We start from the raw sequence: 135410 nt of genomic DNA on the forward strand, positions 1-135410 counted from the left end.
TCTCCCCTGAAGAATAGGGAGGGCTCGTGAACCTGGGAGCCTGTGGCGGTGACAAAGACAATATATGCCAAAGACCTTGCGAGTGGATGGGCGAGAGAAGGGACTGGTGTGTGTCCCTGGCTTAGGAATCTCCCAGTGCTTTTCTGGATGTCCTGGGACGCCCCAGTTCTCAAGTGTACCAATATTTTTCCTAGCTGAGACCTTCAGAGATGTGAGAACAATTGCTTCTTCAAGACCTGGCCCCTGGTAGACGTTCCTTGAATGAATGATGAAGTTAAGTGAAATAAGCCCGCGGAAGTTTCACATCTCCCATTTTTAAGAGTGTAAATCAGCAGTGCCCACCCTGAACAGGCTATGCGTGCAGGATGAGTGGGGGTCATGCTCGCAGCCCACCGGGAGTAGGGCTCGTAGGAAGGCAAGCGGTGGAGAAAGGCGGCCTTCGGACACTAAGGACTGTGTAGGGCCACGGAGCCGCAGCTCCTAAGAGGGTCCCTGCTTCTGGCTTGGTGAGGGGCGCACTCAAGGACAACAGAAGGATCAGGGCCCCGAGTTCACGTATCCTGGCCTCAGTTTCCCCGCTCCTGCCCTCACGCAATTCTGAGGCTGGGGAGGGTGGCCGGGGTCCGCGCCGACTGCGGAGCTGGGGGGCGCGCCCTGCGCCGTAGGGAGCCAGAGGAGTGGAAAAGCATTCGCGTGTTTTCAGGAAACAGGCCGGGAGGATCCGTCCATCCTTTTGGTTTTCCTGCCTCATCACCGAGCGAGACGGGATCCTGGCACACGGAGCAGAGCGGGTCCCCCCGCGCAGCCGACTCCTGGCTGCTCGCACTCTCCGCGCGGGTCTCCTCCCATCGCCCGCTAGCTCGGCCTCGGGGAACTCGGGAGCTGCGGCGGCCGACCGGCTTCCGGGCGGCGGCGGGGGCGGTGTCAGGTGGCCCGGCCAGGCCCCGCCCCCTCGGCCGGCCCGCCCTCCCTCCCCGGCGCACCCGGCTCCGGTACCCGGCCTCGCGGCGGCGGCGGCGGTGGCGGCGGCGTCTGCTCCGGGAGGCAGCGGCGGTGGCGAGAGCGGCCATGGAGGCGGGCGCCGGGGCCGGCGCGGGCGCCTCGGGCTGGAGCTGCCCGGGCCCAGGTCAGAGCGCCCCTCCCTCACCTCACCAATGCCTCTCCTTCCTCTTCTCCATCTCTCCTCCCCCCAGACCCCCACGGCCTCTGCCCCTTCCGCTACTCCCCACCTTGACGTCCGAAGTCTTCCTCCTCCCTCCATCCTGCCCCCAACCCGGGCCCGGTCTCCATCTTTCCCGGCTGGGTCTTCCCCACACTGGCCGCATCCTCCTTGGCAGTCCCTGCCCTGAGCCTTCTCAGTCTCGACTCTCCAGCCTCATACTGCTTCCAGCCCTAGGGTCTCTACAGATCCTGCACCCGCTCGCACCCCTAAAGCTTCTGAGCGCGGGGCGCGGGTGGGGTGCACGAAGTCTAGGGAGAGATGGAGGGGAGGGGAGGGGCTCCGGTCCACGCGACCCCCGCCAGCCATCGCCGGCCCCCCTCCCCACCTTCCCCTTAGGCGCACTACCTCACCCTTTCAGCCTCTTTACTGGCTCCCATCCTCTGCCATTCTTGTCCATCTTACCCCCCTGTCCCCTCTGGGCTAAAGAGACACACACCCTTTCTGCCTGTGCAAGGGAGAGGAGCCTGGAACAGAGGTTGCAGAGGAGGATGGGCAGGGCAGGGCGGGGTCCCCAGAGGCCCAGCCTGAGGGGCAGCTTGGGGAGAGGAGTCGCAGTGCCTGGGAGAGTGAGCCAAGTACTTCCACCGGAATGAAAACCCCAAGGGCTCCGAAGGGCTAGAAGGTGTGTCCCTTCCCCTCCCTGCCTCACCCCAACCACCCTGGCACCACCACAATCCCTCCTCTCTCCCTGCTCACAGGACCCACAGTGACCACTTTAGGCTCCTATGAGGTGTCCGAGGGTTGCGAGAGGAAGAAGGGCCAACGCTGGGGGTCCTTGGAACGGCGGGGGATGCAAGCTATGGAGGGTGAGTTTTCCCATAAAGCTTTCTTTCCTTCCCCCTCACCCAATTTTCCTTCCTCCCTCTGACCCTCCAGAACTCTGAGCCAGGACACACACCTTCCCCCTAGTTCAGCTCAGCACCTGCTAGCCCTCCTCAGGGCTCAGGCTTTGAGGGAAGTTCAAGGTACATCCTTTTGGGGTTCTAATCACCAGCTAACCAGGTTGTGTGTCCCGAGGGAGCTGCCAGACAGAGAAAGAGGCCTCTTTGGACAGAGCTTTGAAGCAGCCTTTCAGCAGGGGGTTTGTTCTCTCTGCCTCCCGACCCAGATCCCAAGCTGTCTCTTATTTTGAAAAGCAGGAAAGTGAGCATATGAACTGTCTTTCTGGTGCTGCCACCACTGACTTCAAATGGAAGCCTGGTGGCTTTGGTTCTCTAGGCTATCTTACTGCCTGAAAGAGGGAGCCTGGGAAGGGGGCTGCTGAAAAGGCCAACCTCCCAACACATATGTATTCCCACCTCACCCATGTGACTTGGCAGTTGCTGCCAACACCCGGAGGATGCTAGAAGGATGCTGGTCCTGTTGCCAGGACTTCCTGTGAAGGGTCCCAAGGTCCCTGTGCACATCCAGTGTGGACAATCTTGCCCCCACCCCCACCCCCCACCCCGGGGAGACAGATGATGCCAGGGGTCCCAGATGAATCTTAGGCTGTGGTTACTGGACAAAACCAGACCAGAGATTCAGAATTTTAAAACAAAACAGTTGCCATCCAGATAAGGTTTTGCTATTTAGAGGAACTGCATTGCAGTAAAGGAGGGGGTGCTTGCCAGCCAGAGACTGGAGACCAGCACACCCCAGTTTCTTAACTCATTAAAATGGCAGGCTTTCTTTTACACACAAGTACAACCTATGACTTCCCCCTAAAAACTGCCTTGTGGTCAGCAGGGGAGGAAAGGAGACCCCCAGACACTCAGCAGGGAAAAGAAAAGTGGACTTGGTAGAAAATTTCAAAAAGGCTATTCAATGGAATATGTTTGGAAGGGCCCCAGTGTTTGTCCAGTAAATCCTTTAGATCATTTCATTCAGATGTTCTCTTTCTCTGCCTACTGACAGGCAACACTTTCTTATCATGGAAAGGTTAGCTTCTCACAAGCCACCTGGATCGTTTGTAAACTTTGTACAAACCCCCAAACTGTAATTCTTGCCCTGTTTGGCTTAAAGACACACCCAGTGTCTGAATCCTTTCTTGACTACTTGTACCCAGAGACAAGGATGGAAGAAGCAGGTATCCTTGTGCAAGCCGGTCCCTGGCTGTTCAGTCCACCTGAAGGCAGTCCTTGGAGGCCCCAGAGGCAATATTGATCCAGAAAGCGCCTGGGAGGGGGATGGATACCTCCAAACTTGACTCTCACACCTCGGGGCTCCTCAGGCATGCAGGTGCTGCCCAGGGGCTCCTTGGGGGACAGCAGGTGGCACTATTATACCATCTCTGCCCTCTAAGGACAGTGAGGTGGAGGGCCCTCTAAGGACTGGGGAAGAAAGTTGGCTCTTACTCACTGGCGAGATGTTGCGGGGGGGTTCTCTCCTAGGGGAAGTGTTACTCCCAGCTCTCTATGAGGAGGAAGAGGAGGAGGAAGAGGAGGAAGAAGAGATGGAAGAAGAGGATGATTCAGGGCAGAAAGGTGGCAACGCGGGCTCCCTGTCGATGAGCAAGCACCGAGGCCTGAGCCTCACGGAGACGGAGCTGGAGGAGCTAAGGGCTCAGGTGCTGCGGCTGGTGGCAGAACTGGAGGAAACCCGGGAGCTGGCAGGGCAGCATGAGGATGACTCTCTGGAGCTGCAGGGTGAGCACCTGTGATGGGGCTGGAGGGCTTGGGCCCAAAGGCACTGGGTCCCCAGCCTGACACCAGCTCCCCTGTCCCTGCAGGGCTCCTGGAGGACGAGCGGCTGGCCAGCGCCCAGCAGGCAGAGGTGTTCACTAAGCAGATCCAACAGCTCCAAGGTAATTTCTTGCACTTGGACTGGCGGGTAGGCAGTCATCCGAGTACTTGTGTCTTGAGGGTTTAGCAGAGGCACAGCAGACCAATGGAGCCGAACTCGGTACTTTCTCCTCACTTTCTTCTACTATTCTTACCCTTTTCTCCTCATCTCTCCATTACCCTCTTAATTTCCTTTTTTTTTTTTTTTTTGCACCTCTAACTGACTCTTCTGTCCCCCTCCTCCTTCCCTTTTTTTGCCCTCCCATTTCACCCCCTTTCCTTGAGGCTAACTCCCTCTTCTCCCCTCAGTCTCTCCCCTTTTTCTTTGTTCTCCTGGTCAGTGCCAGGGGTAGGTAGTCAGGGTTGAATTGCAAACCATATTACTTTTTCCCCCATCCCTCCAAGAGCATCATGGGAAGAGTGGTGAGCCAATGAGAAGTGACAGGAGGGGACTCAGATGAGAATGCTTCTCTTGCTACCGAGGACCGAGCTGCTGCTGCTGCTGCTGCTAAGTGACTTCAGTTGTGTCTGACTCTGTACGACCCCATAGATGGCAGCCCACCAGGCCCCGCTGTCCCTGGGATTCTCCAGGCAAGAACACTGGAGTGGGTTGCCATTTCCTCCTCCAATGCATGAAAGTGAAAAGTGAAAGTGAAGTCGCTCAGCCATGTCCGACTCTTAGCGACCCCATGGACTGCAGCCTAGTGGCCCCCAAAGCCCTTTTGTTTCTAACGCCCACGTCTCTGGGAAGCAGCAAGGCAGACATCCTACAGTCCACTGTGCCACCAAATAAAGAGGCATTTGTTACATCTGTGGGCTTTGGGAAGGTTTTGGGGAGCTGCCCTAGAAAACTGCAGGGACTCTCCAGGCAGAACTGAGATCAAGCCAAAAGAGAAGTATAAATGGAAAAATAAGGAAGGCTGGCAAGCAGGCCTGGAGAGGAGCAAGCCAAGGTGGGAGAGGAGGAGGGAAAGAAGACGTAAGCAAAGGTAGAAAATAAAACAGGAAAAGTAGACAATAAAGGTGCTGAGGTGGGAGGGGAGGTAAAAGTGTTAGTCGCTCAGTCGTGTCCGACTCTTTGCGACCCCATGGACTGTAGCCCACCAGGTTCCTCTGTCCATGGGATTCTCAAGGCAAGAATTCTGGAGTGGATTGCCATTCAGGGAGGGAGAGAAACTGCAGGAGCCATGTTGCTCTGGGGAAAGAGTGTGAGCATTGTTCTCAGGTCACCTAGATTCTTGAGCCCAGTTCTGGCACATAACAAGCTTTGTGATCTTGAGCAAGTCACTTTTATCTTTTTGAGATTCAGTTCCTTAGCCGTAAAATAGGGCTGATTTATATGCTTTATCAACCATTTATTGAGTGCCTGTATACTTGGAGGACTAGCTATGGACAACATAGATCAGATCCCTGCCCTAATGAAGAGTATATTCTGATGGGAAAGGCAGAAAACAGACAAACACCATCAGTTCAGGAAGAAAATATAACAATATGATATGGATGGGGGTAAGATGGAAGTGTATTTTTGATAGAGTAGTTAGAAATGTCTGAGAAGGGGTCATTTGAACTAAGACCTGAATCATGAAGAAGATCTGAGGGACATGCATACCAGGCAGGTGAATTAGCAACTGCAGAAGCCCAGAGGCAAGAATAAGCTTCATGTGTTTGAGAGATATCGTGGCTGGAGCAAAGTGCATGTGGGGGATTTTGCTAAGAGAGAGTTCTGAGAATTGGGAGAGTTCAGATTACAGAGGACCTTATAAGCCAGCTGAGAGGTTTGACTTGTATTCTAAGTATAGTGGAAAACATGGGAGGGTATTAGCCAGGGCTGGAGGGATATGATCCACTTTACATTCTTAAAAGAATACTTTGGCTACTCTGTGGAAATTGAATGACAACAAAAGAGTCAAAACAGTTGAGTCTGGTCAGCAAATAATTGCAATAGTCCAGCAAAGAAATGGTGGTTATTTGGATTAGAGCAGTAGAAATGGAGATGATTGAGAATACAATTTGAAATTTAGAGCTCTCAGGACTTGCTGAATTGGATTGGGGGATAAGAGAGGCATGAAAGATGACTTTGCCTTGAGAAACTGAATGGATGGTGGTGTCATCTACTGGAATGCGAACAACTTGACAAGGAACAAATTTCAGGGCTAGGAGAACCCTTTAAGACATGTTTTCTACATGTTGAGTTTGAAATGGCTATTGACATCTAAGTCAATATATTAAAGGAAGCTGCTGGATATATGAATCTAGAACCAGGGGAGAAATCAGGACTGGGGATATAAATTTGGGAGTCATTCGCATATAGATTACATTTGAATCCATGGGAGATCACAGTGAAATCACATGGAGAGATACAGGAAAAGGAGAGAAAAGGGTTCCAGGGATGCTCTGAAAGTTAAAAGTCTCACAGGCAATGAGAAATGAACAGAGACTGAAGTAGGAGGAACCACTGAAGCATTTGGTGACCTGGAAGCCAAGAGCAGAAAGTGCTTCAAGGAGACAGTGATCAGTGCTGTCAAAAGTTGCTAAGTAAGACGGCCATTGGATTGGGCAAGACGGAGGGCTCTGAGACGTTTCAGTGAAGATAGAAGCCTGACTGTACTGAGCTTGACGAGGAAAGGGGAAGTGAAATGGAGAAGGTGAGTACGCATAATTCCAGTAGTCATGTCTTGGAGAGAAGCAGAGAAACAACGGAAAAGAAGTCAAGGGACAGCTCCTGGTGTTTCGTTTTTGGGGGATGGGTCACACTGGATCATGTTGGTATGATGAAAGAAAGGATCCGCTAGAGCATTAGACCTCACGTAAGCCCAGGGGTGGGATGGGGCGGCGGGTGGTGGTGGTGGTTTAGTCACTAAGTCATGTCCAACCTTTGCAACCCCATGGACTATATATGGCCTGTCAGGCTCCTCTGTCCATGGGATTCTCCAAGCAAGAATTCTGCAGTGGGTTGCCATTTCCTTTGCCAGGGGATCGACTCAGAAATCGAACCCGGGTTTCCTACCTTTCAGGCAGATTCTTTACCCACTGAGCTATGAGGGAAGGTTTGGGGAAGGCGCCCAAACACCACCCCACGGAGGAGTCCTTGCGCACGCGCGTTGCCCGTTTCCGCCAAGAGGGGGCGCGCGCGGCCCTGATCAGAGGTAGCTGGTGTTCAGAGGCCGTTCCGGCCGCCACAGCCCCTCGGGGGCTGGGACCGGCCGGCGGCGGGAGGCCCCCTCACAGAGAGACCGCTTGGTGAGGGGCGGGCCAGTGAGATGGAGGCCATAACCAGTGAGTGAGAACTGATTTTTCTGTGCCCCTCGCCCGGCTCCAGGGCCTTCGGCGTCGCCCCGACGGCCCCAGTCTCACTGCCAACCGGCGCTGGCTCTTCAGCACCCCGGTCCGGCCTTTCCAACTCCTAGCGAGGCCGCCCCAGTGAGGGGCCGCCCAGCCCAGCCTCCAGATAAGGTCCTCCCTGGTGCCCGCAAGCTCCACCCCGCTGCCCCTGAGTGTTTCTAATTAAGAGCTTTTCAAGGTTGACCCTCCGTCATTCTTCAGTGGATCTGAGAATGTCCTTTTTTTTTTTTTTAAAGACATAGAGGAAAACCTCAGGGATACTTGAACCTGAACATCAGGGGCAGAGTGGGGAAGTGGAGGTTTCTGACAGAAAACCCACCCGGGGCCTTTATCCTAATGGCCGGTGACTTGTGTGTCTCCCCCACTAGGCTATATGCTCCAAGGGGCAGACTGTTCAGTAGTAAAAAGAGCAAGGACTTGGCTTCCTTCGAATAGGAAGGAAGTCAGAGAATCTAAGCAGAGATGTTTGGGCTTGGCACAGAGGTGATCAACTAATACTTGTTGAGTAGACTAAGTAGAGGAGACAGCTAGGATGCTTGTAGAGAAAGGAAGACTGGCAAAAGGTGTGCCCGGAACTGCACCTGTGAGCTTGGCAGTGTAGGGCCAGAGACCTTCCCCCATGCCTCCGGACTCCCCATCGGCTCAGCGTTTATGTCTGTAGTATGTCCAAGTTTTTCTAGTCAAACCTCCATTTTCTGTTCTAGTGTTTGTTTGTTTTTAATACCCAAACATACAATTCTGCGCCGGTAGTCGTCAGTAAAAGTTTGTGAACTAGATGTATCCCCTGCCTCATTTATGCATGTATACAGCAAATATTTATTGAGTACATTATGCTAGGGTCTCTGGCAGATCCTGGAGCTATAATGGTGAGCAAAACAGACATGATTCCTGTCTTCATGAAGCTTGCAAGTGAAGGGGAGGCCAGTGTTTTAATAACGCACACGCTGCAAAGTACAAGGGGCTATGAGAGTATTTAATCAAGGACTTCGCTTAATTTATTGAGAAGGTTGGGGGAGAGGCTAGGGAAGGTTGAAATCTGAAGGGAGTTGAGGGCAAGGGTTAGGGAGAAGCTGCCTTGCAAAGAGTTTGTGGGAAAGTCCTGACCCTCCTAACTGAATCCTAATTTCCTAATCCTGACCCCCAAATTTTGAATTCTGTGTTGGTGGCAATATCTTTTTACTCTTGCTCCACGTTTAGGTTCTCCTGATTCCCAATGAGTACCTCTATTCAGAAACCCTGAGATGCTCCACAGATACTGAGAGCTCTGACATGTTTATTTTGTACATTAAAACATATTATAAAATATAGGCTTGTTGTGAAAACTATCAAAGCACTGATATATATATATAATGTGGAAAGTAAAAATCCCTCTCACATGCTAAATCATTCCTTAGCAGCAACTGTGTTTTATGGTTGAGGACTTCTATCTTTCCAGACCCTTTTCTATGTCTCTATATATTTGTGTTATATACTATACGTATAAATATTTTTGCAAAAATGGATAATACCATGTATTTTGCAGCTCATTTTTCTTTCTAGTTAGTATATTATGGAAACCCTTTCATGTTTTCTCTATAGATCTGCCACTTTCTTTTAAATGGCAGCCAATATTCTATTTCATCTTCTTCAATTTAAACAATCCCTTATTGATTGGCATCTAGTTTATTTCCCCATTGTTTGATTACCTTGCTATGAGCTTACATTTGAATTTCAGCTGTGAGCTCTAAATACACATTGTTTTGGGACCAGCACTTACACAAGCAGTTCGTTGAAAATCTGAGCCTCTGTAATTTCTAAGCTCCCAGACTGAATAGATGAGAATAATCTATAAGTGTTTTTTTAGTAAGATACTTTTTGGGAAGACTCAGGGCATAAGTAAAATGCCGAAAATTAGGTCTGGTCTTTAACTGTTAGGTGATTTCATAGAAGTACCTAATACTTTTTGCTTGGGGTAGCCTAATTTGTTTTTTTTGTTGTTGTTTGTCTTTTGTTTTTTTTTGCCTAATTTGTTTTTGATGCAAAGCCTCAAGATCTGCTTTCCTATTGCACCTTACTACCTAGATTGACTCTGTTCTCTTAGGTATTCCCTTTATTCCACATCAGGTGAAGCTGTACTTCTCTGATGGGGTAGAGACCAGGTTGTCAGGAGTTTCCAGATAAGAAATAAACCTGCCTTTTACCTTGATCATCTCAATAACTTGATCATCTCAATATCATCTTTGGGCTTTGCAGGTGAGCTGCGGTCCTTGCGGGAGGAGATTTCCCTGTTAGAGCGTGAAAAGGAATGTGAACTTAAGGAAATAGAACAGGAGTTGCACTTAGCCCGGGCTGAGATCCAGACTCTGCGGCAAGCAGCGGAGGACTCCGCGACTGAACACAACAGTGACATAGCCTCCCTGCAGGAGGACATCTGCCGGATGCAGAATGAACTCGAGGACATGGACCGAATCCGAGGAGAGTACGAGATGGAGATCACCTCCCTCCGTGCAGAAATAGACATGAAGAACTCTGACCCTTCCAATAGTTTCAGTCTCTCAGATTTCTCCGAGATGCAAGGTATGAGAAAGTGAGCCCTCCTCCAGGTCTGTGAGTCAAATCAAACAGAGGGAGCTAGGCTGCAAGAAGGTGGGCTTAGATCATGAATTGGGAACCTGTAGAAGAAACTTCTAGGTGAGATTCAAGACTGTAAGAGAGAAAAGCTTGAGGTCATATAACCAATCTATGATGGTATAAGAAACAGTACCATGGAGATGTTCCCTGAGAATTCTTCCTCACAGAGCCATCGTACATTTGTTGATTTGCCTGTGCTAAAGCCCTTCCTGCTTCCCTAGTGGCTCAGATGGTAAAGAATCTGAGTGGAGGGCATGGCAACCCACTCCAGTATTCTTGCCTGGAGAAGCCCCTTGGACAGAGGAGCCTGGTGGACTGCAGTCCATGGGGTCACAAAGAGCTGGACACGACTGAGCAACTAAGCACAGCATAGTGCACAGCCCTCCCCAAGTAGAAGTTTTAGGGGGCAACAAACCAGAGCACAAGACAGCTGGAGAGGAACAGAGGTTATTTCTAGTAATACATGAGGTACACAAAAGCTTAGAGCTCTGCTCAGAGTCTCCCAGTGAGTTGCTAGGCTTCATGACATCAGAGACTTTGCCTTTATTCTGAGGCTAGATTTATGATCTGAGTATAATGGGAGGCCCTGTACTAGGCCAGGTCAAGCAAAGGCAGTCAACAAGGAATCAAAAGAACTGCAAGTTTTCCCAGCTGTAACAGGCCTCTCAGAAGCGCCTTTGGACTGATATACTCTGAGAAGGAGGCTAACACAGTTGGAAGGCTTGGGCTGTTCAGAATCTCAGCTCTGCTAATTAGCAGGATAAACTTAGCCTGGTTATTATCTCACGGTTTCCATAGCTGTGAAAATTGATTAATAAAACTTAATAGTTGGATGGGATTCTGGAACAGGAAAAGGACCTTAGGGAAAACGTAGAGAAATCTGAATAAAGTATAGAGTTTAGTTAACAGTAATATACCAGTGTTCATTCCTTACTCATGACAGATGTACCCATGGAAAGATGTTAACAAGAGGGGAAGCTGGGTGAAAATACTCCCAGGGAATTTCACACTATCTTTGCAACTTTTCTGTAAATCAAAAACTATTCTAACACTAAAAGTTTATTTAAAAAGGAAGAAAGAAAGAAAACCTTATAGGGCTATTTTGGGGATTAAATGAAATGCCTAGTATGCTGAAAGCACTCATACACAACTAACGCCAAGGCGGGAATCATCCGGTCTAATGCTTAGCACATGGTTAGCTTTTATTAAAGATTAGTTTCCTTCCTTCCTTCTATGGTAATCTGGAGTATGCCGAAGACTTTTGATTGGACTAAAGAAGGAACACTAGAAGTGAATGTCAGGGTGTTGACTCTTAGAGCGGGAAAGATAGGCCTTGGGCTCTAATTGGAGCAAGTTAGTGTTCTTTAAACATCAGCAGAATTAGTATTCTGAGAGAATTAATTCTTAATCATGAAAAAACAAAGCAGATATGTGTGTTTCTATTTTCACATCATGAAAAAGTATTGGTATCTGGAACTTAGGATCTATGCTGGGCATTTTAACCAGATCTCTGCTGATGCTTGTGGATGTATGATTTGTAGGTTCAGTTGTGGTGAGCTTTTTCGCTGGCAGATAAAAAAGATAATTAGAAAGAATTCTTGACCACGTGCAGGCCGATAGATTGGGTATGATGATAAAGGAAGTAAAAGGACAACAAGAAGTGCAAGGATGCCTGGGTTGTCTCTGAAAGCTGAGGACTGGAAGTTCACACTCTCAGCTTTTTGTACTAAAAGTGTAAGGACACTAACCATAAACAGTTGAGTGGGAACTTTAAATACAATAAACCAAAAACCCTCACAATTAATTAATTAAACCCTCAAAAGCTCCTAAAAATCTGAAGACGCTGTCTTGGTTGGTTTTGTTTGTTTCCCCTGCCATCTCCGCACCCCCCACCCCGGCCCTCTTGCTTGAAGTTTTGAAGATGGACACCCAGGGCCAGTCTTCTGGGAAGTTGAAAAGAAGGGCAGCACACTGAAAGAGGACAAAGACCCATTGCAACTTGAAACTTTCTGGGCCCCGTCTTCTAAACCTCTGCATGGGATATCTCATCTATCTCTAGAAAAAGAAACTCTTCAGCTTTATGCAGCCAGATTTCTGGGCTAGAAAACTGGGGGCTGGTCATCTGTGCTTCCTCCCTGGGGTCTCACCTCTCCGCCTGTCCTCTGCAGAAGAGTTGCTGCAACTGCGGGAACGCTACCACTTCCTGAACGAGGAGTACCGGGCCCTGCAGGAGAGCAACAGCAGCCTCACAGGGCAGCTTGCAGATCTGGAGAGTGAGAGGTACAGCCCACAGGCCCACAGGGCTCTTTAGGACAGGGCTATTCCCTGAGTAGAACCTGCGAAGGCAGATGTCAGGCTCCCCAGCCTTCCTCCACTGTGGGAGAGCTGGTCTTTCCCATGGTATCTGAAGGGTTTGAATACTGCTGAGAAGCAGGTATGGGGATCCAACCAGATGTCTCAGGACTAGAGCTGGGCGAGTTCTGAAATTTCATTTTCTTCCACTGTAGGCAGTTAGGTCTGGTTGGCTCTGCTCTGGAGTAGAGGAGAAGCAATTCCTTTGTTGTCCTCCCAGACTTGATCCAGTCTAAGGATGCATTGCCTCCAAATTGGAGCTGGCTTGACTCCAGTCCCAGCCTGGAGCCTGACTGGACTAGTACCCTTAGGGTATCTCAGAGCCAGACATGCCTTTGCAGGTTGAGGTGCTGGGGACTTTTTCTGTCATCCTTCAAGTGTGTTTGAGAGGTAAATCACAAGAGAAGGCTCCTTAACTGTCTTTTGCCTAAAATGAAGGCATCAGGACCAGGCATACTTGGCAGGTTGTGCTGGGCAGAACGCTCTCCCGAACGTGGCTCTGGGGTTCTGAATTACAGGACACGAAGAGCAACAGAAAGGTGGCTGGAGTCCCAAACGCTACGGACTATGAGGTCAGCAGAGTCTCAGACCTCAGAAGAGGATTTCCTGGAGCCCGATCCTGGAATGCATTTGTTGCGGCAGCAGCTGCTGGGAGCCAAGGAGCAGATGCATGACATGCAGAGCAAGGTAGGGAAAGGCCAGCTCCTTCACTGCCTCGCTCTTACCTTCTCCTGGCCTGTGTCAGCAGCATCTCCTTAGACACAAGGTCAACAAGGGAGACAGGTGCTATGGCAAGAGATCAGACTCTGGGGTCTCACTTGTGTGCCTTTCATGGAATATTCCAGTAAAAGGACTGCCATACTCTGCCTAGGTCCATTCCCAGAGTTCATATGGTCCCTGTAGTAATTCAGGCTTCCTGTTCCATTTCCCACACAGTGTAAGAAATTGACTTGTGAGTTGCAAGAGCTACATCACCATCGCCGGACCAGCGAGGAGGAGCAGAGGCGGCTGCAGAGGGAGCTCAAGTGTGCACAGAATGAGGTGCTTCGGTTTCAGACATCCCACAGCGTCACCCAGGTAAACACGGATAGGGCCGGGCACCAGGGGAGGGCAGAAGGGCCCGATTGGAGTTACCGCTTCCAGGGAGGATGAAGACAGAGGTGGGCTGCGCTCTACTGACTCTTGGCCTGCAGCCAGGGGTACGGCCAACTGGAGAGCAAGTGGAGAAGTCACACAGCATTGCATTCTAGAATGGTAGTCGTGATGGAGCGTCTGCTGCAGAGAAGAAACTAAATGCTAATGCCCAGGGGAGCTCCTCAAGATGTCCGCTCAGCAAAAAGAACCACTCTGGTGTGGAGAGGGGTCTGCTGATTTCTGAGAGTAACCACTCTTCCCACATCCTCCCCACCACAGAACGAGGAGCTGAAGACCAGACTCTGTGCCCTGCAGCAGAAGTACGATGCTAGCCAGGATGAACAGAGTGAGCTCTTGAAGGTGCAGCTACAACTTCAGGCTGAGCTCCGGCAGCTCAAAGTCATGAAAAGCACAGTAGAAAGCCAGAGTGAGAAGGTAACAGCAACCCGAGATGAGGGGCTGCTCAGGTGCCAAGAGATTTGGGCAGGGTGGGGAGAAGAGTAGAGCATTGAGAGAGCTCCAGCTGCCACCTGTATGGCACTGCAGGTCCAGGACTCCAGCTGCCCTCGAGTCCCCCGTTGGACCAGAGGGCAGCCTGTAAGTGCAGGGCAGGGACCAGTGGATTCTCAGATTGTCTGTGTCTGAGGGCGATTCCAGCAGAAGAGTGAGTGGGTGGAGGACTGCAAAGGCACTGCCCCAGGCCCCCTCCACCGCAGGAGCTACAGTGCCAGCTACAGAAGCTGCAGCTGCAGTGCCAGAGCATCTCATGTGAGAAGGACAAGCTGCTGGACGTGCAGCAGCACCTGCGGGACACTCTGCGCTGCCATGAGGCCGAGGTGCAGCACCTCAGGGGTGTTGTGACCACCTACCAGGAGAGCAGCGAGAAGGTAAAACAAGCTTCAGGTGAGGGAGAAGGTAGCCCGGCAGACCCTCCCACGAGAGGCTGGGTCCGCAGGAGAAAGGGATGGTAGTTCTATGGAGGAGCTGTTGGTGAGGAGACTTTATACCTTACTATTAGAACCATAATCACATCCTGTCATTCATGAAGAACATATATGTAGGTCCGTATACACAACTATGACTGTGCCCAGTGGAAAGGTGACCTCAGAGGGTCACAACACGCTCGGCTTCCTGTGATTTTAAGTCCAAAATGACTGTAGAAAGGAGGCCCTTTCCCTTCCCTGCCTCCCCAGAGAGGAAGCCCCCAGTATCTGTGGAGAGCCTGTTAGGGATTGGTCCATCTCAGGGAGTTCCCCCCTAGACCTGGAAAGGACAGGGTAGGACCCCTTAGCCCCTGCCCGAGAGGGGAGAGAGTGGCCATGGGTCTCTGGGGATAATGGCGGGGTCTGCCTCCCCACCCCAGAGTGCAGAGGTCCACGCCCAGCTGCAGGAGACGAAGCGGCTGTACCAATGCAGCCAGGAAACGCTGGACCGGCAGAAGCACATGTATGACCAGCTGGAGCAGGAGTTCCTGCTCTGCCAGCAGGAGCTGCAGCAGCTCAGGAGCACCCAGTCCATCCTAGAGGACAAAGGGAAGTGTGCTAATAAGGTAATTGTAACTAAGACAGGTGAGGTCTCCCAAGCCTTGGAGAGAGGAAGTAGAGGGGCAAGAGATGAAGTCATGCAAACGAAAGGCTTGATGGACTTCCTGTCCAGTCACAGCTGAGTGTGGAAAGGCAGGGAACAGAGGCAGAACCCATGCTGTTAACATTAAAACTTTGACTTGACCTTCACTTTGAGCCTGAGCTACAGCTTAGTAGAATCAATACATCTGGGTCCAGTCTGAACACCTGAAGATTTTACACATGATTCCATGAGCGTAGACTTTATACTTGATTTTTAGAACTATAGTGATATCCTGTCATTTGTGGAGGAGAACATACACGTAGGCCCATATGCACAACTATGACTGTTAGAACTAGAAAGAGAAGGTCCAGTTTTCTGAGGCAGATTGTAGCTGCTCTTGTCAGAAGGCATGGTTGGTGCCCTGAGTGCTGATTGGTTATTAGAAGAACCTGGGCTTTTCCAGGATTTATTCCATGACTTCAGAGTAGTTAAATTCTCAACTCAAATCTTACCCTTTTTAAATTGAGCAGAATATTACTCTTACCTCACTTTGTTTTAGTGAAAAATCCTGGTGATCAATAAGGCCTTCCTTCCTCACTTTCCCTTTTCTCCATAGTGTGTAAAATGCAAGTCATTATTAATTAGCCTTATTGAGTACTTTCAGCTCCTGATCACTGGCAGGAAATGGAAAAATGTCAACACATGATGCAAAATACTCCTAGAATACTCATTTGCTCCTGCCACAGCAGGCTATGTCTCCAGGGGAAGGCCTTCCGAAGACACAGAGCTGGAGATGTTTTTTGGGCTGCCGTAGTAGTCCACCTGCCTTTCTACACCCAGGCTCACTTTCCCTTCTCCCTCCACATCGACTCCATTGAGAGGTCCAGGGGGTCCATATCCCGCTTATCACTTCCTCTACTAGGGGAGGGGACCATAGGAAGGGAGAAGGATGTTGGCACACAGAGGCAGTCTTTTCTCTAGTCCTAAAAGAGCATTGAGACTAGTCTGATACTAGAAGATTGGGTTTTTGGAGTCATAGGATACTTTCGTCTTCTCAACCCCAGCTTAGCAATAGTCCGTACTTCTCTAAAGATTCTTAAAGCTGATTATGAAAACAAATATGGGGGGAAATTAGGGTGAAAGTACATCCTTATTGGTAAGGAACATAATCAGTTATAGAAACAACTGGAGAACTAGAATTCCCAGCACGGTGGGAAAATGGTCTTCACCAGAGGAAAGAAGCAAGGGGGAGGTAAGAAGGGAGGGGCATTGCCAACACTGTCTTGAAAACCACCCTCAGAGAGGACTAGTAGGCAAAATATCCAGCACAGCCAAACTTCAGCCCTGAGCCGCCTGCTGGGGTTCCCGTTCAACATCTAGGCCTCTAGGGGGCGCAGTGGGGCTTGGGGTGATCAGTCTAAGGTGACCACAGGGAGGGAGACCCTCGTGAATCACAGGACAGAACACAGGCGTGGTCCGCTGACCACCCTGCGTGCCCCGCCCCATCCACAGTGTGATGCGCTGCTCTTCAGACTGACAGAATTGCAGGAGACTTACAAGGCCAGCCAGAAGGAGATGGCACAGCTGCAGATGGAGCAGTGCGAGCTCCTGGAGGAGCAGAGGAGAATGCAGGAGGAGCAGGGCCAGCTACAAGAAGAGCTGCACAGGCTCACGTTCCCACTCCCCAAGTCTGGTCTCTTCCATAAGGTAATGGCGGCCAGGGCGGCCGTCAGCTGCGAGGCCCTTCCCGGATGTGAGCGACCTGAGGAGAAGTGAAAGGATGCAAAAGGAACTTTGTCTTAACTCCTCACTTTCTCACCAGTCTCCTCACACAAAACTGCTCAATATAGCCGATTAGGGCTTTAAATCTTGAAATACAACCTCAACTCTGAAATCTGTCCAGCATTTTAGATATTTAGTCCATCTGGAGAAAATGTCCTTGAAATCACTTTGTAAAAAGCAAAAGACATCCACCCACAGGAGGTCTGTACTCCTCCACTGGCAGGTCTGTGTAGAAAGACTCCCCTCCTATCCCAGGTGGGCTGAGCAAAGCCAACTCCTTTGAGGGAAGGGTCCCCAGAGGGAAGGAGGCAGAGGTCTTTCCGTGTAACTCTCACAGTGCCGCCCACTTCCTTCCACTCCACCTCACAGAGTCAGGAGCTCCTCACAAAGTTACAGGACCTGTGTGAAGTGCAGATGCTCTACCAAGGCATGCAGGAGGAGCAGAAGAAACTGATACAGAACCAAGAGAACATAGTAAAAGAACAGTTAGAACTGCAAGGAGCGCTGCACCGTTTCAAGGAGTCCAGCTTCCGGGAAGTGTTGGAGAATCCCGAGGATCCCAAATGGCCTAAGTCCTCAAAGTGTGGTCACAACAAGGTAACCATAGCAAGAGGCAGGGAGACAGTTCTGGGGGCAGCAGTATGCTAGGGAAAGGGGCTCCATAGCAGGGTCTGAGTTCCGAAGGCCTCTTGGGCCAGGAGCAGAGAGGAAGCTGAAGCCCACTCATGGATTCCTTAGTCACGGCTTTAGGTCAGGCCTGAGCTGCTCCTCCGGATGGATGCCCAGCTGAAGCACTGTGATGATCAGGAAGTCTGTGATCTCCTGATACTTTGAACTCAGTCTCTTTAATACTTCATTTTCCAGATGTAGTTGGAAGTAGATCAACCTAGTGTTTGTTTGGGTTCTTTAGGACTGACTCTAAACATGTTGTCTTTTCCTCATGAGCTGGTTGATGATTGAGAAGTTCGCTTTCCAGTGATCCAAATCTGTAACCTTTTGGTATTCTACATGAGGTATATCTGGGGCCATTTGTTTCTAAGAGAGAAATTCCCAGCATATGGGGTTCTTGGTACTGACCTCACTGTCTTCATTGGATTGGAACTTTGCAGCAGTAACAGCCAGGTCAGAGGCGTTAGACTAGAGAATCCATGTGTCTCAAACACCAGTGAGTGGTCAGGCCTCTGAGGTCATACTAGTGGAAATTTCTAAACAAGTATGTTCGGGATTGGGAGATGCATTTGGTCTGAGGCCTCAGTGTAGGCAAGGAAGAGCAGGAAGACAGTTTCCATTTAGGTGAGATCGATTTGTTCAGATATTAGCCTATACAGGCAGATAGATGCATAGAGCAGCAGAAGTCCAAACCGTGTGATTTGGTTGATCAGGTTCCAGGGGCCTCCGATTTCAGCCTGGATAACAGAGACCAGGAACCAGACCAGAAAATAGAAAATATTTCCTTAACTGATCAGATCTCATCCTGGGCATCAGCTGCCAAGGAGCCAGACCCAGAGGGCCCAGGAAGCATGCCCAGAAGCCAGATTTGGAATTGAGGCAGGAGAGGGACTCATAGTGAGACCCTGATTGGAAGTCTTCATCTTCCAAGGGAGGAGTTCTTCATACACTCATGTTCGTGGCCAGGGCTGATTTTAGAATTGGGAGTGGAGGAGGGGACTGAGCCTCAGAGGTCAGGATAATGGATCCACCTGACTAAGAAGAGAGACAGGAGGCTGAGTGACCTTGAGACCCACTCAGTGCTGCTCCAGGGAGAGAGGAGGTTACCAGAGCATAGAAGCCAGGGGAAATGAGAGCCCAGAAATTGCGGAGTGTCTGCCCTAGGAGATTTTCTCCAGTGAGTAAGAAATTGAAACATGCCAGGTACCTGCAGGCTAAGTGGAAGTCCTGGGCTGCAGTGAGCTGGGAGGGCCAGGTGTGCCATTTCCTGACCTGGGATATCAGACATCCTCACCAGGAGGGGTTCCACTGGAAGGACCGCAGCATCTGAAGTAACGCTGGTGTCTCCCCACCCACTCCCGCCAGTCCAAGATGATCATCGCCCAGATGCAGGCCCTGCAGGAGCTGTACGAGGCCAGTGAGACCGAGCAGGAGCTGCTGCAGCAGGAGCAGGAACGGCTTCTGGAGGAGCGGAAGATGCTGCAGGCTGACCTGCAGCTCTGTCTGGAAGAAATGCAGCTGCTCCAAGACCAGTCCCCTTCAATCAAGATGAGCCTGGACTCCTACAGGAAGAGTTACACGAGCACAACCACCAGCAACGAAAACTGCCACAAGAGCTGCAACATCAATGACGATGAGGGCTACCAGAAGAGCTACAGCAGCAGCCAGGCCAGCGAAGAGAGCCTCCTCAAGAGCTACGAAAGCAGCACCAGTGCCAGTGAGTCCTATCAGCGGAGTTACCTCAGCAGCAGCAGCAGCAGCTCCGACACCTATAAGAGAAGCTATGGCAGCAGCAGCAGCTCCGACACCTGTCACAAGAGTTACGTCAGCAGCAGCATGGACGACGAGCTGGCCAAGCCTGGAGATGTGGAGGTAAAGGCAGTCAGGTGTCCGGTCAGACAGGGGACAATGGTTCTTGTCTCATTAGGAGAGGCCACGGGGAAGGGCCCAAGAGGTGAAGTGGGCAGCGGGCTCAGAGCTGAGCTGGGTGACCGTCAGGAAATGAATGAGGTGCTCTCCCCACTTCCTATGGAGATGCAGTTCCATCTGGACGGAAGTCTAAGATTCTGGACTTTTCATCAACACAGTCATGTGCTCTTCATGGGAAGAAATCCAGTGTTCTCCCCCTGGGCAGCTTCAGATCCTTTCGGCCAGTGTTTTGTACCCATGAGAAAAAAGGGCCCAGCGAAGAGAGCGGGTGGAGGGCAGGGGCTCCTCAGGGTGCCCTCCTCACTCCTCACCCTCCACAGCACCTTGAGGACGTGGTCGCCAAGGTGCTGATCAAGCTGCAGGGTGTGCAGGCCATGTACCAGCTCAGCCAGGAAGAGCACACGCTGCTGCAGCAGCGAATGAAGAAGCTGCTGGATGAGCAGAAAGAGCTCAAGGAGGAGCTGGATGCCTGCGAGAAGGAATTCAAGGAGTGCATGGAAGGCCTTGAGAAGCCCGTTGCCTCCCAAAACGACAAGGACAAGAATGAGGTAACTGCTTTCAGCGAGCGAGGCAGGGCTTCTCATAGGTGTCCCCAGAACCCAAGGAGGTTGGAGTCCTTTCAGAGAGGCTGAGGGTGAGACGGGAGCTCACTGCTAGCTCTGTACAGGTGCCGTCCTCCTGGTGGAGGGATGGAGCAGGGACTGAACCCCAGGCAGCAGGGGCAATCTGCTGGGCCTCTGACGGGCATTTCTCAGGCGCCCACTGTTCTGGAATTTACTGATCATCAAGACCTCTTGAAATGATTTTTTTTCCCTCTGCCATTTTGTTCTCTCTTTTGTCCTAGAGCACTTCTGTAGAGTTGCATTTTTTTTACCTGCCAATTTTCTTTAGTTTGTATGTATTCCACCTTGTCTCTTTAACTAGATTGTAAGCCCCTCAAGGACAGGGCCGGGTCTTTTGGATTTCTCATAATACCAAGCAGAGTGCTCTGCATCCCTAGGAATGGGATAGAGGGCATTGACTCTGACCAGGAGTAGTCCACTGTCCAGTGGGGGTCACTGTATGCATGGGAGAGGCTCAGAGAGCAGGAAACACATGGGCCTCCGTTGCTTAGTGTTGGTACCTACCTCGGGGGCCACAGTGTGCTGCCAGAAGCCAGGAAGGACAAAAACCAGTGAGGAGTGAGCAGGGTTGGCAGTTGCCTTTGTTTCCAGGGCAAGGTGCAGGAGCCCAGTCCGGTCTCAGAAGGATATGACACAGTTCCTATAGTAATGATTGACCTGTTAGAGAAATAGCCTGAGTCAAGTCCCATGGTTCAGTTAGTCCAGCAGTCATTCCCCCACCAGTTCATAGTAAAAGCATAATTTAAGTCATCCTTTTTTTTTTTTTTTTAATCACATTAGACTTACACTAGATGTAAGTCAGGTGCCTCAAGTTAGGGAGAACCTCTTTGTAAAACTGTTTTTGAGGCTCATTTTCCACGGTTTTCACATTTTCTGTATTATCTGCCTCCCCCCGGGCTTTAGCAGGGAGATTCTGAGGCCGGGACCCCCAGGCAGGGGCCAGACTGATCACGTAGGCCCAGCCACAGGTAATGGGCTCTCCACTACCAACAGATCAAAGAACTGCAGGCCAAGCTGCGGGAGCTGCAGCTGCAGTACCAGGCCAGCATGGATGAGCAGGGGCGGCTCCTGGCTGTGCAGGAGCAGCTGGAGGGGCAGCTACAGTGCTGCCAGGAAGAGCTCCGCCAGCTCAAAGAGAAGAAGTCTTCTGTTACCAAGGAAATCAGGGGCAAGAATGGCAACAAGAACATGAACAAGAATGCCAATGGGGTGAAAAATAAAAAGGTGGCCAAGCCAAGCCTAGAGAGTACCAAGAGCGGCCTTGAGACCACGAAGGTGAGTAGTAACCTTAGTAGTCAGACGAGTAGGAAGTTACCAGAGATCCTGGGAATAAAATTCATCTTCATCACCACTGTGACCAGATGAGGTCACTGTAGAGAAGCTTCTGGGGTCTCAACTCGTCTAGAGTAGATCCATCTTGGTTGTGGTTTGGTCCTCCCTTTTCTTGTGAGGTCAAGGGGAGGGTAGAATATGGACCACTCGGATCTGGAGCTTTAGCCCCCAGGCTAGATGACTGTTTCAGGTAGCCCAGTGCAATTTGTGGAGGGGTGGGAGGTTGTTTTCCTAGACACATGCCCAAGAGAAGCACCAAATGGATGAAAAGAAAGGAATTTATTCAAAGCCCTGTGTACACAAAGATGGAAGAAGATTGGATAAAATGGGAGCCACCATGCAAGGGTAGGAAACAGCAGTTGAGGTGTAGGATCTTTAGCTCTGGGAACTGTTGGAAATGGCTAATAGCCGGATAGGTGTAGTACCAGGCAGGTGTGGTCCCGGATAGACATGTGGTCCCAGGTAGGTGTGTGGTCCCAGGTAGGTTTGTAGTCCCAGGTAGGTGTAGTACAGGCACAGAGAAGTTGGGTGTGGCTACCCTCCACATGGTGCACAGGGGCATCAGTTGGGTCCTGGGACACAGTACTGTGTATGCACCATGACACACCAGGAAGCACATGTTCCCAAGGTGGTTGAGCATCCTCCTGAAGGTGACAGCAGCATCCCCGGTCCTGCCCCCGCCCACAGAATCTGGAGGTGGTGCTGTACTATAAGGCCAGCCACACATCCTTGGATGGTCCAACAAAGGAGGAGAAGAAAGAGGAAACAGAAGAGGAAAAGGAGGAGGAAGTCAAGGAGGAAACAAAGGAGGAGTCCCAGGACGGAATGGTTTCTGAGCCATCAGGTCCTAAAGAGGTTAAGTTCGAAGACGATCAGGAGGAGAAAGACGAAGAGTTCCCCAGCCAGGAGGGTAAGGACGAAGACGAGGAGGAGGAGGAGGATGACGAAGAAGCTTCAGAGGAAAGCAACCCCCTCAAACTTTCTGAGAGCAAAAAGGTAACCATAGCTGAAGGCTAGATCGTGGGGGAAATGGGATCTTGGTTGCAAGTGCCCAGTGTTTGGGGGAGGCCCAGCCCTTGGATGGACTTCGGCAGGAACAAGAGCTGGAAGCTCTGAGGCACCCTACTGGGGAAATGGGAGTGGAGGTGGGGACCACCTTTTCTGGGAACCGTGGCGTGCTGGTTGGAGTCCCACCTCCTTACATCTATGAGGTAGCCCTTGTTACTTCAGGAGGGTTCGTCACCGTCTGCTAGCGCTGCGCTGAGGACACTGATGGGCATTTCTGTCAGCCTGGGCAAGTCATCCAGTCCTGCTTTCCCGAGGTGCACCCCTAGGGCTGACTTCTGTTGCCGTGAGGGGTGTGGAGAGGCTGGTGTGCCTCCTGGGTTCTATATAGTGTTACAGGCATGAGGAAGTGGGCGGAGCCCATCAGAAGTGCTGGGACATTCCATCTGTACAGTAGGGCCGTTGGCCAATCTCAGGAGGCCAACCAGAGCCCTTACCCTCTAGTTACCAGATCTTGGGAGGTTGGACAGGAGTGTCCTGGGTAACATACCAACAGTACAAAAGCATTTCTATATTTTAAAAACTGGTACATCTATACAGGAACATACTAGCTGAATCTCTGCCCTGGTTGAAGTTAACTGGGGGCTCTGATTTCTGAAGGGTTTGATTAGTATCTGAAGAAGTCCTCAGTTTACAGTACTGATTATTTTTGTCCCTTTGAACACAGGGTAAGAAAGTAAGTCTCTTGTGGTGGGATGTCCCAGTCAACTCTTAAGGTTTTCTGAAATTTTCTGTCAGTCTGTGGCACTGGCCAAGGACCCAGTTATAGTTCTCTGTCAATCTTTTGACAGAGGACCTTGACTTAGGATGTGGGAAGTAGGATTAAGCTCAGCCCCTCCTGCAGGGTTCCATTTCTTTGAAGTCTTTATATCCCGCCACATGCCTGTTCAGAACCTCCTCCTCAAAGATCTCCTTGCCTCATGTGCCATCTTTCTAGACAGCAGCCTGGATTTTTCTACTTCAAAATCTACTACATTTCTTGTGTCTGCTTATGGAGATGTCCCTTTGCCTCCATGGGTCCTGCCTCTTTTACAGGCAGCTCTACTGGTATATGTGTTGCTGCTGCTGCTAAGTCGCTTCAGTCATGTCCGACTCTGTGCGACCCCATAGCTTGCAGCCCACCAGGCTCCCCCATCCCTGGGAATCTCCAGGCAAGAACACTGGAGTGGGTGGCCATTTCCTTCTCCAGTGCATGAAAGTGAAAAGTGAAAGTGAAGTCGCTCAGTCATGTCCGACCCTTAGCCACCCCATGGATTGCAGCCTACCAGGTTCCTCCGTCCATGGCATTTTCCAGGCAAGAGTACTGGAGTGGGGTGCCATTGCCTTCTCTGGCATATGTGTTACTACCTGCAAATCCACTTTCTGTCTGGAAGACGGTTGCAGTCACAACTAGACCTTCTCCATTGTCAGCTTGTTTTAGTGCATTTTGTCTCACAATGACAGCATCAGACTCCAGGGGATGGTAGGGACCAGAGCCCAGAACACAGACTTGGTAGAAAGCAGCCAAAACACATGGCTAACAAAGGGCAAGGTGGCCTGGCAGGAGACTGCCCTTCCTAGAGTGACCCAGGCGGAGCAGACATCCTGCACATCTGGAGCACCCAGCTTTACTCCCTGGAGCTTCACTTTGCCAGAGGTACTGATCCACAAGAAATGTCTTGGTGCAGATAACTCTGGCTTGACAAGATACAAGTGGGATATGACAAGCCAGAAACCTGGTCCCGAATTGGACCTAAGCTGCTGCTTTTAACCCGTTCAGTTTTGCGTCTTCTGCAGGCCACCTACGAGAAGATCCAGGCCCGAGTTGTGGAAAAGAAACACCACTGCTCTTGCTGACCTGTTGTTTAACCTTTTAATCTCTTTCTCTCTTCCCTTTGTTTTATCATCTTCATTATCTGTTGGATTCATGTGTGTTTGTCTTTTTATACCATCTCTCATCTCCTGGTCTCTCCTCGTGCCTCTTCCTCATTTGACATGTTGCAGTCATCCCCCGCCCCCGATCCCCCCATCTTCTCCTTGCCTCTTGTAGGCCTGGTGGTCATATCGGCTTTGCTCTGGTGCTGGTGGGCCGAGACGTCATCCTAATGCAGGTACTGGTATTGCGTCCTCTCCTTCCCAGGGGTAGAGGGGGTTGCAGGTTGCCCTGGCCTCTCCTCTTCACCCTTTCTCTCAGTGGCTTGCTGCTTGCTTTTGCCATTTTACAGCAGGTGACAGTAATGACTGAGTGTTAGTCCTGGCTTCCCATTGGGCTACCACAAAGCCCATAGCATCTCGGAGCATGTCTTCCTAACGTGTGGGGAATTGGAATGCTCACCATTGACACAGTTTGAGTTTCTGTCCTCTGGGTTGGAAAAATCTGGATGATTGCAGCCTCGTGGCTACTTTCAGAGCCCCTTCAACTACTTCCAATGAGAGATGTCTGACTGCAAGGCTTGCCTGGCTGCTCTTTGTCTTTGTTTAGCCCTAGAGCTAAGTTCTCACTATAACCATTAATTACCGCCTCCCCCCTTGGGTGAGAGAGGAGGTCTGGAGAGCTGTGAGCCCCAGGGTCATTTGTATGAGGGCAGTCTCAGTTGTCTGTCAGCCTTGGCATCAAACTCCACCATATTATATACTTCCTACTGAGACATTCTCTGGTTTGGGAATTCTGGTCTCCAAAAAAAATCAGAAAAAGAAACCCACATCTCTTTTGAGGGGTCAGATTCTGTTGTAATTGGCTTCCCAAGCTAGACTTTCTGAAGAGGATGTGGTATTGGTGAAAAGTTTCCATTCACCAGAGATGCTGTGTTCTCAGGGAACCAAACTGATATATTCTGGGCACCAGTCCACATAATCTGATCTGTTAACAGGACACCAAGTTCAGGAGGTAGAATGTAGAACACCCCAAAGTAGAACCCTTCCAGAACCCATAAACTATTCTCCCTTGGCCCATTTTGGCTCCTTTCTCATGCTTCACCTGCCACTTCCATCACCCGCGCTCTCTTCTGCTGCTGCTGCTAAGTCGCTTCAGTAGTGTCCGACTCTGTGCGACCCCATAGACAGCAGCCCACCAGGCCCCGCCGTCCCTGGGATTCTCCAGGCAAGAACACTGGAGTGGGTTACCCTCTCTTCTAACATCCCTGTAAATGGGGTGCAGTTGGCTCAGAGCACACGCAGGTTCAGAGTAACTGCTGGACCATTCATTGTAGCATTTATCTCTGTTTCCTTTTCTCTCCTTCCTGTTTTCCTCCTCACCTTTTATTTTCTCTTCAACCCGTCTCCTCCCTTCTGTTAGACATCCTAGTTACCTCTCGGACGGTCTAACTCCTTTGGTGTGAGGACTCTCTCCCTCTACACTCCTGGATTTCTGAGTCCCTCCCTGTGGGATGAGACCCAAAGCATTCAGCCATAACCTTTCACCAATTCACACCCAGCCAGGCCTGGTCCAAGGGAGCTGAAGGAACTCCTGGGTAAGGGTCCTCTGGGAGGAACCTGTTAGCCCAGAGCCTGGCTGCGCCCTAGTATGCCGACCCCCATCTAGGAACTGAGGCTTCAGAGGCGAGTAGCAAGTGTGGCAGGGATGTTGGGTGAGTCTATGTCTTACTTACAGCTCAGTCCCAGTGGGAAAAATGGATAATCTGAACATTAGTCTCTTCAAATGTAAGCAAAAGATGGTAAGTCCTCTGGCTTCCTCATATGAGGAACAGATGAGTTCATGTATATGAAAATATTTTATAAATGATAGAACACCACAAAAATAATAATGAGCACATACTCTTCTTACATAATGCATACTATATGCCAGGCACTGTTCTAATCACCTTGTAAGTATCAACTCATTTAATTCTCGCAACAACCCAACAAGGTAGCTATCGTCAGTTTATACATGATAAAACTAAGGCCTAGGGAGGTTATGTAATACAGCCAGTAAATTGTGAATCAGATTCTAAGGTCTTAGTATTAGCATCAGATAAAATTCTAATCTCTTGGACTTCACTGTGGTCTCGTAGTTAAGATTCTGTGCTTCTACTGCAGGTAGGGTATGGGTTCAGCCCCTGGTTGAGGAACTAAGACCCCACATGCCATGCTGTGTGACCAAAAAAAAAAACGAAAAAGAATTCTCATCCTGTCTCACTGTATCTCTCCTTATTTTGAGCAGTTTTCCTTGGTTACTTCCAAGTAGTTAGGAAGACACCATTCAGCAGCCTCTGAGTGCAGCCTCAGGTCTCATTGGCTCTCTTGCTAACTAATACCACATTGCTAACTTATTTCATGTATTGTTTATAAAACCCCTTTGCACATTGCATATGCTGAGCATTCTTTCCCTGTCCTCTGCCTGCAGTTGATTTTTTGGATCCAAGACAGAATTTTCCATTCAGCTCTGTGAAATCTAGTTCATTGTCCACTGTTCTCACCTATAGATTGTTTTTGTTTGTTTTTTCTCTTGGCCCTGTGGTTTCAAAATATGTTCACTCCCAGCTTCACCTCATGCTCAGGGGTGACCAGCCACCATCTCGTCTTCACCTGAGTTACAGGTGAGGGCAAGCCTTTGGAGGCCCTCTGCAGGCTCTCAGGCTCACTGGTCACACGTGAGTGCTCATGCAGCAGGCTGCTGTCAGCCTGCTCTTGGATTCTCATATTCTTTCCAAGGACAGCATGGAAAATCTTGTCAAACACATTGATTAAGTCCCCAAAACACGGATTTTCTTGATCAGTCAATTCACTAATGCAGTCTGAAAAGAAAGCCTGACATGACTCACTCCTTAGGGACATCCACACCCACCCTCCCCTCAACCAGTCTAAAGTCTCGCCTCTGCCGAGTGTAAAAGGCCACCAGTTCATATTTATGGGTTCAGCTCTTTCCTCCTTTAAGAACATCAGGCTAATATTTTTCTATTTTTAATTTATTTATTTGCCTGCATCGGGTCTTAGTTGTGTCTCACAGGCTCAGTTGCTCTGTGGCACGTGGGATCTTAGTTCCCTGACCAGGTCCTAAACCCACATCCCCTGCACTGCAGGGCAGATTCTTAACCACTGCACCACCAGAGAAGTCCCAGACTGACATTTTTCGCAATGCATGTCAGGTTGTAAGCATCTGAGTAAATGTTTTTTCTAGCTCCCTTTTCAGTTATCTTCTCACATGAATTACTCTGTATTTGCACTTCCAACATGGTTTTGCTTTTCTTTCATTTCATATCTTCTATTCTTCTCAGTACCTATTTCTACAAATGTAGGAGATTTTCTTTGATCTTTATACTTGGCTTAAAAATCCTCTTTTTAGAATACAGAGGTATGGCCAAAAGGCCAAAATAATTACTTTTACATTAACCCAAGGAAGGCAAGAAAGGAGAAACAACAGAACAGAAAACAATAGGACAAACAGAAAGTAAATGTGAAAACAGTACACCTAAAAGGCATAACAGTGATGCCACAATGAAATGAGGCAGCACTCCCCAGGAAAAGTCTTCTTAGACCCATTTTTCTCTGAGCAAATGCATCCTTAGCGTAGTGAGTTATTCTAGCACATGCTCAGGAAGCCAGTCACCAGGCCCGGTGACTGGAGGTGTTTTAATGACCCTGGTGTTTGCCTCCCAGGGCCAGTGACCGGCTTCCTTGAATTCATCCTTTAAGGATATCATCCTCCACAGACAGTCTGGGCTGCATAAGAACCTCACGTTGGCTTATACTCCGTGGTGCAGTTTCTTCCCTTCTCCCCCCAAGTCTTAACATCCTCCTTCTTGACTCTGAGTTCACTTTTCCTCCATCAAGCTAATGATGCTTCTGCTTCTCCCAAGGACCTAAATTTACCCTCTTTTTTCCTGCCATGGCATCTAATCCTTTATGGCAACCATTTGGATGCTCTAAAATCTGCTCCTGAGCTTGCCTCCTACACACAGGGGCTGGTTTTCTTTCCACCCCATGGGACGTGAGTAGAGGCAGCCCACTCAGGTGATCCAGTGTTGTTCCAGATACCTAGTGGTGCCGGAGCTCATTGTCTGCAGCGGTCACCCAGGAGGTAAGAGAGACTGGACCGTAATGATGTTGCTGAGGTATCTCTCAGCACCAGTAGGCAGGGCGTTCTCTGACTTAGGGAAGGGTTCAGAAGGCTGGGCACTCACCATCTGTCTTTGGTCCCCACAGAACATGTTTGGGATGTGGAAGCCTGTGGTGTTCTTGGCTCTTGCAGCTGTGGCTCTGTATGTGTTACCCAACATGCGACCGCAAGAGACAGAGTTCTGCCTCATGGAGTGATGGCAGGCCTGGGCCAGCCGTGGGGCAGACTCCCAGTGGCCACTACCCTCAGCTTTGGGCAGGACACACTGTGCCAGCGGCCCCACCCCACCCACATGTTCCCCGTGTCCCCATCTCCTTAGCCTCCGCCATTCAGGCTTACGGGGAACTGCTGGCTCCCATCTCCTGCCCTGTCTCAGAACCTGGGTTCCTTGTAATTAAATGTCAACTGAATTACAAGACTTTGTGGCTTTTTACTTGTTCAGCACCTCAACACAACCAGAACAGAGTGGTTCCCCTCTAACCAGGTACTCACTAAGGGTCTGGCTCCTCCCTACAATTTCTAACCCGGCCAGTGACCTCAGCAATGAGGTCGGCTCCTTGTGTGGCCAGCCAAGTCACAAATGGATTGTTCTGTCCACACTCACCCCAATCTCGAGGAACTCATTTGAGCGAAGAGAAACTGAACCATCTGGGTGCTTTGTGTGAGGGGGGCCACCTGGCTTGCCCTTGGATCCTGTGAGGAGGATGCCCTGAGAAGATCTGTGTGTGGGCCTTCATGGCTTAGTTCTTATGACTTCTTGAGCTATTTTCCCTCAGAGAAGACTTAAAATCACCCAGGCTCCTAGCAGTGAACTGAAGGGAGTCCAGTAGCCTCAGGGTTGGAATTCTGGGTTTTCACTGCCACAGCCCAGGTTCAATCCCTGGTTGGGGAACTGAGATCCCACAAGCCATGCAGTGCAGACCAGAAAAAAAGAAAAGCTTTAACTGAAGAGTTCTGAGTGAACAGACTGTGCAGAGGGCAGAGGTAGGAGAACCAACAAGAAATGGCAAAGTCCCTAGGCACCAGGGGGCTTCCCAGGTGGCTCAGTGGTAAAGAATCCACTTGCCAATGCAGGAGATAGAAGCAGATATGATCTCTGGGTTGGAAAGATCCCCTGGAGTAGGAAATGGTCACCCATGCCAGTATTCTTGCCTGGAACATTCCATGGACAGAGGAGCCTGGCGGGCTAGAGTCCATAGGGCCCTAAAGAGTTGGACACGATTGAACGACTAAGCAAGCACCAGGCACCAGCAACAGTGGAAAAGTGCTGCCATCATGGGTTTGAAGGGGGAAGGGGAGGAAGCAAGAGCTAGAAACCTGGTGTGGGCCAGACACACAGTGGCTACAGGGGCTGCGGCCTTTGTCAGAGCCATGGTGAGATGGGCAGTGTACATGCTGCTACTCCCTCTCTTCTCACCTGCCAGTTCTATGTTGGTGTGTCTCATTGGCAGATCCCAACTAGCAGCTAGAAAGCAGAGGTGCCCAGGTGACAGTCTTTCAAGGTCAGCCTCCTGAAGTTTGGAGCAAGGCAGAGGGAACAAGCAGAATGATGAGAATAATTTATGAGTGTTCCTGTTGACCTTCGTTCCTGCAGAACCCTTTGTGACAGGTTGTTCTCATCATGGATGTTTCCATGTGAAAGCCCACAGGGACTTCCCTGGTCGTACAGTGGATAAGAATCCACCTGTGAATGCAGGGGACACAGGTTCAACCCCTGGTCCAGGAAGATTCCACGTGCAGTGAAGCAACTAAGCCCAGGCACCACAACTCCTGAGCTTGTGCTCTAGGGCCCGCGAGCCTCAACTGCTGAAGCCCATGCACCCTAGAACCCATGCTCTGCAACAAAAGAAGCCACCACAATGAGAAGGCTGCACACCACAACGAAGAGTAGCCCCCACTCGCCCCAACGAGAGAAAACCCACACAAAACAACAGAGACCCAGCACAGCCATAAATTAATAAAAGAAAGTCCCCAAGTGTATTCATACACCATGGTGGGCAGAATGGTCCCCATAACTGCTGGTTTCCTGGTACTCTTATCTCTGCCTCCTTTCTACCTGATACCAAGGGAGTTTGTTTCATTTCTCCAAATATCCAAAGCAGCACATACCTATCGAGTATATACTGGGGTGGACACTGCTGAGCACGAAATGAATTCATTTCTTCCACAGTCTTTTCCTAGGGGGAGTAGCAAAGACATTTAGAATTAGGAGATTTTAAAATTGTGTGCAGCCCAGAGGAGTGGCAAGGCTGACTGGGACCCCTGGGAGACCTGGGGCCAGGGCCCAACTGGTGACCAGCCCCTAAACACAGGGTTGCACGTAGGCAGATTGAAGGCAGTGCCACAGGTCCCTTTTGCCTCCCTCTAAATGACTCCTCTTTGAAGACAGGGATTTAGAGGGGACTGGCCCCTTGCTACTCAGTGTGGCTCCACGGACCAGCAGCATGAGCATTGTTAACTCATTAGGAAGGTAGAATCTCAACCCTCAGCTCAAACCCAGACACAGAATCTACATTTTAACAAGATCCTCAGTTGATTAGTATGCACAATAAAATTTGAGCTGCACTGCCTTCAACTATATTAGATTGTGTATTCTCAGTTGTAACCTAATTGAAATTCCTTCACAATCTACCTGCTACCCTGTCCCCTTGCTGTTGAGACTGTGCTTTTTATCCAGTTTAGTCCAGCCACCAGTTGGCTGGAGAATGTGCGGTGGAAAGGACCGGAAGATTACCCACCAGAGTATCATTGCTTTAACTTCGAATTTGAAGCCAAGATGGAGGTTATGTTCTGGGAGGCAGTCAGCCTCCATTAAGGACTTTTATCTGGTCCTTTTCAGGCCCAAACCCAGCACCTGCAATGACAGGAAAGTAGTACTTTTCTGCAGTCTTTTTGTTTAGAATATGGAGCTCTTCCCTTTAGGACGCTTGTCCTTGTGGGCTCATCTTAGAAGACGGTGCTCTTCGTTGATTTGGACCCTGCTTTCTGGTCTTGCAGGTGCACTGTTAACTGGAGTAGATTAAAGAGGTCTACCTATTGAATGTGAAACAGTCCCTTGAATTAGCTTTAAATCTACAGGGATGTCACAGGCAAGCACACACCCTGGCCCAGGTACAGATAGAACCAAGGACTCAAAATACCTCCAGGGGCCTCCATCTCCCCCCTCTATTGCCCTCTGCATAACTTTCTGCTCTCTCCCTGCACCACGGTCCTCCTCTGCTTTCCCTTCCCAGGCCACATGGTAGGCACACCACCTACCACCTCTGTCCACGACCAGCTGCTATTGGGAGGCAGGGTGGTGGCTGTAACGACTGTAAGTAGTACTCTGGCTCTGATTCTGGCAGGTGGAGTGTTAGGATGCAAGGAAGGGAACGGGGAGCCGAGGAAGATGCTGGCAGTGGATGCCACACGGGGCAGAGGTAGCTGTGAGGAGGGCCCAGCTCACTAGAACCCACATGGTCCCCAGGATACCAGCAGAGGATGCAAACTGTTTTTTCTGATCACATATGAGCTGCCCAGCACCATGCTAATCATTTTACCTGTTATCTACTTTCACATCTTCACCCATTAAAAAAAAAAATCCCTATGAGAGTACTATTAATTCCATTTTGCAGATAAGAAGACTGAGGGCCCAAAGAGTTACATTGCCTGATCATGGCTATAGAACCAGAGGTGAAGAGGCTGGAATTCAGCCTAGGTATATTCCCAACCCTACCACACCTGGGCCAGGGCCATGTCAGTATCACAGACTGAACAAAGTGCCTGCTGGGAGCCTGGCCAGCCTGGTGCCATCACAGATGACTATGGAAACACAGGATCTTCAGACATGGCCCTTCAGACATGGACTTGCTCACTCAGATGCTTCTCAGCTCAAGTTAAATATGGCCAGCATTGGTGGCAGAGAAGTAGTGCCCCTTGGTAGGAAAGGCAGGGCCAGGTGAAAGGCCAAACCTGGTCTCCTGAGACAGGTCAGTGGGTGGTGAGTCAGGGGGCTATAAACAGTCTGTAGCCACACAGCAAAGCCCCCAAATATTCAGCTGATGAAAGCCCCTGTGAGCCCCTCCAGGAGCCCCTGCCTGGCTCCAAGAGGAGCACATCAGCCCTCTTCCGGGAGGGGGCCCCCGCTTGGCAGGCCCCAGGACCAGCATTGTGCACGGCCTGTTCCAGCTCTCATGGCCCGGCCCGGGCTCATGGGCTATATTGAGGGCTGAGTCACCAACCTGTGCCTGGGTAGCTGACTGTGACTGGCTGGCTGGGGCCTGAGTCAGGCCCTGATTTATCCTGGAGAGCAACGGGCTCTGGTTTCTGGGGTGAGGGGGGAGGGGAGGTGTGAGAAGGGTGCCGGGAACCATCCTTGGCACCGGGCACCCTCTGCCAACCATTCACTCACTGCACACAGACCTCTCCCAAAGAGAGGGAACAAGAAGTGGGAGAGGGGAGTCCTTTGTCCACTTGCTGGCTTCCCTCTGAACTCCTACCACCTTAAGAGAGCACCTCAACTTACTGGAGGACCTTGGGAAACACCCTCAAAACAAGACTATGAGCCTTTAGGGTTTGTAAAATGCTGTCAGCTCCAAGCAAAACCACTCTATCCCTCTCTCTTCTCCCTAGGAGCTCAGGAAGAGGGATCCATCCTTTTCCAGATCTATATATCTCAGTTTCTTCATCATTGAACCCCAAACTGGCATCTCAGGTTGGGTGTCAGAAGTCTGCCTTTTTACACACACACACATACACACACACACACACAGAGTTCCCTTGTGAGACCCAGCTACATGTCATGTGTCCCCAGGAGCTGGGCATCTCTCCACAGGAGAGCTCAGCCTCTCAAGCAGACAGACAACACTGATGGCTGATGGCTGGTCTTGGCCATGGGACAAAGGTGGCATGGGGGGAGCGAGAGTTCTGGAGACAGGCAAGGGGGTGCCAACAGGAGAGTGGAATTCCTGAGCACCTCGTCACAGGCAGCCGACAGAACATGAGCCGTGGGGCCCAAGCTATTTATATCTCGCCTGTCACTCTCAGGGCCCCCAGAGCTCCCCCCGACTGAAGTCACGCACAGCAGGTCCCTTTTCTGTTTCTGGTCCCTTCTCTCCTCCTCCCCCTCCCTAACTGATGAGAAGGGAAAGAAATCATTCTTGGAGCCCTTTCACCATTAGCGCTGACCCCCCTCCCCACAAGCTCCTGAACTTCTTCCCTCACAGAGATGCCCACCATCCCTTCCCTTTTCTCTTGGCTTGGTTGGGGAAGAGCAATAAGGTCAAATGATTCACCAGAAACATGCCCAATTTCAGTCATCACACAACTTGAGTTGGGGCCCAAACTTAAGGGTCCAGAAGGATGGGAAAGTGGAGGAAATTTGGCCTAAAGGGGGTACCAGGAGGTGTGGAATACATGTTATCCTACAGAATCTCAGAATACATAGTTTCTTTATGTAAGTATATTCTACTGCTTTTTCACCTCATCCCAGGCCAACTGCTCTGAGTGCCTCAGTTTCCCTGATGTCAGCTGCCCTTGGCTTATCCTGAGCCCAGTCCTGCCCAGACTTCCTGGCGGGCTCCCTAGGGCTCTCCGTGTCCCCCAGCCCCCATCACACTTCCCCGAGGCTGCTCTGGGCAGGGCTCTCTGTCTCTTGTCTGGTTAACCTGCCCTCTGACTGGAAGGATCTGCCCAGTGGCCCAAATGGGCACACCGCCCAGGGGGCTCCCTGGTAGTACAGGCCAGAGGCTCTGCCTCCTCTCGCGTCACCTTAGTTGAGTCAGACTTGGGGGAAGGGGGCACAGTGTGACTCACTGGGTACACTTTTCCTGAGCTCAGCTTCATTCTGAGAGGATGAGGACAAACGGACTGGTGACAGGGACACTGAGTCAGGGGTGACATCCGTATTTCCCCTGGGACCCTGGAATTGCAGAGGTTTTTTTTTTTTTTTTGGTTGCAGAGGAGACTTTTCTACCTGTAATGTGGAACACCCCCACCCAGGCCTTCTCCCTAATCGGCCTGCACGGAGTTGTCGCTTCCTCTCAGTCTATCTACACACAAGCACACACACTTCCCCTGCCGGTCCGCAGGTGGACAATACCCTGGGCTAACAGCCAGGTCTCCCCGGCCCTGTCAACAGCCCTGCCACCAACCAGTCCAGAAAATTCTGTCAACACCCGATCAGCGTGTTTTGCCCTAACCACTGGCCTCAGTTTCCCTTTGCATCTCTTTAGTCCTGCAGGGTGGGGGGTATATATTTCATCTCTGACTAGCGATGCTTAATTTTGGGGTGTTGGGAACCCTCAGTCCCCCTAATTTTCCAGCTCCACTATTCATCTGTCCAGCTTGGCGGCCTCGGGCCAGAGCCTCCTTCCCCGGGGGTGGGGGCCGCAGACCCGGGACCCCAGCCTGGACGGAGGGCCGCGTGGGGGAGGGGAGGGGAGGGAGGGGAGGAAGGGAGGCGGGGCCGGCGGGCTCGGCGCGGCCCCCACCCGCGGGCCGGGCGGCATTCCTGGGAGGCCGGCGCTCTGACGTGGACCCGGGGGCCGCGGGCTCGGCGGGGGGGACGCGGCCCGGGGGCTTCTTAAACCCCCCGCCTCAGCCCGGCCCGCACTTTCCAGAGCACCGCTCCGCCCCCGGAGGGAGAGAGAGACACACACAGACAGAGCGCGGCCAAGGAGCCGAGGAGGCCCGCCCGAGTCCCGCCAGCCAGGGGTACGAGAGAAGTTCAGAGCCGCGGAGCGCACAGCCGCCGGTCCCGTCCCGGACAGCGCCCCACTAGCCCGAGCCCCGCCGGCCCCCAACCCCCGCCCCAGCCCGCGCCAGCATGATGAACAACAGCGGCTACTCCGAGGCCCCGGGCTTCGGCCTGGGCGACGAGGTGGACGACATGCCGTCCACGGAGAAGGACCTGGCCGAGGACGCGCCGTGGAAGAAGATCCAGCAGAACACGTTCACGCGCTGGTGCAACGAGCACCTTAAGTGCGTGGGCAAGCGCCTCACCGACCTGCAGCGCGACCTCAGCGACGGGCTGCGCCTCATCGCGCTGCTCGAGGTGCTCAGCCAGAAGCGCATGTACCGCAAGTTCCACCCGCGCCCCAACTTCCGCCAGATGAAGCTGGAGAACGTGTCCGTGGCCCTCGAGTTCCTCGAACGCGAGCACATCAAGCTGGTGTCCATCGGTCAGTGCGTGCGGCGAGGGGGCAGTACCCCGACGAGGGGCTGGCCCATGGGGACAGGGTGCTCGGGGCTGGGAGGGCGCGCGGGGAGCCGAGGCAGGGCCGAGGGTGGGGGGCCCGGCACCGGGAGAGGATCCTGCCCCGGTTCTCCCGAGGGGGCTCTGCCTTCATACGCCGCTCTGGTCGGCCGGCATCCCGAGGGCGCCCCCCGGGGGCATCCAGCCCAGGCCGTTTCTGAGCCCTCCAGCTTCAGACCCCCTCGCACGCTCTTGGCCAACCTGCTTCTACCCGCTCGTCTCCTTTTTTGCCACCCGCACCCTCAGCCCAGGCTTGAGAGGATGGGGCCAAAGCTCATTGCCGATTCCTGGGGGCGCCCCCTCCACCCCAGACAAAGCAAATGGCTTCCCAGTCTCCCAGCACCTCCACCGGGGAGGAGAGGCTGAAGACAGGTCCCCATCGCTGCCCGGTCCCAGGGATCCCAAGGAGAGCGGGAGAGCGGGTGGCTGGGCGGGCACGGGGCCCGGGCCCCCCGCCGGCATGTGCTGGGCAGCTGGGTTCAGGCCCAGGGGCCAGAGCCGGCAGGGCCCGGCCTCGGAAACCTAAAAAGGCTCTGAGCGAGCGCAGGCAGCCTTAACCCCTGCCTGTCCTCCATCAGCTTCAGCAGGCCAGGGAGGGGGCTCCCTCCAGTCCACTCCCGGCCCCAGCCCACCCCCTAAGCCCCGATTGGCTACAGCTAATGATCTGGGCTGAGGGGAGGGAGGCAAGGCCTGGAAAAGGGAGGAAGTCATTGAGTGTAACCAGATTTGGAAGGTGTGTCAGTGCTGGGTGGGGGCGGGGAGGCACTCCAAGCTGGAGAGCTGGGGGAGCCAAGGATGGGTTCTGAGAGCCTAGGAGTTGGCTGTTCCCTCTCAGCTCTGCAGTCACCCCTTCAGGCTGGGGGCCTGGGCAAGACCCTTACCCCTATGGTGAACTCTTAAGTGTCCTGATGTGATTTTCAGGAAAGCGCCCCTTGATGGGGTGCACCCCAGGGCCCCAGAAGAGGACTTTCACAGGGGGCCCAATGCCTACCCCCAGGCTGCCCCAGAGATTTCTTCAGATAACTGAAGGTCTGTCCATCCTCAGCCTCCCTCAGGGCATCTCTGGGCCTCCTGAATTAGTAGCTGAGGTCAGTCTGGGGCCCTTTGGCCCTGTCCAGTCCCCTCTACGCCTTACCCTCTCCTGCCCCAATACTGCCCCCCCACCACCCCACCCGCTCCGGCCTGGAAATAGCCCTGCCTCCGTGACACAGCAGATGTCTCTGAGCTTTCCAGAGGACAAGGCTGAGGACAGGGGGTGGGGGAGGGGGCCACCCTGGTGTGTGTAGTGGGACTGAGGGCTGCCCAAGAGTGTGTGTGGTTGGGGGGGGGCAGGGGTCAGCGAGGAGTCAGCCCTGGGCCCTTCCACCCCCCTGGCAGCTGCGATCTGACCATCTGACCGCCTGGACTGACTGTCCCAGGTGGGATCCCGAGGGGAGAGCCTGGGGCCTCACCAAGACTTTATAGGAAATGGCTCGGCCTCCCTCTCCCCTCCCCGCTGCGGGGGCGCTTGGCCCCTCTCCTGGCCTCATCCTTCCTGAGCGCACACCTCTCCCCTCCCCAACAGCGGTGCCTCTGGTTCCAGCCCCCTTGGCTCAACTGTGTGTGGAGAGGCCTTCTCAGAATAGAGGGGGAAGGAGGGAAAGCTGGCTTGGGGGCGGGAAGGAACCCTTCTTTCCCTTTCCTGCGGGGAACTGTTCCCCATTTGGGCCAAGTGGCTGACTCCCGCGGCCGATGAGATAAGCTGTCAGCAATTCAGCTGCTGGGCCCGAGGCGGAGGCTGCAGGGGAGGGGGCACAGACAGCAGCGGCTACCCATCCATCGGGAAGGAGGTGTCAGGGGTTCCCCCTTTCTGCTTCCTCTGATTCCCTTGGTCCCGCTTAGTGGTGAGAAGGGGCTGGGACGGGGGCTTCTCTGGGTACCATCTCAGGACTGAATGTGAGCCTCTAGGCACCCTCACGTCCCTTTCCAGGAGTGGAGTGGGAGCTGGGCATTGAGCAGTTCCTCTGAAGGAGGGCCGGGTACACAGTCTGGGTTGAAGGGGCGGTGTGCCCTCCTTACCCGCACCGCCCCCTCCGCCCCTCTGAACAAAGAGGCCTAGAGGCCGCTCAGCCCCGCAGCTGTTCCCCAGTTGCTATTCCTTCTCCTGGAGCCAACCGCCGAGGGAGGGGCTGGAGGGGGCAGCAGCTGTCCCGGCCCCTCCCTCACTGGTCCTCTCCTTTCCCCCCACTCCACCGAAGGCCTGGGGTGCCCTCAGGGACTGGCTCTGGAGCTCCTCCCACCCCTTTGGTGGTATCCCCAGTGGGGTGCAACGAAGGAAGAGGCCTGGCTTGAGCAGAGCTCCCCTCCTCTGCCTGGCCTCCAATGGGGAGGAGGGCGAGGAAGGTCATTGCTCCCAGAGTGGGACTCTGGATCCACCCCTCTCCTGCCACTTGCTGTCTGGCCCAAGGCCAGTTGCTGGGGAGAAACCTCTCCCTGCAGCAAATATGAATGACCCCCCTCACCCGCCCCCCCACCCCTTCCCAATCCTGGTGATCCTCGCGGCCTCAGGGCCTCCATCCCAAGGATCTGGCTTCAGTTTGCAAGAAGCACTTCTGGGTGTGTGAGCACCAGCTTTGGAGGCTGTCAGGGTAGTGAGAGGCCATGAGGCCCTCGGTGTCAAGGCTGTGTGAAAGTGTCCTGGGCCTGTGTGTGTTTGAGAGAGACCGCACCAAAGCACCGGGAGGCTGGGAGTGAGTGTGTCATGGAATCTGCAAGCTGCCAAACCATTGTGCTGCAGCAGAGCCAGGGGGAGAGGGGGCGGGCCTGGGGAGCTGCTGGGGAAGGAAGGATGAATCAGTGAAAGGGTGGGGGAGCCAAGGGGACCAGAGCCCAAGATCAGAGGGACAGAGAGACTGAGATTCCCCTCCAGGGGGCAGGTTGGGGAAATGCTGGGGACAGGGTGTGTGTGTGGGGGCGCATTCTGGAAAAGATACGTAAGAGGAGACACCTTTGGGATCTTTACTCTCTAAAGGCTGTCTTTCAAGATCTAGGCCGGGCGGGCAGGAAAAGATATGTAAGGGGGCACCTCCAACACTGCGCTTTCCCATCTCTCGGGTAACACCAGTAAACAAGGCTGAGTCTTTCACCCCCTCCCAACCTCCTGAAAGCAGTGCTCAGGGAAGCTGGTGGATTTCAGGCCTGCCTTGTCCTTTACAAGTAAGCTGGTTTCCAATGACCTATACTCTAGGCCACCTCCAGCTCCTGGATGTTTCTCTCTGGCTGTTATGGGGGAACTAGGCGCACCACCACCCCCGCCAGCCCCCAAATCTTGGAGTTCTGGTCCATAATATTTATCAAGGGACGGGATGGGTCTAGAGTCTCAGCTCCTGAGACTTGAGTCCACATGGGTAACACTCCCCCAGCTCTTGTGAAATCTCACTGGTCCCTGCCATTAACAGAACGTGTACTGTCCCCAGCCCCTCCTCCCAGAACTTTGTTCCAAAAGCATTTTATAGCATTCAAAGGAGAATTTGGCTGGAACCAGGTTGGTCCCACTCCTCTCCAACTTCAGTTTTTAAAATGTTCATTCAACCAGTATTTATTGAGATTTTACTAAGTTCTAGGCTCTGAATATATGGAGAGAAAAATACAGTATCTAGAGTGAAAGAAGGCAGACAAAAAAGATACATACTCTATGATTCTATTCATATAAAACTCTGGAAAATGCGAACTAATGTATAGTGACCAAGAGCAGATTGTTGTCTCAAAGTATAGACTAGGAGGGGCAGGAGCGATGAATCACAAAAGAAGGGAAACTTTGAGGAAGGGTAGAAGTGTTTACTATCTTGATTCGTGGTTATGCACATACTGTCAAAGGTAGGGCTCCCCTGGTGGCTCAGATGGTCAAGAATCTGCCTGCAGTGCAGGAGAACCAGGTTCAATCCCTGGGTAGGGAAGATCCTCTGGAAAAGGGAATGGCAACCCACTCCAGTATTCTTGCCTGGAGAATCCATGGGCAGAGGAGCCTGGCGGGCTACAGTCCATGGGGTCGCAAAGAGTCGGACACGACTGAGCGACTAATGTTTTCATTTTTCACATATTGTCAAAATGTATCTAGTTGTACTTTCTAATATGTACAGTTTGTTGTACATCACACAAAGAAGAAAGGAAACAAAACAAAACAGTGTCTGCCCCTAGAGACTTACAATCTTGCATAACTGTATAGATGCTTGTAGCCTGATAGGAGGCCCATGCAAGTGCCGTCAAAGAGTTGAAAATACCTGCCCAAGGGACATATTGGGATGCAGCCATGTTCTGAAGCGGGTGGGAGATACATCAAAGACTGGGCCTTGCGGGATGCAACAGTGGTAGGCAGAGAAGTGGTAGGTTCCAGGAGGAGGAGTCCAGACCCAACGCTTAAGCAGCAGCCTCAGAAGCTGGGCCAGGAGAGGGAGGGTGCTGCATCAGAAGTGGGGCCCTCATGAGCCCTGCTTGTCTCCTCCTCCCTGCAGACAGTAAGGCCATCGTGGATGGGAACCTGAAGCTGATCCTGGGGCTCATCTGGACCCTGATCCTACACTACTCCATTTCTATGCCCATGTGGGAGGATGAGGACGACGAGGATGCCCGCAAGCAGACACCCAAGCAGCGTCTACTCGGCTGGATCCAGAACAAGGTGCCCCAGCTGCCCATCACCAACTTCAACCGGGACTGGCAGGATGGCAAAGCTCTGGGCGCCCTGGTGGACAACTGTGCCCCTGGTGAGTGGACCCACGGCACACTGTGGCTCCCCGACCCGGGAAGGGGTGTGGGATGAGCTGGTGATGCCAAGGCTTGTGTTTGTCAGAATGTGTGTCCCAGGGCTGGGGGAATCAGGGCCTCCTCCTCCAGCTGAGAATCACTGCTGGAGTTGGACCCTTCCCAATGAGTTGCCAGATCCTGCAGTGGCAAGGACACTGAGGTCCAGAGAAGGCCAGTGACTTGTCCCAGGTCACACAGCTTATCTGTGGCGGAACTGAATCAGAGGCCGGCGGGGACCTAGAACTCCCTGCTCCGTGAACTTCCTATTTTGCTACACAAGGGTCATTTCTGCTCAGCCAGCAGAAAGAAAATGTGGTGGGACTTGTAGAGAGAAGGCCAGGACTTTAGGCCTGGAGAAGGCTGTTCTTTGCAAGCCCCTGGGATAGCTTTGAGAAGGGGTTAAGGCCCAGGATGATGTGGTCTGAGGCTGGTGGGACACTGCCCCAGTGGCAGGTGACCCAGGCCTGGCCTGGGCAGGTGGGGGCCACTGAGGGCCCATGAGAAGACTTAGACATCACAGATGAGAACAGTGCCCCACGCACAGCTCCCTTTCTGACCCTCATCTCCTGAGACGATCTGTCGTCTCCCCACCTCTTGGAGCCATGTCCCCCTGGGGGAATCCTCCCCGAGCCTGGGGTCAGCTGGGGAGCAAAGGGTGGGAGGAGGGGGCACCGGCCGCCTGGGAAGCATTCCCAGCTGCTGAGCCATTGCCCACGGCTGGCTCGGCTGCCAGCAGTGAGCTCAGCTGTTCTGGCCAGTCATGGATTCCAGCCTTTGAGCTGGTCCCCTCCCCGCCAGGGAGCATCACCCTCCTCCGCCAGCTCTGGCTGGGACCCAGCACCCCCTAACCCTGCAGCCTTTCCCAGGAGGGACCTGTGGCTGCCTCAGCTGTCCTCCCATCAGGAGGGCTGGGCTCTAGGCGGCCAGAGAGAACTCAGCCTCTCAAGCCCTTCAGTGCCTTCATTTCCCCGAGGCGGAAGTTAGGAAGCAGAGAGAGCCCTATGCTCTGCGGCTGGTGTGGGAAGCGCATGGACACTAGGGCTTCAGGGCAGCTGTGAGGAGACCTTTCAGGAGATGGGTCAGAGGCACTTGTGGGACGGGGACTGCCTACCCCTGAGGCTGCTGGAATGAGGCGGGGGGTCTGCGAGGGGTGCGCTCCCTGGGGTTTGGTGTTCAGGGTTGGTGCTGGGGCCTGGGCAGGCTGGAGGCCGGCTGGCAGGACTGGTGCCAGGCTGCGTCAGCTGGGGCAGAAAGGCCTTATTGTTGGTGCTCGGGAGGGCTGCAATGTGTCTAAACAGTGATGGGCATCCTGGCTGACGGGCTGTAAGGTTGGGGGTCAGCAGGAACCCGGCTGGTCAGGGGCCTGGGGCCGTATGAGAAGGGAGTGTGAACCCATGGCCTGGGAGGGTGTTGGAGCAAGTGCTCTGTGTCCTGGCTGACCGCTTCCCCCTCATCATTGCTTCTCTCCACCATCTCTCCAGGCCTCTGCCCTGACTGGGAGGCTTGGGACCCCAACCAGCCTGTGGAGAACGCCCGGGAGGCCATGCAGCAGGCGGACGACTGGCTCGGGGTGCCCCAGGTAGGCAGAGGGCAAAGGGACCCGGAGAGGGCCAGGGTGGGGTTGGGTCTACCTGGGCAGGATGCTGGGGACAGAGGACATTTTCTGACTCCCTTCCTCCCTGGCAGGTGATTGCTCCTGAGGAGATCGTGGACCCCAACGTGGATGAACATTCGGTCATGACCTACCTGTCCCAGTTCCCCAAGGCCAAACTCAAACCTGGCGCCCCCGTTCGCTCCAAGCAAGTGAACCCCAAGAAGGCCATCGCCTATGGGCCTGGTATGTGTTAAGCCCTGACGGTCTTCGCTGGGCAGCTGGACACGGGCTAGGATGGTTCTCCCTAAACTCTGCGGCTCTGCCTTCCGCCCTCAGGGATCGAGCCCCAGGGTAACACCGTGCTTCAGCCTGCCCACTTCACCGTGCAGACAGTGGACGCTGGTGTAGGCGAGGTTCTGGTCTACATCGAGGATCCTGAGGGCCACACCGAGGAGGTATGGAGAGGCCACTGGGGATCAGACAAGAGCACGGACCAACAGCGGAATGGGCTGGAGATGGCTGCTGGGGGCACCCTCCAACGCTGGAGAAGGGGGAGGCCTCACCATGGGGGTTGCAGAAGGCGTGGGGTCAGGAGGAGCTCTGACGCCGATCGTTTCCCTTCCCGTAGGCCAAGGTGGTTCCCAACAATGACAAGAACCGCACCTACGCTGTCTCCTACGTGCCCAAGGTCGCCGGCTTGCACAAGGTATCCCCCTGTAGGCCCTCCCATGTCTTCCCCACTCCATTCACATCCTTGCATCTGGCTGAATGGACCCCTCTCTCAGCTCACACCCCGCCCCACCCCCATGCACCAGCCCCACCCGCCTGCCACCCCGCTTGGCTCTGCCCCGCCCCTCAACCCCCCTCTCAGAGCTGCTTTCTTCTAGAAGCTCACCTTTGGCCTCTGACCTCCAGGTGACCGTGCTCTTTGCTGGTCAGAACATCGAACGCAGCCCCTTTGAGGTGAACGTGGGCATGGCCCTGGGAGATGCTAACAAGGTGTCAGCCCGTGGTCCCGGCCTGGAGCCCGTGGGCAATGTGGCCAACAAACCCACGTACTTTGACATCTACACCGCAGGTGGGGATGGGCCCTTCCACCAGACACCCCATGACTGTTCATGGTGGGGAGACCTGGGGGCCAGAGGCAGGGCCCGGCCAGAGGGCCATGGTCTCAGGGTGAGGGAACCCGAGCAGGAGGGACACCCCATGACTATTTTTTGGTTGGGAGGGGGAGCCTGGGGGCCATGGTCTCAGGGTGAGGAAACCCGAGCAGGAGAGGCTGACGGCTGTTGTCGTGACAGGGGCTGGCAGTGGGGATGTTGCCGTGGTGATCGTGGACCCACAGGGCCGGCGGGACACTGTGGAGGTGGCCCTGGAGGACAAGGGCGACAGCACGTTCCGCTGCACATACAGGCCTGTGATGGAGGGACCCCACACAGTGCACGTGGCCTTCGCCGGAGCCCCCATCACCCGCAGTCCTTTCCCTGTCCATGTGGCAGAAGGTAAAGGCCCTTCACCCACCCCCATGACCCCCCTCGCCAAAGGCCAGGACGCAGAGTGTTGCCACCGAGTCTGAGGACTTATGGGAAATGAAGCACTGCAACCGGGGGGTGGGTGTGGGTGGGGATGGGGCCAGGGGAAGCCTTCTGCAGGCTTAAAGTGGGCAGAAAGAAGAGCCCAGGGGTGGGGCTCCCGAGAGCTCGTCTGTCAGCCCCTGCCCCCGAGGACGGTCAGGTCACTGTGAAGGATACCAGACAGGGGCCACGGTAGAAGGGCTGAGGGGGAAGTGACCGGACCATGTGGGCGGAAGGGCATATTCATGGGCCCGCCTTGCACCAGGCTCTCAGGCAGTGACTCCCCACTCTCTCTCCGCCACTCAGAGCCCCTGCCGCCGCCGCCTGCCCCCTCTGTGCCCATCGTCCACCAGGCCAAGAAAGTGGTGCCACGTTAGTACACACCAGCAGAGGCGGGCCGGGCATGGCCATAGCTGACTGGCCTCACCTGTGCTGTGTGGCATGGCCCGAGCGGGGTGGAGTCGCCCCCCCTTCCGTGGCATTCTGTGACAGGCCCAGGTTCCGCGCCTTTGCCTCTGTTCTGTGGCAGCTCTGGTCTCCTGGGACTGGCCTGGTGATTTATGTGGGAAGGGTCTGGGTTCCGTGCTGTCGCCTGTTATGTGGCAGTGCCCGGACGCTGTGCCGTTTGTCTGTGTTCCGGGGCAGGCCTGGATGGATGATACATCGTTGCCTGTTTGGTGGCACCCCCTGGGTTCTGTGCCATTTTATGTATCCCGTGGCAGGCTGAGATCCCTGTCCTTTGGTCTGTGTTCAGCAGCAAAGTCATTGCCACCGGCCGCGTTCCGCAGCAGGCTGACCTTCATGCATTGCCTGTGATCTGTGGCAGGCTTCTCGTTCCACGACCCTCCCTCGTTCCATGGTGTGGCTGAGCGTTTTGGGGCATGACTCGGCTCCTGAAGCTGCTGTGGTGGCTCCGAGAAGGCTCGGATGGCTCTAGGTGGATGGCCGTGGGGTGAATGAAAGGCCCCTCCCAGTCTGTCTTAGCTCTGGGCTCCGCCCGGCCTTTGTCCCAAGTGATCCTGACTTGGAGGAGCCCCGAAGGAAGGGTTTCTTGTAACCAGCCTGGCGACGGAGGTCTGGGGGCGCTGTGGCTGCCCCCTGCCCAGCATGGCTCTCAGTTGTGTTGGGGGCGCCAGGGAGCAACAGGGGAGGGCTGCATGAGGCCACGGCCTGTGCCTGGGGAAAGGGGACGGGAGTTGGTGGGTCGGTCAGCAGGACTGCGCACAGTGAGGTGGGGACGAGTGGTGGTAAGGGCTGAGGCTCCGTCTAGGGCCCCTCAGCGCCCCCAACCTCACCTCTCCTCTTCCTCCCAGCCTGTAACCCCAACGCCTGCAGGGCCTCTGGGCGGGGCCTGCAGCCCAAGGGTGTGCGTGTCAAAGAAGTGGCTGACTTCAAGGTGTTCACCAAGGGTGCTGGCAGTGGGGAGCTCAAGGTCACAGTCAAGGGACCAAGTGAGTACCAGGGCCCAGGGCCGTGGTGGGGGGTCGGGAGCTGGGAGGAAAGGCAACCAGTGCTTCTGACCCCCTGAGGGCAATGACAGCACTGTGCACCCTCCCTGGGGGAGGGGCTCCAAAAAGACACTGACCAGAGACATTGTGGGACCTCAGGTGAACCGCCCTGCCTGGCTCAGCCTCCCAGGCTGCAAGCTGGGAAGGCTGCACTAGGCTGTTACACGGTGCCTGCTCACGGTGCCCGCGAGCAGCGCTGTCCTCAGCCAGGGACTGTCCCACAGCACAGTCCCAGGGGTCCTTGAGGGGACTGAGGTGCGGAGACGCACAGATCATTGATCCTCCGCTTCCCACGTCTCCTCAGGAGGCACAGAGGAGCCGGTGAAGGTGCGGGAGGCCGGGGATGGCGTGTTCGAGTGTGAGTACTACCCCGTGGTGCCTGGGAAGTACGTGGTGACCATCACATGGGGCGGCTACGCCATTCCCCGCAGGTGAGCACCACGCAGCCCTGAGCCCTCCAGCCTGGGCCCTCACAGGGTGGGCGGAGGGAGGCAGGCTGCCTGGGGCTCTGAGCAAAGGGAAGAGGGGTACCTCTGGTGGGGGCACCTCGGGATGTTGACACCAGCTGCCTCTTTTCCCAGCCCCTTTGAGGTGCAGGTGAGCCCAGAGGCAGGCATACAGAAGGTCCGGGCCTGGGGTCCCGGTTTGGAAACTGGCCAGGTGGGCAAGTCAGCCGACTTTGTGGTGGAGGCCATTGGCACAGAGGTGGGGACACTGGGTAAGTGGCCGAGGTGGGAATTCCGGGGAGTGGTGTGATGGAGGGACACTGGGGAGTGACTGAGGGGCAGGAGGCAGGAATTTGGGCCAGGGTTGAGATGAGACAGGCGCTGGAATGGGTGTGGTGGGTGGTGATGCTGGGAGAGTGATGGGGGACCTCTCTGGGTGTCCAAGTCGCTTCTGGTGCCCCCTGACCCTCCCCCACCTTTGCCCCAGGCTTCTCCATTGAGGGGCCTTCGCAGGCCAAGATCGAGTGTGATGACAAGGGAGACGGCTCCTGCGACGTGCGGTACTGGCCCACGGAGCCCGGGGAGTATGCGGTGCACGTGATCTGTGACGATGAGGACATCCGAGACTCACCCTTCATCGCGCACATCCACCCAGCTCCACCCGACTGCTTCCCGGACAAGGTGTGTCCCCAGCTCCTGCATCCCGGCCTGCGCCAGGGTGAACAGACCTTCCTCCCGTCCCCAGCTCAGCCCTCCACTCTTGCCCCTGCACAGGTGAAGGCCTTTGGGCCCGGCCTGGAGCCCACCGGCTGCATTGTGGACAAGCCAGCGGAATTCACCATCGATGCCCGGGCTGCTGGCAAGGGAGACCTGAAGCTCTACGCCCAGGTAGGGTGTTGCCCTGTCTTTCTGCCCCTCGCCCTGGGAGGGTAGGGTAGGTTAAAGAAAAGGGCCTCAAGGCATTACAGGACTGATGCTCACGAATCCATTTGAACTATGGGAAGTCTAAAGTTTTGTGTTTTCTTATTGATGATAATCTTAAAAAACATTGTACCAGATGTGTATTTTTATGCTAACCATTTGCAATTTAAAGATGGTTGAGTTAAGACATTGGTTTCCAGGTGAGTTTCTCAAAATGGTGTCCTTTGACCCCTAGAGGTTAATGAATATGTTCTTTGGTCCAGGAGGATGTTTCTTTTTTGAAAGTTTGTTTATTCAGTTTTAAGAACATTGGTTTAGCTGAGCCTTTTCCCCTGACAACACATTTTGGAGACCTAGGCTCAGAGACCAGGCCACACAGATGACCCTGAACCTGGTTCCTCAGCTCTCCAGGGTGTGCCCTGGCCACCAGAGCTCTGGCACTAGGCTCCAGTGGTTGGAGGTCTGTGATCTGTTTGCGGGGAGGGGCTTTGATGGTGGGCAAGCAGCCCAGCAGAGGGCGCGGGAGCTCTGAGACGGCCGGGGCGCTCTAAGAACCTTGCTTTGGGTGATGCCCACAGGACGCCGACGGCTGCCCCATCGACATCAAGGTCATCCCCAATGGCGACGGCACCTTCCGCTGCTCCTACGTCCCCACCAAGCCCATTAAGCACACCATCATCGTCTCCTGGGGAGGCGTCAACGTGCCCAAGAGCCCCTTCCGGGTGTGTCCTCCAAGCCCCGTGCCCCCTGCCAGCAACCCCAGAGGGAGGGTGGAACCCCAAGCGGAGGGATGTTGGCAGTCTCTGGGCCCTGTCCCCACTCCCCACTTCATGGCCCCTGTGAAAAGGCTAAGACCGGGCCTAGAAGTGCTGGGGAAGGGATGGACCTTGAGGGAGGGGCCCCACGCTGACCGTCGACTCCTCCCCACAGGTAAACGTGGGAGAGGGCAGCCACCCTGAGCGGGTGAAGGTGTACGGCCCCGGCGTGGAGAAGACAGGCCTCAAGGCTAATGAGCCCACCTACTTCACAGTGGACTGCAGCGAGGCGGGGCAAGGTGCGTCCAGGAGCAGGGAGTGGGGGCGGAGCCGGGGGTGTCCGGGCAGGAGGCGCTGGTGCCCTCCACCTGTTTCCCGGAGTGGGACCCGTCACGTGCAGGAGATTGTGGAGCCCCCAACTCATGGCCTCGTGCCTGCCTCCCTTCAGGCGATGTGAGCATTGGCATCAAGTGCGCCCCTGGCGTGGTGGGCCCCGCAGAGGCTGACATCGACTTTGACATCATCAAGAATGACAACGACACCTTCACAGTCAAGTACACACCTCCAGGGGCGGGCCGCTACACCATCATGGTGCTGTTTGCCAACCAGGTACCCTGTGCTTGGGTTTTGGTTATCAACCCTAACCTCACCCCCTTACCCGATCCCAGCCAGCAGCTTGAGAGGCTGTCATCTGGGGACAATTCTATTGCCCCTGACTGAGCACTTCCTGTGTGTGGACAGCATGCCTCAGAGGAAGCAAAAGGGACAAGGGACTCTTTTCAGACACTGCCCGTGTCCACCCTGACCAAGCCTTTTCTCCCTCCAGGAGATCCCCGCCAGCCCCTTCCACATCAAGGTGGACCCATCCCACGATGCCAGCAAGGTCAAGGCAGAGGGCCCTGGGCTGAACCGCACAGGTAGCTGTCTGGGTGGGGCGGGGCTGGGGTGGGGCGGGGTGGCCGCCAATCCCTCACCACCATCTCGGGATGGGCGCTCCAGGTGTGGAAGTTGGGAAGCCCACTCACTTCACCGTGCTGACCAAGGGAGCTGGCAAGGCCAAGCTGGACGTGCACTTTGCTGGGGCCGCCAAGGGCGAAGCCGTGCGAGACTTCGAGATCATCGACAACCACGACTACTCCTACACCGTCAAGTACACGGCCGTGCAGCAGGTGTGCCCCCTCCCCGGCCCTCCTGTCCTGGCTGACTGGGGGCGTGGGGCTCCTTCTTCCAGTCCCAGAGGGCCTGCTTGGCGTCTTGGCCCGTTTCCTGCCTCCCCATCTCTGAGCCGTGGATCTCTGAGCCTCTGGTCTGTGTTGGCCAAGGACATGTTGGCGGGCTGGGTCTCAGCCCCTCAGTTCTGACTTCCTGCTGTACCCATTAGGGCAACATGGCAGTGACAGTGACCTATGGTGGAGACCCTGTCCCCAAGAGCCCCTTCGTGGTGAACGTGGCACCGCCACTGGACCTCAGCAAGGTCAAGGTTCAAGGCCTCAACAGCAGTAAGTGGGGCAGGAGCTGCCCGTGCAGTGAGAAGGGTTGAGGGGGGCGGTGGGTTGGAGTCTCTGCTCACCGTGTCCCTCACCCTCCACACAGAGGTGGCTGTGGGGCAGGAACAGGCATTTTCTGTGAACACACGAGGGGCTGGCGGTCAGGGCCAGCTGGATGTGCGGATGACCTCGCCCTCACGACGACCCATCCCCTGCAAGCTGGAGCCTGGCGGTGGAGCTGAGACCCAGGCGGTGCGCTACATGCCCCCTGAGGAGGGGCCCTACAAGGTGGACATCACCTATGATGGTCACCCGGTGCCTGGCAGCCCCTTCGCCGTGGAGGGCGTCCTGCCCCCTGACCCCTCCAAGGTGAGGAAGTAGGGGCGGGTGGGAGCTGGGGGCTTGTAGGGAAGGTGGGTAGTTCACAGGGGCCGAGGCCAGAGGCCTTATGTCCTGGGGTGAGCACAGCCAGGGCCCAGAGCCGAGGCAGTCCCCCAGCTCAGGACTTGCCTTTGCAAGAGCTTAGTTTTTGTTTTTTTATATTTTTATTGAAGTATAGTTGGTTTCCAATGTTGTGTTAATTACTGCTGTACAGCAATGTGATTCAGTTATACATGCATACAAATGCATACATTTAAAAAAATATTCTTTTCCATTATAGTTTATCACAGGATATTGAATACAGTTCTCTGTGCCATACGGTAGGACCTTGTTGTTTATCCATTCCATATATACTCATATCAAGACAGCTTAGTTATTAAGAGCCTGGCCTTGGATCTGACCTGGGCTTCAACCCCAGGTCCATCAGCCGGGACAGATTTTTTAATCTCCCTGCGTTTCCTCACGTGGAATTGTTATCAGGACTCAGCTTGTGGGAGCTGCTACAGTTGAAAGTGCTTAGCTGATTTGGGAGCCACGAAGGCTGGGCGTGGGACCAGTCGAGGTAACCCACACACCTGCTCCTTCTTTTAGGTCTGTGCTTATGGCCCTGGTCTCAAGGGCGGGCTGGTAGGTACACCAGCGCCCTTCTCCATCGACACCAAGGGAGCGGGCACCGGTGGCCTGGGGTTGACCGTTGAGGGCCCCTGCGAGGCCAAGATCGAGTGCCAGGACAATGGGGATGGATCCTGTGCCGTCAGCTACCTGCCCACGGAGCCGGGCGAGTACACCATCAACATCCTGTTTGCCGAAGCCCACATCCCCGGCTCACCCTTCAAGGCTACCATCCGGCCCGTGTTTGACCCGAGCAAGGTGCGGGCCAGTGGGCCAGGCCTGGAGCGCGGCAAGGCTGGGGAGGCGGCCACCTTCACTGTGGACTGCTCAGAGGCGGGCGAGGCCGAGCTGACCATTGAGATCCTGTCGGACGCCGGCGTCAAGGCCGAGGTGCTGATCCACAACAACGCGGACGGCACCTACCACATCACCTACAGCCCCGCCTTCCCGGGCACCTATACCATTACCATCAAGTACGGCGGGCACCCTGTACCCAAGTTCCCCACCCGCGTCCATGTGCAGCCCGCAGTCGACACCAGTGGGGTCAAGGTCTCAGGGCCCGGTGTGGAGCCGCACGGTGAGTGAGAGAAACCTGGAGCTGGTCATGTCACCAGTCAGGGGAAGAGGGAAGCGGGGCTGAGGGCTTGGGGGGCAGCACTGGCGTCCTAGGGGCTCAGATACCCCTGAGAAGGTATCAAAGCCAAGGGCAGGGCATGGAGCTGACTGCTTCTGCCTGTGGCCATTTTCCTTGGGACATCCTCAACTTTCATCAGCCGATCTGAAAATCAAAGAATCTTGCATTTGATGGTACAGAGGGAAGGCTTTGGGGTCGAGGGCGACGAGAGTCAGGAGATAGTTCAGCTCAGTTCAGTGACTGAGTTACTATCTGCTGGGGGCCAGACCCTGGGCCAGGCAGGGTGGGGCATGCAGAGGGTTGGAAGAGCCAGCCCCACGCTCCAGGGGCCCACGGCCAGGTGGGGAGACTCAGGTGAGCAGAATGTCACTATGTGCTGAAGAGAGGGAAGGCCGGGGCTATGGGAAGCAGGGCCTGGGCTGTGGGGATGGTCCAGGCTGGGGAGTAGCAGGTAGAGAGGAGCCGCCGCCTCAGAGCTGGGGAGGGAGGGCAGGGGTGGGCAGGCGTGTGAGGGCTGAGCGCTCGTCTCCTGGGACCCAGGTGTCCTGCGTGAAGTGACCACTGAGTTCACTGTGGATGCGAGATCCCTGACAGCCACGGGTGGGAACCATGTGACGGCTCGCGTGCTCAACCCCTCGGGCGCTAAGACGGACACCTACGTGACCGACAACGGGGACGGCACCTACCGCGTGCAGTACACAGCCTACGAAGAGGGTGAGGGGCTGGGCTGGGCGGGACGCCGGCGGGCTGGGCAGGGACGCCGGAGGTCTGGCCCCAGCGTTTTCAGAGGGGCGGGTGGTGGGGACCGCGCACACCCTGACCTGAGCCGTGTGGCTGACTTCCAGGAGCGCACTTGGTGGAGGTGCTGTACGATGACGTGGCCGTGCCCAAGAGCCCCTTCCGCGTGGGCGTGACTGAGGGCTGTGACCCCACCCGTGTCCGGGCCTTCGGGCCAGGCCTGGAGGGGGGCTTGGTCAACAAAGCTAACCGCTTCACTGTGGAAACCAGGTATGCCTGCCCCTTTCCTAAACTTGACCCTGATGCTGTGGCCACCCTGAGCCCAGCCACCTGCCCTTCCCCCTCATCCTGCTGTGTGGACCTCATCCCCACCCACCCTCTGTCAAGGCTGCAAACCTCCCTGCTGTAGCTGCTGGTCTCTTCTCAGCCGGCCCCACACCCCTATTCACCTGCTTCTCCATCCCAACTCACTGGTCCTTGCGGCGCTGATGTAGGGCTGTCCTCTTGTAGGGGAGCTGGCACCGGGGGCCTAGGCCTAGCCATCGAGGGCCCGTCGGAAGCCAAGATGTCTTGCAAGGACAACAAGGATGGGAGCTGCACCGTGGAGTACATCCCCTTCACCCCCGGCGACTACGACGTCAACATCACCTTCGGGGGCCGGCCCATTCCAGGTGTGCACTGGGGGCGGGAGGGGGTGTCGGGGAGGCCAGCAGGGGGCCTGCTCCGTGTGAGGGAAACTGGAAGGAAGTAGGAGGAGGAGCAAAGCCCCAAACCAGCAGGAGGGACGAGGAGTAGGCAGGCACGGGTGCCATGGTGAGGGCTGAGGCAGGGCGGCGGGTACAGCTCATTCCCAGAGGCCCAGCACTGGTGTCTCGGCCCTTTTGCCTGGGGCACCAGATCTCGTGAGTTCCATCACTCACAGTCCAAGCCAGTGTCAGGACAGCCTCTCACACCCTCTTGCTCTGTCAGCAAAGCCAGGAACCCCCCTCCCCTCCAGCAGGGGTGGGGAATGGTTGGTGTCTTCAATTATCACATTACCCGGGCTTGCTGAAATGGGACTGTCCCCGCCCTACTTATCTAATTTCATGCTGGAAAAAATTCATTTTCTTTTACAAATACTTCTTTTAGCAATTTACTAATTTAGGAGGGCCTTCTTTCAGGCATGTGGCCTAAATAAGTGGATTCACCCTGCCTCAGCCTGTAGCCAAGTTTTTGGTTTTTGTTTTTAAATTTTACTTTTATTAATTTTTATTGGAGTATATATTCTGTAGCCAAGTTTATTTCTCCTTGTTACATTTTCTTAGCAAGTTTCTAAGTGTTTGCACGTTTGGTCTGGTATCCCAGGGGCATTTCAAAGGCAGGGGAAGCCTCGCTTTCCTGGGTCCTCTGAGTCGGGGAGACCTTCTGGGGCAGGTGGGCTGGGGCTGACGACCGTCTTCCTTGCAGGGAGTCCATTCCGGGTGCCAGTGAAAGATGTGGTGGACCCCGGAAAGGTGAAGTGCTCGGGCCCAGGGCTGGGAGCCGGCGTCAGGGCCCGGGTACCCCAGACCTTCACAGTGGACTGCAGCCAAGCTGGCCGGGCGCCCCTGCAGGTGGCCGTGCTGGGCCCCACAGGTATGGAGTGTCTGGGGCCAGGTGGAAGGAGACGGAAAGGGTGCCAGGAGGCTCTGCTGACTATTCCCTTTGCCCAGGTGTGGCCGAGCCTGTGGAGGTGCGTGACAATGGGGATGGCACCCACACCGTCCACTACACCCCAGCCACGGACGGGCCCTACACAGTAGCCGTCAAGTATGCCGACCAGGAGGTACCACGCAGGTGAGGCCCAGCCTGGGGTTCTGTGCTCTGCTGGGCTCTGGGGAGCTCTCACCAGGGCCACCGCTGCAGGGCCACTCCAGGGCCCTGGAAACACTCCCCTACTTGTCTACGCCTCATCTGTTCTCTGCTGCACCATCCCACTCTTCCTAAGGGCCCCCTGCCCATCTTCTTCTCTACCCTGGAGGTGGCACAGCCCCAGGGGCTCTCCTCTGGCTGGGCTGTCCCCCTAGTTAGCTACAAAATCAGCACCTTGGGAAAAGGCATCATGTGGCTACAAATAGGTGTGACAAGGCAGCCTCCTGCAGCCTCTCTTCAAAGCATCTGAAGCATCTTCCTGGAGAGTGCAGAAGAAATGCCCAGGCTTTGTCAGGGCCACACCTTTGTGACCCTCCCCTAAGACTCAGGCTTGACTTGGTCCCTCCTCCCTGCCAGGACTCCTCTCCCCTGCTCGTGAATGTAGGGGGTATTCCAGGCCCAAAATGAGATGAGATTCCTTCTCCCCCTGAATCTCAGCCAACTGTCTATCCCTTCTGCCTCTCAAGCCCCTTCAAGATCAAGGTGCTTCCAGCCCACGATGCCAGCAAGGTGCGGGCCAGCGGCCCTGGCCTCAACGCCTCTGGCATCCCGGCCAGCCTGCCCGTGGAGTTCACCATCGATGCCCGGGATGCTGGGGAGGGCTTGCTCACTGTCCAGATCCTGGTGAGTCTGTGCTGCCCACCTCTCAGGCCAGGGTCTGGGCACAGGCAGGCCTTAACCGCTGCTTCTCCCCCAGGACCCTGAGGGTAAGCCCAAGAAGGCCAACATCCGAGACAACGGGGACGGCACGTACACTGTGTCCTACCTCCCGGACATGAGCGGCCGGTACACCATCACCATCAAGTATGGCGGCGATGAGATCCCCTACTCGCCCTTCCGCATCCATGCCCTGCCCACTGGGGACGCCAGCAAGTGCCTGGTCACAGGTGGGCACCCACCCCTGCCCCTCCCCTCCCTACACACCCCCACCCCCACCCCAGCTCATCCGTAACACTGCGGCTTACGCTTTTCTCTATTTCCAGTGTCCATTGGAGGTCACGGCCTGGGTGAGCGTCCTTTTTCTTCTCTTTTTGGTGTGGGCTGAGGCGATGGGGGCAGCTGGAACTGAGCGGGGGGAATGGGCACAGGTCCCACGGACCCCTGACCGGGCACTCCTGTGTGGCAGGTGCCTGCCTGGGCCCTCGCATCCAGATTGGGGAGGAGACGGTGATCACAGTGGATGCCAAAGCCGCAGGCAAGGGGAAGGTGACGTGCACGGTGTCCACACCTGACGGGGCGGAGCTCGACGTGGATGTGGTCGAGAACCACGACGGTACCTTCGACATCTACTACACGGCGCCCGAGCCCGGCAAGTACGTCATCACCATTCGCTTCGGAGGCGAGCACATCCCCAACAGCCCCTTCCACGTGCTGGTAAGTTCAGCGGCCACAGCAGAGCTGGGGGTGGCAGGGAGGGGGGCCAGGCCCTCTTAGTGGGAGCAAGGAACCCCAGAACCCGTCCTCACGTTCGATGGATCCTGGGCCCAGAGTGCTCCAGGGTGGGGCCTGTGCTTTCCCGCAGCCTCCCAACCCAGGAGGCATGCAGCCCTGCCTCTGGCCCCTCTGGGCGTCAGGCAGCTCTCTGGTGGAACCTGACCCCCGGGCCCACCATCCCCGTCCATCTCCTCAGGTGGCCCTGCAGGACAGGGAAGCCCTCAGGAGAGTAAAGCACCCAAGATAGCCATCCTGCCCTAGGGGCAGCCCAGGGTATCAGGTCCCTGGGCCATTCTGAGTCAGCCTGTGGTCACCCGAGCTGGTGGGGACTGGCCTGTCACAGCCCGTACTCTCCCGTGCCTTGCCTCCCAGGCGTGTGAGGCCATGCCCCGCGTGGAGGAGCCCCCAGACGTGCCGCAGCTGCACCGGCCCAGCGCCTATCCCACACACTGGGTACTGCCCCTCCCACCTGGGCCACACTCGCCCCCCGCCTCCTCTTCCTTCATCTCTTCTCTTCTTCAGTGGCCAGGGCTGGGGCATGGTTTGGGGGCCATCTTGGGGAGCAGGCGGGAAGTCAGGCGGGGCAGACGGATCCCGGAGCTGGGCACGGCACCTCTTCTCTTGCAGCTGACGCGCCTCTTCTGCCCTCTGGTTTCACCATTAACCATCTTGCTCTTTCCTCACCTTCTCTGACTTCAGTCACGGCCCAGGCTGAGTTTCCCAGACCTTTCCCAGCCAAGTGACTGTTCCCTCTCCCCCGCCACAGGCCACAGAGGAGCCGGTGGTGCCTGCAGAACCCATGGAGTCCATGCTGAGACCCTTCAACCTGGTCATCCCCTTCACTGTGCAGAAAGGGGAACTCACAGGTACTGCCCCAGGGCCCCGTGGCAGGATGGCCCCAAGGGAGGACATGTGTCCAGGCCCAGCTCCTCCTTAAGAGATGAAAGCTGGGGCCCAGAGTGGGGAAGTAAGCTCCCCGGGGTCACACAGCAAGCTGAGCAGAGCTGGAACTCAAGACTCCAGCCTTCTGTCTCCCAGGTCAGGATTCACCCTGAGGCCTCCTGGCTGTCTCCTGGTGGCGGGGGAGCCTGGGACAGCAAGGGGCTGGAGCCAGGAGAAACTGGGGTCCCACACGTACCCGTGTCTGCCTGGCAGGGGAGGTGCGGATGCCCTCTGGGAAGACCGCCCGGCCCAACATCACTGACAACAAGGATGGCACCATCACAGTGAGGTACGCGCCCACCGAGAAGGGCCTGCACCAGATGGGGATCAAGTATGACGGCAACCACATCCCTGGTGAGTCGGGGCTGAGCCGGGCTGAGGGGAGCCCACAGTGACTTCCTCCTCATCGGCCTTCTTTCACTCATAATTATTGAGCATGTGCTGTGTGCAGACACATGTGAGGCCCCAGGAAGGCTGGTGTCCTGGTGGGAGGCCCCGTCGGCACAGATGCAGGGCCTGGCGGGGAGGCTGTGGGAAGGTGTGGGGGTCCGAGGGGGGCTCAGGCAGCCCCTGTGCTCACTGCTGACCCAGCCCCCTTTCCCCCACCACCCCCAGGGAGCCCCCTGCAGTTCTACGTGGACGCCATCAACAGCCGCCACGTCAGCGCCTACGGACCAGGCCTGAGCCATGGCATGGTCAACAAGCCGGCCACCTTCACCATTGTCACCAAGGATGCCGGGGAAGGTGAGGGGAGCTCCGGCAGGGGCTGGGGATGGGCAGCGGGGCAGGGGTGAGGCCCTCTGACCACGGCCCCGCCTCCACCCACAGGGGGCCTGTCCCTGGCCGTGGAGGGCCCGTCCAAGGCGGAGATCACCTGCAAGGACAACAAGGACGGCACCTGCACCGTGTCCTACCTCCCCACGGCGCCTGGGGACTACAGCATCATCGTGCGCTTCGACGACAAGCACATCCCCGGGAGCCCCTTCACAGCCAAGATCACAGGTGGGTGGATGCGTGGGCACACCCCGGCACACGATGGCTGTGCAAGCCCGGCACGTCCAAGTCTCGGGTGCTTAGGGTAGGGTGCCCTCCAGGTGGAAGAGGTCATTTTTGGATATGTGTAAGGAGTACGCTGTTCTCTACAGCAAGTGAGAAACACTCAGCTACCCTTTGAAACACACTCTCGCAGTCTTTTAAGTCAGGATGTTGATAGGTGAGGAAACTGGTAGGCCTGGAGGGGCAACACACAGCAGGTAAGGGAACTGGGCTGTGCGGTCTAGTCTCAGTTTTTTTTTTGGTCCTACTAAATTACCTGACTCAGAATTTAAATTTATGTAAATTAGAGGTTTAACCCATTCAGGACTGGGGTGCTGACTCATCCCTAATCTCGGGCCCCTAACATGTGCATGGAGATTGTGCTCTCCCCAGTCTCTCTGTGCCTGCTTTGGGGGTTGAGGGGGGTGGGCAAAGGCTCTGTTGAGTCCAGGGAGCCTCCTGATCCCCACGAGGGCAGGGCCTGCCTGGAGTCACCCCGCCTGACATGGCAACTCTCCCCTAGGCGATGACTCAATGAGGACGTCACAGCTGAATGTGGGCACCTCCACGGATGTGTCCCTGAAGATCACCGAGAGTGACCTGAGCCAGCTGACCGCCAGCATCCGTGCCCCCTCGGGCAACGAGGAGCCCTGTCTGCTGAAGCGTCTGCCCAACCGGCACATCGGTGAGCGTGGTGCCATGGCAGGGGCCCAGGGGAGGAAGGTGGGGGAGCTGGGAAAGGACTACTGCCAGGCCCAGAGCTCCATTCATGCCTGACCTCCCCCTCAACAGGCATCTCCTTTACCCCCAAAGAAGTTGGGGAGCATGTGGTGAGCGTGCGCAAGAGCGGCAAGCATGTCACCAACAGCCCCTTCAAGATCCTGGTGGGACCGTCTGAGATTGGGGATGCTAGCAAGGTGCGGGTTTGGGGCAAGGGCCTGTCCGAAGGACACACATTCCAGGTGGCGGAGTTCATCGTGGACACTCGTAATGCAGGTGCTTCTTGCCCCGGAGACCCCTCACTGTAGCTAGTGCCTCAAGTGGGGACCAGTCCTTTCCTTTACAGCGCCCCTGGACCATAACCTCCCCTCCTGAACTTCCTGGCCCAGTCTCTGCTGAGATTCCCATTCTGGGGCCCACCTGGGAAGAGTAAATGTCCCCCTGTCGCTTCTCCTGTGTCTAAGAGAAAGCTCAGCCATCCTGAGTCTGTCTCTCCTTCACTCACCAAAACCCAAGAGGCCTGCCTTAGAGAAATTTCCAGACTACCTATCCCTGACCCTCTGGGTCACTGCCTGGCTCACCCCTCCTTCTACTGAGCCATCTTTCCTTAGTGGTTACGATGCTCCTTGGGTGTCGGTTCTGGGCGGAGCCTGGGGTTTGGGGAGGGGAGAGCAGATGGCAGTGGGGACTGAGGGAGACATGTCCCTTGCCTCCCGCTAGGTTATGGGGGCCTGGGGCTGAGTATTGAAGGCCCTAGCAAGGTGGACATCAACTGTGAGGACATGGAGGATGGCACGTGCAAAGTTACCTACTGCCCCACCGAACCTGGCACCTACATCATCAATATCAAGTTCGCTGACAAGCACGTGCCTGGTAAGGCTCTGGGCTGTGGCCAGGATGGGCCAGGAGGCTGGAGACGAGTGACCTGAGGTGGCTGACCCACTCTTTCTTGTCCCTACAGGAAGCCCCTTCACAGTGAAGGTCACCGGCGAGGGCCGCATGAAGGAAAGCATCACCCGGCGCAGGCAGGCGCCATCCATCGCCACCATCGGCAGCACCTGTGACCTCAACCTCAAGATCCCAGGTGAGCGCTGGAAGAGCCTGGTGGGGTGGGGCTGCGGGGACGGCCCAGAGCCTGTCCCCGGGGCCTCTGTCCTTCTGGCTTATTTCTCACCTCCCTCCCCTCCGCCTGCTCCACGTGTCCCACAGGGAACTGGTTCCAGATGGTGTCCGCCCAGGAGCGCCTGACACGCACCTTCACCCGCAGCAGCCACACATACACCCGCACGGAGCGCACAGAGATCAGCAAGACGCGGGGCGGGGAGACCAAGCGCGAGGTGCGGGTGGAGGAGTCCACCCAGGTTGGCGGAGACCCCTTCCCCGCCGTCTTCGGGGACTTCCTGGGCCGGGAGCGCCTGGGCTCTTTTGGCAGCATCACCCGGCAGCAGGAGGGTGAGCAGGACCGGGCCGGGCTCTTCACAGGGAGGTGGGCCTTCTGTCCCTCGGGACAGGATGGGGAGGCTGCTGGTCTGAGCAGAGGAGGGGGTGTTTACTGAGGGAGGGAGGGAAGGGTGAGGGCCTGGAGCAGCCCCGGTGTCGCCCTGACACTCCCCACCCCCTGCAGGTGAGGCCAGCTCTCAGGACATGACCGCACAGGTGACCAGCCCGTCGGGCAAGACGGAAGCTGCCGAGATCGTGGAGGGGGAGGACAGCGCGTACAGCGTCCGCTTTGTGCCCCAGGAGATGGGGCCCCACACGGTCACTGTCAAGTACCGTGGCCAGCATGTGCCAGGCAGCCCCTTTCAGTTCACCGTGGGGCCGCTGGGTGAAGGTGGTGCCCACAAGGTGCGGGCTGGAGGCACGGGGCTGGAGCGAGGGGTGGCTGGCGTGCCAGGTAAGGGGGTAGGTTCCCGGGATGGGGGATGGGGGAGGACAGCCAGCAGGGTGGGCGACAGTGCTGAAGAGCTGCCCCTGTCCTGTTTCCGTCTCCAGCCGAATTCAGCATCTGGACCCGAGAAGCAGGTGCTGGGGGCCTATCGATCGCCGTGGAGGGTCCCAGCAAGGCAGAAATTGCATTTGAGGACCGCAAGGACGGCTCGTGTGGGGTCTCCTATGTCGTCCAGGAGCCAGGTGGGCATCTTGCTGGGCCTGCCTGACTTTCCAGACCAGGCTTCTGCTCGCCCCGGCAGGAGATAGGGCTCCCAAACCAACCCCTCACCTGGGCCGCTGCAGTTTCTCTGCCCCATTTCCCTCCACTCTACACTCCTGGGAACATGTGTCTCCAGAGCTGAGCTCGACCTAGGAGCTTGTCTGGGGCTGAGATCAGGGTGGGGTTGTTTCCCCCGCTGCTGTCCCGTCCTGGAGCTTGCACTGACTGGTCTTCTCTCCCCAGGTGACTACGAGGTCTCCATCAAGTTCAATGACGAGCACATCCCAGACAGCCCTTTCGTGGTACCCGTGGCCTCCCTCTCAGATGATGCTCGCCGTCTCACTGTCACCAGCCTCCAGGTGTGTGCCCGGGGGGGATGGGGCCCTCCTGCCACCCTGAGGGATGGGCAGGAGTAGAGGATGGTAGGCCCATGTGACCAGGGACTTAGCAGTGACCTTGGAAGGGCCAGACAGGTGGCCCCTCTCTCCCAGTGTTTGGACAACAGGGGGCTCTAGCTATGCTAGCTGCCCCTTGGGGTAGTCTTGGCAGCCTCAGGTGCCGCTGTGTCCTCCGCCCCCTTCCCCATCCTAGAACTGGTTTCATCTTCACCACCTGCCCCTCCAAACCTCCCCATCGGCCCCACCTTCCCCATCAAGTGCCCCCAGGGCAGTCCAGCCCACATGCCTCTTTTTCCCATCCCAGCACTGGGTTCTCTGCTATCAGGCCAGCTTTATGGTATCTGGGTCTTAACCTCCCCAGCCAGGACAGGACACATCATCTCTGGTCCCTGACCATGCCCGGCACAGCCAGGTGGCCCCACCTTATAGCAGGTGGTTGCCAAGGCCAAAGACCCAGCCTCTGCCTCCCATCGCAGCCTTGTTCAGAGCCTCCCTAAGCTGGGTCAGGCGGCAGGGGGCAGCTGGGGGTGGGAGGAGGGAGCCTCCAGGCTAGGCAGGAAGGGATATCAGTGCCAGGCTGCAGACATGAGCCCTCCAGGCCCTCCCAGGAGTCTGAGCACCCTCCGTGGTCTCTGCAGGAGACCGGGCTCAAGGTGAACCAGCCGGCGTCCTTTGCGGTGCAGCTGAACGGCGCACGGGGCGTGATCGACGCTAGGGTGCACACGCCCTCGGGTGCAGTGGAGGAGTGCTATGTCTCCGAGCTGGACAGTGGTGAGCTGGCCTGTCCCTGCCAGGCTAGGACCTTCTGGAAAGGGGAGGGGAAAGACTAAGGCTCACCCACCAACCTCTGCCCCCACAGACAAGCACACCATCCGTTTCATCCCCCACGAGAATGGCGTCCACTCCATCGACGTCAAGTTCAACGGTGCTCACATCCCTGGCAGTCCCTTCAAGATCCGAGTTGGGGAGCAGAGCCAGGCTGGGGACCCAGGCTTGGTGTCGGCCTATGGTCCTGGGCTCGAGGGAGGCACTACAGGTGAGTGCCTGGGGCTGGGGAGAGGGGTGGGACAGTGCTGATGAGCCCCAAGTCCTGGCAGAGGTCTGCTCCGGGGAGCCCGGGCCCATCCCAGCTCTGGGCTCCAAGCCCTTCTTACCTACATCCTTGCTACCTCTGGTCCCCAGGCGTGTCGTCAGAGTTCATCGTCAACACCCTGAATGCAGGCTCAGGGGCCTTGTCTGTCACCATTGACGGCCCCTCCAAGGTGCAGCTGGACTGTCGGGAGTGTCCCGAGGGTCACGTGGTCACTTATACTCCCATGGCTCCTGGCAACTACCTCATTGCTATCAAGTATGGTGGCCCCCAGCACATCGTGGGCAGCCCCTTCAAGGCTAAAGTCACAGGTGAGTGTTCTGGGTGGGCTGAGGTCCCACCCTGGGCTGGAAGCCTATCCTGGGCTGGCTCCAGTGGCTGTTCACATCCGGGTCAGAGTTGGCCCCAAACATCAGTGTTTCAGGTTACCAGGAATAAAGTGGGCCTGGCTTTACACAACGTGCCATTCCCCACCTTCTATGTGTGGACTCGTGCACATCATTTAAAAAAAATCAAATCCCTCTCTACTGTCCATCCCTTGACTAATCTTTTCCCTGCGGTGGCTCCCCAAGTTTTCACTTAACTCTGCCCTCCTGGCATCCCCGTTTCTGGCTTCCAAGAAGACAGAGCTCAGCAGACATTTACCTGATTCTCCTTCTGGAAGCTGTGTGAAGGATTGGTTGGATACTTGTTCCTTTTTAAAGCAGGGCTCTACCTACCGTGTGACTTGGGGTCCCAGACAAAGCCTAGAAGGGTGGGGGGTGGGTGGACAGAGCCATGGAGGCCCCAGACCTGGAGACAGGTCTGCCCGAGAGCCCTGTGTGAAATGGGCTGCTGCTCCTAGGATGCTGCAGCTGAGGAAGGGAACGTGGGCTGTCAGGGCTGCCACACGGGGCCTACCGCCTCGGGAAGAGCAGGCCTCTGACCCGGCTCGTGGCCACCCCACCCTGCCCCTCAGGTCCCCGGCTCTCTGGAGGCCACAGCCTTCATGAAACATCCACGGTTCTGGTGGAGACTGTGACCAAGTCGTCCTCAAGCCGGGGTTCCAGCTACAGCTCCATCCCCAAGTTCTCCTCAGATGCCAGCAAGGTGGTGACGCGGGGCCCCGGGCTGTCCCAGGCCTTTGTGGGCCAGAAGAACTCCTTCACTGTGGATTGCAGCAAAGCAGGCAGGCAGCAGGCGGAGCGGGGGAGCGGGGGCGGTCTCCCAGGGTGGGCAAGTGTGCGCGAACATGGGGCCAAGGGCCGGGGGTGAGCCTGTCCCTCGCTGCCTCTCTCTCCAGGCACCAATATGATGATGGTGGGCGTGCACGGGCCCAAGACCCCCTGTGAGGAGGTATACGTGAAGCACATGGGGAACCGGGTGTACAACGTCACCTACACCGTCAAGGAGAAAGGGGACTACATCCTCATCGTCAAGTGGGGCGACGAAAGTGTCCCCGGAAGCCCCTTCAAAGTCAATGTGCCCTGAATCCCAGAAGTGCCTCCCCCCAGCCTCGGCCCCCACCTCTGGCCAAACACACTCACAGACACACAGACACACACACACACATACACACACACACCACGGGCCACACCCAGATGCACGCTCGCAGAATCAGACACACAAACACCTGCCCTGGGGTGTGGACGGAGTGGCACTGCCCCCTCGCTGCCAGGCCCTCTGGCTGGAGGGCCTTGCCTGTTTCAGGGCAGTGTCCCTCGCCTCAAATGTGACCTGAGGGTGAACTGGAGGTTGGGGGGCCAGGGAAGCCCTGTGTTTTCTGGTGGGGCTGAGGCCAGTGGAGGAGCACATGTTTGGGGGTGTCTGCATGTGTGAGAGAGGTCACCCTCAAATTGCACTGCCAGCCAGGCCTCCTAGCCGCTGAGGACTGCGTCCAGCCCCTCTGGTGGCCACAACCCCAGAGCGTTAACTTGGAAAACAAAGCACAGTCAGAGGAGAAAGTGTACCTAGCGGCAGCTGCACACACATCCTGGCCCCAGGCGATTGAGACCCCAGCCAGGCTTCTTGGGGGACTGATTTCTTTCTTTTTTTTTTTTTTTTTTTTAATAATTGCACAGCTCTGCCCCATGGGGGGGCCTTTTTTACACACTGCGAGGCCCAGCTTTCTGGGGGGCTTTTGCACATGTCATGCGGCTCAGCTGGGAGCCGTTTAGGCGGAAAACTCCAAATAAAGTGCGGCCTGTCGCAGAGGTGTGGTTGTGCCTTGTGTGTGTGCGCTTTCCTTGGCTGGCCAGCTCTGGCTGTTGACCCTCAACCAGGCCTTGGGAGGCAGAGGCTGGTTGCCTGTCCCCTCGAGGACCGAGTCAGGTCCAGGGGAAGGGCCTGGGGCAGAGAGGCACCCCTCTGGGCCATCTATTTGGGGAGGTCTGGAATGTTGACAGAATGCTGCAAAGAAAGGGGGGCATGTCAGGGATGTGGGCTTAGTCCTCAGATTCCCGGAGAGCTGGGGGTGAGAGAGGGAGGGGGACACTGTGTTGTAGAAGATTGCCCCGGGGACTACTGGGAGGCCAGTTTCTGTTCAGACTGAGCTCAAGGATGTTCTCAAAATCAGGACCTTAAAAAACAGTCACCCCTGGCTCATGCAGGAATGCTCCTCAACCAGCAGGCAGGCAGAACCACAAACAAACCCAGGAACCTGTCACTCCAGCTAGGTCCTGGGTCAAAGCTGGGTCTCCTCCAGCCGACCTTGCTTAGGGCCTCCCTCCTGAACTGGTCCCTCCTTCCTGATCCACCAGCAGCTCCCTCCAGCTCACCACACTGCAGCCAGAGGAGGGTGGTCACATTACAGGAACTGTGGCCCTCTCTGGTCTAAGGCCCTTCTGTGGCTCCCTTCTAGTCTAGTCTACGTGTCCTAACAAGGCCCCCAGAGCCTCCCTACCCATTCATTGAAACCTCCAGCCAAGCTGGTGGTGTACCCTTTCTCACCACACCCTCCACCTCCTACCCTCTTCACAACTTCTAGATTCCCAGACCCACGTGCTGCAGTTTGGGCCTCTGCCCCAGAACATCCTTGCCTCTCCACCCTCCTCACCTTCCTGGCCAATAGGAAGCTTTCCTGAACCCCTCCCTATCCTCCCAGACCTGCCCCCCAGCTCTCATGCTGCCCTGGGGGCACATCTCTGGCTGCATTTATTACTACTACCCTCGTCTGTAACAGTGAATCTGAGGGTGGGCCTGCCCCACCAGACTGCGCTCCCTGACCTAGGAGGTCGAATACAGACAGGTGTGACCAACGAGTAAATAAGCAACTGAGTAGCCAGAGCAGGGCAAGGCAGCTTCACTCAACTGATCCCCCAGCTCTAGACTCATTCCAGACATTCGGCACATAGTGGTGGGTTGACCAGAGAAAACCCAACACACGTGGCCTGGCTCCAAATATGCCCATCCCCTACCTTTCCACTCAAAGGATGCCTGCCTCCTGGCTCCTCTCGTCCTTCTCTTCCCCCTCAAGACCCTTCCAGGGCCTCTCTTTCTGTAAGTCCATCTCCCTCCCTGTGATATTTTTACTCTCCCTTCAGTCCTGAGAGAGTTCCTTGAGGACAGAAACTGTATTTTATCAATCTCATGTCCTCAGCCTCTCCATGGCCACAGTTGATAAGGGCTGGTTGAATGAAGGTGTGTGTGATGAATGGGGTGCTCTCACAGCCCCCTCCCTCACCTGACAGACCCTTGAAGGGCGAGATCCCTTCTCAAGTTCCCAGCCATTCATGGCCATTAAGGGCCAGCCCTGTGCCAGGCACCGAGCCAGGTGCTTCTACTCACGTCCTTCCTCACTCTCTGCCTCCCCTCCCACCTCGCCCCAAGATGGGGAGCATTTTCCTGCTAAGTTGCCGGCCTCCTCCTCCTCCTGCTGCCCTCCACCTGTGAGGGGATGTGTTTATGGATATCCAGTCCCGCTGCTCTCCCTCAGTGGTAGCATGGCCTCAGCTGCTAAGCATGTAAGGACTCTACCTCACTTAATCCTAACAGATCTGTGAGATGGGCACATTATTACCTGAAGAGATAAGGTCCTGAGAATTTTGGTGATGAGTCCCAAATCATACCTCTAAGTAGCAAGGCCGAGATTCATACCACTTAGGTTAAAATCCCGAGCCTATCACACATGTAACCACCAGACCAGACCATCCGGATGGCTCAAGTGCTCTCAACCCACAGATCAAATGCCAGATGCCAGGACGCCTGTTTGTTAGAAGGGAGGGGGAGCGAGTGGCCCCTTCTCCTTCAACATGTTCATCTCAGAGTTCACTCTCTCAGGAATGTGACTCCCGTCCATCTAGCTGCACAGGCCAGAAACCTGGAAGTCACCTTGTCTATTTCCTCAAACATATCTAATACCAGTTCTATCCTCTTTGTCTCTAAATACTTCTTGTTTCCACCAGACTCTCACATTCCCCATTTCCACTCCCTGGGTTCTGCCCACCATCATCTCTTCCCACAACGGTTTCTCTTCCTTCAGTCCTGCCTGCTCACACAGCACAGGTCTCAACCTATCGCTAATACATAAAGTTGGCCGTATCATTCTCTTGCTTAAAATCCTTCAGTGGCTTCAGAATAACTCTGTCCTCAGGATAACTCCCAAATTCTTTTCCTTTCCTTAAAGGCACTAGTTCTCTCTAGTCCCTAAGTCTTCACACGTGCTGTTTCTCTTCCTAACAACACCCTCTTGTCCTCATCGCTACCAGCCTCATCCAGCTAGCGGCCTTCTTCGCGCGCCTCCTCTCCCCCATGGGTTAGTTACACCTGATGGGTGCTTCCACGTACGTTTCACATTTTAGCAATTGACACACTACTCACGAAAGAGTATCATCATTAACTTATCTATCCTTTTATTAATTGAGCACATATGTACTAGTTGTTAACTACGTGCCACAGTTACATACATACACGAAAAAGACTCGGACCTTACCCTGGAGAACAGAAACCGTCTCTCCTTCGGCGTCCAGACGTCTAACAGCAGTTGCCTCACCTGGCTAAAGAACCAGCGAACTTACCTGCGCGAGTCGACTGTGCCGCGCGGACTTCTGGGAATCGTAGTCCCCGCGTTCGGGGCTCCCATTATGGCGCAGGCGTATTCTGAGTCAGGCGCTTCTGCTCCTAATGCGCATTTCCCAGGAGGCGGAATGGTACAACTGCGCATGTCTAAAGCGTGGGGGTGCGGCCGAAAAGGCTGTGCGCTGCGAAGGCGGGGCTTCGGCGACACCCGGCGGTCGCTGAGGATCTCGGGTGGTCTGTGAGGATGGCGGGGAGGGGGAAGCTAATTGCGGTGATCGGAGACGAGGACACTGTGACTGGCTTCCTGCTGGGCGGCATAGGGGAGCTTAACAAGAACCGCCACCCTAATTTCCTGGTGGTGGAAAAGGATACTACCATCAATGAGATCGAAGACACTTTCCGGTAAGGTAGCCCGCGAGGCCTGAACTGGACCCTCTGCTGCTTGGTGGGAGCGCGGGGAGGGGAGGGGGCGGGAGGCGACACTGGCTGAAGTGTCAGACCCCGTCCTCGAGGGTCGGGAAAGTCGGTCCACCGATTGGAGAGGAGGCCACTGCGGCCCAAGTTCCCTTTCGGGGCTCGGTGGGACCAGGGCTAGATCGGGTCCACAAAGGCCCCCCCTCACATGACCGTGTGTCAGGAAAGAAGAGGAACCGCTCATGTAGGACGGGCACCGCCCTTTGGTCCAACCTGTCCCGCCAGAGCTGAACTTCCAGGGTGCCCAGGCCTGGAAAGGGCCACTCTCAGCTCCCGGTTCACCGGTAGAGCAGGCCCCGGTCATTGCAAGCGCTGGACTCGTGTGAGTTGACTCCTAAAGGAACCACTCACTCAGTGAACACCTGGGCAGTGGGCTCGGGCTTTCAAGTGTTTTCTCCCTTAGAAGCTCACAATCATCATGTAAGATAGGGGTTATTCCCATTTACTGGTAAGAAAACTAAAGTTCAGAGAGGTTAAAGGCACACACTAAAGTCATACAATTCGGAAAAAGATGGAGCAAAGATTTGAACCCAGTCTCACCTTTTCTGCCTTTCTTAAGCGAGGGCCACACTCTGCTCCTTCAGCTCTCAGTCTGCTTTGGAATTTCCCATTGTCCTGAACTCAGCGGACAGAATATCAGGACTGTCCTACCTTCTACTGATACCTTGCGCTTCAAATCTTCATTTCCTGTCCCGGATTAAAAGCAGTAGCTTCAAGCTGTGGGTGCAGGCATGTCCTTTAATCCAGGAGGTGACCTGGTGACTAGAGTTGAGAGCGCTAGCCCTCTGTTCTTTCCCACACCCCTTCTCTGGAGCCCCTATGCCAAATGCCAGGAACAAACCTCTCCTGCCTGTTTTCCCCTAAACAGCCCAGCCCTGAGCTGCTGGCTGAGACTGGTTTCTTTTGCCTGGGGTATGATCAGCCCTGACCCAGGAGGCTGATCTCTAAGCAGTCTGGTAAAGTGACTCAAGTTGTCTTGAGAGAAGGACAAATTTTACTTCAAGATCTTTTCAAGTTTCTAACCAAAAGGGACCTCTGAAATCATCAAATCTAACCTGCCTTAGTGTCTGGTAAAGAGTAACTACTCTGTAAATAGTTTTTATTTTTTTAATAGTAAATAGTTTTTAGTGAGTCAATAAATTAATGAATGTGTGGGTGGTCACAAGAAAATAAGAGCCCAGTGCCAGGTTTCTTCTGTGTGGAAAGTATGATTCCTTCATTACTGATTTTCCTCTTCCTATGCTGTTCCTGGCTCAGGCCAAACTTCCCCTCTGATCCACCCCCTGCCCTTATCAGCATAGACCATGAGTGGTCTGAACAACGCCTTCCCCCCTTAAAAATTTTTATGGGGACTTCCCTGGCGGTCCAGTGGTTAAGATTCTATGCTTCCACAGTAGGGGGCAAGGATTCGATCCCTGTTTGGGATACTAAGATCCCAAGTGCCACGTGGTGTGGTACAAAAAAATTTTTTTTGTGTTTAGAAATTTAATCTGTTTCCTTTTGAAAAGTTAACATGTTTATGTGGTTTACAAATTAATCTTTAAAAGATCTACACATTGAGAAGTCACACTCTCAACCCCTGACCTCTTCTACTTCATTACTTCCTTCACCATGTATTTTTTTTCCATATCTTTCTGCTTATTTCTTTATGCAGATACAAAGAGACTGGCATATATAGTCTTCTCCTCTCCCATTCTTACCTGAAGGCAGCACAAGGAACGCACCAGCAGGCACCCTCATCTTCATTAGCAGATCATTTGGGAGTCTTCCAGGCGGCGGGGGTGGGGGTGGGGTAGAAGCCATGCCCTTAGCTTTTGAATGAAATTGACTCTAAACGGAGTGGAGTTAAGTGTAGCACCTTTTTCTCTTGTCCACTGCGCTCTCTGGATTAAGCCCATTACATCTGTGGCCAAGCCCACCAGCTCAGAGTGGGCCGCCCTAGACTCCCTTCTCATCTCTCCCTCCAGGCAGTTTCTAAACCGGGATGACATCGGCATCATCCTTATCAACCAGTACATCGCAGAGATGGTGCGGCACGCCCTTGACGCCCACCAGCGCTCCATTCCGGCCGTACTGGAGATCCCGTCCAAGGAGCACCCGTATGATGCTGCCAAGGACTCCATCCTGCGCAGGGCCAGGGGCATGTTCACAGCTGAAGACCTGCGCTAGAGGGCTCTCCTCTGCCTTGAGGCCTCTCCCTGGGCTTGCCATCAGCCCTTCTCTAAGATCTTAGCCTCTTGAGTTCCAATTCCCTGCCCCTTCCCATTCCACTGAGATGCACCAGAGCTGGGGGGCTTCCAGTTGCTGGGGCTCTGCCATTAAAATTAAGGCTGGTTGGGGTACAGGAAACCTGAGTGTCTTCTCTCCACTGCCTCTTCCCTGTGCTGTTACACAGTGTCATTGTTGATGTTAAATTAAAATAACGTTCTTGCTTCTCTCCAATCTGAGGCTGGGTGCTAGAAACGACATGTGTGGAAGGAGGCTCTTGAGGAGGGGGGGGGGGATTTGATTGGCAAGGCTGGAAAAGGTTTTGCCGAAGACCCAGGCCTAGAAGAGTTAGACCAGGAAGATTGTGCCAGCCCGGTCTTCTGAATTAAAGGTAACCGGCTCTGGCAGGGGGAATGGAAGCAGGCTTGCGTCCAGACCCCTGGTGCCCCCGCTTGAGTCTGTATTGGCTGGGAGGGGTCGGGACCTCAAGGGATAGAAGCAGGAACCACAGCAAACCTGGAAGCCAGAGATACTTAGCTTGAGTCTGGCAAGAGGTTTGGGGGTCAAGGCTCTTAGCCAGTGGGCCCTGGCCTGAGGCTGCCCCAGCAAGCAAGGCAGGTGAAGCGTGCTGAGGGCATGGCCCTGTGTGAGGTGAGGCACGGTTGCCGAGTGACTGTCCCTGGGCAGCCACCTGCTGTCAGAGGGACTCTGCTTGCTGTGCTCACCCCTTGGTGGCAGGCACCCCGTGCCTGCTCCTTCCTCTGCCACCATGTCTCGGCAGCTCAGCATGGACACGGTGCGGCAGAACTTCTGGAAGGAGGAATACCTGAGGGAGAAGATGTTGCGCTGCGAGTGGCACCACAAGTATGGGTCCCTGGTGAAGGCCAAGCAGAAGGCCAAGGCTGCAGCCCACCTGCCGCTCAAGCTGCCAACCCTGCCCCCCAAAGCTCCACTCTCACCCCCGCCCGCCCCCAAAGCAGTTCCTTCCAGGGCCTCCAGCCCCGCCCTGGAGGCTCCTATTCAGTCAGAAATGTACCCAGTCCCGCCTGCCACCCGGGCCCTGCTATACGAAGGCATCTCCCACGACTTCCAGGGCCGCTACCGCTACCTCAGCACCCGAAAACTGGACATGCCAGAGAAACGCTACCTCTTCCCCATCACCACCAACTTCACATACGGCTGGCAGCTGGGTGAGCCCCAACCTCCCAGAAATTATCCACCTCACAGAGAACCTGCCACGAGCCAGGCAGCGCTCTTGGCACTAGACACACGAGACACATGGACACTCCTTTTGGGGGCATCCATTCTAGTGGAGAAACATAAGAGCAAGAGAGGGCCAAGTTCCAGAATGAAACGACGTGATGGGCGAGGAGGCAGGGGCGTGTGGCGCTTTAGGATGGATTGTCAGGAAAGGCCTCTCTCAGGACCTAAAGGCCGAGTGAGCTAACTGACGAGGGGGAGGAGTTGGGTTTTATTCTAAGTTTAAGGGGAAGCCACGGCGAGTTTTAAGCAGGTGAATGATACTGATTTACTTAAAAAAAAATCACCCTGACTGTTCTGTAGGTTGTGGCCTATTCGGGGTTAAGAACAAACTCTGGCAGATGGTTGAGTTATCCTGGCAAGAAATGACAGTGGCTTGGACTAGAGTGATTAGCAGTTGAGCTGAAATCTATTCCGGATGTGATTTGGAGGAAGACTCAATGGAACTTATTGGTGGTTTGAATGACAGAAGAAGAGAATGCAATGGTAACACGCAGGTGTTTGACTGAAGCAGCTACAGCAGGGGAGACTGGGGGGTGGCGGGGGTGGGGGGGTAGGGAGAGTGCGGGGGGTGTGAAGGTCAGCGTTGCTATGTTGTGCTGGAGGTGTCGGTGATTTGGCCCTCTGGAGTGAGGTCAGAGCTGAAGGCACAGGTTTGGGGGTTATCAGAATATAGGTGCTCTTTAAATTAAAGCCTTGAGAGTGGGTGGGCTCACCCAGGTTGCTCCAGAGGCTGGATCACGCAGGGAGAAGGTGCAGGGTTGGGGGGAACACGGTGATATGTAAGGACGTGGTATTGGCAAGAAGGCTGTCCATCTGGATTGACTCATAGTCGTCAGCTGGGTGGGAGAGGAGCGAAGGCAGTGGTGTAGTTTGAGCTGAAGAGTCAAGGTGTGGGACAGAGAATATGCCAGGGAGTGTCCTGGGCTTGCTGCCTGATGAGAGTTCCTTTGCTGGCTGTGGTCATGAATTTCAAGTGAGACTACTCAGTCAGGTGTTTTCTCCAGTTCCTGCACAGAAAAGGTGGATGATTGAGGATAAACAGTTGAAATTTGGCCTTAACAAAAAATCCCCCCAGGGCCCAAGGATTTGCCCCAGGATTTCCTCTCCCTAAAGGGAGAGGAAAGGGAACAATTTCCAAATGAAAGCAGAAGGTAGAAAGAAGCCCTGTCTGCCCCAGAGAAGTCCAGCTCTGTCTGTCCCTGTAGCAAGCACGGCTGGGAGTCCCACCACCCGCCTCTGTGAAGGCTTCTGAGGCTGGGGGGGGGGGGGGGGGGTGCTGGCACACAGCTGACTGGCATTTGGCGATCACTGCTGACCCGGATGGGCGGGCAGCCAGCTCCCTGTTTCCCTGTAACTCCCGCTTCTCAGAAGCATTTCTTTTTATTTCTGCACACTTATAAAGTGGATACAACACAGGCAGACTCATAGGGCTATGCAGGCAGGGCTCCTCTGCTCTGCCCATTCTTTTCCCAGGAACCCACTCCTGGCCTCTGACATCTTTTCCCAGGCCCCCCAGTGAAGCAAGAACTGGTCTCCTGCAAGATGTGCCGCATTGAATCCTTCTTCCGCAAGAATGGGGCCTTCTCGCTACTCGATCCCCGGGATTTGGCCCTCTGACCTCGAGCAGGGCAGAGGGCTTAGGGGAGGGAAGAAGAAATAACACACCTCCTGGTGGGGCGAAGCTGCATGTGTGTCTGTGTCTGGCTCTCCCAGGCGCTGAGGCTGCGTTCTGGGCCTTTCTGAAACTCCCTCTGACCTGCCGGTTGCCTTCTTGCTTTTCCCTTAACCCCCCGTCTCTTTAATCATCTCCTTGAGGATTCATCAGAGACTTAGAGGGGCCTCAGAAGGGTGAGCGATGCTCGTCAGGTTCCGCGGCGCCGGGGGGCCACAGTAGCTGCTGGAAGTTCTGGGTGTTCCTGGGGAAGAGTGGACTTTCATTCCAGATGTCAGGAAAAAGTGACCGCCACCACTCCACAAGCCTCCCCGCCCGTCCCCTCACCTGGCCCCGAGGGCTCGCAGCCGCCCGGTCCTTTCCCGGTGCGTTTGCTCCAGCTGTTCCCGCAGGGCGCGTCGTCGCCCTGCCGCGTCCTCCTGGGGCGGGACGGAACGCTGAGCGCCAGCCGGTGCCTCCCGGCCCCCGGGCTCGAAGCGGCCAGCAGAGGGCAGCACCCTCTGTGCTCTGGAGGGTCGGCCTGCTCCGCAGGTGTTATCCCAAGTGCGGGATAGACGCCAGTCAAAGCGATCCAGGTCGCGCCCAGCTCGGCCACTGGCCCCCGCCCCTGCAGGGTCGTTGTGGCCCCACCGCCTTCTCCTAGGGGTCTTGCCTGTGGTGGGAGCTGAGCTGGGCTCGGTGGGGGTTCCAGGGGGTGCACCCGGCAGTGGCGGTTCCTGGCGATGCGGAGGCGCTCCAGGACCTGAAGGAGTCGACTGTCAGTGGCCCATAGGCCGCCCCTCTGGGCCCCGCCCGCCTGGCCCGGCCGCGCACCCGGAGCCGCTGCTGCTCGCGGTCCCGCTGCCGCCGGCGCCTGGCCTCGCGGTTCAGCTCCAGCAGCCGCTGCAGAGCCGACGCCTGCTGCGCGGCGCTCACGCTCGCCGACGCCCGGTCTCTGCTCAGGGGCTCGGGCCAGGCGGTCTTCGAGGTTCTGGGGGCCTCCGCAGCACCCCTCGGTCTCCCGAAGGCGCCCGGAAGCCCCGTGGAGCCGCCCAGCTCCTGCTCCGCGGGGCCAGGGCTTCCTCCTGGGCCTTGAAGCGAGTGTGGATCGCGCAGCGGGCCCAGGTGCCCTGGGAGAGCAGCGGGCCGTTCCCGCTGCCTGGAGCCCGCAGTGCATGGGGCCGCTAGCATCACCGCTCCTGGGCCTGGGAGCAGTGGCCGAGTCGGGGGCCCAGCGAGCGGAAGCGGAGCCCGCAACCCTCCCCGGAGGGGCCCCTGCGCTCCCAGGGCCGGTGCGCTGTTTCCTCTCAGGCCATCGGTCTTAACCTGCATCAGCTGGGTGGGCCTTCCCTGGGGCCCTGTGCCCGCCCTTCCCCCAGGCTGCCCCATCCGTTCCCCCAGGGACCTGCAGAAGTCCCCCGGGGAGCCGCCTTTCTCCCGGGGCCCCTCTCCCCGAGCTTCTTCCCAGGCAGGTGGGATACAGTCTCTGCCCTCGGGAGACTGGACGATCTTCTCTTCCGAACCCCGGGGAGAATCTGCACTCGGCTCTGGGAGGGCCTCCTTTCTCCCGCATTTGAGGCGACTTTGGCTTTGACCTTGAGGCGCCCCTCTGTGCTCACCCTGGAGGCCCTCACACCTTTGACCTTGAGACACCTCTTCCATCAGAGCCTGAGTGGCCTCCCCACTCGGACACTGGTTTGTCTTCTCTCTCTTACCCTGACCCTGAGGGTCCCCCTCTCTCTGACTGTGAGGAATCTCAATCCTTAGCAGTTTCTTCTGTTCTGCTCTCTCCTGGCCCAAGCTCCAGCCCAGCCCCTCCAGGGGATCTTGGGGTTCTGGCAGGCCCGGGGAGGGGAGCCCTGGGGGTCCTGGGGCTCCCTGAGCCAGCTTTTTCTCCTGTAGGCTTCTGGATGATAGTTGATTGGGCCTCTGGGGCGTGGGCTCTGCTTGGCTCCCCTCTGGCTTCTGGGCCAGGTCCTAGGAAGGAAGAACACTTTGTCCCAGGTTTGTGAGGGAATCTCCCTCCAGGAGGAGCCTGGAGACCCCAGGGCCCCAGTGGGCCTTACTTCCATTAGGCCCCTACCCTGACTCCTGAATTTGTAAATGTTGTGCTGTGCTGTGCTTAGTCACTCAGTCACGTCTGACTCTGCAACCTCCTGGACTATATAGCCTGGGAAGCCCCAAACCCATGTTATGTAGTTTAAAAGGTGCTTTAACTACGGCCCCTTCTTCCACCTGGCTGTGGGCTTCCCACCCGAGCAGTCTCCTCCCAGTCAGACCCCACCTCTGCTATCCCCCATCTGAGAGGGGTCTTGCCCAGGCAACTTCACCCTTTCACCTTGAACTCTGAGTTTCCTGGTTCTCCAGGGCTACTGCTGGTGGTAGCGTTCAGCTCTTGGAAGCAACCTGAAGGAGAAAGACAGATGTCTGCTCATGTCCCAGCCCCTCACACGCACACCCCTAAACTGGAACCAGGAAGCCCAGGGAGTCCCCAGCAGGTGAGGGGACTGAACCGAGTGGTGGTGGTAGGGTACCCTGAGGGCTGGTGTTGGAACTGCACGGCCTTCGCAGCTCACCATCCCACCTTTATTTACACAGCCTCCTGTGTGTCTGCTTGTCAGGGTTGCCTGCCAACAGCTGACCCCATCTTCCTCACCCTCCCAGCCAAGGACCACCTTGGAGGAACCTACACACCGTCTTCCTCAAAACTGCCAGAGGCAGCCCAGGAGCAGGAAGGGACGGCCTGCCAGGGTTACCAGTCCCTCTTAAGGACACCCCTACTTTGTTCTTGTGGCAAAGACACGAAGTCCTGTCCAGCCCCACAATAGGCGCCTGACTTTTCTATTATTAAGGATAATCCTCTTTAGCTCTTTCTTGGTTTCTGGAAGGCAAAATCAAATGAAATTCAAGAAGTGGAATTTTAGGCCAGAGGCTAGTCTAAAAACTGCAAGTCTTTATAATTAACAAAAGGAATCTAAAAAAAGAGATGAAATGTCGCTGCTCCTTTGCAGCTGTGGAGGAAGGAGCATCATTTTGCATTCATAAAACCACTTAAAAGAACCTGATTTCATAAGGTCTTAAATTGAGAACTCTCACAAGAAATGCCATCTTTATGCAACATGAATGTGTGAATATTCATAACAGTAACCAAATGGGAATGTTCTCTGTGAAAACAAATCTGTCTTTGGAAGAGTTTTGAACAAAGACATCTGGTACGAGTCCCAAGCCTTCAGAAATTATTGCCATGAACTGTGAAAATAGCCTCCAACCCTGTCCCTCTGTAATTCTGATCTGTTGTCTTACTGGATCATTTATTTCACTGGTTATAATGATGTAATAGATATCTTCCGCCGATGTAGTCCCAAGAGATAATATACTTGTAAAATTTCTGTCAATCAGAAAATAATCATTTGTACTTTCCTTCTTTTGCCCATACACAATGTCACAATTGAAAAGCTTGTGACTTTGCTAGGCTTATTATTTAACCAATCATTTGAGAGCCTGTTTCATTTAAATGAACAGACCCAGGGCTCACAGCATCCATCCTGATGAATTCTAATCACCTGCTTATTGTCACACTCTCTCACTAGGCTGCGATCTCCTCAGAGATGAGGACAAGTGACTAGCCAAGTCTCTTTTGTCCCCTGTATTTCCCCAGTGCCTGGCATGAGGGTGGCAGCTTGGAGCTGCCATTCCGTTCCGTCCCCGCTGGAGGACAGGGAGGACAGACAGCCATTCCCAGCACTCTCTCCTTTGAGCCCCAGCTTAGCTTCAGGATCCTCCTGGACACAGTGCCTGAGATGGCTGGCACCAATCAGGTGGAGTTGGCATAGAAAAGAAAACCTGGGGCTTCCCAGGTGGCTCAGTGGTAAAGAATCCTCCTGCCAAGGCAGGAGACGCGGGTTCAATCCCTGAACTGGGAAGATTGCACAGGCGGTGGAGCAACCAAGCCTGTGAGCCACCACTATTGAGCCTGTGCTCTAGGGCCTGGGAGCAGCAAGTACGGAGCCCAAGGGCCGCAACCACTGAAGCCTGTGTTCTGAAACAAGAGAAGCCTCTGCAATGAGAAGCCTGAACCACAGCTGAGAGTAACCTCTTACTGCAACTAGAGAAAAGCCTGTGCAGCAATGAAGACCCAGCACAGCCAAACATACATACATAAATAAAATTATTTTTTAAAAAAGAAAACCTACTTTTTGTCCCTGGTTGCCCTGGCACCCCCACAAAAAGATAGGTGGGGGGAAGAATAGGTGAGGATGAACCAGAATCCTGGAACTTGGGGCGATGGCTTCCCGGCTTGCCCCAACCTAAGCTCAGCATCCATGTCACTGAAATTAACCCAGGGGCTTCTGTTCTCCTGGCTGCCAACCCCTCCTGTCAAAGTACCAGATGTGGGCCCTTCCTCAGGCAAGCCAGGGCTCTCCTGCCTTGGGTCTGCATCCAGGCTGGCTTCATTCAGATCCGGGGCTGATGGCGGGTCCGCTGCCCGCCCCCTGCAGGAGTGCAAGGACTGCCTCAGGCACACCTCTTGCTTCTGGTTCTGCTGCGTGGGGGGTTGGGGGGGTATAGGACTCCCACCCACAGCAGGCTGCAGGAGTCTTCCCACCCCATCACCCAAACTCAGTCCATGGCAGCCTCCCCTCCCCCTCCTCTGCACCCACCAATGGATGCCAAGAGCTGGAACTTGAGGTTATCCTTTCCAGGGACTGTGGGGCAACCACGTGGGTTCAACTGAGTAAAAGCCCCAGGAGGAGTTAGGGGCATGAGGAGGGGTCACTGGCCAGGGTGCTGGAGGGCGACAGGGCAAAGGGTCCTGGGTTTGGTCACTTTGTGTGGCAACATGGAGTGGACGGAATTCCATGGAGACTTACCCCTCCAGGAGCTGATGGTTCTGGCTCAGGGAGTCCTCAGTCTGGGGCGGTGGGCACAGCCTGGAATTCTGGAAGGATTGGGGGGGGGTACCCCAGCCCACGTGGCATCATCCCTCAGTGTGGTAGGGAGCCTCTAAAACAGCCCCCAGGGATCCATCTCCTGGCTTCTGTGCCCTTGTGTGACCCCTCCCCTTTCCCTCCAAGTCAAGGAGCTTGGAGACAGATCCCTCCTACCCACTCCAACCTTCAGATGAGACTGTAGCCCTGGCCAAAAATGGTTGCTGGACACTTCCCCAATAGTTATGACTAACACCTACTCCTGCTACAGCTACTAACCTGCCCAAAGGGTCTCAGGCAGTGGGGTGCCAAGCCAGGACTGGGAGGCACATCCTGGTTCCAGTCACCACAGCACCATCCTTCCTGGGGTGGCGGGCCAGGGGGAGGGCCACCAGCCCTGGAGGGAGGGACCCGGGGCTGGGGCTACTCGGAGTCCCATCTCAGGGGCACCTGGGCATCAGCGCCTCTGTCTTCGGGGCCCCATCAGCCCTGCTTTCCTCTCTCACTGCAGCCATGGCTAAAGGCATGGAGTCACCATGCAGTTGATTGGGCTAGGACAGTTCATTACGGAACAGTAACAGGCCGGAACAGTCCTGTATGTCCAGCAGGGTGCTAAACCTCTACACAGATGAGTTAATGGGCCTCCCAGCAGCCCTCTGAAAAGAGCTCTTATCTTCCCCATCCTGTAGCCGAGGAAGGAAACAGGCTTCCGGTCCACAGAAGCATCAGAGCAGAGATTTGAACCCAAAGCCCATGTTCCTCCCACTTCTCGACCGCTGCAAGTGCCCCAGTGTCTCACTGACCCCCAGCTCTCAGCCGAGCCCCAGCTCACCCCACTCGACAGCCGCTCAGCGTTGTCATCGGTCCTGCTGTAGGGCTTGCTGTGCTGGTTCTGTGCGTGCTGGACCTGGGCCCTCAGACCACAGAACTGGGCCCAGGGTGGCCAGAAGAGGCCCAGCCCTGCCCCGGTCAGCAGCTCCAAATCCCACAGGAGCTGCAGGAAGGTGGGATGCTGGGACGTGAGGGGGCACTCGCCCTGCCCTCTGCCGTACCCCCTGGCCGGCTGACCCTACCTGCTCCTGGGCCCGCCGGCTCCGCTCCATCTGCAGCAGCACGGTGGGCAGTTCCAGGACCGAAGGGCAGGCTCGGCCCTCTTGCACCTGGGGAGGCAATGTGGAATCAGACCCCACGGAGACCTGTCCTCTCAGAGATGGTGCCCTGTGGCCCTCACCTGCCGCAGGGCAGCCTGGAGCTGGTCTAGGCCTGCAGGGTACCGGAAGAGGTGCTGGTACAGGGCCAAGGCCTGCTTGGGGCTACAAGGGAGCCCTAGGTCCCCCAGGGTGGCTGCCTGCTCCATGGAATTGGGGGCCTGGGAGGGTGTCCCCCACCCCACTCCCTGCTGCTCCTGGAGAAGAGAAGGGCCAGGAGCTGGGGACAGGGGGAAGAAGGAGACAAAGGCTCCTGAGCTCAGTAATGCAGGGCCCTGACATCTGAGCCAGGCCTGGGCCTCAGCCAAGTCTCATAGAGACGCTGACCTGACTTGGATCCAGGTTTCTTGGCCACGTGGGTGGCAGTGTGGGGTGAGGACTGTGACTCTGACAGAGAGAGGTGTGTGCAGGTGCTCGTTTGCAGCCCCGCGTGAACATCTGCTTTGTGTATACAGTTGATGCTTAAACAACACAGGGGTTAGCAGCCCCGACCCTTGCTGCAGTCAACAATCCATATATAACTTACAATCCGCCCTCTATATCTGAGGATTCAACCTGTCGGGATGGTGGAGTACTGTAGTATTTACTACTGAAAAAAACTGTGAGTATAAGTGTGTCTGTGTAGTTCAAACTCATGTTGTTCAAATGTCAACTATATATACGGAGTCCCGAGAGGCATGAGCAAGAGTCATATACTGGATAGTTGTCTCCGAGGGGCAGCAAGGGAAAAAGTTAGCCATGTCATCTTTGATCAGAAAAGTGATCAGCACAGCGAAAGCCCCAGTGGCCATTGGTCCCCACAGGCTGTGTTAGTCGACAGGACCATTTACATTTCAGGACACCTAGGCATGGACCCTGCAAGTGGACAACTTGTGCCAGGAAGGGTGGCAGAAGACACTAAACAGGCTCTTACAAACATGGGTGAAATTCTGAAAGCAGCAGGCTGCAACTTCACGAATGTGGTAAAAACAACTGTTTTGCTGGCTGACATAAATGACTTCAATACTGTCAATAACATCTACAAACAATATTTCCAGAGTAGCTTTCCTGCTTGAGCTGCTTACCAGGTTGCTGCTTTGCCCAAAGGAGACTGTATTGAGATTAAAGCAATAGCTGTGCAAAGACCTCTCGCAATAGCATGACTGTAAGTGGGCCCAGTGTTCTTCAGTCTGGAATTTTAATAATATTTTTTAACTAATAGCTTAATCTTTGTTGGAAAGTGTAAGGTTGAAATACTATGAAAATACCATATAATAAGGGGAACTGAACGTTGGAAAGTGTAAGGTTGAAATACTATGAAAATATCATATAATAAGGGGAACTGAACATGAACTGGGGAGAAGGCAATGGCACCCCACTCCAGTACTCTTGCCTGGAGAATCCCATGGACAGAGGAGCCTGGTGGGCTGCAGTCCATGGGGTCGCAAAGAGTCGGACACGACGGGGCGACTTCCCTTTCACTTTTCACTTTCATGCGTTGGAGAAGGAAATGGCAACCCACTCCAGTGTTCTTGCCTGGAGAATCCCAGGGATGGGGGAGCCTGGTGGGCTGCCGTCTATGGGGTCAAACAGAGTTGGACATGACTGAAGTGACTTAGCAGCAGCAGCAGAACATGAATTGAAGATTAATGATGAGTCTAGTTACCACTATTATAAATTACACTTCTATAACACTTGTATTGCTGGGTGTGGGAAAACAAACATACCTTACTTAACCCAGAAAAATAAAAGTAGAAGGAAATAACATGCAGGAAAGATGAGTTACTATTCTTGCAGAATAAGAATGAGCACACCTAATTCAATTAAACTCTTAATTTAATGATGCGAAGTATTTTGTTATGTCAAATATGTGATTCTGCTTTTACTTGAGTAAAATTAAAGTTTGAATGGTAGAGGTAAAGGAGAAGAAACTGGACCAAATTTTATAGAGATAATATTTTTCTAATGGAAATAAAGTAGCTTGTAGATTAAAAAAAAAACTGTATATATGAAGCTTGCAACTGCATTATAGATGTGACATATACCCAATACTTTGGCCACCTGATGCGGAGAGCCACCTCATTGGAAAAGACCCTGATGTTGGGAAAGATTGAAGGCAGGAGGAGAAGGAGACAACAGAAGATGGGACGGTTGGACGGCATCACCAACTCAATGGACATAAGTTTGAGCAAACTCTGGGAGATGGTGAAGGATAGGGAAGCCTTGTGTACTGCGGTCCATGGGGTCGCAAAGAGTCAGACACGACTTAGCGACTGAACAACAACATGCCCAGACAGGTAGCAGCTCCCAACAGCTTACTGCACGCCAGGACACAAGATGCTGCTGTGGATGTGTGATCCTTTCTTGAAGCAACTCTGTGAAGCAACTGGTATCATCTTCATCCCCATTCCACAGATGAGAAGATCAGGCCCCAGAGTGTAAGCTGCCCTAACTAACACAGGGCACTGTCTCCCTCATCTGGAGACACACAGCCCAAGAAACAGGCTCCAGGAAAATGTGGTCCCAAGTGTGAACTGTAACGCACTTCCCTAGTGCTTGCTCCAAACCGTCCGTGGTCATTGTTTATTTCCCGCAACACAGGAGATAAAAAGGGTGAGGACACTGCGTAAGTTACGACAAGGGGGAAGAAAGGGCATATGAGACGGTCTGTCATCTTCCCCTGCTGTCAGGAGTATCCTGGCCTGCCTGAGTCTTGGAACAGCTCCCTGAAAGGGGCCCCAGCAGAAGCGGGCTGAACAAGCAGGCACGGGGTCTCAGTTCAGCTGGCTCTCCCTTCAACCCTGTTGGAATACTGGGGGACCCACCAAGAGAACTGAGTCCCCCAACCCCAATCGTTTAGCTAAGGTCCCTAAAACACCAAGATCACACAGCTGATAGGTGGCAGAGAGAATTAAGAGTTCTCTTTGAAAAGAGACTTTTCTTGTCAAAAAAGACTTTTTGTTTTTCAATTTCAGACTCCAGGTTCTTTTCCCTATAAGGATGTCTTTGAAAGTTGCACACGTGTCCCCTGCCCTCATGTCCATCAGGGGTGGGTGTAGCTGCGAACACACACGGGGTGCATGCGTGGATTTACCTGGGCTTCTGAAGGTCTGTGTGTGTAGTCCCTCATGGGTCTGCATGGACTTCTCCGGGCTTCTGAGGGTCTGTGTGTGTAGTCCATCATGGGTCTGCATGGACTTATCCGGGCTTCTGAGGGTCTGTGTGTGTAGTCCCTCATGGGTCTGCGTGGACTTCTCCAGGCTTCTGAGGGTCTGTGTGTGTAGTCCCTCATGGGTCTGCGTGGACTTCTCCGGGCTTCTGAGGGTCTGTGTGTGTAGTCCCTCATGGGTCTGCGTGGACTTCTCCGGGCTTCTGAGGGTCTGTGTGTGTAGTCCCTCATGGGTCTGCGTGGACTTATCCGGGCTTCTGAGGGTCTGTGTGTGTAGTCCCTCATGGGTCTGCGTGGATTTATCCGGGCTTCTGAGGGCCTGTGTGTGTAGTCCCTCATGGGTCTGTGTGTGTAGTCCATCATGGGTCTGCATGGATTTATCCGGGCTTCTGAGGGTCTGTGTGTGTAGTTCCTCATGGGTCTGCGTGGACTTCTCCGGGCTTCTGAGGGCCTGTGTGTGTAGTCCCTCATGGGTCTGCGTGGACTTCTCCGGGCTTCTGAGGGTCTGTGTGTGTAGTCCCTCATGGGTCTGCGTGTCATCACGTACATACTGTTTTCCCACTCCTCACCCCAGGCGCGGGGTCCCTGTGTCACCAGATCTTAGAGTGGCCCACAGGGTGCCTGAGCTCTCAATATCCCCAAAACCACGAGGAAAGGGGATGCGATGTGGGGACTGAGTCCTTTCTCTGGGCTCCTCAGCCCCTGCACGATTGCACAAGGATCCACAGAAGCCCCCGCAGAGGGGCCACAGGCTGTGCCTACGACATGTAAGCACAGGGCTGGGATGGGACTCCTGGGTCCTCCTCCTGTCCACGGCAGGGTTTCCCAGGCAGCCCAGGGTGTGGCAGGCAGGGCAGCCCAGGGATGCAGGCTCAGGGAGTGTGTACGGTCTGGGTCTGAGTCCCCATAGCTGCCACCACCCCAATTCTTGGACACTGACCTCTGGACCGCACATTGCAAACAGCTCCCCCGCCACCCCAGCACCAGGAGGAAGCACACATACACACCAGGAAACCTTAGGGTGGACCCTGAGTTTACTGTTTCTGATGCAACACAGCTGGGGTCTTTGTGGGAGCCACGCCCAGCCTCCCAGCACCCAGGTGGGGCAGGAGATGCTCGCCAAAAGGAAACTTCATGTCCAGATGAGTCCCGGTCAGTGTCGTCCGGGCTCAGGTTGGCCCCTGAGGCTCCTGGCTGGGGTTGCGTGGAGTGCTGGGCAGCTGGTCCCCAGTGAGCAGGACAGGGGGGCAGGCCTCGGGTGAGATACAGTGGGCCTCGTGCTCCACCAGGCCCGCTGGGCACTGGCAGCCGGGGATGCAGGGCCGCACGCAGTGGGCTGCCAGCTCCCCCAGGGGGACGTGCTTGTTGAAGCAGGTGCGGGGACAGGGTGGGCCACACTCATCAAACATGAAGCCGCGGTCCAGGGGGCAGCCCACCACTGTGGGCAGAGTGGAAGGAGGGGTCACCATCCAGTCCCCAGGCTCCCCACCCAACCCCGTGACCCTCCCTTAACCTTTCCTGTCCAGACTTGAGCCCTCCGTGTCACCCCCTCCCCAGCTTGCACTGGGCGCTACCCCCTCACCGCAGAGTGTGGGGCCCCGCCAGGCTGGTGTCACCCCTGCCTGGCGACAGTGGCTAGCATAGGCTTCCAGGGCATCACAGAGGCAGGTGTCAGAGGAGGAACCGGGCCCACAAGCACAGAGGTCATACACGCAGGCGGCAAAGAAGGGGTCTGGTGGCACCACAGCATGGCAGTGACTGAACGGGGCGGACTTCAGCACCGCACACCGGGCGTTGGCCTCACGCCTGGCACGGTACCCTGCTGCCCGGCATGGATCCACCTCACGGCCCTTGGAACAGGGCCGACCAGGTCCTGGGCCCTCTGGGACCTAGATGGGGAAGGCGGCCTTGATCAGGTCAGTGGCCTGGCAGCTGACTTTTGTGTGCTATGTTCTTCCAAGAGCTTTGCACCAAATGTTTTGTTGTAGTCTCAAAAACTTCCTTACAAGAACAGCAAAGAAAGCATCAGCTACTTTTCCTTTCCCCCATTTTACAGATTGTCAAATCAAGGCCCAGAGTAGTTAAGTGTCTTGTCCGAGACTTAGAGTCAGCGAGTGATGAAGTAGGCCTTGGGGATTCAGTGAGATCCCTTCGAACAGGCGCCCCCCGCCCCCCAAGCACTGTAACAAGCAAGAAGAGCCCAGACCTTCCTGAAAGCCCCAAAGCCCAACCCCCCCCTTTCCTTACCAGAGGGCTGCTCTGAGACTCAGGCTCAACTGTGCCTCCCCCAACCCCTCACTTCTGTGCAACTCACCTGCCAGCTATTCCCAAACGCAGCCTCAGTGGACCGGAGCAGTTCCTCAGGGTCCCGCAGGTCATCCTGGGCAAAGCCATTGAAGTTGCCGCAGAGCCCACACATGTGGCCCCGGTAGGAGCCAGGCACTCTCACCTCCACCTGGGACCGCCCATCCCAAAGCACCTGTGCAGAGAGGCAGGGGCTGGAGAGCAGGAGAAAGCCAGGGGCCCCAGGAAGCCCAGGGCCCGTCTCCATGGTGTGTCAGCATGCCCCCTGCAGGAGGGGAGGAGAAAGGACAGGTGGAGTGCCTCATGGAAGGGAGGCTTGCTCTGGCCAAGGCCAGGAAGGCACCTGCGGTGTCAGCCCTGGGCAAACACAGAAGACGTGAAGAGGTGAACACAGCTCCCTCAGGAGGGCACCTTCTCCCGTCATCATCCCTGAGCTAGGCTTCCCCGTGAAATGCAACCCACTTCCAGAGATTCACTCCCTCACGGGCATTCAGGCCTTACAGAGGACAAAGCACAAATAGAGTCTGTATCCTAAGTTTTTGTGTGTGCTAAGTTGCTTCAGTCATGTCTGACTTTGTGCAACCCCCATGGACTATAGCCCACCAGGCTCCTCTGTCCATGGGATTCTCTAGGCAAGAATACTGGAGTGGGTTGCTATACCCTCCTCCAGGAGATCTTCCCAACTCAGGGATCAAACCTGCGTCTTTTATGTTTCCTGCATTGGCGGGCACGTTCTTCACCACTAGTGTCAAGTGGGAAGCCCCATCCTAAGTGTAGATAAGCCATATTTTGTATACTTACAAATGTGCTTGTGGCTGGAGGCAAGGGAGTGAATTACTCTTTGACATGGGAATTGGAATCTCTGAAATCACCTAGGAGAGGGTAGTTGACATTGCACACACCCCCACACCCCCACCCCCCGCTTCCCCTGCTTGAAGGATGGGAAAGCTGAGGCCCAGAGGACTGGCTTCCCTGGTGGCTCAGATGGTAAAGTGTCTGTCTGCAATGTGGGAGACCTAGGTTCCATCCCTGGGTAGGGAAGATCCCCTAGAGAAGGAAATGGCAACCCACTCCAGTATTCTTGCCTGGAAAATTCCACGGATGGAGGAGCCTGGTAGGCTACAGTCCATGGGATCGCAAAGAGTCGGACACGACTGAGCAACTTCACTCACTCACTCAGAGGACTGGCTTAAGGTAATGGCCTAAGAGCCCCAGCACATCAGCGGCTGGAAACCAGGCTCAGAACTCCTTTCATCACACCTGGGGTTCTCTAGCCCTGATTCCTCTTCCCCCTAGAATCCCGCAGAACTCTCTCAGCTCCTTGGCCCCATGGCCTGGCAGGTAGTTGGTATTACCCCTCCTACAGAACAGGCGCCCCCTTCCCCGCACTGGCCCCGGCAGCACCTGGAGCCCCGGCTGGGAGTGCAGCACCACCGTGCGTCCCCGAAGCTCTACATAGAACAGCGGTTCCTGCAGGAAGGGCAAGGCCACAGGGCGCCCGTCCACCTGGAGAAGGGACGTGGGAGGAGGAGCGAGGTCGGGACAGAGAAGGGGACAGCGCTGACCGACCGGCCCCCGGATCCTTGGCTCTACTGACCGTGACCGCCCTGTCCTGCAGCAGCCGCACGGCCACGTCTCCCAGCAGCACAGCCACCTCCTGGGTCCAGGACACGCCGCTCCGGCCCCGGTCATCGTTGGTCACGTGCACGCTGCGGGTGGGAGGCCGGGTGCAGAGATCAGCAGGGCCGGGTGTGGGAGGCGGGCAGGGAGAAAGGCAGAGGGAGCGGCGCACCTAAAGTCCCCGCCACGGCAGTCCTTGGCCAGCACGTAGCTGCAACTGCCCTGGAAATGCAGCAGGCGGCCGTCGAAGGTGCGGTAATGAGGGTCTCCGAAGGCCATGCAGGAAGCGGGCCGGGGCAGGCAGCGAGGACAGCAGCTGCCGGGACTCAGGGCGGGGGCCTCGTCCTGGCCTCCGCCCCGCACACGGTCAGACACGCCGCGCTCCCGGCCAGGCCCCGCGCTGAGCCTCCCCGGAGGACCGAGCATCTCCAAGGAGGCTCCGGGGCTCCCGAGCTCCTGCTGGCGGAGGTCAGGACGCCACCTCGTGGCCATGTCAGACACTGCACGACCCGGGCGAGCCCGGTGTCCTACTTCCCCGGTGCTCCAATTCAGGTGGGCTGTGCCACATGCCCACCCATCCCACCGCCCCAGACCCTGGCACTCACGGGCCCACAGGAGAGCGGCGGGCAGCGCTGGCTCTGGCAGCGCACGGTGCCTGACACGCAGGAGCAGTTGGTGCAGGCGTCCACGTCCCAGCGCTCCCCGGAGGCCACCTGCCGGCCCTGGTGCGCGCACGACGGGGCGGGGGCTGAGGGGACGGGAAGTGGCGAGAGTCAGATGCCCGTCCCTCGCGTTGGGTCTCGCTCCGCGCCCCCGACCCCCAGCCCCATGGCCCTGGCCCGAACCTTGGCATCTCTCACAGCACCTGCCAGCCTCCCGCACCTTCGCCCATCCGCGAGGGCAGGTGAGCGCCTGGCACTCCTCCAGGCGGCACTCCACATGGCCCCGCTGAGGACAAATGTCATTGCTCTAGGGACTTCCGATAGGGTTTGGAGTCCCTGACCTCACACTTCTGCATCAGGGACTAGGCAAGCAACCCTTCTCCTACAAGGGCACCCACTTCATGATCAAGTAGGGCGTGAAATCACCTTCAGCTGCTTGTCCTCACACAAGGGTACCTCTGCCCTCTCACTCAGAGGGGGCGCCTTTTTCTAATTACCTGGAAGACCCCATGTTCTCTGGTCCAGTGTCCTGAGGCCCTTCACTTTTGTCTGTAAGGTCCTCCACCCCCCACCCCCCTCCCCCAGCTCACACGGCAGGTGCACGTGACACAGGCGTTGCTGGGGTCCCGCCAGCTCTCTCCATCCGCCACTGTCCGGCCCTCAGCCTCCACCACACATTCTGAGGACAAAGAAATGGGGATGGGGAAGCACTGTCATTCTGGCTGCATGAGCTCACCCTGAAGGCCCAGGGCAGGGCAGTGCCCACCCCATCTAATTAGTACCCTAAGGGTGTTAATTTCTTCAACCAGCAGCACCATGGCCGACTAAATGGCAGACCTTACGCCAGCGCCCAGGATATCCAGAGCGTCCAGGATACTGAAAGAGCCAGAGGCTGGAACTTTCTCTGGTCTGACTGCCAGCTCAGCAGTGCGATGCCCTGCTAAGTGGGCCTGGGGTCCCTGAGCCCCCTGACAAGCCTCTGGCCGGCCCTGGAGAATCCAGGCTCCATTCCCTGCCTCCCTCCACTTCACGGGTCCCTCCTCTAACGAACAGCCCTCTGTTTCTATAAAAAAACAAAGCCTGCATTCGGAGTCCACACCCCAGGTTGCCCACTTGGCCCATAGACCATGCCTCCTGTCTCCCACCCGGCTCATGTCCTGAGGATGCAGAACAAAACTGGGCACGAACCCTGGCACACGGGGCAGCAGCTCCCAGGGGGTATGTAGCGTTCAGGCAGGGGACAGCTGAGCTCAGGACAGGCCCGGTGAATGCAGAGCCAAGTCAGGTCCTATGGAAGGGCATAGGAACAGCACAGGAAGAAACCGCAGGGAAGGCACAGGGCTTAGGTGGAATGTGACATTCAGGATAAGTGGGCTGGTGTGATTGGGAAGCCTGGAGATGCTAAAGAGAGGAGTCACAGCTACAGAGGAGGAAAAAGAGGGGGCTGGAGGAGCCCCCAAGGAAAGAGGGCTCACCTGGCACTGGCAGCTGTAGCAGGGGTCTGGTGGGGTCAACTCAGACCCCAGCAGGTGCTCTGTGCAGTGGCTCAGCACCTCTGTGAAGACAAGAATGCAGTATGGGAGATGCTGGGGGAGCAGGGACGAAAGCCCCGTTGACTGCCTGCGCCCTTACTGTGCCCCAGGATTTCTTGAGCCCAGGATATACTTATAGCCCTAACACCGTCACTCCAGGGAAGATAAATCCTATTTCCTTTTGTTTCAGCCAAGAAAAGTTTGGACTTTTGACAAGGAACTCTGCTAGGATGGGGGGCCTGGAAATGGACAAAGTGTGGCTTCCTCAGCCTGAGGTCACTAAGGACCATGGGGCTGCCTGGCCTGCCCCTCCCACTTCTGTTCATTTTGTCTGGAAGGAAGCACAATGAGCCAGGTACCCCAGGTCCAATCCTGGCTCCAGCACTCAGAGCCTGTGCCATTTTTGGCAAATTAATCAATTTCTCTGAACTTCAATTTCTTCATCTGTAAAATTCCTCGTCACTGGGTAACTGTGAGAATTAAATGTGAAACTGTTTATTAAAAGCACCAAGTACAGTGCGTGGCATACAGTAGGTGCTTAATAAGAATGGAAATAGTGACGGACTTTAAATTTTCTTAGGTTCCAAAATCACTGCAGATGGTGACTGCAGCCATGAAATTAAAAGATGCTTGCTCCTTGGAAGAAAAGCTATGACAAACCTAGACAGCATATTAAAAAGCAGAGATATTACTTTGCCAACAAAGGTCTATCTAGTCAAAGCTAGGTTTTTTCCAGTAGTCATGTGTGGATGCGAGAGTTGGACTATAAAGAAGGCTGAGCACCTTAAAGGCTGATGCTTTTGAACTGTGGTGTTGGAGAAGACTCTTGAGAGTCCCTTGGGCTGCAAGGAGATCCAACCAGTCCATCCTAAAGGAGATCAGTCCTGGGTGTTCATTGGAAGGACTGATGCTGAAACTGAACCTCCAATACTTTGGCCACCTGATCTGAAGAGCCGACTCATTAATAAAGACCCTGATGCTGGGAAAGATTGATGGCAGAAGGAGAAGGGGACGACAGAGAACGAGATGGCTGATGGGCATCACTGACTCAATGCGCATGAGTTTGAGCAAGCTCTGGGAAATGGTGAAGGACAGGGAAGCCTGGCGTGCTGCAGTCCATGGGGTCACAGATAGTCAGACATGACTGAGTGACTGAACAACAGCAGCAGTACGTGGCATACAGTAGGTGCTTAATAAGTATAATTATTTTTCTCTCCCCCTACAGCACATTCTAGCAGGTGTTGGTAAGGATAGCTCTCCCCACCTCTGTAGCTGGACCACCCAGTGCCCCTCTGGTCCTAAGATCCCTGCCCTCAACAAGCCAGCAGCCTGCACAACTGCAAACCTGTAGCACCACCTGCTGGACAAGAGGTGGCAGGCTTCAGCTCAGTTCAGTTCAGTCACTCAGTTGTGTCTGACTCTTTGTGACCCCATGGACTGCAGCACTCCAGGCCTCCCTGTCCTTTACCAACTCCCAGAGCTTGCTCAAACTCATGTCCATCGAGTCTGTGATGCCATCCAACCATCTCATCCTCTGTTTTCCCCTTCTCCTCCTGCCTTCAATCTTCCCCAGCATTAGCATCTTTTCCAATGAGTCAGTTCTTCGAATCAGGTGGCCAAAGTATTGGAGCTTCAGCTTCAGCTTCTTCCTTCATTCAGTCCTTCCAATGAATATTCATGATTGATTTCCTTTAGGATTGACTGGTTGGATCTCCTTGCAGCCCAAGGGACTCTCAAGAGTCTTCTCCAACACCACAGTTCAAAAGCATCAATTTTTCGACACTCAGCTTTTCTTTATAGTCTAACTCTTACATACATACATGGCTACTGGAAAAACCATAACTTTGACTAGACAGACCTTTGTTGGCAAAATAATGTCTCTGCTTTTTAATATGTTATCTAGGTTTGTCATAGCTTTTCTTCTAAGGAGCAAGCGTCTTTTAATTTCATCACTGCAGTTACCATCTGCAGTGATTTTGGAACCCAAGAAAATAAAGTCTGTCACTGTTTCCATTGTTTTCCCATCTATATGCCATGAAGTGATGGGACCAGATGCCATGATCTTAGTTTTTTGAATGTTGAGTTTTAAGCCAACTTTTTCACTCTCCTCTTTCACTTTCACCAAGAGGCTCTTTAGTTCCTCTTCACTTTTTGCCATAAGGGTGGTGTCACCTGTGTATCTGAGGTTATTGATATTTCTCCCAGCAACAATTAGTTTCCCTGGTTTCCCCTTAGGGCCGTACAGATCTCACTGGCTAGGGTGTGGGCTTCTAGAACAACCCACTGGACTGAGGAAGGGGCTGGGACTGTGGAGGAGAGCTGGCTGGCCCTTCTGGTGTCACTCTGGGGGATGGCAGCCCTGCCCTCTTGGCCTCCCCCAGCCCGGGGACTCACCGGCACAGGTCGGGCAGCACTGCTGTGGGCCTGGGGTCAGGAGCTGGCTGGTGGGGCAGCCCGCCAGGTGGGGACACTGCCGCCGGTGACAGCGCAGGCTGGGTGTCCCCTCGGGCTGCAGCTGGACGAGAGAGCAGAGGGTGGGGTCCGGGCCACGGAAGCCAAGAGCCGCCCCCTTTCCCCTGGACTCCAGGCACCTCTTGTCTGCCTTGTGCAGGTCAGACTCCCGTCTGCAGAGAGATTCAACCTCTCCCCAGACTTGCCCCTCACCCCCCGCCCCAATCCTCAGAGGTGACCTATGGGGTGCCTGCTCCTGTAGTCACTTGGGCATGAGCCTTTGTGTGACCTTTGAGCCTTCTGCAAGCTCAGGGCATCTTCCCTCCCCAGTCCCACTGCCTAATCTCCTGATCCATGACATCATTTGCCTGCTCAAAACCCTTCCATTGGCTCACCGTGCTTTCAAACAGACTTCCCCCGATAGGGTCCCCAACCACTTCCCAGGTGCCTCCCCCCAGATTTCTACCCACACCACCCTCCACTCCAGCCGGATGGGCCTACACACTGCCTGCCCCACAACCCCAGACTTCCTGGCCCTGTTGGCCCTTCACCCGGAGCCTCTGCCTCACTCCCTGGCCTCAGGGACACACGCCTGTCCCTGACCCCACAGTGCCTGCTCCCCACAGTGTCCAGGCTGCCCCTCCACGGTGCCCTCCCCTACCTCACAGACGCAGACTTCGCAGGGGTCTGCACCGGGCTGGAAGCTCTCTCCTGGCTCATACTTCCGACCCTCATGCTCACAGTCTTGTTGGAGGGTGAAGGTTGGGGGGGTGGGGGGGTAGGAGGGGTACGGGTGGGGTGGGGTAAGAGTAGAACAGAACCAGGGAACTTTCAGACTGGCCGCCATGCCGGGGGTGGGGGTTCTCTGCCCCTTGGACCCCCCAACCTCAGAGATTGGAGTGTGTATAAGAACGGGGGCCACCCAGCCCAGGGCAATGGCAGGGAGATGCTGACTGGCTCTGCCTCCTTGCCACCCCCCGCCTCACCCCTCCCCGGGCATCGAGGGCATACCAGAGCACCGAGGGCAGCAGTCACTGGGCCCCTGGTGGGGCTGGGCACAGGAGGTGACACACTGGATGCGGGCACAGGTGATGACACCCTCGTGACACGTGCAGGAGGAGCAGGGGCTGTCAGGGGGCTTCCAGCTACTGCCTTCGGGGTGCTCCTCCCCATGAAACAGGCAGCCTGTGTCCAAGGTGGGCAGGGGTGAGCTCTGAGTCTGGGTTCTGCATGTCTGCCCCGGCCCCCTGCCCCACTCTGCGTAGTCAGTTGGGCATGTGGGTAACCAGGAGGGGCTTCTTCAGGGCTGGAGTAGGAAGCTGGGACAGAACCCCTGTGTGTGCTGGAGGGGAAAGACACCGGGTCAGGGTCAGAACACCCAGGTTCTAATCCTGTTTCTGCTTGCTTGCTAGACCCCAAGCCAGGCAGCAAGCGCTGCCCGTCACAGCCCAGCACCAGCAGCAGTACCAGGCCTGCGGCAGGAGGGCGATACATACACGTGACACTAGAGGTAAAGAGCCTGCCTGCCAACACGGGAGACACAAGAGGCACAGCGTGGATCCCTGGGTCTGGAAGATCTCTCGGAGGAGGAAATGGCAACCCACTCCAGTATCTGTGCCTGGAGAATCCCATGGACAGAGGAGCCTCGCAGGCTACAATCCATGGGGTTGCAAAGAGTCGGACAGGACTGAAGCGACTTAGCAGGCATGCACGGGATGAATGAAATGTTCCATCACTAGTCATGTGCCCAAGGTAACTCCATCTCTCCAAGCCTCAATTTCCTTACCCATTAAATGGAGGTTTCTTCTGTCCTGCCTACCTCCCAGGCTAAGCAGATACTCATGGTTCTTATACCATTTGGGGCAGTGTATGGGGTTAGGGTCTTCTTCATAGGCTAAAAAAGACCCCTATTCTAGAACCAGGCAGCCTAGATACAAATCTTGACTCTGCCACCTACTTGCTAAGTGACCACAGGTAAGTTATGTTAACTCTCTGTACCTCAGTTTTCTCACCTGTAAAATGGAAATAATTAATCATAATACCTACCTGATAAGATGGTGTGTATAAAGTGCCTAACTCAGGGTCTGGCACATGGTATGTACTCAACAAATGTTAACTATCATGAGTACCATTATGAACCACAGCCTTTGACTGTGTGGATCACAACAAACTGGAAAATTCTTAAAGAGACGGGAATACCAGACCACTTGACCTGCCTCCTGAGAAATCTGTATGCAGGTCAAGAAGCAACAGTTAGAAGGACATGGAACAACAAACTGGTTCCAAATTGGGGAAGGAGTACATCAAGGCTGTATATTGTCACCCTGCTTATTTAACTTGTATGCAGAGTACATCATGAGAAATGCTAGACTGGATGAAGCACAAGCTAGAATCTAGATTCCTGGGAGAAATATCAACAACCTCAGATGCAGATGACACCACACTTATGGCAGAAAGCAAAGAAGAACTAAAGAGCCTCTTGATGAAAGTGAAAGAGGAGAGTGAAAACGTTGGCTTAAAACTCAACATTCAGAAAACTAAGATCATGGCATCTGATCCCATCACTTCATGGCAAATAGATGGGGAAATGGAAACAGTGACAGCCTGGAAATCAGTCCTGAATATTCACTGGAAGGATTGATGCTGAAGCTGAAACTCCAACACTTTGGCCACCTGATGCAACTAACTGACTCATTTGAAAAGACACTGATGCCAGGAAAGATTGAAGGCAGGAGGAGAAGGGGACGACAGAGGATGAGATGGCTGGATGGCATCACTGACTCAATGAACACGAGTCTGAGTAAACTCTGAGAGTTGGTGATGGACAGGGAGGCCTGGTGTGCTGCGGTTCATGGGGTCGCAAAGAGTCGGACACAACTGAGCGACTGAACTGAACTGAACCGATATGAATGGGGTGTGGTTAGGAACAGGATAGCTTTGAGGAGATTCCAGTAAGAGTCTAGAAGGAGAAATGGGCTGGGCAGGCCAGGGGCAGGAACAGAAAGGAAGAGATGAAGGTGGGCATGGTGAGAGCTCAAGTCCTGAGGTGTGGGCAGGCCAGAAGGGTGGACAGGGAGGTGGAAAGGCTGGAGGACAGCTGAGGGGAGGGCGGTGGGGCAGATGGAGGGATACGGGACCCAGCAACCGAAACAAGGGGGCAGCCCCCATCAGCCTGGCACACCTCTGCAGCGAGGACAGCAGCTCCCCAGCTCCGTGACCTGGAGCGGGCAGGACAGGGGCGGGCAGCGCTGCCGCACACAGCTGACCTGGCCGGCCTGTGGGAGAGGCAGGCTCAGTGGCTTGCTCCCCCTGCCCCCAGCCCCTCGGGCACCTCCCTGCCACACCTGACAGAGACAGCGCTCACAGCTGCCTGTGGGCCCCTCGAACTCCTCCCCGTCCTGGTACTCCTGGCCCTGAGAGAGGCAGCCTGTGGGCGACACGTGTCCTGGGTGAGGCTGCAGGGTCGAGCCACCTTGCCCAGTCCCACCTCAGGCCTGGCAGAGAGGGAGGGAGGAGGGGCAGAGAAGCGCGTGGGGGCAGGCGTGTGTGCTCACTGTGGCAAACGGGGCAGAAGCAGGGTCCTGAAGAGGGGCGAGGGCAGAGAGCTGGAGGACACGGCTTCTTCCGGCAGCGCATGGAGCCTTCCTGGGGGAGAGAGGTCGCCCGGCCACATCCCGACCCCCGTGTCATCACACCCTCAAACAGGGCTGCACATGGCCCTGCCGTGGGGGGTACCCGTACTGACCCCCTGCCCCGGCCCCGGGAGACCTGAACCCAATCCTGCTCCCAGTGGATGTCACAGGCAGAGTGCAGCCCAGGAGGAGGAATAACCTTTTTTCTTGCCAGAGAGGAGGATCAAGGGATGAAGGGTTCCCAAGCCCCCAGAGGACCACCTCACCTGGCAGGTGCAGAGCGAGCAGGCGGGGTCTAGTGGGTCAGGAAGGGTCTCTCCAGGGGCAGCAGTGACCCCATGATAGAGGCATCCTGGCAGAAAAGGGAACGCAGTGGAAGGGGCTGCAATCAGCGGAGCCTTCCACCCACCCACTCACACACACACACACACACACACACACACACACCGGGCCACACACCACAGCCGGGCCTGGGGTCCTCTACCAAAGCTTAGCTACAGTCCGAAAGGGAGAGGTGAATGGCTGGGAAGGGGAGGGATGGGAGGAAAGACTTTGGCCAGACCACGGTGGAGAGACTTGTGTGCGTGAAGCAGGGGAGGACAGAGAGTAAGATCGCAGACCACAGGCCGGGGTGGGAGGCGGATGTGAGGGAGGGGCACCTGGAAATGAAGGTGAGAGGTGGGCTGGGCTTGGGAGGGTGGATGAAGGAAGCCAGGAGGGAAGGAAGGTGCTGGGCGTGTTGGGTGACTCAAGGGTTGTGGGAATCACTGAACGGCTTCGAGCCTCGTGACATGTTTGAGGGAGGCAGGGTGACAGCCGAAGGACGTGAAGGTCTGGCCACACAGACCTTCTGCGTGTTTGGTGAGTACGACAGTCAGCGTGAGGTGACAGCAGAGACCCAGAGGAGGCTGAGAATGGGGTGAGGAACCCGAGGAGAATCCAGGGTGTGGGCTTGCTGCGAGGCTGTCTCAGGGGAGGGTGACAGGGACCAGACCCACTGACAGGGGCAGTGGGAGGGCAGGTCTACCCTGGCAGGTCGGGCAGCAGTGCCCAGCTCGGGTGAGTGGGTGGCTGCAGCCCAGGGGCTCACAGGGCCGGCGGCCGCAGGTCACGAAGCCTCCGAGGCAGGTACACAGGTTGCAGGGCTCACGGGGATCTGGGAACTCCTGGCCGCTCAGGTAGGACTCCCCCAGATACTCACAGCCTTCAAGAGAGGACAGGGAGGCCAAGGTGGAGGAGCGGAAATCAGAGAGGAGACCGGTCGTCTGACTCTGAGCTTGGACCTGGCCTGAGTTCAAGGGCTCAAAGGGCACCTGGGGGCAAAGGGCAGGGCTAAGTGCTGGCAGTGGAGGCGGGGTGCGCAGGGGGGTGGATGGACTGGCCAAAGGACAGACTTTCTCCCCTTTGGTCTGCAAAGAAGCCCCTTGTCCAGTCTATAGGGAAAATCCACCTAGAATTTAGTCCAGGGATTTTTTTCTTATAATAATGAATATCTTTGATCCATACCAGGGCAGTAAATTGGATGGCATCACTGACTCTATGGACATGAGTTTGAGAAAGCTCCGGGAGTTGGTGATGGACAGGCAAGTCTGGTGTGCTGCAGTCCATGGGGTTACAAAGAGTTGGACATGACTGAGTGACTGAACTGAGGGCAGTAAAGGGGATTCCCTCGTGGCTCAGATGGTAAAGAATCTGCCTGCAGTGCAGGAGACCTGGGTTTGATCTCTGGGTTAGGAAGATCCCCTGGAAAAGGAAATGGCAACCCACTCCAGTATTCTTGCCTGGAAAATCCCATGGACGGAGAAGCCTGGCAGGCTACAATCCATGGGGTCGCAAAGAGTCGGACATGACTGAAGTGACTTAGCATGCGCGCTGGGCAGTAAAGAAGACTTTGAGCCCGCCCTCCCAGCCCACCCCCCAGTCCCTGTTCCTCACCATCACAGACAGGGCAGCAGTCACCCTGGGCAGGGAAGGGGCACTGGGCAGGTGCACAGGCCCTGGGCTCACAGCTAACGCTGCCTTCCCAGCAGAGGCAGATGTGACATCTGGCAGTGGGCGAAGGGAAGCGCTCCCCGCTGGCGAACTCCTTCCCCTGGTACAGGCAGCCTAGGGGGGCAGGAGAGGGGCTGGGGGCTCGTGGAGTACCAGGTGCATTACCAGGGCATGCTGCCCTCCCAGTCCTAAAGGCCAAGCCATCCTGGAGACCACCCCCCACCCTGCCAGGCCCTGTGGATCAGGTGGGCACTGTTTCCCCGTTTTCTTAGTGAGAACCCCAATGTGGGAGGGGCAGGCCAGGAGGAAGTGGGGAGAGGAGGTGGCACCCTCCTGGAGATAAAGAGGGGCATGGAGGAAGAGGGGCACCAAGAAGGCGAGGGGTGGAGTTGGAAGAAGTGGGGACAGGGCAGGGAGGGGGACGGCCAGGGCATTACCGTCACAGGAGGGGCAGCAGGGCCCCTGGTGCGGGTGGGTGCAGGGCACAGGAGGGCAGGGCAGTCTCCGGCAGGACACCAAGCCGTTCAGGCAGAGGCAGCGGCGGCAGGGGTCGTCGGGCGGGGAGAAGTGCTCCTGGTGGCGGGCGGGGACCAAGCCCCCTGGCCGGGGGCAGCCCGAGGGGGCGGCTGCAGGGGAGAGCCTCCATCAGTGGGGCTGGGGACAAGCTGCGGAGGGGATCCAGCCTGGAGAGGCGGCGAGGGGCGCAGCGCCTACCTGGGCACTGTGGGCAGCACTCTCTGGGCAGCAGGACCGGCTCTGGGCAGGGCAAGGGTGGGCAGCGGCGTGCCAGGCACTGCACAGCGCCTCCCTGCAGGTGGACCAGGCCAGGGCCAGTTAGCATAGGAGGTGGAGGAGACCCCATACCTTCCCACCCTGATCTTGGCTGACCTCTCCTGGTCTCCCCAAGCCCCACCCTCCCTCCACCAACTCCTCCTCCCATCTGCATGGCAGACTCACCAGACAGTGACACAGACGGCAGGGGTCGGAGGGGTGGGGGAAGTCGGCCCCGTTGGGGTACTCTTTCCCACCAAAGGCACAACCTGGAGGAGAGGGCAGCTAGAGGCCCGGGGGAAGCCCTCCTCCCCCAAGGGCACACTGCCCTCTCCAGGCCTAAAGGCCAAGCAATCCCGGAAACCACCCCCTATTCTGCTCGCCTCACCATTGCAGTTGTTCTGGCAACAGACACCCGGCAGCGGGTGGGCACAGGAGGTCCGGGGGCAGACCCGGGGTTGGCAGTGGGCATGGCCTTCCCGGCACTGGCATTCCTGGCAGGGATCTCGGGGGTGCGAGAAGCGCTCACCGTCCACAAACACCTGTTTCTCCAGGACGCAGTCTGCACAGTGGGGTGGGGGGTGGGCAGGATGGGGGCACAGAGACAGCGCAAGGAGCAGGCTGACAGCCCCTCCCGCCTTGAGTCCAGAGCCACCGCAGAAGTGCCACTTGGAAGCTGTCCCCATGGAGGGAGAGGAGGAGGAGGGGCTGTGTACACACGCAAGGGTATATCTGTGAGCACACACGCGTGTGTGTATGTGTGTAGTCCCTTTACCTGCAGGCAGATGTGTGTGCCTCTGAGGGTGAAGAGCTGAAGGGCGAGTGCACGTGCCTGCCTGTGTTTGTGATTTGCGCCCTGCACACTCTCCATGTGGGTGGGGATCAGGGCACACCACATCCCAGCTCCCAGCCTATGGTATGGAAAACTTGAACACTTGTCATCTGAACCCATCTTGTACAGGTAGATACACAAGATCCAGGTGTGCGGGCAGTGGAAGAGGAAGTAGTGCAAGATGGGAGAGAAGGGTGGGTGTAGTAACATGAAGGGACAAACATGTCTACCGTGTCTCCCACCCCTGCCTTGTGAGTTCCAGAGAGTTCCAAGCTGTGTCAGACTGAAAACAATTCAGAAGGCCATTGCTGTCTAAAGTTAGGGTTAAGGTTAGGCCCCAAGGGGGGCTTGCCTGATAGCTCAGTTGGTAAAGAATCTGCCTGCAATGCAGGAGACCCTGGTTTGATTCCTGAGTCAGGAAGATCTGCTGGAGAAGGGATAGGCTACCCACTCCAGTGTTCCTGGGCTTCCCTTGCAGCTCAGCTAGTAAAGAATCTGCCTGCAATGTGGGAGACCTGGGTTCAATCCTGGGTTGGGAAGATCCCCTGGAGAAGGGAAAAGCTACCCACTTCAGCATTCTGGCCTGGAGAATTCCATGGACTGTATAGTCTATGGAGTAGCAAAGAGCTGGACATGACTGTGCGACTTTCACTTTCACTAAGGGCCCAAGGGGCCATGGAGTGTTAGAGTCAAGGGTCCCCTGAGCCACACAGGTGCAGTAAGTACATACCTGGGCACCTGGGGCAGCACTGGCCGGGTCCCCTCTGAGGCCTGGCACAGGTTGTGGGAGGGCAGTTGACCAAGGAGCACGTCACGGTCCCGTCCTGGGAGCGGGTGAGAGGGCAATGGTGGTGGGTCCTGGGAGGGGCTGAGCCGGGTAGCAGCAAGCCTGGGGAGGTACCTCGCAGTGGCAGGTGTGGCAAGGGTCTGCGTCTGTGAAGTTCTGCCCGTTGGCATACACTTGGCCATGGTAAGTGCAGTTCTCACAGCTGGGGCAGCAGGCACCTGGGCAGGGCATGTGGGTCAGAGCCCTACCCATCAAGGTGAACTGGTCAAGGCATGGGGGAGAAAGCTAGCTCGGGGCAGGGCACTCACCCGGGGGCTGGGTGGGGTGCTGGCAGGGGGCTGGGGAGCAGAGCAAAGTCCCACACACAGGCACCCCAGCTTGACAGGAGCAGGTCGTGCAGGGCTGGCCATCAGGCTCCCACTGGACACCCTCAGCAAACTCCTCTCCATCAAGCACGCAGACTACAGTGGTGTGAGGCAGGGAATGCGTGTCACCATGGCAACCCAGGCACCTCCATCCATCCCTGTCCTTCCCAGACTACCCAGAACCCTTCCCAGGACCCTAGCTTTGCCATCCCCACAGCAGCCTCTGAACCCACTCTGGAATGGCTGGTGGACTTAGGGATGTGCCCCCCCTTACTGTGAAGAAACACTCCTGGCTGCTGTGAGCAGCACCCTTTCATGGTTGTTCCCTGCCCCATCCCCCAATACACACACCTGAGCAGGGCTTGGGGCCAGAGTCAGGCAGGGTGCAGGGCATGCCTGGGCACTCGCGCTCCTCGCAGGAGACTTCACCAGCCTAGGAGGGAGGCTGGGTGAGAGGCCCTCAGGGGACAAGACAGACCTGGGATGTGAGACAGCAGGACTGCCTACCTGGCAGGAGCAGCGGGCACAGCGGCCACTCTCTTGGAGTTGGAAGGTCTCCTGGTTCTGATACCTGTGTCCCTGGTACTCACAGCCTGGACAGGAGGACAGAGGGGCAGGGGGACAGGGCTGGGGGCTGATGGGGAAGTCTCACCACACTTGAGGCCTCCACCGCCCCCCCATCCTGATAAGGACAGTCAAACGTGTCCTCCAGGAAGCCCTGCCTGCCAGCTTCCGCCAGCCCCCAGGTGCCCAGCATGCCATGAGGCGAGGTGAGAACTCGTCCCTCACCCTTGGTGACAGAGCTTAGGTTGGTTCAAGGGGGCTTCTGTAGGTTCTGTAGAGGCAACCCCCCAGCCCCAACCCCCAGACCCAGAGCCTCTCCTGGGGCAGCGGCTAGCCCTCCCCCTGGTGACTGGAGCCCTCACTCACTGTCACAGACAGGGCAGCACTCCCCCGGGGTCCTGCCTGGGTGTCTGCAGGGTGTGGGTGGGCAGGGCGGAGGCTCACACTGGATACTCCCATTCTGCCAAAAAGGCCTGGTCAACATGCGAGAGGCAGGCCCAGACGCCAGCCCCTCCCTGCCGGGCAGCCACACTCACGGCACAGCGGCAGTGCAAGCAGGGGTCCCCAGAGCCCACGGGCTCCCCGCTGCGGTAGTCCCGCCCGTTTAGGAAACAGCCTGTTGGGAAGACGGTGCCTGAGACCCTCCTCAGGGCCACATGCCAGTCAGTGTCCTGGTCTTCTCAGGAGGCCTGTGATAGGCTGTCCATCCGCTTTCCAATCCCCCGACCACCTGCTGACTCACCATCACACACCGGGCAGCAGGTGCCCGGGAGGGGCCGGGCAGGGTATGGGCACAGACTGGCACATTCCCGCTGGTGGCACCGGATGTGGCCCTCCTGTGGGGGGCAGAGGAAGGGGCCATCAGAGCACAGCCAGGTAGCAAAACAGCCTTCGAGTCCTAGCTATCCATTAACTAGATGTTGTTATGAGCAAATTGTGTCCCCCTTCATATTCTTAGGTTGCAGTCCTAACCCCATCAGAATGTGACCTTATTTGGAAATAGAGTCGTAGCAGATGTAATCACATAAGATGAGGTGAGGCTGGAAGGGGGTGGTCCCTGATCCAACGACTGGTGTTCTTTTAAAAAGGAGAAATTTGGACACAGACACACACAGGGAGAGCAGCATGTGGAGACAAAGGCAGAAGCCACAGGGTGCCAAGGATTGCCATCCAGCCGCCAGAGCTGGAGAGGGGCCTGGAACAGTCTCCCTGACAGTTCTCAGTCAGAACCAACCCTGCCAGCACCTCGATCTTGGACTTCTGCCTCCAGAACCATGAGAGGACCGATCACTGTTGTTTAAGCTACTCTTTGTGGCACTTTGTTACTGCAGCCCTAAAAACAAATACAGATGTATAACGTGGCATGTCACCTAAAGTTCTCTGTGACTCAGTTTACTCATCTGGAAAAAAAAGAGAATGATCCTATTTGCAGGAATAGAAATGCAGATGTAGAGAATGGACCTATGGCACGAGGGAAGGAGGTAGGGGAGGGGAGGAGCTGGGAGAGTAGCGCTGAGATACATGCAGTACCATGTGTAAATAGCTAGCTGATGGGAAGCTGCTGCGATAGCACAGGGAGCTCAGCTCGGTGCTCTATGATGACCTAGAGGGGTGGGAGAGAGGCTCAAGAGGGAGGTGACATGTGTATATGCATAACTGATTCTAGTCTAGTCAAGGCTATGGTTTTTCCAGTGGTCATGTATGGATGTGAGAATTGGACCATAAAGAAAGTTGAGCCCTGAAGAATGAATGCTTTTGAACTGTGGTGTTGGAGAAGACTCTTGAGAGTCCCCTGGACTGCAAGGAGATCCAACCAGTCCATCCTAAAGGAAATCAGTCCTGAATATTCCTTGGAAGGACTGACGCTGAAGTTGAAACTCCAATACTTTGGTCACCTAATGGGAAGAACTGACTCATTGGAAAAGACGCTAATGCTGGGAAAGATTGAAGGCAGGAGGAGAACGGGACGACAGAGGATGAGATTTTGGATGGCATGACCAGCTTGATGGACATGAGTTTGCGTAAGCTCCAGGAGTTGGTGATGGACAGGGAAGCCTGGCATGCTTCAGTCCACAGGGTCGCAAAGAGCTGGACACGACTGAGTGACTGAACTGATAGCTGATTCACTTTGTTGTACTGCAGAAACCAACAGAACATTGTAAAGCAATTAAACTCCAATAAAGAACTTTTAAAATAATGAAATAAAAAAATGTTTAAGGAGACAATAATAGTGCTGTCCTCACAGCCTTGTATGGGCATAAGATAAGTATGTGGTGTGGCATCCACCTCCAGAAGCTGACACTTAACAAACACACAGCTGCTACGACTCCCCACGGTCTTTCCCAGACAGACCCAGTCCCTGGTGTTCACACCTATACCTGGCTCGCTACCTCCAGCCCCATGAGTGTTTCTCACAGGTGGGGTGGGGATGTGGGGTGTCAGTGTGAACAGGGCAGGGAAGCACATGGTAACAAGGGAGTGGGAGCACCATGGCCTTCACAGTGGAGTCCTTCGTCCTTGCTGAGCTGTCAGGAAGCTCTGTGGCTCTGGCTACAGCCCTCTGAATCACAGCCTTCCTTGGCGTGCACCCTGCCTGGACGTGAGGCCTTCGTGTCTCTGCCTTTCTCCCCCAGGCTTTGCCCTGACTCTTCCCTATATCTGGTGTCTTAGTCCATTCAGGCTTCTGTAATAAAAATCCTGTAGTCTGGGTGGCTTATAAACAACAAAAATTTCTCACTGTGTGGGAGGCCAGGGAGTTCAAAATAAAGGTGTTAGGAGTTTGAATGTCTGGTGAGAGGCCCGTTCCTGCTTCAAGCATGAGTGCCTGCTAAGTTGCTTCAGTCATGTACAACTCTTAGAGATGCTTTGGACTGTAGCTTGTCAGGCTCCTCTGTCCATGGGCTTCTCCAGGCAAGAATACTGGAATAGGTTGCCATGCCCTCCTCTAGGGGATATTCCCAGTCTTGCTTCATAGATGGCTGTCTTCTTGCTTGTGTCCCCCACATGGTGAAAGGGGCAAGAGAGCTCTCTGGGGTCTTTTTTTATTTTTGGCTGTACTTGTTGTGCTCTGTGGCACACACAATCTTAGTTCCCCAACCAGGGATCAAACCTGTGCCCCATGCAATGGAAGTACGGAGTCTTAACCACAGGACCACAGGGAAATCCCTCTGGGGTCTTTTTTTTATATATATAAATAAAGGCACTAATCCCATTCGTTACTTTGCCAACAAAAGTCCATCTAGTCAAAGCTATGGTTTTTCCAGTAGTCATGTATGAATGTGAGAGTTGGACTATAAAAAAAGGCTGAGTGCTGAAGAATTGATGCTTGTGAACTGTGGTGTTGGAGAAGACTCTTGAGAGTCCCTTGGACTGCAAGGAGATCAAACCAGTCCATCCTAAAGGAAATCAGTCCTGAATATTCATTGGAAGGACTGATGCTGAAGCTGAAGTTACAGTACTTTGGCCATCCGATGCGAAGAGCCAACTCTTTAGAAAAGACCTTGATGTTGGGAAAGATTGAAGACAGGAGAAGAAGGGAATGACAGAGGACAAAATGGTTGGATGGCATTATCGACTCGATGGACATGAGTTAGAGCAAGCTCTGGGAGATGGTGATGGACAGGGAAGCCTGGTGTGCTGCGGTCCATGGGGTAAAAAAGAGTTAGACCCCATGGACCGAGCAACTGAACAACAACAAAATCCCAATCATGAGGGCTCTACCCTCTAGAAGTAATTACCGCCCAAAGGCCCCACCTCCTAATACCATCATGTAGGGGTTAAAATTTCAACATATGAATTTGAGGGGGGCACACATTCAGTCTATAGCACCTGGAGTGTCCCCCCATTCCTCCTCTTACTCACTCATTCAGACCTAAGTAAACACCACCCCACCCCGAAGTTTTTCTAGATCTGTGCTGCCCAATAGAAATATAACACAAACCACGTATGTCATTTAAAATTCCCTGGTAGTCAAAATTCAAAAAGAAAAAGAATCAGATGGAACTAAATGTTAACATTATATTCCACTCAAACCAATGTATCCAAGAAGTTATTTCAACATGTAATCAACATGAAGTGTTAATGAGACATTTTATGCATCTTTCTCTCATTATATGTCTTTGAAATCCAGTGCATAGTCTACCCTTAAAGCCCATCTCAAACAGGATGGTCACATTTTGAGGGCTCAGTGTCCACACGGAGTGGCTCCTGCTCAGACAGCAGGGCTCCGGACATCTCAGATCAACTGTATTTCTCCGTCCCTAGAGTTTGTGCCCCCGTCACATCCTGCCTGCCCAGCCTCACTCCTCCTGTAGCCTGAAGTGCCTTGTTTGGGTTCACAAACATGCTGCCCACCTACTGTGCTTGGAACTGGACATATGGGGCACGACCCCTTCCCCAGCCTCACAGCCTCCAGAATTGGGTCTCCTCCATCTCTGTCCCCTCACAGTGCCTTTTGGGATGTGTTCAGTGGAGTGAAGGAATGAATCTGGGTGACCCGGGGTCGGGTAGTGGTGGGGACAGCCTCAGAGCAGCATGGGGACTCACCAGGCACTGGCAGATCCGGCAGGGGTCCCCAGGGGTGGTCCACTCTTGGCCATGCTCCCAGTGAGAACCATTTTCTGTGCAGCCTTGAGCTGGGGGAGACAGGCAGAAAGGAAGCCTGGTGGAAATTTCAGCCAGACCCTCCCTCCTCCACATGCCCTCTGAGGGTCCTCCTCAGAGCCTAAACCCCACCAGATCCTGCCTCTGCCTGGACCCCTTGCCCCAGCTTCCTAGCACCCAAGGCAGGGTCAAGCCCAAGCTCCTTGGCCTGATTTTCTAGGTCTTCGAGGGCCAGCATGGCCACGCCCACCTGTCTCTGCCCTCCCCCCCCACCTCTCAGTGTAAGCCACGCCCACCAGCCTGCGCCTTCCCAACCAACACACGCCCACCTCACATGGAGTGTCAGTCCCAAACTGCCCTCTCTTCCTGGCATGCCCTCTGTCCTTCACCTAGCGAACTGCTCTTTAGCCTTGAGGTTCAGTCCGGACCCACCACCCCCAGGACGCCCTCCCTTCCGTGCCCAGGTTGGACGAGGTCTCCCCTAGGTCTCCTTCCTCTGAGTTTGTATAGTATCTGCGTGTAATTTAATCCCGCCTTTGCCAGTCCTAGTTTGTGACTCAGTGTCACCCTCTAGTGGTCCGCCTCGAGGGTCCACGGGTGTCTGCGCAAAGCAGGTAATAGTCAATGTTTATCGAGGTATATACAGTATCATTATCCCCCTCTTACAGATGGGGAACTGAGGCACGGAGTAACTCTCCCAGAGGCACACAAGTGCTCAGTGACAAGGGTAGAACTTGGAGCAGGTGTGGTCAGGCGCAGCTCCCCCGCTGACGGAACCCCCAGGTCAGGGGTCTGCAGCGTGAGCTCTGGGTTGATGAAACAGCCTAACAGCCCCACCTGGAGCTCCACCAGGGAAGGGGCAGGGGCTCTCACCTTGGCAGGTTGGGCAGCAGTGCCCAGGCCTCAGGACTGGCTCGGGGCAGGGGATGGGCGGGCACTTCGTGGGCACGCAGCGAACCAGGCTCCTCTGTAACACACCCACAGCTGTGCTGCCTCCGGCTCTGGCTCCCAGAGAGAGCAGGCTGGGCCACAGGGCGGGGATGGAGGGAGGATCTCTCTGGCACCAGGCTGAAAGTGTGGCAGGTGCGGCCCAGAGCAGGCACGGGTATCCCAGGAGGAGCAGGGCCTGGGCAAAGGTGCGGGGGACTCACCAGGCAGGAGCACTGGAGACAAGGGTTGGAGCTGGACCAGAAGTTGGCCCCTTCCTCGTAAAGCTGCCCCTCATACTCACAGCCTGGGAAGGATTGCCAGAAAGACAAGCTAGTCAGCAGAGAGCAAGGTGGGTGGTCATCACACAGGGGAAGGCATGACCCCAGGTAGGTATGGAACCCTCTGGGGCTGAGGCCAGGGTTGGGGGGTAGGCAAGACAAGGGCAGGTCACCTGGCCGGCAGACGGGGCAGCACTCCCCAGGTGGGGTGTAGCTCTCCAGGCAGTTGAGCTCTGAGCATGAGGGCCCCTGGCACCGCACTGTCCCTGTCTGCAGGACAGACACTGAGCCCTCCTGCCTTCTCCACTGCCCAAGCCGAGTGGAGGCCTAGACAGCTCCAGGGCTCAGTGCCAGGGTGGCAGCAGCAGCCCTGCCTGGCCCCCAGGTCAGGCTTAGCACTGTCAGGCCTGGGGTATGCCAGACAGCAGGGATGTAGCTGGTAGTTGGGGCCAGGCTCTGATTCCCTTACCTGGCAGGTGCAGATAACACAGCGCTCCAATTGCCACGTTTCCCCATCCCTATAGCCTCCAGGGCAGCCTGCAAAACCAGGGCCAGGCCCCAAGTAAGAGACCCAGCGAATTGGGGCCAAAGACAAGGACGCAACATCAAAGGGGCACTGTTCAGGTGAGAATCAGATTTGTATATTTACTACAACATTTCAGCAGATGGCAGTATATTGTCTGACTCTAATATCAGTAGGCCCATCATTTTACAACACGTGGAAGCAGTGAGGGAAGAGTGACTTTTAAAAATTTCACCAAAGACATCATCAGTTCAGTTCAGTTCAGTCGCTCAGTCATGTCCGACTCTTTGCAACCCCATGGACTGCAGCATGCCAGGCCTCCCTGTCCTTCACCAACTCCCAGAGCTTGCTCAAACTCATGTCCATTGAGTCGGTGATGCCATCCAACCATCTCGTCCTCTGTTGTCCCCTTCTCCTCCTGCCTTCAGTCTTTCCCAGCATCAGGGTCTTTTCAAATGAGTCAGCTCTCTAAGACATCATATGGGCTAGCAATGGCCCTGAGGCACCATTTATCTTACAAGCTATGTGCGTGCGCGTGCGGGCACATGTGTGTGTGTGTGTCCCTTTTCACTGAGATCTAATGACTCCAAAGACATTACTCCTCATCTCATCTTGGCCAAGACTTTCAGGCTACATCGCCAGACCTCAACCAGTGCCTGGACCCCTGTCCCACCTTTCAAACTACCAGCTGCTATTCTTCCTGCAGTATGGTTGCCAGATAAAATATAGGACACCCACTCAAATGTGAATTTCAGATGAACAACACAAAATTTTTAGTATAAGTACACCCCAAATATTGCACAGGACACACTTAAAAATATGTGCTATTTATCTAAAATTCAAATATAACAGGGCATCCTGTTTTTATTTGCTGAACCTGGAAACCTTATCTTCCTAACTATGAGCTAGTAATACTTCCCAGCAATCACTGCCTCCACTTCCGCCCAGCTCTCTTCATGTCACTGGTCCTAGTCTCCTAAAGCTCGGAGTCCACTGTTCTATGGCATACAACCATGTTCCTTAGAAACAACCTTTCTTCTGTAGCCCACTGTCATCTCTGGCTCCATGCCCAGACCACTGGGCATGTAATAACCCCCTACCTGCTCTTCCTACATCTAGCCCATACCAGATGAATATTCCAAAAATGCCTCTTGGAACATGCCACACTCCAGCTCTGCAGCCTTCAATGGCTCCCATTGTCCACAGAAGAATGTCCAAACTGCAAGGCTTATAGCAGCCTGTTCCCACTGGCCTTCCCAGGCTGATTTGCTGTGACACGTATCTCCGCATTCTGGTGTGCAGAGGACCCTCCTTCTGTGGAAACCCCACTCTCCCTTGAAGACCCAGCTTGGATGACCCATTGTCCATAGAGCCCTCCCTGCCCTCTCCTCTGGCAACTGGCCACTTACTACCTTTCTCTGCTTCCTCTTAATCTGTTTACTGGCTCTTAAATCTTGTATTACACTAGCTATGTAAATTCATCTTCTCACTAGATTAGAAGCTCCCAGAGGGAAGGAAGAAGATCATGTCAAGCCTTTGGCTCAGTCCCAGGCCAGAGGCAGCATTTGCTGACTTGCACTTCGCTTCCAAACTCCCTAAACCGGAGCAAGCAGGCGGGCACCCTCTGGGCACCTAGCAGGGGGCAGGCCAGGCTTGGGGGCCCCGGAACCAGTGTGGGAAGTGGGGCTGGGGCAGACAGGAAGCTGAGCGGGCTCACAGTGTGGGCAGCATGCTCCTGGCTCTTGGCAGGGTCCTCTCGGGCATGGCTTCTGGGTGCAAGTTACAGCTCCTTCCTGTGGGGAAGCAGGTGGTGGAACTCTGGAGGGTGATCCTCCAGAACCAAAACCTCCTCCCAGGCTGGGACCCACCGGAGGAGCAAGAGGCTGAACGGGCTCAGAGTCTGCAGGCTACCCTTGGCCCAAGGGCAGAAAAGGGACGTCCTTCCCCAACCCCCATCATCTCCTGCCACTCTCAACCCTTGGAAACCAGCGCTTTCAAGAGCCAGCCACATCTCCAGAGTGGGGAGATCCTGGGAAGGGAACAGAGGGCTTCCTATGGAGGGGTGAATAAGGGAAGGCTGGAGGAAGGTGGAGCCAAGCGAGGGAGAAGAGGCAGGTAGATGACAGGGACAGACGCATGAGTGGGGGACACTGAGGGTGCACAGGTGAGGAGCGGGTACAGGAGGATAAGAACCCCTCTGTGTGTGTTGCGGGGGTTGAGCTCCAGAAAGCACAACAATTCAAAATCAACTGAAGGCTGCCAGAGGCAAGGCTTGGAGGGATGGCAGGTAGAACGCCCCCCTTCTAAACATTCTGCACACCAGCTGCAGCGACAGGCAGCTGAGGTGAGGGGGACAGGGGTGGGGTATCCCGGGGGTCCGTGAGAACTCACCAGGCAGTGGCAGGTGGTGCAGGCATCTGGGGTGAAGGTCTCCCCATTGCCATAGGCCTGACCATTGTGGCTGCAGCCTAGGGAGGACACGGTGCTGTCACTCAGGGCCATCTCCAGGCCCCAGGGTGGTGGTACCCGCGGGCAGGCAGATGGCACTCACCATGGCAGTGGGCCAGGCCAGGCTTGGGGACACAGTTTGCAGCCCCATCCTGGCAGACGCAGGCTGTGCAAGCATCGGGCTCCCAGCGAGCCCCCTCGGGCCAGGCCTGACCCGACCCCCAGCACTGGGGGGAAGCCGGGTGGCATTCACAGGACTCCAGCTGCGTCACCCTGCCCTGCAGGTCCTTGTTCTGGGGAAGAGGTGGGGGTGGGAGGCACTGGTTCAGCCTCCCCCACTGTCTTCACAGGGTATGAAAGCCAGGGCAGGATGAGAAGGAAACTTGACGGAGTAGAGGTGGGCCCACCTCCGGGCAGCATCCCGCTTAGACAGCGCCAGTTCTCACGGCCTGGGGTCTGGACAGGCTCCCAGAGGAGCATGGGCCCCCAGTCCTCTTCTTTAGACAAAAGGGGACCCAGTCCCCATTACCCAACAGTTAAAGATCTTTATCCATCCAAAATCTTCCCTGACAATGTCTTATATGAAGTAGGCACTCCATAATGTCCACCAAGTACATGAAAGAAAATGAAAATCTGGTTGACAGATACCTGGAGGTCCTTCTCGTGTAAGAAAGAACCAGTGTTAACTGTTCAGATAAGAGCCTTTATATGTGCATTTAAAACAAAATTCTATTTCAGGGTCCCACAGGCTCCCCTTCCCTCCTTTCTTCCCACTACGCCAGGCCTGCCCTGCCCCTTGCACACCCAACCACCTTCAATGGTACCTGTTCTCTGAGCTCCGTGACCTCTGCCTCCAGCCTTTCCAGCCGCTCCTCCAGGGGGCGCCACTGTTCCTCGGGGACCCCAGCAGGGGCTGAGGAGTGGGCTGGCTCCTCTGACTGGTAGTCCTGGATGTCAGCAAGGCCAAGGGGCTCCCTGGAGATGGCCCCACCTAAAGGCACAAGAATCCAGGGAGGGCCTATGGGTGAGGGGCTAGCAAGGCTTCCTGGGTTTGTCTTCCCAATATCAGTCCTATACCCCACCCTTGTCCACCTGCCAAACCCACCGTCCTGGGAAGGAGAGATGGTCTGTGAGGGGCTGGAAAGCATTGGAGGAGGAGGAGGGTGCCCTGGGTGGACAAAAGTGACCCAGACCAGTTTTCCCAAGTAAAGCTATGACAAACCTAGACAGCATGTTAAAAACAAAGGCATCACTTTGCTAAAAAAAAAAAAAAGTTTGTATAGCCAAAGTTATGGTTTTTCCAGTAGCTGCGTAGGGATGTGAGAGCTGGACCATAAAGAAGGCTGAGCACCGAAGAATTCATGTTTTCGAAATGTGAGGCTGGGAAAACCTTTGAGAGTCCCTTGGACAGCAAAGAGATCAAACCAGTCAATCCTAAAGGAAATCAACCCTGAATATTCACTGGAAAGACTCATGCTGAAGCTGAAGCTCCAATAATTTGGCCACCTGATGAGAAGAGCCGACTCATTGGGAAAGACACTGATGCTGGGAAAGATCGAAGGCAAAAGGAAAAGAGGGTGGCAGAGCGTGAGATGGTTGGATGGCATCACCGACTCAATGGACGTGAGTTTGAGCAAACTCCGGGAGATAGTGAAGGACAGGGAAGCCTGGTGTGCTGCAGTCCATGCGGTATCAAACAGTCAGACACAACTTACTGACTGAACGACAGTAACAAGAACCTCAGGCAGGTAGAAGCCCCAGGGATCCCAGCTCACTGGGAGCCTGGGGGAGGATACAGACCAGGTTTCCCTGTAGCCTGCTCTGACTCTGCAGGGGTCCTCAGCCATGGGGGATGTGCCAGGGTCATCCAGCCTTATTCAGACCAGGGTCTTTGCCAGGGACAGCCTGGGGAACTGACATGTCATGCTGGGAGGGCCCACAAGTCAACACAGTCAGCAGGAGAGGGAGACAGACCAGTGAAAGATGGGCCTGCTTTCAGGGACCTGGGGTCTGTGAGCAAATCCCGCCTCCATCTGCTCGGCTTCATCTTCAGAAAGGACACCGCTTCTGGGCACAGCAATGGGCAACTCTCCCCCCTGCTGTCATGCCCAAGCCTTGCCACTCTTTTCCAGGCCTATGGCAGAGGGGCTTGGCAACCCACACTGGGCAGGGTGTGCTCCAGAAAGCAGGATGTGGCTGCATTTCTTGAAGGGTTTGGGGAAAGTGCTGGCAGGGCCCCTACTAGCTTTCAAGGCTCCATCAGAATGAAGACAGCCTGTCCCGGGTTCTAGATGACACTGGGTCCTGGGAGAGGCTGGGGAAGGCCACTTTCACCTCACTTTGATCTCTATTCCACAGTCAGGAAAATAAAGACCATGCAGATGGGGATCATCTGATTCCAGGCTTGGTTCCCAAACATCATCCCTCCTCTGGGTGAGGTGGCAGGGCAGCAGAGGGTCTGGAGCAGGAGGCAGGTGAGGAGGAGAAAGGGGAGGAGGGAAAGGGAAGAGTCCTTTCTCAGAGGCATCTCATTAGTGAGGCTGGCCTGGGTGGCTGGAAGGGCTTTTGGTGAACGCTAGTCCAAGGAAGCAAGGGCACAATGTCGCTCACTCCCCAGCCCCCTGACTGCCTCCACCAAAGTGGGTTGGAAAGTCTAGTCCAAAACCTAAATTGTCTTCTTTTGTCCAAATCTGCTTTGTCCTGAGTTCCTTGGCTTGGTTAACGCCACCTTTGTGGTGCGTGCTAAGTTGCTTTGGTCGTGCCTGACTTTGCGACCCCGTGGATTGTAGCCCTCCAGGTTCCTCTGTCCATGGAATTCTCCAGGCAAGAACACTGGAGTGGGTTGCCATTTTCTCCTCCAGGAGATCTTCCTGACCCAGGGATTGAAACTTGTCTCTTAGGTCCCCTGCATTGGCAGGTAGGTTCTTTACCACTAGCGCCACCTGGGAAGCTCGATGCCACCTCCACCTACCTAGAAATCGGGCTCAGCTGCCCTCTTGGTACCCCTCCCAAACTCCATCAGTCTCTGCTCTCAGCCGGTTATCCCCCCACCCCATCTCCCCAGCTCTGCTCCTCTCCCCTTTTATCTCCACTCTGGAGGCTGAAGTCTGCTTGCCTCCAGCTGCTCCTCTTCTCCTGGCACAGTCGCTTTAAATTCCACATCTGAAGGCGCCCAGCAGCAAATCCAAATGTGACCTTTCCCAAGTGCCTGTTAGCTTTTCAGCCCACTCTCCTAAACCCTGACACCCAAACCCTGGGCAGGGTGTCGTCACTTGGAATGGCTCTCTCTCCTGGTGTGGTATCTAGCTCCCTTTCCAGCCCCCTGAAGGGTGGCCAAGGGTGGTCCCGGTATCTTATACCCTTCACCTCAGCTCTACACCCCATGCCCCATGATTCCTCCTTTCAGGCCACTGCCTGCCTGCTTAAGCAAACACAGTCAGGGGGTCAGGAGAAGCTGGGGTCCTCTGGGACCTCAGGGAAGATCCAGCCAGTCTTTTGCCTGGAGAGATCTGCAGAGAAGAGCTCCTGGTTGTTGTGCAAAGCCTGATTGCTCCCCATGGAACTGTCCTCAGCTCCCCTCCCTTCCCGGCCTCCCCCGCCCAACACAATCCATGCACTGACCCCTCTACTTCTGCCAGTCCTTCTGGAGGAAAGCCAGACACAGACACTCAAAGCCAGTTCCCATGGCGGACCTTCTTTTTTTCCCCCTCTGTTCTCAAGACAAATAATTAACTTCAGACTCCCAGATTCCAGGGCAGCCTCTCCCCCACCGCTGCCTGCAGGAATTCCTCCCGAGGCCAGAGCAGGAAGCCCCCTCCTGCCCCAGGACCCCAGAACCTCATGTCATAGTCTCTGTGCTGCCGGCACCACGCTGGCTCCTCCACCGATGGGGAGGACTCAGGCTGGCCGGAGAGGCAAACACACCGCAAGGCAGGGCCCCAGGAGGCAGCCCCCCTCCCAGCCCAGCTGTTCCCTCAGACTGGGCTGAGCAAGAGGTAAGGTCCCACCTGGCTATCCCCAAACCCTCAGCACCCCAACTTACCTCGGCTGGTCCCCGGGGCCAGTGTCTGGCTTGCGAGCTGCAGAACGAGGGACAGCAGGACGGCCGCGGCCCTGGCCATGCTCGCCCCGCCTTGCTGACTATGGTCTTGGCTCAGCAGGCACTGGGAGGGGGGGTGGGGACACACCAGGCCGCCTCCCACCCAGCCTTTGTTCAGGGAGGGCTTCTGGTGTCTGTCATCCAGGCCTGTGGTGCCTGCCTCCCTGATGGCACCTCCACCCGGGGCCCCCAGGCCCCATCCTGACCCCAGCCCTGGCTCAGAGGTGCAGGAGAGTGCCTGGGGGGCCAGAAGCTGGAAACAGGTGGGGGTGACTTCTGTTGCATAGGGTCCAGGAGCCAGTCCTAAAAAAAAAAACCCCACAAATTCATCACTCTTGGGCTCTGGGACCGCTGGTCTCCCTGACCCTTGGGTCACTCTGCCACCCTGGGGTTCCCTTCTTCACCTGTGTATAGGAGAAGCAAACTGAGCTGGGTTCAAATCCTGGCTCAGCCAATTCCACGTGCCCGTAGGCCTCTAACTTCGTGCCTCAGTTTCCCTATTTGTAAACTGGTCATAATATCTACTTTATAGACTTGCAGTGAGGACTAAGCGAGACTATGGAGATAAGGAATTTAGGGTAGGGTAGTGGCTGGCACAGATTAAGTGCTCGGTAAACAAATGAAAACAAGGGGTGATGCTCCAGGTCTCCAAAGTCAAGGACTCCTGGTTTCCTCCTCCTCCTCTCTCCACCTCTGCATTTCTTTCCTGATAGCCCCAGGTTGGGCCCCAAATGCCAAGACTTTCCTTCCCCAGCCCATTTCCAGATCTTGGGCTCAGGCCTGGCCTGAGGAGGGGGCGTTGTGAGTCCAGGCAGGGGGCCGGGCTAGGCCCTGGGCTCCGCAGGGGGAGGGGGCCAAAGGGAGGAAGTGAGAGACACTGGTCACGTGGACCGCAAGCCTGGGAAACTCCTCGGTGCAGCTGAGAAGCAGGGGAGGTGGGGATGGGCCCCAGCTCACAGGCCCAGGGACATGGAGGGTGGAGCTACGAATCCCGCCATAGCAGTCGTTGCCCCCCCACCTCCCGCCCCAGCCACAAAAGCCAGAAAACCAGAGCTCCCCACCCTCGGCCCAGGACAGGGCTAAAGGTCCCTCTAGCCCCCTCGCCAAGCTCCATAAGGGAAAGGTGTGTCTCGCCCCCGCCCAACCCCCCCACACTGAGTGTGGACCCCTGAAAGGTCCCCAGCAGTTGGCAGCAGGGGGCAGGAAGGGCAGCTATGGGCCAGTTCTGAGACCTGGCCTGGCTAAGCCTGGAGCCAGGCTCCTGGGAGCAGAAGAGCACCAGGGCCAGCTGGCTGGAAGAGGAACAAGGAAGTGGCAGCTGGGCTCCCACCAGTTTTAAGGAAAGTGATGTCTGTCAGAAGCAGGGCCCCGGGAGGCTGGGTGGAGGAGAGGCTAAGAGCAGACTCCAGGTCAGTCTAGAGTCTGATGCTCTCTGCTGTGACCTCAGGCAAGTCATTTAACTTTCAGTGGCTACTTTTTCTTCTCTGTGGCTCTAACGGCACCCACCTCATCGGTGTGTGAGGGTTAGCAAGTTAACGGCTGGAAAGAGGACTCAGCACAGGGCCTGGCACACAGGCATTAGGTCTTATCGCTTCTCCTCTGGGATGTTGGTCACCCCATCATTCCCGCTTTACAGATGAGGAATCTGAGAAGTCAGGTTAGCTGCGAAGTCAGCTGAGAAGTCAGGTAAATCACCCTGGAAGTAAACCACGGAGCCTGGATTCAATGCCAGGCCCTTGGGGCCCCAGGGCCCATACTCCATATCACCACAAGAACCCAAGCACCCGCCCTGGCCACCCCAGCTCCCAGCTGCTTCCTGCTCTGGCCAGCCCCCCACACCCTTGCCCTCCCACCGTGCCCACTCCAGCCCCTCCATCCTCTGTCAGAGCACCTGAGTATCGCTGGAGAACATCCCCACACTTGGGTGACTAGATTCACTTCAAATTCATATCTACAAACTTCAGTGGACATGCAACACCGTCAGAAATTCTATTACAGTTCCCTGGTAAGGGGACTCCCTGGTGGTCCAGTGGTTAGGACTCCATGCTTCCATTACAGGGAGCCCAGGTTTGATCCCTGATTGGGGAACAAAGATCCAACATGCTGTGCAATGAGGCCAAAAATTAAAAAAAAAAAAAAAAAAATCCCTGGTAAATCCAATCTCCTGTTCCCAGAGAGGAGAATTTCATACCCTTGCCTTCCTTCCTAAATGTTTCAGTGGCCCCACCCTTATCCGCTATATGATTTTGGCAAGTTATCAAACCTTTCTCAGCCTCAGGTCCCTCCCCTGTGAAGTAGGGGTAATGATAGTACCTCGGTTCCCTGAAAGCAGAGCCTGAGACAAAGGCTTACATGTGGGTTTATTTTGGAATATGATCCCAGGGAGCAGGAATGAGGGGTGGGAAGGATGGAAAGCTGATACAAGACCGCCTTGTGGAGGAGCTGATCACTGTGTTGGGCATCTGTGTGTCCAATCCCACAGGTCCATCTGTGTGAAAGCAGCTCAGCTGGAAAGAGGAAACACTTTTCCCCTGCGCTAGCCTCGAAGGGCATTCACTGCTCCCAGTCAGGTGTGAACAAGTGTTCAAGTGGGCTCCTGAGGTGTCCAGCGCCGTGCAACAGGGAAGTTCCAAAGCAAGATGGGAGCAATTGACAGCTGGGGCCTGAGGCGAGACGCTGCCAGGATGCGTGTTTGCAGAGGTGTGTGCTTTGGAGAATGGATTAAGGTGCAGGTGAGTTGGAGAAGACTCTCGAAAGTCTCTTGGACTGCAATGAGATCCAAACAGTCCATCCTAAAGGAAATCAGTCCTGAATATTCATTGGAAGGACTGATGCTGAAGCTGAAACTCCAATACTTTGGCCCCCTGATGAGAAGAGCTGACTCCTTGGAAAAGACCCTGATGCTGGGAAAGATTGAAGGCAGGAGGAGAAGGGGATGACAGAGGATGAGATGGTTGGATGGCATCACTAACTCAATGGACATGAGTTCGAGTAAACTCCGGGAGTTGGTGATGGATAGGGAAGCCTGCCATGCTGCAGTCCATGGGGTCACAAAGAGTCGGACATGACTGAGCGACTGAACTGAACTGAAAGAATTCGCAGAAGAGGTGTCAATGAGACAATGCCTGTAGAAGTCTTTCTACGGTACTTGGCACGTGTTAAGCACCCAAAACATATTATTATTTTTATCAACATCATTGTCATCTCCTGCTGAAGCCCAACCTGAAAAGCTAACATTAGCCTTCTTTGTCTGCCACAGAAGGTACAGAAACTTCTGGAAAAGTCACTCTGTGAAATAAAAATCCAGGAAAGGGTGTTGTTTGGGAGAGGCAGTTGAGTTTCAACCACAACTGATCACAGCCTCTTGGCGCCAGGTATTGAGCCAGATACATGAATATAGGGATGAACAAATCAGAAAGAGCAATGGGCAGAACGCCCTGGGCCAGGCCGAGGGATAAGGGACGTGGCCCCTGGCAGAGGGAGGGGCACGAACACACGACCCTAGGTGCACGCAAATGTCAGGCTTGGAATAAAGGGCTCATATTTCTCTGCTCAGCTAGTGGAACCAGATGCCACCATCCTCACCAAAAACCAATGCTTTCTTGTTTTCTTTAGCCAGGAACTTTCTGGCTACAGAAACAAGGAATAACTCTGGCCCAGGCTTGAGTCCTTACTCGACAGGGTGTCCCCACGTCTGTGACTCAGCAGGGCTTGTGCGCACAGTAGCGTGTGTAGCTCAGAATGGCAGCAGAAGGGCTCCGGGTCTAGAGTCAGTGAGTCCTGAGTTCAAATCCTGCTCCACCACTTACTGTCTGTGCTGAGTGATCTACCTCTTCCATTCATCCTCCCCCTCCATGCCTTACAGACTGCTTCACCCTGGCTTTCATGCCCTCTGTCTTCCTGTTGGGTGAGCCAAAGAGAGGCACAGGCAGGACCTGTGGGTAGGAGAGGAGAGTGGTTGGGGTATTTCTTCCTGGCCTCCTGCTCACCACACTATTCTTGCCCCTGATCTGCTCAGCCCAGAGGGTGGCAGTGGATCCCTGCTAACAAGTTCCTGGCCCTCCGCATCCCTGGTGATTCTCTTAACCATGTCTGCAGACCTGTAAATGGTCCCTTATTAAACTTCTCTTTAGCTAACCCCTTTGGAGGGGAATTCTCTTTTCTCCTGGGCCTTTAGCTTATATGCTAACCTTACCACATATACTCTACCTCCCTAAGCCAAAATCTTTAATCTGTAATGCAATACGTGCATACGAGTGCTCAGTTGTGTCTGACTCTTTGCAACCCCATGGACTATAGCCTGCCAGCCTCCGCTGTCCTTGGAATTCTCCAGGCAAGGATACTGGAGTGGCTATTTTCTACTCCAGGGGATGTTCTGGACCTAGGGATCGCACCCACGTCTCTTGCATCTCCTGTGTTGGCAGGCAGATTCTTACCGCTGAGCCACCTGGGAAGCCCCTCCATCTGTAAAAGGAAGTAATAACCACTGCTGTAGGTTGGGAGAGTCCAATGAGGCAATGTACATGTGATGTGTGCCTGACACGTGTGTGGCGCCTGGTACACAAAAGAACCCAACATAAGTTACTTTCTGTTCCTCCCCTTCTTCCGGTTGTACTGACAAGAGCAGCAGGTTGATTTTCCTCTGGATTTTGTGGCTGGAAGCAAAAGGTTGCTATAAGGAGTGAGGGAGATAGGGATAAGGAAATTGTTAAATTTTGTACTTAATGCCTTTCAAGTCTGGGGCTTCCCCGGTGGCTTGGTGGTAAAGAATCCACCTGCTAATGCAGGAGACTTGGGTTTGATCCCTGGCTTGGAAAGATCCCCTGGAGAAGGAAATGGCAACCCACTCCAGTATTCTTGCCTGGGAAATCCCATGGACAAAGGAGCTTGGTGGGCTACAGTCTAGGGAGTCGCAAAAGAGTTGGACATGACTTATTAACTAAACGACAGCAACCTTTCAAACCATGCCAGTTGTAACAAATGAAGTAAGCTATCACAATGTTATAAAGGCAAAGTGCATCATGACACCTGCTTCAGCTCTTCCTTGCTTATCACTCCCCCCAACGTGACCAATGGTAACAAGGTCTGTTGTTCCACACCCATCTCCTGGCCCACACTACCACATGCAAGCCTGTGAGCATCACATGGTTTCGTTTGGGTGTGGTGCTTGGGAAAAGGCCGTGCAGGATCCCATCTCTCCCCCACCCAGTCTGCCCCTGCAAGTCACCCACTCGCCCCTGAAACTCCTTTCTTGGTGATTCCTGTCTCCACCTCCATATTTACCCAGGATCCTCTCTCCCCGCTCACAACATCATGTTCACCCCAAGCAAAGGTTACCCTGACTGAGCGCTGTTTATCACAGATCTGATTCTAATCCACAGCTGTATCCCACAGCTGGCCACTCCTCCGCCTGATTCAGAATAACTAGGCTGCCAGCCCCTTCCAGAAAGGACTTCTTCTGCACCTTAAAATGCCTGCAGGGGTCCATCCCACTGTATTCCAGGGATCATGCCAAATTGCAGCATACCTACTCAAGTACCAATGTCAGCCCACATACTTGACCATCACTGCTCACAGGGTAATAGCAGAGTTGGAACTCAGTACTTCCTTGTTGGATGGAACCTGCTGGGATTTTAGGAGTGTGTGTGTTTTTCTGCTACTGTTTTTTGGTAAAGAGAGACCAGTGCAGTCAGATTGCCTATCTGAACCTTGCCACAGAGCCAGCATCTGGAGCTGGGTAGTACTGGCAGAATATTTCCAGGCACCACACAGGGACCTTGAAGCCACGAGGTTCTCCAGCCTGGAGGGGAGCTTGCCAATCAGTCTTGGGCTGATTGGGAAAACTGGGACTTCCCCAATCTCTTTTTTGACTTTCTTTTTCACAAATAATGACCCTTGGGGACAGCATTAGGGCATGAAGAAGCTGAGAGGGTGGGGCAAAGAGGAGAGGAAATATGTGTGGCTTCCTGCCTGCAATTTCCTCTTCTTCCCACCCATTTCTCTTCTTCCAATGCCTCATAGTCCTGCTCTCAAGATCCCATAAAACCTCCTCTGCTGGTTCTGGGCAGCACAGTCCAATAGCACTTTCTGTGACAACGGAAATGTTCTATATCTGTCCCGTCCAATACAAGAGCCCCACGGGGCTCCTGAGCCCCTAGTAGTAATATGGCTAGTGCAATTGAGGATCTAAATTTTTAGCTTTATTTAACCCTAACTCATTTTAATACAAATAGCTCTGTGTAGCACATATTCAGACTGTAAGGCAACCTTGTGCAAATTAGTGAAAAGGAGAGCTTAACAAGACAATGCCATTGTGAACCCATTACAAAACTCTCCCTTCCATGGGCTGGGAAAGTTTTGTAACGGGTTCACAATGGCAGGGATGTGAATGAGGCCTCCTCGAGCTGCACAGCGCACAGCCCCACGTGGCTGCCATGGCTCCAGGTCCTGTCCCCGAATGGCAGTGTAAAGAAATGTAACTGAATGGTTGCCTCTTGACTTCCTTTGCGGGCAGGAAGGAAGCTGCCCATGCAGACCTTCCCATGAAGGCTGGCCAGAAGAGAGAATCTTGCAGGAGTTGGGGCCAAGACTTGCCAGGGGCCTCTGGACAAGGCCCTGACCTCACTCAGCACCATAGCTCCACTCCATAGTTTTGACACAAGCAAGATCTTGGGCTGAGGGAGGGGAAATGGCAGCTGTCTGTTCCAGGTCATATGAAGAGAGGGGGTCAGAGGGACAGGGGGTGGAGGCCAGTGGGTCAAAACCACAGCTGGGGCCATCTTGAGGCCACAGATGTCTTGGCACCCAGTATTGATCTCAAACTCCTACTCATCTAGGGCTTTTGGTAACAGCTTTATTGAGATATAATTCACACACCATAAATTCACCTGTTTAAAGCATACAATTTGATAGTTTAATATATTCACAGAGTTGTGCAGTCATCACTGTGATCAATTTTAGAACATTTATCTATAATAAACCCCACACCCTTTAGCATTTCCCCCACTATTTCCCGCCACCATCCATACCGCAGTCCTAGGCAACCATTCGACTACATTTCTTCTCTATGTGTATGCCTATGCTGGACATTTCATGTAAGTAGCCCTTTGTCCGGCCTTTCATTTAGCATAGTGTTTTCATAATGTATCCATTTTGTACCATGTATCTGTACTTCATTCTTTTTTATTGCCAAGTAATATTTCATTGTGTGTATGTGCCATACTTTATTCATCCACTCATCAGCTGATAGACATTTGGGTTGTTTCTGCTTTTTGGCTGCTATGAATAATGCTGCTGTGGATATTTGTGTGCAAGATTTTGTGAGGACAGATGCCATAATTTCTCTTGGGTATATTACTGGGCATGGAATTGCTACAGCATATGGTAACTGTGACTTTAACTTTTTGAGGAACTGCCAAATTGTTTTCAAAAGTTGGCTGCATCATTTCACATTCCCGCCAGGGATGTGATAAGTGATAAAGTGAAAGTCACTCAGTCATGTTTGACTCTTTGCAATCCATGGAATGTGGCCTGCCAGGCTCATCTGTCCATGGACTTCTCCAGGCCAGAATACTGGAGTGGGTAGCGTTTCCCTTTTCCAGGGGATCTTCCCATCCCAGGGATTGAACCCAGGTCACCTGCATTGCAGGCAGATTCTTTACCTTCTGAGCCACCAGGGAAGCCTAGTGATGTATGAAGGTTTTAATTTCCCTACTTCCTTGACAACACTTATTATCATCTGATTTTTTGGATGATAGCCATCTAGTGAATGTGAATTGGTATTTCTTTGTGGTTTGATTTGCATTTGTCTAATGACTCATCGTGTTGAACATCTTTACATGAGCTTATTAGTCATTTATGTTTCTTCTCTGGAGAAATGTCTATTCAAGTCTTTTGCTCATTTAAAAAATCGAGTTACTTATCTTTTTATTATTTTTTGTAAGAGTTCTTTGTATATTCTAGATACAAGTCACTTATCAAGTATATGTTGCTGCTGCTGCTGCTAAGTCGCTTCAGTCGTGTCCGACTCTGTGCGACCCCACAGATGGCAGCCCACCAGGCTCCGTCGTCCCTGGAATTCTCCAGGCAAGAACACTGGAGTGGGCTGCCATTTCCTTCTCCAATGCATGAAAGTGAAAAGTGAAAGTGAAGTCAGTCATGACCCCATGGACTGCAGCCCACCAGGTTCCTCCGTCCATGGGATTTTCCAGGCAAGAGTACTGGAGTGGGGTGCCATTGCCTTCTCCTATCAGGTATATAGATAGCCAATATTTTTTCCCCATACTGTGGGTCATTTTTATTTTTTATGATTTGTTTTTTTTTTGGCAGCACAAAAGTTTTTGATTTTGGTAAAGTCCAATTTATCTGTTTTTTTCTTTTGTGGCTTGTACTTTTGGTGTCATATTTAAGGAGTCATTGCCTAGTATATGGTTGTTGTTGTTCAGTTGCTAACTCATGTCTGACTCTTTGCGACCCCAAGGACTGCAGCACACCAGGCTCCTTTGTCCTCTGCTATCTCCCAGAGTTTGCTCAAATTCATGTCCATTGAGTCAGTGATGCTATCTAATCATCTCATCTTCTGCCACCCCTTCTTCTTTTGCCTTCAGTCTTTCACAGCAGTCTTTCCCAATGGTTAGCTCTTCACATCAGGTGGCCAAAGTATTGGAGCTTCAGCTTTGGTCCTTCCAATGAATATTCAGAGTTGATTTCCTTTAGGATTGACTGGTTGAATTTCCCTGCAGTCCAAGGGACTTTCTTGAGTTTTCTCCAGCACCACAATTCAAAAGTACCAATTCTTCGGCGCTCAGCCTTCTTTATGGTCCAACTCTCACATCTGTATATGACTACTGGGAAAACCATAGCTTTGAATATAGGCAAGTGTATGGTTAGAAAAACTTATCCCTGTGTTTTCTTGTAAGAGTTTTATAGTATTAGCTCTTCCATATAGGATTTGATCCATTTTGAGTTAGTTTTTGCATGTGGAGTGAGTAAGCATCTGTTGTTAGGTACACACGTTTATAATTGTCACTTTTCTGATGGAATATACTTTTATCATTATAAAATGTCCATCTTTACCTTAAGTTACGTTTTTTGTTTTAAAATCTATTTTGTCTGGTGATACTATAGTGCCTCCAGTTTTCTTACGGTTGCTGTTTGTATGATAAAATTTTCTCCATCCTTTTAATTTAAATCTATTTGTATCTTAAAGTATGCTTCTTATAGACAGTATTTTGTTGGATCTTGTTTTTAAATCTGGTCTGATGATCTCTGCCTTTTGATTGGACTGTTTAATTCATTCACATTACTAATATAGTTGTATTTGCATTTGGGATTTTACTTGTTTTCTAAATATATCATTCCTATTTTTGTTCCTCTGTTTCTCCTAGACTGCCTCCTTTTGTATTAAGTGAATTTTTTTTTTGGCCATGCTGCATGGTAAGATCTTAGTGCCCCAGCTAGGGACTGAACCCATGCCCCCTGCATTGGAAGCATGGAGTCTTAACCACTGGACCACCAGGCAAGTTCCAAGTCAGTAATTTCTTGTATAACATTTTAATTATTCCTTTAATGATTTTTAAAAAAAACTTTTTCCTGTTTTCTTAGCAGTTATTCTCGGGCTTACTTGTGGACAGTTTACTGTCTTCCTGTCCCATCCAGGTAAGTTGTCCCTGGGAAAGGTCCTGGGCAGAGCAAGTGGGCAGGAGAGCTGCCTGAGGAAAGATGGCCTTAGAGATGGGCCACAGGAGGCAGGACTGAGCCAGGGAGATGGCCACAGGGTGGTGGCCCCAGGATACAGGCTGCAGTTGTGATGGAGTTTTGTGGGGCTGCACGGACCTCAGATTTTGAGTCAGGGCAGAGGTCCACATTCAGGGAAATGAGCATTCTAAGATCCAGGCAGGACTTACTGGTAGCCCTGTAGTCAGGCTCCCGGGAGGCTGCCCCTGTGGCTCCATCCTGCCCCTCAAATACCTTCCAGTGTGGACTCCTGAGCTGGTCCATAGTTCCCCTCAGCCCCCAGGCACCAACAGGCGACAGGGCTCAGTGGGAATGGTGGCTACCCTCCTTTTCCCCATCAGCTACCAGACCCGCCTCCCAGGGCACTCAGAGCGTGTGCGGGTCCAAGGCCAGGCACTGCTCCCCCAACCAGGAGGCCCGCTCTGGGGAGCATGGCCGCTGCTCCACGGATGAGCACACGGGTGCTACTCGAGGTGACAGGTCCCTCAGTTTCCTCCGCTCCTCGGCAGCACCAACGTCTGACTGAGCCCAGTGAACCCGGCCCATGTCCTTCCCTGATGGAGAAGGTGGGGCCTGGGGAGGGAAGGTTTCCAGGGAGACAAAGGAGGAGCCAGGCCTTTTATCCTGCAGGACCCTCAGGCTCCCCCTGTACCTGATGGCCCACCACGCCCCATCCTGCCCAGCCCGTGACCTCAGCTTGTTTTGCTCAGGGTCCTCTGTAGGGCCCCAAAGTGGGTACTTAGGAAGTACTCCTTAAAGGCCTGGAAAGGTGGAAATCCTGGGGAAAAGGACCCACCTTGTTCTTAGTGCCGATAGAAACAGACCCCTTCCCATTCATTCTGTCACCCATTCCTTTTCCCATCTATCATTCATTCATCCAGGAACTCCCACCATGGAAGAGCTAGGATGGCTGGCTGGCCCTCGGTAGAAGCCTGAGGTAACCATGGGACCAGGGTATGCCCGCCGTTTCCCCAGGAGAGTCCTCCCTTCCCAATGTTTTGGTTTCTCACCTTTTGCCCCCCCATCCTCACCACCCTCTGCTTTTCTCTGCTCTACTTCACTCCCCAAAGCTGCTGGGCCTGTGTGACATGGGGTCCTTTGGCCTCTGAATTCTAGGCGGAATTGGCTAAGGGGAGGCATTGGAAAGAAATAAGAGGGCAGGAGGGTGGAACAGATGGACCCCCTACCCCCCCAACCCCCCCTCCCCACCCCCCCAACCCCCCCTCCCCACCCCCCCAGCCCCTCTGTGGATGGTGACAGTTCCCTACTGATGCTCACCTTGGGGGCCTGGAAGTTTCACAGTGGCTTTGTCAATCCTGTTCATGCGTGCTAAGTTGCTTCAGTTATGTCTGACTCTTTGCGACCCCACAGACTGTAACCCCACCTATCCACGGATAGCTCCTCTATCCATGGGATTCTCCAGGCAAGAATACTGGAATGGGTTGCCATGCCCTCCTCCAGGGGATCTTTCCAACTCAGGGATCAAAGCTGTGTCTCATGTCTCCTGCATTGGCAGGCGGGTTCTTTACTACTAGCGCCACCTGGGAAGCCCAATCTTGTTCACATCTCTGCAGATATTCTAAACTTGCTTCCATTTAATTTTACCTGCATCCTGCCACAACCTCGCCTCATACGCCTCCTATCTGGAGCTGCCCACACTGAGGTGGCCCCCTTTTCTGAGTCCCTGGGGCAGTCGGGGGGGCCTGTGAGAAGTCATCAAACCCCAGAGACAGTACTCAGCTTCCTGAGAGCGGGAGGAAGTCAGGACAAGCAGGGGAAGGGCGGAAGAGCCAGGCAGAGGGAAGAAGAAATGGAAAGGGTCGGGGCAATCACCACCCCAGCGCCTGTGTTCTGAGCCTGTTCTTTTACTTTTCTTTTAAAAATTATTTAGAATTTTTATCTAAGACTTACTGAAAGAGTTCTTTAAGGCCAGTTTACCATATATAGGTCTTTTGCTTCCATGAAAAGAAAATTACAAGCTAAATACATTTCTTAAGCTATTCCTATTCCTAAAACTTCTTTTTAAAAAATAGTTATTTTTATTTATTCATTTATTTGGCTGTGCTGGCTCTTAGTTGCCACATGCAGGATATTTGTTGCAGCATGCGAAGTCTTGTGACATGTGGGAGCTAGTTCCCTGACCAGGGATCAAACCCAGGACCCCTGCACAGGGAGCACAGTGTCTTAGCCACTGGACCCCCAGGGAAGTCTCTATTCCTAAAACTTCTTGACATGTAGAATTTGGATTTTCTGAGTGCCCTTTTTATTTATTTTTAATGCCCTACATACAGTGAAAACTTTTTAGTGTCCAGTTCTGAGTTTTGGCATATGCACAGGGTTGTATACCTGTCACCACAATCAGATCAGGATAGAGAACCCTTCCCATACTTCATACTGCCCCCCCTTGGCGGTCAGCCCCTTCCCACAGTCCCCCATCCACCCACCCAGCTCTGTTCTGTGACCCTACACCTTCTCCTGGGCCTATTTCTGAGGGTGAGGCGGCTGGGGAGTGGGCAGCCTCTCTCAGGGGCCATGAGCATGCCCCAGCACACACAGGCCACATCTTCTGTACAGACCATCCCCCGGGGCCTGAGCATGAGGAAGGAGGCCTCTAGCAGCCGGCTCCCTCTCCTCTCCCAGTGTTGGGTGGGCGGCTAGAGGTGGGAGGATAGTCCCAGCGCACTCTGGGCTGGCAGAGGGTGGGATCTGCCTGCCTCTCTGGCTCTGCCTACCCCAGGGACTCAGCGAGGACAGCTGGCTGTAGTGAGGTAGCCACCCAGAACCAGCAGAACACAGGATGTACTCTGGGGAGTAGCTGCTGCTATGTTTAAATTATCATCACTTCTGCTGCTGTGTGCCAGGCACTGGGCTAGACAACCCGACCCCCAACCCCCCTACTGAATAGCAGTTCTTTCCTGACAGTAGGGTGTTAAACCCCTTTACAAACAAGGACACTGAGACTCAGAGAGGCTGAATGCTTTACCCAGGATCAGACAGCTGTGACCTGACTTCAAGGTCTGTCTGACTTTAAAGTGATCAAAGATCACTCATAGTCAGGTTCAAATCCCAGGGCCTCATTTTACTAGTAGCTGTGTGCCTTTGGGGAAACAGCCTAACCTTTCTGAACTTCGGTGTCTTCATCTATGAAATGAAGATAGTACATATCCCTGCCTTGCACAGTTGTTATGAGAATCAAATGTGACCCGTGTTTGGTGGATAATGGGTTACACACTAAATACTTGTCCCTGTCCTGGAAGTCACTGATGGGCCTGGATAAGCTGTCAGGCCGTGTCGTCTTCCCTGCAGCTTTGGAAGTGCTGCTTCAGAAGAAAGGGAGGAAGATAGGCTGAAAGAAGTAGGGGAGACTGGTCCACAGACTGGCACAGATCAGCAGAGACTCCTGGATCCTGCATGCCACCAGTGTGGCATGGGTCCAGTCTGCGTGGCACAGGGTCCTGGGTGGGCATCAGAGTGCCAGCTGGCTCCCGGCTTGGAAAACTGTGAAACACTGAGATTCCAGGACACTGGCCTGGTAAGAACTCCCTCTGGATTCCTCTCCAGAGAGGCCTAACCCACTCCCCTTCTCTGGGAGGAGTGGTCCTGCCCTAGGAGACCTCCCCCACCTCCAGAGTCCTCAGCCTTCAGGGCCCTCTGCTTTCTTGATTTTCTGCCCCCAACATCAGAGGCCATAGAAGCAGCAGAGCAGCCTAGGGGTTCCCCAACTGGGCCCCCAGGCCTGATTCCTACAGGGCGGTAGCTCTGGCCCAAGGGTACCTGGCTGGGAAGAACCAAACACCTGTACCTGCAGCTCTGTTGGTTCCTGGCCCCCCAGGAGCTCCTTGCCCTACCTTTACACACGTGATGTGCTCGTGCCACGACCCCCAGCCAGCCCACTCCTTAGAAGGCCAGAGGGACAGCCTGGACATCCCCTTCCCACAATGAAGTGTTGAGAAGCCACGTGGGACAAATATCCTGCCCCCTGCTCCCTCCCATAATCTCACGTGCCAGCTCCTCCAGGTCAGAGAGTGCCTCCTCTGGACTCCCAGAGCCATCCTGGGTGTCCCTTCCCATCCAGGGTGGCTCTGGCCTCATTCCACCACCCTGAGGTCCAGATGTGAGCTGAGAAGAGGCCCCCTGTGTCCTTGGGCTGATGCTGCCATCCTGGACATAGCTGAGCCACACACACACCCCCTCCACCTTAGAGGGACAATAGTCTCTGCCCCAAGAGGAATCCTGAGCCTTGGTTGTAAGCTTCAGGGACTTGAGATGAATCTGGCTGAGAAGCCACGGGGCCTCCTGCCTCCCACATCTATGATGGGTGGTCCTCATGCATCTAGATGGGAACCCTCTCTCCAGTGGGGACACCTATGAACTCTAGGCTTCAGCCAAGTCTGTTTGAGACAAGCTGGAACACTGAAGTCCATTTGCTGGTTCCCTTGGAACTGGGTTGGCCTCCCCCACAAAGCAGGGGCTCAGCCATTTCCACTGCCAGAGCCCTGGAGGGCTGCTGTTTCCAGGTTGGACTTCCTTCTCTTTCTTTTCCTCCTTGTCCAACAGCTGCATGCTCTAAAGTGAGTCCTCCAGACTGGCAGGAAGGATGGAGGCCCTGGCCCCTTCCTTGACACAGCCCAGGAGAGGGGAGGGAAGTGGTGTGAGCAAAGCACTGAACTAAGCAGATTGTAGGAGAGTCTGAATCAGACTAAGGGCAGATGGGAGGAAGGGGTGCGAAGATGAGGATCTGGGTGAAAGGCATCCTCATGTCTCAGTGGGGGACAATTGGCAGAAGGACCAATGACGATTGCACCAAGAGGCAGGGCAGGGGGCAGGTGGCGTGGGGTTGAGGAGGACACTAGACACCGAGCTGATTTATTTACAGTGGATGGGGAGAAAAGCAATAGTGAAATCTCAGAATCTGAGGGTTGAAGTGAGAAAGAGACACAGAGATTGGAGTTTCTGAGGCATACCTGAGGGTTTCAGGGACTGCTGGAGCTGTGGGTCCAAGGTCCAGAGCAGAATCCGTGGGCAAAGGGTGGGCGCCAGATTGTTGAGGATTAGGGAGAGGAGAGGGGCTGACCATGGAGGAAAAGGGAAGTAGCATTGGTTCTCAGGGGGCCTGGGGATGGACAAGGGCGGCGGCGGAGCTTCCTGGGACTCAGGCCATTTGAAGAAAGAGTGCAGATTTGGGAAAGAGGGGACGTGAGGTCTAGAGGCGTCAGCGTGACAGTGCTGGCCGAGTGGGGGACTTCCAGCTCACACCTCAGAGTGCTCCGAGGAGGAGGGTTTAGTGAGAAAGGGGAAGGAAGCCCCAGTTGTGGTGTCCTGGGCCATGGTGATGCGTGTCAGATACGGTGTCATGTCCTCTGCAGGCAGGAGCCAGAGTGGCAGCATGAAGCCCGGTCAGACCACGTGGCACCTCTGCTCAGCCTGTGCAGAGACCACAGGGCGCCCTTGGCCCAGCTCTGTTCCTGAGGCACTGACTGTCTGTCTGGCTCCACAGGTGGAAGCTCCAGGAGGGCAGGGGTATTTAGACCAAGCAGACTTTGGTTGGCTACTTTCACCTGGCTTGGCTGAAGGGCTCACTGTGACTCTCAGGTTATCATTCTCACATTACGGGCAGGACCTGGGGGTCCTCTGAGTCTGAGGTTTGCCCAGGATCAGACCATTCCAGAGGGGAGAGCCAGGGTATGGCTTGGGCCAGCTGGATCCCAGAGCCCAGTGTCTCACCAACAAGTTCCCAGAAATGGGGGTGAATATCTAAGGGCCAGGCTGGCCCCTGGGAAGCCTGACAGCCCAGACTGAGGGGCCGGGTCTCCTGGAGGCGGGGCGTGGGGGTGGGTCCCGGGGCTGTGTTGAGGGGACGGGTCTAGAGTCGGGAGGGGGTCTTGTCCGGCTGCCTGAAGGACCTCTAGGTTCTCTCCCCACCACTCACACTGGGCTTTCGGTTCCCTTTGGTGATGTGGCTCCCCCCACCCCCAACCCCTGCACATACACACACGCACCGTGGCTTCAACCGGAATCAGGCCTCTCACCACACCCTCAATCTGATGCCCCAAGCAGGGGAAGTGGGGGCAGAGGCTGTCTCACCATTGGAAGTGAGAGGTGTGGACACACATCTCTGCCGAGGCTCCCAGCGCTGCGGAGGCCACGTCTCCTTGTTCCCCGTGTGCCTCGGCCCCACTGCGGGGGAACTTGGAGTGATCACATGGGGTCACTGGTGCAGTCTCACTTCTCCTTTGCTTGAGCCTCACCATAAGTCAGCATCCGGAAGCAAGGGGACCCTTGAATTTTGGAAGAGCCTGAGAGATGCTCTCTGTCTCCACCCCATCCTCCTGATGCCGTGTCTCTGGCCCAGAGTGCTTCTTGGTTCAGGTTCCCCTGAACCTGGGGAAGGCAGAACCCAAGGGGTGTGGGGCCCTTGCATAGCCCCTGGCCCTGGAGCTTCATGCCAATGCTGCGATCTCAATAGTACCATCACCTCCCCTTTTACCGCAGGAAATGAGATTCACAGGACCCGCCTAAGGCCCCTGAGCTTGAACACGGCAGAAGTGGGTGCAAGCTCAAGGGCAGTGCCCCTTCTTCTACACACAGCCTCCAGAGGATTCTTTTTTTTAAACTTATTTGGCTGTGCCAGGTCTTAGTTGCAGCAGGTGGGATCCAGGTCCCTGACCAGGGATTAAACCTGGGCCCCCTGCATTGGGGGCACAGAGTCTTAGCCACTGTACCACCAGGGAAATCCCCCAAATGGTTTTAAACAAAGTTCAGGGGCTCTCAGGGTGGGGGGCCTCACCTGAGGACTGGGGATAGTGCTGGGGGCGGGCAGGGTGCAGAATCCTAGTCTTAGCCTCCCTTAGACTGTGTGTGTGGGGCATTTAGCAATAAAAGAAGACTCTTCTTGATGATCATTCCAGATATATTTTCTAGTCCAACATAGAATACTTCCTATTAAGCACAACTCACCTCCAATGAAAAAGGTTTGTATTTTGGGGGGAACTATTTTCAATTTGGAGAAGGCAATGGCAACGCATTCCAGTACTCTTGCCTGGAAAATCCCAGGGATGGAGGAGCCTGGTAGACTGCAGTCCATGGGGTCGCTAAGAGTCGGTCAATTTAAACAGCAGTTTCACTTTTAAAGAAAGAAATACAGAACGATCTCCCTATTCTCATTTTCTGCATTCACACTTTAAATCTTAAAAATCTTAAATAGTGACATATTCAACAGATACAAATAATACAATACTTATATAAGATTATATTTCTATTTTATGTTAGGGCTACAAGAGTGGGGGAGAAGGAGAGAAATGCAAGAGAGGAGAAAAAGGACAACACATAACGAGCAATGATACAGATCAGGGGTGAAGATTAACCCAGGTATTTCTACAGAGATGGAGGCAGGAAGGGAAGGTCAAAGTTCTGATTCATCAACTAACTGCTACCCCTGTGTTTGTTAAGAATACAGGTGCTAAACTTTAAAGGGCAAAGAGTACTTTCTAGAACTTATATATTTTAGTTTCTATCTAAGATGTAATCGATTGACATAAATTTCCTTCATATAAAAATGTTTTTTTATTAAAAATTACTATAGAAAATAGGAGATGAAAAGACAGGTGTGGTTCCTGAGTAAGCTGATTCTAGTGGAAATCAGACATTAAACTCCTAAGTGAAAACCAGTGAAGATAAGCCTCAGGGTCTGGGAACCCTACCTAGGAGACAAAGTCAAGGTAAGCTTTTCAAAGGAGGTGATGCTGAAACAAAATTTGAAGAGGAGCAGGAGTTCCCAAGGGAAGAATGCTCCAGGAGAGGTAACTGGACAGTGTGAGGGTTGCGACCAGCGAGCGAGGCCTGCCTGCGAAACCAAAAAACGTTCAGACTGGCAGAAGGATGGTCAAGGTAGCGGTGAGTGAAGAGGTGGGACAAGAGACCAAGGCGCTGACCCACAGAGGTTCCCAAGGCGATCAGGGAGGGGGAGCAGGGGCAGGCAGATGCGAAGGTTGAAGATTAGAAAGAATCAGAGTAGCCTGAGCATCCTTGTCTGTAGGCACCTCGTGGAGCGAGTGTCTGAGTCTGGATGCCAGTGGCTGGTTACTGGGCGACCCTCGGAAGGGTTCGCGGGCGCGTGGGGCGAAGGCCAGGGGCGACTAGTACCCCCACCATGCTCGTACATGGCTCGGTTGATCGCCAGTGTCCGCACGATCTAGAGCTCCCGGAGGGACAGGCTAGAGAGTTCCCGGGCCCAGCCGATCACTATGGCAGGGTAGGGTGGGGGGCTGAGGTTGTCGAACGACTCTTGCGCCTCCAGATTTCTCAAGGAGCCCAGCAGTCCGTCCAGGCCACTGCGCTGCCGCGCGTCTCCGCCAGGCCCTGGGCTGCAGGGGAACCAATCTGGCCCGGGGCTCAGCCCCGTCCCTCGGTCGCTGAGTCTGCGTGGGGACCCCAGGGTGGCTCTGCGGGGCAGGGCGGGGCGCTGCCAGCGCACGGAGGCTGGGCAGCCGCGGCCCAGGGGCGGGGGCGGGTGATGCGGAAGTGGCGAGCTGGCGGGCGGACCCGCGCGGCTCCAGGACAGCGCGGCTCCAGGACAGCGCAGCTCGGCCCCACCGCCTGGCCGGGGCTCCCGGGCGCAGCCACGCGGGCGCACAGCAGACAGGTAGGTCCAGGCAGCCGCGCGCTCCTCTCCGCGCCCGCGGGGCACCTGCCGGCGGCGGGCTGGGGACTGAAGCGGGGCGGGCGCGCGGGAGGGGTCAGCGTCCGGCTCTTCCAGGTGCCCGAGCTCAGGGTGGGGAACGCCCAAGGCAGGGCGCGCCCCGCCGTTGTGGGGGCCTCCAAGATGCTCCTATTTCTTGATCAGAGTGCGGTGCCCCGCACCAGCAGCCTTGGTCCAGAAGGCACCCGAGGAGCCCGGAGGCGCGGGCGGCGGAGTCCGCACGGATGCCAGGGGCGCCAGCTCTCCGGCTTCTCTCCCTTCCTCTCGCCTTCGCGGTGGATGGGCAGCGCCCGCCTGGGGCCATGGAGGGAAAGCCCCGATTTCCCCTAGAATTCTGTACGCTCCGATCCGCCTTCCCCGGGCAGCCCTCCCCTCATCCTTTCCAGTAACAGAATGAGGTTTAAGAGGTTCATCTCTCCCTGGATCTTAAGGCCAACGGCAAGAATTAGGGCAGAGAGTGGGTAGGAAGATGGTGTCAGGCGAGGCGCCGGCTGTCCTTTTACTTGCAGCGGGGAAAAGAAGGTGCTAACCCTCCTGAGCGAGAAGAACCACGGACGAGATACTTCGTAGACTAGTTTCCTCTACAGCCTTCCCCCGAACATCAGAAGGAAACAATCGAGAATCTAAAAGTGGAGGGAAAGCGAGACCAGTGTGACAGTGTTGTGGGATAGGAGACGGTGAACACCTGCGCGGCCCGGGCGCGCAGTTGTCTCTGTGGCCCCGGAGGCACCGGATCTGGCCCTGGGGAGCTGGGGCGGAGGGGACTTCCCTGGCTTCGCCGCCACCCTGCGCCCATCAGAGCGGGGATGAGGGCGGGGGCCCCTCCACCCTGAGGAGCGGTCGGAGAGGCAGACCCTAAACCAGAGCTCAGGGCCGGGGAGGGAGTAGGGGTAGTTCAGTGGGTTGGGCCAGGAGGCGCGGCCAAGCCGCCCCGGGCGGCGCCTGCGGGGACGATCTTGAGAGCAGAGCCGAGTTGGGGCTCCCTGCGCGCCCAGAGCGGGGATGAGTGACCAGGACCAATAAGGACGAGGGCAGCGTCGATGGAGAAAGCTAGAGTCTCCGGGAGAGGCAGCCCGGCCAGAGCAGGGTTATAGGATTGGGTACTGGGGCTACCAGCAACTCAAGGGAAGACTTGGGAAACCACCCTTTTTTTAACCCTGGGGTTTCCCCGCCCTGCGCCTTGGTCTTACCCCACCGTGCCCCCAGAGGAAGCCAAGGGAAGCGTCTTTCTGCCCGCATCTGCCGCCCTGGAGTCTCAACTCGTCTCCCCCGGAGGGGGAGGGGCTTAAAGTCTCGATGGACGCAGGGCACCCATGCCTTCTCCAGGAGTTTGGTGTGGAGTTTGCGGGAAACGTCTGAATCAAATTCAGGAGGTGCAAGGGCTTGCTGATCGCGCAGTTCTGGGGGCTGCAGAGCCTCCTCCCCTAGAGGGTCCCTGGTACCCACAGTGTTCAGGCTTCCCTTGTGGCTGGCTCCTGGGAGTTCAGGAGTTGTGGGGCCTGTGTACCTCCAGAGATGCTCCTGGGCTGCCCCTTCCCCTATAATAGGGCCTTCCTCAGGTCCTCAGCCGGAGAAGGCAATGGCATCCCACTCCAGTACTCTTGCCTGGAAAATCCATGGACAGAGGAGCCTGGTGGGCTGCAGTCCATGGGGTCGCTAAGAGTCGGACACGACTGAGTGACTTCACTTTCACTTTTCTCTTTCATGCATTGGAGAAGGAAATGGCAACCCACTCCAGTATTCTTGCCTGGAGAATCCCAGGGACGGTGGAGCCTGGTGGGCTGCCGTCTATGGGGTCACACAGAGTTGGACATGACTGAAGCGACTTAACATTAACAGGTCCTCAGCAGGCCACTCCTCCTTTGATGTTTCCATGGAAGCTGATGTATGCTCATCCGGCTTTCCTCCATCTTTCAGGGTTCTAATCCACAAGGCTAGTTTGGGGGTTGCAAACCTGCACAGCTGTTGAGGAATCAGGGCAGACCCCCTGACCAGCCTGCATCCTGATGGGAAGTCAAGTCCTCCTCTCAGCAGCCACGAGGGGTGTGTGTGTGTGTGTATAGTTGCTCAGTTGTGTCCGACTCTTTGCGACCCCATAGACTGTAGCCCACCAGGCTCCTCTGTCCAGGGGATTCTCCAGGCAAGAATACTGGAGTGGGTTGCCATGCCCTCCTCCAGGGGATCTTCCCCACCCAGAGTTAGAACCTGGTATTCTAGAGCAAAGTAGTGCAGGCAGATTCTTTACCTCGTGAGCCGCTTTCCTTGTGGGGGAGGGATGTAGAATGGACTTTCTCAGGGCTGTGCTTCTGGGACCCCCTGGGAATCTGAGTGACTGCTTCTATCAGGATGGAAGTAGGGATGGAGCGCAAAGGCACTGAAATTCAGAACTCCTGGCACTGGGATAGCTTGCATCAGGTCTAAGTCCATCTCCAGGCAGGAAGCAGCCTCCTTGGGGAGCTGATGCTGAGCCTGGTCCTGATGCCCCTGGATGCAGGGAAACCTGTGGCTGAAGCTCCCTGTGTGGCATGCTGGGCTGACCCTCTCTTGGCCATGGCCAGGCTTTAGGTGGGAGGCCCTCTCCAGAGTCCTTCCCTGTGCTGCTAGAAGGGGCTGCACCTTACTGCCAAGAGGTCAGTGGTTTGTGTTGTAGAGCAGTGCGGCAGGCCTTGCCCTGACTTCCTCCTGGCCCTGGGCAGAGAAATCGACCTTCCTGGCCTCCCAGTTCACCACCTCTGGCACAGCTGCAGGCCTGACCATGTGTGGGGGTCATCAAGGAAGCTTGCCTTGCCCTCTGTCAACAGAACTTTCCTCGGTCCACCTTCTCGCAGCCAGAATGGCCTGCTGCTGTGACTGTCGCCCGTCTGTTCTAGGACCCAGGCCTTTGGGAGGCATGGGGATGCTACAGACACAAATTGGATGAAGCTCTCCAATGCTGTGAATCACACAATGGACGATGACTGCCAGCGGGCTTGAGGGTTGGGGGATGGGCTACAGGATGAGTGATGGAGCATTTGGTCGGGGGGACCCAAATGTGATTTTCTCCACATCCCTTCCCTCCCCCAGCTCATAGTGAGTCAGGTTTCCGAGTTGTCCGGTCTGGCCACTTTCATTTCCCCTAGGGCTGGGTGGAGGCTAGTGCAGAAAGGGGAACCGAGCCACCCATCTTCTGAGACCTGGGGGCAGGGCCGGATGCTCTCCCATCCTCTCTGTCCCAGCCCAGTGCTGGGCACTGCTCTGGGGAGAGGCCCACAGACAAGAATCCTTAGCAGCGTGGAGGTGGCACTTAGCCGTTACAACCCAGAAAGGTGCTGGGCAGGGAATTTCAGGGGACATTCTGAAGCAGGCCTGGATGATGATGATGATGATGTGTGTGTGTGTGTGTGTGTGTGTGTGTATCCCAGTGTAGGCCAGGAAGCCCACCAAGACTTGTGTACTCCCAGAAGCCTTTGCTCCCAGCAACAGTCCAGCATGTGATTGGGTGGCTTTAGCTGTCAGAAGGTTCTTCAGCAGGGATGTAGTCTGTCGCAGGGGAGGCTGTCTTGGTCTTGACTTGAACCCTAGTCTTTCTGCCACACGGGGGTATTTCTCATCCCCACCCCACTGAGTGTTTACATCAGCCACCCAGATACCTCATTTCCTTCAGTCATCCCTTCCCAGACAAGCCTGCCCACCTTAGACCCTCACTGCCTCACAGTGCTCACAGCTTCCCTCTTGGGTCTGGTCTCACCTTTGAGTCGGAGGAGGATCCTGGGGAGGGCAGGGTTGGTTGGGGTGGCAGTGGGGTGGAGGTGGGGTGATAAACAGCTGGAGGACGGACGCTTCCAACATCTGGCTGGCCTTCCTTAGGTCCTACTTTGGTCCAGTAAATGCAGACGCCCAGGAGGGGCGAGTGGTGAGGAAGAAAGAACCGGAGGCACTCCTGCCCTTGAAGAGGTTGCCCCCTGACCTGGAAAGTAAGCAAGACGTCTGGGTGGGGGAGGCTGTGGCGGGCGGAATAGGAGCCCCACTTGTCTCAGTGGAGGAGAGTCCAGGGCAGCCCATGGCGCTCTGGAGAGGGAGCTGTGAGTGTTGCGGGACCCAGCCCGGAGGGCTAGTGTTGGCACGCTTGTTCCAGGAAGCATGACTTCTGAGAAAGACCCTGGCCCACCCCATCCCTACACCACCGTCATGGCCACCACTCCCTCTCCGTCACTTGTGCAGCATCTTCTAGAGGGGACGGGTGGACCAAGGCGGTGGGAGAGGAGCATGGTGCCTGCGCAGCGTGTGTCCTCTTACACACACAAGTACACGCCCACCTAACTCACATGTGCTCAGAAACCTAGGGCCCAGGGTGGGAGGCAGCCTCATTTCTCACCGTGTGGCTCAGCCCTTTGTTCCTTCCTTGCCCATCGACAGAGTCTTCTCTGAGTCTCGGGACGGGGGGCTATGCTGGCTCCGTCCCTTCTGTCGCTGACCCTGGGCTCACAGGTGAGGGGCAAGTGCAGGGGAGAAACCATGCAGGAGTGGAGCAGAGTGAAAGCGGGCTCAAGAGAAGTTTCAGTCCAGGGTCTGGAGGGGAGTGGAGCTGGCAGGTGGAGTGGAGGAGGCAGGGATTCCCTGTGGCCAGCTGGCCTCTGACTTGGGAGGCAAGTCTGTGGCCTGGGGTGGGGGGTGGCACTCCCTCTGGTGGGGACCCTATCTGTGTGGGTCCCACAGCAAACATAAGGTGCTGCTGAATGAATGCATGGTTGGTGGAGGAACCAGAGTCTAGGAAATTGCTGCCTTGAAAAGCAGAAGTTCTAAGTTTGGTGGCCACTGTCCTTGCCAGCAATTCAGGCGGTAGATGGAGTTGGCTCATGGGATTTCTTTCAAGATATCCAGGTCGGAGAAGGGTGGGAAGCTTCATCCCTGAGGGAAACCAAGGAAGGAAGGAAGCTCTGAGGACTGGGTGTGGAAACCCCTTCCTGACTCACAGGTTCTGCCTTGTCTTAGCAGAGTTTCTTGGAAGTTGGTTTGGTGAGGGAGAGGGAGGGGAACAGGAGAAGCAAGAAGAAAGCTAAGCAAGGATGTGGGCTCAGCCGGATACTGGCTTCAGCTAGAACCTGTGGGGACCCTGGAGCGCACATTTGCTCCATCTGAAGCAAGGGGACCAGCCCTTTGTCCCTGAGTGTTTCACTGACTGTGGGCTCTCCCCCACAGAGTGGTGGGGTGGCCTGGCCCTGGAGTGGGGCAGCTGAGGGCAGTTCTCCGGCAATGGGCAGCTCCGTGCTGCGCTTGGACTCACAGCAGCTGGGGAACTGCTGCCCCGCTGGGCACAGGACGTCTGGGTGGGACACCCACAGTGTCCACTGCAGCTGTGTACCCCTCCTTCCTTTCCCTCAAACACAAAGCCCAGACTCAGGGACCTTGTGACAGGAAAGCTGATGCTTAGAGAGGAAAACTGACTTAAGCATCTGGACAGGCTGGAACGACTCTGGCCTCCTGTGCTGGGAGGAAGGGGGAGTCCTACGGGCCATGGCTCGGCCCTCTAATGTGTACTAACTGCCCCCTGCTCTCTCTGGCAGACACCTGTGCCATGAACCAGCCGGCCCCCGCCACCCTGCTTCCGCCCCGGCGCGTGCGGCTGAAGCCCTGGCTGGTGGCCCAGGTCAACAGCTGCCAGTACCCAGGGCTTCAGTGGGTCAATGGGGAAAAGAAATTGTTTTACATCCCCTGGCGTCATGCCACGCGGCACGGCCCTAGCCATGATGGAGATAACACCATCTTCAAGGTAAGCCCTGGGCCTCTGAAGGCCCTTCCCTAGAAGAGGGCTCCCCCCTACATCAGACTGGCCACTCTTCCAGCTGCCTTGTGGCCAGCGACCCCAGGCCGGGGCTAAGGGGCTGCAGGCATCACCACTGGGCAACCTTTCTAATCCGATCCCCGGAGCAAGGTGAGGACTGAGGGGCCCCAGGAGACCTTCGGGTAACTCCTCCTCCTCTTCCTCGTTGT

The 135410-nt window shown here is 55.1% G+C and overlaps 7 protein-coding genes, 1 long non-coding RNA gene and 1 pseudogene across 29 annotated transcripts in view; 7 read left to right on the top strand and 2 right to left on the bottom strand.

Moving 5' to 3' along the window:
- Positions 1 to 980: 980 nt before the first annotated feature.
- Positions 981 to 28833, top strand: CCDC136 (coiled-coil domain containing 136). 7 transcript variants are annotated; one of them, XR_006552919.2, is made up of 20 exons: positions 981 to 1126; positions 1921 to 2028; positions 3592 to 3846; positions 3930 to 4004; positions 9556 to 9879; positions 12102 to 12213; positions 12804 to 12972; positions 13222 to 13362; positions 13699 to 13854; positions 14136 to 14306; positions 14783 to 14968; positions 16498 to 16692; positions 17137 to 17364; positions 18802 to 19308; positions 19686 to 19913; positions 20982 to 21263; positions 22008 to 22316; positions 24369 to 24475; positions 28262 to 28380; positions 28506 to 28833. XR_006552919.2 is itself a non-coding variant. In XM_006074387.4 (19 exons), exons 1-18 carry the CDS (start codon positions 1069 to 1071, stop codon positions 24468 to 24470), a joined length of 3606 nt encoding a protein of 1201 aa, XP_006074449.3. In that variant the 5' UTR covers positions 981 to 1068; the 3' UTR covers positions 24471 to 24475; positions 28506 to 28833. The 7 variants fall into 7 exon arrangements, 5 of the variants coding, with proteins under 5 accessions (XP_006074449.3, XP_006074448.3, XP_006074453.3 ...); XM_006074387.4 differs by lacking the exon at positions 28262 to 28380; XM_006074386.4 differs by lacking the exons at positions 24369 to 24475; positions 28262 to 28380.
- Positions 28834 to 34939: 6106 nt separating this feature from the next.
- On the top strand, positions 34940 to 62930 carry FLNC (filamin C). 3 transcript variants are annotated; one of them, XM_006074379.4, is made up of 49 exons: positions 34940 to 35579; positions 40144 to 40392; positions 41914 to 42011; positions 42119 to 42269; positions 42363 to 42481; positions 42655 to 42732; positions 42942 to 43104; positions 43328 to 43528; positions 43907 to 43972; positions 44914 to 45051; positions 45413 to 45539; positions 45690 to 45826; positions 46042 to 46235; positions 46329 to 46442; positions 47054 to 47197; positions 47406 to 47529; positions 47679 to 47839; positions 48057 to 48147; positions 48230 to 48399; positions 48612 to 48729; positions 48824 to 49086; positions 49690 to 50287; positions 50885 to 51058; positions 51190 to 51352; positions 51593 to 51753; positions 52529 to 52696; positions 52774 to 52897; positions 53440 to 53596; positions 53670 to 53859; positions 53956 to 53979; positions 54099 to 54346; positions 54779 to 54859; positions 55173 to 55272; positions 55562 to 55702; positions 55964 to 56092; positions 56177 to 56350; positions 56907 to 57068; positions 57176 to 57379; positions 57824 to 57976; positions 58065 to 58187; positions 58313 to 58555; positions 58728 to 58997; positions 59096 to 59233; positions 59496 to 59611; positions 60289 to 60421; positions 60510 to 60686; positions 60833 to 61051; positions 61699 to 61908; positions 62023 to 62930. In XM_006074379.4, the coding sequence occupies exons 1-49, from the start codon at positions 35225 to 35227 to the stop codon at positions 62208 to 62210; spliced, it is 8229 nt and encodes a 2742-aa protein (XP_006074441.1). In that variant the 5' UTR covers positions 34940 to 35224; the 3' UTR covers positions 62211 to 62930. The 3 variants fall into 3 exon arrangements, with proteins under 3 accessions (XP_006074441.1, XP_006074442.1, XP_006074444.1); XM_006074380.4 differs by lacking the exon at positions 43907 to 43972 and having other exon boundaries at positions 34941 to 35579; XM_006074382.4 differs by lacking the exons at positions 43907 to 43972; positions 54779 to 54859 and having other exon boundaries at positions 34942 to 35579.
- A 2960-nt stretch (positions 62931 to 65890) lies between these two features.
- ATP6V1F (ATPase H+ transporting V1 subunit F) lies at positions 65891 to 68651 on the top strand. The gene is made up of 2 exons (XM_006074377.2): positions 65891 to 66137; positions 68177 to 68651. Exons 1-2 carry the CDS (start codon positions 65980 to 65982, stop codon positions 68376 to 68378), a joined length of 360 nt encoding a protein of 119 aa, XP_006074439.1. The 5' UTR covers positions 65891 to 65979; the 3' UTR covers positions 68379 to 68651.
- Positions 68652 to 68794: 143 nt separating this feature from the next.
- Positions 68795 to 71367, top strand: ATP6V1FNB (ATP6V1F neighbor). 4 transcript variants are annotated; one of them, XR_006552923.1, is made up of 3 exons: positions 68795 to 69607; positions 69981 to 70163; positions 71188 to 71367. XR_006552923.1 is itself a non-coding variant. In XM_025291503.2 (2 exons), the coding sequence occupies exons 1-2, from the start codon at positions 69187 to 69189 to the stop codon at positions 71295 to 71297; spliced, it is 531 nt and encodes a 176-aa protein (XP_025147288.1). In that variant the 5' UTR covers positions 68795 to 69186; the 3' UTR covers positions 71298 to 71367. The 4 variants fall into 4 exon arrangements, 1 of the variants encoding a protein (XP_025147288.1); XM_025291503.2 differs by lacking the exon at positions 69981 to 70163; XR_006552921.1 differs by having other exon boundaries at positions 68795 to 70700.
- An 84-nt stretch (positions 71368 to 71451) lies between these two features.
- LOC112586538 (collagen alpha-1(I) chain) lies at positions 71452 to 81407 on the bottom strand. 2 transcript variants are annotated; one of them, XM_044946853.1, is made up of 10 exons: positions 80541 to 81407; positions 77333 to 77419; positions 77092 to 77253; positions 76203 to 76270; positions 75718 to 75824; positions 73670 to 73737; positions 72166 to 73308; positions 72005 to 72094; positions 71680 to 71771; positions 71452 to 71596 (listed from the first exon to the last, which is right to left on the bottom strand). In XM_044946853.1, the coding sequence occupies exons 1-10, from the start codon at positions 81162 to 81164 to the stop codon at positions 71521 to 71523; spliced, it is 2517 nt and encodes an 838-aa protein (XP_044802788.1). In that variant the 5' UTR covers positions 81165 to 81407; the 3' UTR covers positions 71452 to 71520. The 2 variants fall into 2 exon arrangements, with proteins under 2 accessions (XP_044802788.1, XP_044802787.1); XM_044946852.1 differs by having other exon boundaries at positions 72005 to 73308.
- LOC123334793 lies at positions 72556 to 75484 on the top strand. 3 transcript variants are annotated; one of them, XR_006552926.1, is made up of 3 exons: positions 72556 to 72670; positions 73699 to 73829; positions 73930 to 75484. It is a non-coding gene; the product is annotated as an uncharacterized LOC123334793 (long non-coding RNA). The 3 variants fall into 3 exon arrangements; XR_006552927.1 differs by lacking the exon at positions 72556 to 72670 and adding an exon at positions 72693 to 72803; XR_006552925.1 differs by lacking the exon at positions 72556 to 72670 and adding an exon at positions 72888 to 73026.
- Positions 77755 to 78877, top strand: LOC102405476 (annotated as a pseudogene).
- A 220-nt stretch (positions 81408 to 81627) lies between the features above and the next one.
- On the bottom strand, positions 81628 to 111068 carry LOC102398572 (kielin cysteine rich BMP regulator). Of its 6 annotated transcripts, none has more exons than XM_025291490.2 (42): positions 110951 to 111067; positions 107733 to 107899; positions 107012 to 107201; positions 106852 to 106928; positions 106178 to 106253; positions 104407 to 104474; positions 104111 to 104207; positions 103881 to 103963; positions 103603 to 103696; positions 102673 to 102761; positions 98870 to 98963; positions 98664 to 98743; positions 98494 to 98587; positions 98071 to 98156; positions 97915 to 97996; positions 97507 to 97659; positions 97313 to 97416; positions 97142 to 97235; positions 95968 to 96141; positions 95766 to 95848; positions 95523 to 95616; positions 95246 to 95434; positions 94752 to 94922; positions 93844 to 94020; positions 93083 to 93168; positions 92739 to 92829; positions 92529 to 92611; positions 92366 to 92459; positions 90196 to 90369; positions 89846 to 89928; positions 89128 to 89248; positions 86677 to 86756; positions 86390 to 86489; positions 85792 to 85880; positions 85385 to 85487; positions 85145 to 85287; positions 84712 to 84884; positions 84517 to 84628; positions 84324 to 84425; positions 82930 to 83094; positions 82198 to 82504; positions 81628 to 82053 (listed from the first exon to the last, which is right to left on the bottom strand). In XM_025291490.2, exons 1-42 carry the CDS (start codon positions 111027 to 111029, stop codon positions 81785 to 81787), a joined length of 5070 nt encoding a protein of 1689 aa, XP_025147275.1. In that variant the 5' UTR covers positions 111030 to 111067; the 3' UTR covers positions 81628 to 81784. The 6 variants fall into 6 exon arrangements, 5 of the variants coding, with proteins under 5 accessions (XP_025147275.1, XP_025147273.1, XP_044802786.1 ...); XM_025291488.2 differs by having other exon boundaries at positions 84712 to 84995; XM_044946851.1 differs by lacking the exon at positions 84324 to 84425 and having other exon boundaries at positions 84712 to 84995.
- An 18159-nt stretch (positions 111069 to 129227) lies between these two features.
- Positions 129228 to 135410, top strand: part of IRF5 (interferon regulatory factor 5) — a 12235-nt gene continuing 6052 nt past the window's right edge. Inside the window, exons 1-3 of one of the 3 annotated variants that reach the window (XM_006074375.4) lie at positions 129228 to 129383; positions 133287 to 133393; positions 134984 to 135189. In XM_006074375.4, coding sequence (XP_006074437.2) covers positions 134995 to 135189 — 195 coding nt within the window. In that variant the 5' untranslated portion in view covers positions 129228 to 129383; positions 133287 to 133393; positions 134984 to 134994. Of the gene's footprint in view, positions 129384 to 132542; positions 132746 to 133286; positions 133394 to 134983; positions 135190 to 135410 lie in introns of those variants that run through there. The other 2 variants (XM_045166456.1, XM_006074376.4) reach the window with 2 other exon arrangements.

This window comes from Bubalus bubalis, chromosome 8, assembly GCF_019923935.1.
Source record: "Bubalus bubalis isolate 160015118507 breed Murrah chromosome 8, NDDB_SH_1, whole genome shotgun sequence".
Taxonomy (NCBI): Eukaryota; Metazoa; Chordata; class Mammalia; order Artiodactyla; family Bovidae; genus Bubalus; species Bubalus bubalis.

Coding starts and splice junctions, on each gene's coding strand:
- CCDC136 (XM_006074386.4), top strand. CDS start 1,069: ATGGAGGCGGGCGCCGGGGCCGGCGCGGGCGCCTCGGGCTGGAGCTGC. Junction 3,847..3,929: donor TGACTCTCTGGAGCTGCAGG/GTGAGCACCTGT, acceptor CTGTCCCTGCAG/GGCTCCTGGAGGACGAGCGG. Junction 4,005..9,555: donor GCAGATCCAACAGCTCCAAG/GTAATTTCTTGC, acceptor TGGGCTTTGCAG/GTGAGCTGCGGTCCTTGCGG.
- FLNC (XM_006074379.4), top strand. CDS start 35,225: ATGATGAACAACAGCGGCTACTCCGAGGCCCCGGGCTTCGGCCTGGGC. Junction 48,730..48,823: donor GGTTCAAGGCCTCAACAGCA/GTAAGTGGGGCA, acceptor CCCTCCACACAG/AGGTGGCTGTGGGGCAGGAA. Junction 54,860..55,172: donor GCGCCTATCCCACACACTGG/GTACTGCCCCTC, acceptor CCCCCGCCACAG/GCCACAGAGGAGCCGGTGGT.
- ATP6V1F (XM_006074377.2), top strand. CDS start 65,980: ATGGCGGGGAGGGGGAAGCTAATTGCGGTGATCGGAGACGAGGACACT. Junction 66,138..68,176: donor GAGATCGAAGACACTTTCCG/GTAAGGTAGCCC, acceptor CTCTCCCTCCAG/GCAGTTTCTAAACCGGGATG.
- ATP6V1FNB (XM_025291503.2), top strand. CDS start 69,187: ATGTCTCGGCAGCTCAGCATGGACACGGTGCGGCAGAACTTCTGGAAG. Junction 69,608..71,187: donor CACATACGGCTGGCAGCTGG/GTGAGCCCCAAC, acceptor ATCTTTTCCCAG/GCCCCCCAGTGAAGCAAGAA.
- LOC112586538 (XM_044946852.1), bottom strand. CDS start 81,164: ATGTACGTGATGACACGCAGACCCATGAGGGACTACACACACAGACCC. Junction 77,254..77,332: donor GCCGGCGGGCCCAGGAGCAG/GTAGGGTCAGCC, acceptor ACCTTCCTGCAG/CTCCTGTGGGATTTGGAGCT. Junction 73,309..73,669: donor CAGGAAACTCAGAGTTCAAG/GTGAAAGGGTGA, acceptor CTTCCTTCCTAG/GACCTGGCCCAGAAGCCAGA.
- LOC102398572 (XM_025291488.2), bottom strand. CDS start 111,029: ATGGCCAGGGCCGCGGCCGTCCTGCTGTCCCTCGTTCTGCAGCTCGCA. Junction 106,929..107,011: donor TGGCCTGGCCCACTGCCATG/GTGAGTGCCATC, acceptor TGTCCTCCCTAG/GCTGCAGCCACAATGGTCAG. Junction 98,744..98,869: donor CTGCTGCCCGGTGTGTGATG/GTGAGTCAGCAG, acceptor TCTTCCCAACAG/GCTGTTTCCTAAACGGGCGG.